The sequence below is a fragment of the Ctenopharyngodon idella genome, chromosome 18 (genome assembly GCF_019924925.1).
Source record: "Ctenopharyngodon idella isolate HZGC_01 chromosome 18, HZGC01, whole genome shotgun sequence".
NCBI lineage: Eukaryota > Metazoa > Chordata > Actinopteri > Cypriniformes > Xenocyprididae > Ctenopharyngodon > Ctenopharyngodon idella.
In genome coordinates this window covers 933,896-1,078,074 of record NC_067237.1, presented here as the reverse complement: position 1 = coordinate 1,078,074, position 144,179 = coordinate 933,896, and the positions used below count along the sequence as shown (strand labels likewise).

At 37.1% G+C, this 144,179-nt stretch overlaps 1 protein-coding gene across 3 annotated transcripts; it reads left to right on the top strand.

Annotated features, from left to right (window-relative positions):
- The first annotated feature begins 46,402 nt into the window (after positions 1-46,402).
- On the top strand, positions 46,403-126,679 carry insyn1 (inhibitory synaptic factor 1). 3 transcript variants are annotated; one of them, XM_051869660.1, is made up of 7 exons: positions 46,403-46,541; positions 47,611-47,732; positions 47,826-47,914; positions 54,598-55,327; positions 55,526-55,825; positions 55,990-56,747; positions 125,728-126,679. In XM_051869660.1, exons 6-7 carry the CDS (start codon positions 56,604-56,606, stop codon positions 126,526-126,528), a joined length of 945 nt encoding a protein of 314 aa, XP_051725620.1. In that variant the 5' UTR covers positions 46,403-46,541; positions 47,611-47,732; positions 47,826-47,914; positions 54,598-55,327; positions 55,526-55,825; positions 55,990-56,603; the 3' UTR covers positions 126,529-126,679. The 3 variants fall into 3 exon arrangements, with proteins under 3 accessions (XP_051725620.1, XP_051725621.1, XP_051725619.1); XM_051869661.1 differs by lacking the exons at positions 46,403-46,541; positions 47,611-47,732; positions 47,826-47,914 and having other exon boundaries at positions 54,598-55,312; XM_051869659.1 differs by lacking the exons at positions 46,403-46,541; positions 47,611-47,732; positions 47,826-47,914 and having other exon boundaries at positions 54,598-55,825.
- Positions 126,680-144,179: the final 17,500 nt, after the last annotated feature.

Sequence of the window (144,179 nt, the reverse complement as noted above, 5' to 3'; positions counted from 1 at the left end):
TTTTTTTAGGTATTTTTTATTAATAAAAAATACAGTAAAAACAGTACTATTGTGAAATATTATTACAATGTAAAAAAGCTGTTTTCTATGTGCATATTGTCACGATCACTGTCTGTTCCTGTCAGTTCCTGGACTCCACTTCCCATAATCCTCCCTTCCAATCACATGCACCAATCACCAATTGCCACACACACCTGCAGATCATTACCTGGACTATTTAAGACACACACACACACACACCCTTTGCGAAGTCTTGATTTGCCCCGGTGATCACTTCTGAGCGTTTTCTTGTGGATTGTATTTCTGTTGCCATTGGACTGTTTATTGGACTGTGTTTGTTTGCCGCCTGCCCTGATCCTTGCCTGTTATTTGGACTGTGTTTGCTTGCCGCCTGCCCTGACCATTGCCTGTGACTTTACTCTGCTTGTCTGCCGCCTGCCTCGACCATTGCCTGTCCCTGTTTGTGTCTCTGCCTTTGCCCCTGTCTGCTTTGGTGTTTATCGCAACAAAGCTGCAAATGGATCCTCACGCATTCGACCCATCATTACACATATATAGTAAACAGCATTTATTTGAAATATAAATCTTTTGTTATATTATAAATGTCAATTTTGATCAACATAATTCGTCCTTGCTAAATAAAAAAAAAATATATAGGGTGAATTCAGGTTGATTGGGACACATTTTCCCAGTCATCTTAATGGCAAAAAGTGTCCCAATCAACCTGAATTCACCCAATATTTCTTTCAATATATGCATATGGTATAAAGGCCAAATGAAACTGAATAAAGAGAGAACTGAAAGCAAGATGGCTGAACAGAACCAAAACTTGTACCACAAAATCATTTAGAAGATGTACAGAAAACGTCTTATAATAACAAGGCATTTTTTGTTGTTTTTCCCCCATCTGAATTTTCCATTTAGGCGAATCTCCAAGAGATATACAAAGGAAAATAAAAGTGAGAATGACAGCGCTGTGGAGAGCCGAGATTACCGGCTGACAACAAAACCTTTGCTCCAACAGATTCACATCACACCAATAGCAAGAGCTGTCATTTCCATACAAATATCTGTGAGAAAAAACAGAATACCAGTCGTCTTTCATATTTCGTGAGCCCTTCCTTTTCAAGCCATGCTGTTGTATTTGATTTTGCATGCTTGAGCATTCAGAGTTCCCATTCGGCGTTACTTTCGAAGGGCTTTTTCATAGAGTGTGTGCTTTCTCTCTCTCTCTCTCTCTCTCTCTCTCTCTCTCTCTCTCTCTCTCTCTCTCTCTCTCTCTCTCTCTTATGTTGTGAGACTGCTTGTCCTTTGGTTTCATCCACTTCACTGCTCCGCAGGGATACAGATGGCTGCGATAGCAGTCACATTTGGGTTGCTCAAGCCCTGATCATATGCCAAGCAGTGCGACAACCCCATTAATCTCCCTTATCAGTATGGCAGTTCGAGCGAAGTCCCTGCACTGCGCACTTTGCATGGGGCCACCGCTAACCAACGGAGGTAGAATAAAGCTCGCTGATTTAGCACCGTCTCTGAATTACAGCCAGTGTCACCTCGGCAGAATGGACATTCCCCTCGCTTCTGCTCTCGACCTCTCCGTTATTGTATTTCTTTCAAAACGCTTTCTGCTCTCGCTGAAACCAGCGGCTTGACAATTTCGTAATTTGTGTCGTGTGATAAAAAGCTAATTAACTTATAGAAGATGGCTTATCGCCTCCGCTCCTCCACGCTAACAGCAGAATGACCTTGATAAAATCTGCCGAAGTGCATGTTGATTTTCTCAAGTTGTGTGTGTTGTTGAAGCCATTGATATCGTACTGTTAGTCGGCATGATTAATGGCATTGAGCACTGAAGGATGTGAGAAGATGGCTTAGATAAATAAAGCCTTGAGCCGTTATTGTCCAACGAGTGTTTTTTGAGGGCTGGAAGACGCTGCCGCTGATAAACTCTGAGGAGAATATTTGCAATGATGAACATGAGCAGCAGGCCCGTCGTTACGACGAAACAAACCGCGGGGATTACAAAATAATTTGACCACTTGAACTTAACCGATCAGAAATGTATTCAAATTATCTGAAGTTTAGGTTCCAGTTCTCACTAGTTGCTTATTAGCATGCATATTGCTGTTTATCAGTACTTATAAAGCACATATTAATGCCTTATTCTGCATGACCTTATTCTACATCCCTAAATCCTAAACTTAAAGGATTAGTTCACTTCAGAATTAAACTTTCCTGATAATTTACTCACCCTCATGTCATCCAAGATGTTTATGTCTCTTCAGGTTTTTGAGGAAAACATTCCAGGATTTTTCTCCATATAGTGGACTTCACTGGGGTTCAACGGGTTGAAGGTCCAAATGTCAGTTTCAGTGCAGCTTCAAAGAGCTCTACATGATCCCAGACGAGGAATAAGAGTCTTATCTAGAGAAACCATCGGTCATTTTCTAAAAAAAAAAATATATATATATACTTTTTAACCACAAATGCTCGTCTTGCACTGCTCTGTGATGCTCCACGCATTACGTAATCACGTTGGAAAGGTCACGCGTGACGTAGGAGGAAGTACCGATCCAGTGTTTACAATGCGAACGTGCAAAGACTCTTTACAAAAAAAGGTAAAACAATGACGCTGGACGATTTTTGAAGTTGGAGGAGAAAACGAGACGGAGTTTTTCGCCCTACCGCGGTACTTCACCTACGTCACGCGTGACCTTTCCAACGTGATTACGTAATGCGTGGAGCATCACAGAGCAGTGCAAGACGAGCATTTGTGGTTAAAAAGTATATTTTTTTTATTTTTATTAGAAAATGACCGATTGTTTCTCTAGATAAGACTCTTATTCCTCGTCTGGGATCATGTAGAGCTCTTTGAAGCTGCACTGAAACTGACATTTGGACCTTCAACCCGTTGAACCCCAGTGAAGTTCACTATATGGAGAAAAATCCTGGAATGTTTTCCTCAAAAACCTTCAGTTATTTTCCACTGAAGAAAGGAAAACATAAACATCTTGGACGACATGGGGGTGAGTAAATTATCAGGAAATTTTAATTCTGAAGTGAACTAATCGTTTAATAACTATAACTTACTAACTATTAATAAGCAGTAATTAGTTTATTGAGGCAAAAGTTGTAGTCAATAATGAGAAGTGGACCCTAAACTACAGTGCAACCAAATTATCAATCCCCAATTTAAAATAAATAAATAATAAATTGATTGGTACACACACAATTGATCTTATCTAATATATCTTCTGTATGGTCTGTGGATCAGATTTAGATATCATGCTCAACACAGCAAGGTCAGTAGTAATTAGTGGACCTTCTGTGTTATGTAAGAATCATTAAAACTAAATGATTTTAGTTCCTAGAAGAGGTGAACACTACTGCGGTCAAACCCACAGAGGCCAGAGCGTGCCAACGGCGCTTCACAGAACAGATTTCCTCGGATACTTTTGTTTGCTGGATATATTGGGATTCTGCTGTCCATGCAGGAAATATATCTTTGTCTGTGGTTTTGTGTCGTCTCGTTTAGCGCCCTACGGCTTAGCTAGCTGAGCTAGCACAGGAAGGCCGGGAATAAAGGCCCATTTGTTTTAGTTAGGACTAGCACACAGGACAGCCATGGCATGGAGCTGGACCTAAATAGCTTTTCAGCTGTGGAGACAGGCTTCAGGTATTTTTCACCAGCCACCGGGGGTTTAGTTTACAGTGACCTGGCTGGTGAATGATGCTCTTTTTCACCACAAAACCAAAGAGCAGATGCTAGCTAAATGAGAGGAATCATTCCCGGCCTGGTCTGGTGTTTTCTCTCTCCAAGAGACCTAATGTTGTTGCCACTCTTCCTTCTGAGATCAACATGTTATTTTCTTCTCCTCCCTCTTGCAGCATCTCTTCTCTTCTCTGATGACGAGGGCGGGGCAACCTGTAGCAAACCACAACCATCCAATCAATTCCCCACAGACAAAATCAAGCCCCGCCCTACATTTGTTCTTGTTCCAGAAGTGTTTCACTCCAATATATGACACAATTGGGAAGAGAAAACTACCGTAACTTCCGCTTCATGCCAAATTTCATGATTTACATATATATAATTTTATTATGTAAAAATTTTTAAAGTGGTGCAAAAGTTTTTTTTTAAAACCACAGGAAACATGAATACAAAGAATACATTTCTATGAGCTTTGCATGTGTGTTTTTTGGACACTTTTATGCCATTGACCTGCATGTACAAACATACACTGGCAGATATCGCTTTAGGCTTTGTCTCATTACGAGAAAGACAGCATTTATGTAGACATATTATTTATTTGGCAGCTTCCTTTTCTACATGCAAATTTCAGAAGAGGTGTTTCTGCCTCCTGGCTAACCTCTGTCCAGTGATGAATGAGATTTGCCTTTTTTTGCCAAGTAAACTAATGACTACACACACACACACACACACCTCAGATTCAGCCATCGGGGTTTGTTTGGGATATGCTCATCTAAACCTGTATTCTTCAAATCATCAGGATATCATAAATTGAAGACACCTATAAACTGCTGCTGAAGTGCTTTTATTGCACTATAGACCAGCTTTTGATATCAAATGAAGCCACTTTGTAAACAGCACAATGATTTTAATGTGCTTTTTATTTGCTCATTAAGTTTCATAATGAATGTGTCATTAGACTAATTTTGCGATTCCTCTTCATCTTGTGACTTGGGAGTAAGAGAGTTTGATTTAATGATTCTTTCATTCAAACTTTAGTAGCAAAAATGACACTAGAGTTGGTGAGTTTTATTGATTTTCATTGATTTGTGTGTGTCATCATTTACAAAAATGCTTTTTTTCTGCCAGTCTCTGCCAGAATTGCTTAAAAGATACAGTATATATATATATATATATATATATATATATATACCTACATGCATTTTATAAGAAAATATTATTTTAAATATAATTTTAATTAAATATAATTTTACATATTTTGTCTGTCTTGCTACTGGAACTGTTTGGTCAGAATGTTGTTGTTTTTTTTAAAAAATAAATAATAATAATTAATAAAATAAACAAAAAGAATAGATAAAATAACACTTTACAATAAGCTGTCATTGTAAATTAACATTTACATGAACTTATACAATGAACAATACTTTCACAGCATTTATTATTAATTTCAACATTACTTATGCATAATTTATGATTGAACAATGAATAACTGCATTTTATTAAATAACATTAAAAAAGATTAATAAATGCTTTAAGGAATGTATTGCTCATGTTACTAATGCATTAATTAATGTTAGCAAATGAAACCTAATTGTAAAGTTTTACTAAACAATACCATCTAAAATATTGTCATGTCTAGTTTTGGATTTGTTTCATGTTCATGTTTCATGTCTTTTATTTTGTAGTTTGCCTTAGCCATGTTTCTTGTCATGTGACTTCCTTGGTCTCATGTGATCATGTCTTTTGATTTCCTTGTCTTATGTGTCATGTTCTGATTGGTCAAGTCAAGCTTCAAGCTTCTTACTTTTCAATAAACTGGACATGGGCTCGAACTGCAACTCTCCTTCAGTGGACTGATATGTTACAAATATAGAGATATACATCTATTTTAACTGTATGAAAGAGGGTATGACATAAAATATTTCTATATGACTTCAAAGTCTGACATTAAAACAGCAAACTTATGCTTATGCTCTCAAAAATCTCTTCTTGTGTCTTTCTTCATCGATCCCGTCTCTGTCTTTCGCAGAGTTTTGCTCCGTCTTGCTCTACAGCTTCAATCTTCCCTTCATTCTTTCATTAGCGGTCGACGCTGAGATTGACAATACTTCTCATTTATTCTGCAGGCTCATCTTTCGCTCTCTTACCACGCGATTCAATCACTGCCAATCAATTAACTGATACTGTTAGTTTAACAGCAGCGATACGCTGACACACGAGCACCTTTAAAAGTGCTGCTTTCTGTCGACCGAGCATCCGAATGATGAGCTAAACCTTACAGAGGGACTCAAATATGGCCGCCTCTGCTCTTTTAGTAAAGCTTCTGTGACGGAGGCTTGGAAAGAGCTGACAGATGAATATGAAGAAAAAGCAGTAGAAATGATAAGTGGATGAGTAGATATATTGATTTCTTTTGTATCTTGATCAATTGAAGAAACCTTGGAGGAAAAGTCATGGTTAGGTTCTTCACCAACGAGCCGACACACACACACACACACATACATTATTTCTCTCTCTCTGTCTCACATTCGCTCAGCTTTACACTCATAAAAGTCCCCCAGGTTGAATGGGAACACACACACACACACACACACACACACATTAATCATGCTATGCATTACAACTCCATAGAGAAAACAAGAGACATAAATACACTGTGTCTCTCTCCCACTCATTCTCTCTCCAAATAATATTGATACAGACTTGATAAAGTGCTTCTGTCAGAATGTATTACCCTCCTTGCGGTTTAGATGCAATAAATCACTTAAACACTTTCTCCAGTTTGCATCACTAATGCTACAGGCTCATCAGCGCATGCAAACACTACAGTAATTTCGGCTAAAGAGACGGATCGAAGCTCCAAACACAAAGAAATCCTGAGCTAAACAGTCTGATGTGACTGTTATACTGTATGTAACTGTGTGCAGATAATTGTAAGAAGAGCCCAGATAACAGGGAACGTTGAGGTTCTCTTAAAATTATGAATATATACATAACAATTGCTTTATACATAAACCTTTTTTTTCATGTCTGCAACCTATTTTCAAGAATCAATGATTCAGTTCTTTAATCTCAATACCTAGATTGTAAAGATACAATCAAGATGTGTTAGTGTACATAGAGAATGTGATCAAAAACTTAGGTAAATATAAATGTGATAAAGTCAGCGAGCCGTAACCGCTGAGAAATCAAGCCTGATGTGTGTGTGTTCTCCACACGTCCGCTCACATTTGCTCTCTGTGTCACGTACTCCATGAAAAAGTCAACCTAAAGTGCTGAGAACTCAAATTTCTGCTTGAAGGCTCACTGTTAATCTAAAGCCTGATAAAAATTAATCATAAAATGAAATTAAAAAGCTGCCTAATTTATAGATTATATACATAGCAATCACAGATAAATGAACAGTGGCTCTTGTGCCTAATCTAATTTAACACATGGGCAAATATGTTTGACTGGGGTCTGCTTGTGGAGCAGAACCTGCTCTGCTTTAACCTGTTAACTCTCACCTCTATTTTGAGCACAGATCTGAACGTAAATGGTTGTATTTCATGAATTTTCGGAATACAGACCTAAGGTTGGTCTCTTTTTAAATAAGATACTCAACATATTACATACTTCAGAAAAATAAAAGTGTAAAAAAGTTGAAAAAACTGAATTTAAAAACAGCTATAGAATCAAAGCCATAGGTCTAACCAAGTTGTGTTCCAAATTTCAAGTTGATATCACAAAATTTGAGCTGCTAAAAGGTTTTAAAATATCAACTGCATCCAATTTCATACCATTTTTTATTTAAATTTTGAGTGTTTAAGCTTTCGAATTTTGCCTAATTCATGATGATTACTAAAAGATGTGAAGGGGAACGTCAAATGACACTTTGTTAATAATTTGTGTATTGTTTTAGAGGATCTTTAAAATTAAATTTACATTATGATTGCTGATAATGTTGTTCTGTGTGTCCACGCCGATAGCCTTGTGGGCAGCACTGAAACAACGCAAATGTGTCTCCGACGATCCGAAATTGATTCCCTGCTCGAGGTCCTTTGCCGATCCTGTTCCCCCCTCTTCACTCCTGTCTCATCTGTACTGTCCTATCCAATAAAGCCATTAAAAGGCCAAAAATATAACTTTAAAAAAAAGAGAGAATGCTGTTCCATCATTAATGACTAACTACACAGGAACAAATGAGTAACGCAATATTAACATTCTAGTAACTGCCATTAACTAACAAGAAACTCTAATTAACTAATTAGTAAGTACTAGCACTAGCAGTTGAATATGGTAGTTCACTATTAGCTAATCAATAACTACTATTTTCCCAGAGGACTATATGAGAACTATTATATACAGGTTCATAATTATTGTGAATAATGCATAATTGACCTCTGCATTTGCTTCCATAACAATTATAATAATGAAAAAACTGCATCAAAGAATACATGTGAATTTATAATTTATCTTAGTATTTGGTCTGTGCAATGTCAGATCAGATCAGAATGTGATCAGTGACCTGAAAGCAGAATCTTTAAGTAGAATTTCTTACATAAACTATTTCTTACATATGTTTTCTAAAACCTTTAGTTTATTTCTGTTTGTTTATTATTCCAAAATAGATTTTAAATTCCATAATTTCAGTCTGCATATCTAGCCTTATACATAATAGAGCTTACATCTGGATTTCAAGGCGATTAACTCACTGAAGTACAAAATGGAATAAACCAGATGTTTCACATCTGGTCTATTATGTTATTCTGCTAATAATAATCTTGCTTGATTGTGTCTACTGAATGTTCTCAATGATAACTGATTCCAATCAGAGGAAATCTTGCCAGAGACTAGCAAAGAGCTCTTCAATAGAAAGTCCTAAAGTCTTTCCCTTCATTTTCTGTTCAACAATAAAAATCTACTAAAACAATGTAAATAAATAGAGTTGCAAGCGACGACTGTTGGGGTAAAAGCACAAGTGGCTAGATGATGCATGTTTTAAAGTTTTGTTAGGACGTCCACCAAAGAACATGCATACATTCAACTTCATGGATCACATGCACGGTTGTGGAGTTAAAGTGATTTTTCAGTTGTAGCGCCCCCTATTGGCAGACTTTTACAAAACTGTGCATGCTCAAAATGTCCTGGTGTCTAAATGTGTCAAGTTTCAATAAGGTTGGACATTGCGTTCCACAGATATAGGTCAACTCATATGAATAGTCATTGCCAGACTAATTAACTTGTATCTTTAAAATGCTTTGACGAATCAAAATACTTTTGACAACTTTTTGTCATAAGTGAATGGGGATGATGCGTACCAAGTTTCATGCAAGATGGAGGAGTTAGAAAAAGTTTGAAAAATTCAAAATGGCCCAAAAATGAAATCAGAGATATACATTTTGTAGATTGAAAAGAGTTTTAAGTCTAGCCCTTATGGTTCCAGAGTTATGGACCAAAATGCAAAGGTGCTTATTATAGCACCTCCTAGTGTCCAACGAATGTGTGTCTGTGTGTCTGAGTCATGATTTCTGTTCATCCCACCAAGTTTGGTATGTCTATAGGTGATGTGTCCCAAATGACGCACTATACACTATACACTTATACACTATATACTCAACAGTGTAGTGTATACATTTTATAAGGCTATTTTGTCATTCAACATTGGAGTCTGATAGTGCCCAGATAGTTTTAGTGCAGAAAAAGAAGAAAATCTGTACAAATAAATTAGGGTTTCAGCACTTCATGCTTGTACCAGTAATAAAAAAGACTTTGTAGCATCCTCAATGCCAAAATGACACAGCAGTCGCATCCATGATCCAGTGCTGTTCCTCCTGCATACATGTCAGCATTGATCCTGAATGTTCTCTTGAAGCTGTATATTTGTTCCTTCACCTTGGGTCGTGGCTGGAAAGCTGCCAACACACTTTCAGCCAATTTGCGTCACACTAACAGTGCGCTGTGTTTTCTTAACCGGATTGTCACAATGGTGGCGAGGGTTATCTAACCAGAGTGGCTCTAAATTGAAGACTAACTCACCAAATACTCAAGGGATGCTTTCAAAGTCTTTACGGGCCGCTTACAAATGATGTAAACTTGAAAATTGATATGGATTGTGTGGACACGATGTCTGCCTTTACACATTAAAATACATTTATGGTGATTGCATCACTTGAGCACAGGTGTGAATGAAGAAATACTGTACATAAAGTGTGCTTCTAGCTTGCATGCAGTAGGTTGTAGATTTGTGTATATAATTGAATTGCAGCATTGCATTCAAATAAATGCTGTTCTTTTGACCTTTCTGTTCATTAAAGGGGTGGTTGATTATGATTTCAGATATTTAACTTTAGTTAGTGTGTAATGTTGCTGTTTGAGCATAAACAACATCTGCAAAGTTACGACGCTCAAAGTTCAATGCAAAGGGAGATATTTTCTTTTACAGAAATCACTGTTTAAGGACTACAACAAATGGCTGGTAGGGACTACAGTGAGCTTCTTCCTGGGTTGGTGACATCACTAACCCTAAAATTTACATAAACCCCGCCCCCGAGAACACACAACAAAGTTGTGGCGGGGCCATGTTGGGCTGCTTTAGAGAAGAGGAAGAGTTGTTGTAGTAGAGTGTTGTTGACATGCCGTCACTTTACGCCGGACTGCTTCACAAACGAGGGTCAATTCAACGAAAAAATATTAACATGACGGCACATGCTAGTGGATGAGTTGAATCAACTCCACATCAACTACATAAATTTATCCACTAACCATTCAGAAACGTCCAGTTTCATTCTAAAAGTTGTAACTTCTTCCTGAGTCTCTCCATCAGTGTCGACTCCGGTTTGAACAATGTAAGGCTGAACACCGTTACTGACAATCCTCATTTTGGCTGCGTGAGATTCTCCAGCTTTGTTGTTGTTGAGCGACCGAAGCGCGAGCTGTTAAAGCTCCGCCCTCTTCTGGAAAGGGGGCCGGGAGCAGCAGCTCATTTGCATTTAAAGGGACACACACAAAAATGGCGTGTTTTTGCTCACACCCAAATAGGGGCAAATTTGACAAGCTATAATAAATGATCTGTGGGGTATTTTGAGCTGAAACTTCACAGACACATTCTGGGGACGCCAGAGACTTATATTACATCTTGTGAAAGGGGCATTATAGGTCCAGTTTAAAGACAATAGTCATAAATGTTTCTTGAGCATCAAATCATCATATCAGAATGATTTCTGAAGGATCATGTGACACTGAAGACTGGAGTAATGATGCTGAAAATTCAGCTTTGATCACAGGAATAAATTACATTTTACTATATATTCACATAGAAAAAAGCTCATTTAAACTGCAATAATATTTCAGAATTTTACTGTATTTTTGACCAAATAAATGCATCAAGTATTTTACATGAGACCAAAAATTGTTTACGGATCCTTTAAGGTTGTAAGTATGTTCAGTGACTTTACATTTATTTAATGCATTATAACAGTTTAATTCTGTGATTTCTGGTGCCAGATTCAACTTCACCCAATCCTGAATTCTGACATGACTAATAATACAAAAATGCAGTCTGTTTTTCCTAGAACCTCAACTCAATTTCCCTCCATCTTTCCCTCCACACTGTGATGGCCTAGAAAATATTCATATCTCAAGAAGCTCAATTAAGCTGCATCTGAGACCGATTTATGAGAGCTCGTAATACAGAGCGTAGTAACACCAATCTGTGACCTGATTTCGAATTTCACCTCACGTACCCTGAATTTACAGTCTCTCACAGATACAGTGCTGTCCAAAGAATTCCCTTTGACGCCAAGCTAAAACATGCAACCCGCTGATCCTCATCGCTAGAAACTAAAGATGGAGAACGACAGAAGCACGTAGATCAGAATCACTCGACGTTGCGTTATCTGTCTGATGAGAATGTGTTAACAGAGGACGGCTTGTTTGAAGAGCCTGGCCTGCAAGATCTGATGGGCAGAGGACAGTGATTTGTATTTCCTCTCTCTCTCTTTGATGGAAGGCTTTCTATTAGCAGTGCCCCAGATCAAAAAACACACAGAGAGCAAAGCAGTCCACATTATTCATTCAGCGGCCTGCATGCATAATGGAACAGCTTAATATATATTCAGTCAAGCTGGTATTTCTAAAAGCTGTTAGATTAGAATCAGTCTGAAAATCAATATTGATTTATTTTTATTAAGGGAAAGGCGACATGAGTAGACATAAACAGGATGTGGCATTGTGTTTGCAACAGTCCTTTAGCAAATTTGGAAAAAAATAGTGGATTTTGTGTAGTGCTGTGGTTCAGTGTATTATTGAGAATGAGAAAAAAAAACAAACAAAAAAAAAAACAAAGAGGAAGCAAGAATGCAAAAAAAAAAAAAAAAAAAAAAAAAAGTTTAGAAAGACAGAAACCAAACCGGGTTTCAAAGCAGTCTTCATCAGAGGGACAAAAACCTTCCACAGCACTTTTGCTCCTAAAGGTTTATAGGAAGAGCAGTAATAATGTACAGTCAGCCAGTCATTATCAGAAAATAATGAACAGGACCCTGACCCGCAGCACAGGGGTCTCGTGTCACCCTGAAGGGCTTTATAATGACTGGCTGACTGTACGTTATCCCGCTTTTACAAGGATGCTTACCAATGAAATTATATGGACATGAAATATTGATTGAATTAAATCTTCTTCTTTTTTTTCCTTTTTTTTTTTTTTCTTTTCTTACTAGATTCATATAAAGAGTTTGCTTCACAAAACAGACAGTAGTGAAAACAGTCCATTGCAACAAAAAAAAGAGTGAAAATAGTTCATGAGAACACTGAAAATACCTCAGAAAATAATAAATAAAATATATAGTGCATTACAATGCAGAAAATAGTGAAAAAAAATTGTTGATTACAACCCAGAAAATAGTGAAAAAATTGTCCATTGCAACCCAGAAAATAGTGGAAAAAATAGTAAAAAAAAAATAGTCCATTGCAACCCAGAAAATAGTGAAAAAATAGTCCATTGCAACCCAGAAAATAGTGGAAAAAAATAGTCCATTGCAACCCAGAAAATAGTGGAAAAAATAGTAAAAAAAAAAAAAAAAGTCCATTGCAACCCAGAAAATAGTGAAAAAATAGTCCATTGCAACCCAGAAAATAGTGAAAAAAAATAGTCCATTGCAACCCAGAAAATAGTGGAAAAAATAGTAAAAAAAAAAAAAATAGTCCATTGCAACCCAGAAAATAGTGAAAAAATAGTCCATTGCAACACAGAAAATAGTGGAAAAAAATAGTTGATTACAACCCAGAAAATAGTGAAAAAATAGTCCATTACAACCCAGAAAATAGTGGGGAAAAAATTGTTGATTACAACCCAGAAAGTAGTGAAAAAATAGTCCATTGCAACCCAGAAAATAGTGGGGAAAAAATTGTTGATTACAACCCAGAAAGTAGTGAAAAAATAGTCCATTACAACCCAGAAAATAGTGAAAAAATAGTCCATTGCAACCAAGAAAATAGTGAAAAAATAGTCCATTGCAACCCAGAAAATAGTGAAAAAAATAGTTGATTACAACCCAGAAAATAGTGGAAAAATAGTCCATTGCAACCCAGAAAATAGTGAAAAAATAGTCCATTGCAACCCAGAAAATAGTGAAAAAATAGTCCATTACAACCCAGAAAATAGTGAAAAAAATAGTCCATTACAACCCAGAAAATAGTGAAAAAATAGTCCATTGCAACCCAGAAAATAGTGAAAAAAATAGTTGATTACAACCCAGAAAATAGTGGAAAAATAGTCCATTGCAACCCAGAAAATAGTGAAAAAATAGTCCATTGCAACCCAGAAAATAGTGAAAAAATAGTCCATTACAACCCAGAAAATAGTGGGGAAAAAATTGTTGATTACAACCCAGAAAGTAGTGAAAAAATAGTCCATTACAACCCAGAAAATAGTGAAAAAAATAGTCCATTACAACCCAGAAAATAGTGAAAAAATAGTCCATTGCAACCAAGAAAATAGTGAAAAAATAGTCCATTGCAACCCAGAAAATAGTGAAAAAAATAGTTGATTACAACCCAGAAAATAGTGGAAAAATAGTCCATTGCAACCCAGAAAATAGTGAAAAAATAGTCCATTGCAACCCAGAAAATAGTGAAAAAATAGTCCATTACAACCCAGAAAATAGTGAAAAAAATAGTCCATTACAACCCAGAAAATAGTGAAAAAATAGTCCATTGCAACCCAGAAAATAGTGAAAAAAAATAGTCCATTGCAACCCAGAAAATAGTGAAAAAAATAGTCCATTGCAACCCAGAAAATAGTGAAAAAATAGTCCATTGCAACCCAGAAAATAGTGAAAAAATAGTCCATTGCAACCCAGAAAATAGTGAAAAAAATAGTTGATTACAACCCAGAAAATAGTGAAAAAATAGTCCATTGCAACCCAGAAAATAGTGAAAAAATAGTCCATTGCAACCCAGAAAATAGTGGGGAAAAAATTGTTGATTACAGCCCAGAAAGTAGTGAAAAAATAGTCCATTACAACCCAGAAAATAGTGAAAAAATAGTCCATTGCAACCCAGAAAATAGTGAAAAAAATAGTCCATTACAACCCAGAAAATAGTGAAAAAATAGTCCATTGCAACCCAGAAAATAGTGAAAAAATAGTCCATTGCAACCCAGAAAATAGTGAAAAAAATAGTTGATTACAACCCAGAAAATAGTGGAAAAATAGTCCATTGCAACCCAGAAAATAGTGAAAAAATAGTCCATTGCAACCCAGAAAATAGTGAAAAAATAGTCCATTGCAACCCAGAAAATAGTGAAAAAAATAGTTGATTACAACCCAGAAAATAGTGGAAAAATAGTCCATTGCAACCCAGAAAATAGTGAAAAAATAGTCCATTGCAACCCAGAAAATAGTGAAAAAATAGTCCATTACAACCCAGAAAATAGTGAAAAAAATAGTCCATTACAACCCAGAAAATAGTGAAAAAATAGTCCATTGTAACCCAGAAAATAGTGAAAAAATAGTCCATTGCAACCCAGAAAATAGTGAAAAAAAAGTTGATTACAACCCAGAAAATAGTGGAAAAATAGTGCATTACAACCCAGAAAACAGTGGGAAAAAATATAATGAATCTGTAATCCAGGTTACTGTTTTCTTTCACATTTTGAATCACTTAGCTACTCTGACTTGCATTGAAATTAAAAGAGAGAGTGTGGAGTGATACGAGATAGGTGAAAGTATCACCGGTATCTTGTTTTGAACAACAGTGAAGAATACCTTCAACTGTTCCAATATAAACCATATTAACTGTTCAATGCATGCAGTTGACTGATCGTGATCAGGTATCGCAGAGGGCAATGTAATACAATAGATCATTCATAATTCATTTCTACAGTTCATTAAAATCCATGAAAAATGGAGAACACGTTTTTGATTGGTACTTCCATCACATCAAAATTTTAATTTCAACTGTGGGCTGTTTGAAGACGTCCCTTAACAGCTAAAAAAGGGAATGTTACATTCTCTCGTCTCCATCAAAATTTCAATTAAATTTAGGGCATTTCTCATTTTAGTGATGTACGGCAGACAAAAGCCCTCAACTCTTCCTGATGTGATGAGCTGTAATTCACAAACAGTGAAGGTGTAATAATCACACACTTGTCAAACACGTTAACCCGAGCATTAGATGCAACCATCAAAATCCCTGTACGACCCTACAGTCCCATGAGATAACAGGGCCTTATGCAAAGTTATTTCTATATACATAATTTTGACTTAATCAGGCACTGCACAGACAGAAGGCCGAGCTTTAAAATACAGAACAGTGGTTGGCTGATAGAACCGAGAGGTAATTGCAACATTTCAGTGGTTTTAACAGTCAGAGGTCTGTGTGTGTGAACAAAACATAAACCAGTTTTTAAAGGAATGGTTTCTTACTTTGTCAAAGAGAAAGTTCCAATCAAAAGTGAAGTTGTTTACAGCAGCTGCTTGTTCTTCTTCTTGTCTTTTTCTTCAGTCCAGACAACGGCCTGCTTTGCTGACAGATTGTTCAATGGAAAGAGATCAACAGGTCAGCAAATAGTTTGCTGAAATGACATCAACCAAAGAGAGTATTGAGTTTTTAAAACAGCGTCTCTAGTCTAGACAAATCGCCCCAGTTTTTGAGACTTCCAGCTCCTTAATGATGTCTAATGGCGATCCAGTGTGGTTTGGAGCTGGCCTCTGCAATCCTTCCATCTCCCCAATGAGACCACGTGTTCAAGCTTTCTTCTTCACTTTTATTTCTGTTCTCCAGTTCTTCTCTCCTCCATCCTCAGCATTTTCCCCCTGCGGTGAGAATGCCTTGTGGACTCATTAAGAGTGTATTTGACCTCTCTCTCTCTCTCTCTCTCTCTCTCTCTCTCTCTCTCTCTCTCTCTCTCTCTCTCATATTCTGTTGTTTTGTTCTTTTTATATAATCTGAACTGAGAAATGAATTTACAGTGATGGTCAATTCGTGGTCCAGTGTTGCTCCAAAAACTCCCCAAAGGTTTCAGAAATGTGAGTTCAGACACTGCTGACAAAGAATCATTTTCTTGGTTATGTGAATATTAAGATACATTGATTCCATTTTACCATTATGGCAAACATTACTTTTGAATGGTCTCTATCTATCTATCTATCTATCTATCTATCTAATCTATCTATCTATCTATCTATCCATCCATCCATCCATCCATCCATCCATCCATCCATCCATCCATCCATCCATCCATCCATCCATCCATCCATCCATCCATCCATCCATCCATCCATCCATCCATCCATCCATCCATCCATCCATCCATCCATCCATCCATCTTAACATTCACATAACCAAGAAAATTATTCTTAAAACATTTAAAAAACTGGATGTTTTGAAGATTCAGACAGCATTCAGAAATGATGTTTTCATTTAAACGTCATTAGCAAAACATTTTTGTTATATAATGAGATAGTAGTGTGTGTGTATAGACTACATCAAAAATGTCGAACAAATGATACTGTGAGAGAAAGTTTAAAATATTGAAATAAGGTCATACTGTCAGACATAAAGTCAAAATTGTGAAATATGAAGTCGTAATTACAAGAAAATAAAGTTGCAATTGTGAAATACAATGTCACGTTGCGAGAAATAAAGTCTCAATTATATTTTACCCTGAAACTTCCATACAGTAGATCTCAAAATCCCATAGTATTTTTCCCTCCATAATATAGTTATGTGTATATCTTAATTTTATAACGCTTCACTAGAGATAAATGACATTTTTAATTATGGTTCTGTTTGCTCTGCACTTCCAATAACAATTACATAGAAAACCTGTCAAAATGACTAACAAACACAATTTAAATATGATTCAAATAAACATAGTAGTACAGTATATGCAACCAATCTAGAGCAGAAATAATGAGCTGAAGTGGCTTGGAGTTTGTTATTGAACTTGACAACCTTCGCATTTATTTAATGCCATTCATATGACTAATCCTGCAACAACATCAACATTACATAAACCCGCACTGGCGAGATTATTAATCGCATTACATTTTCTGTCAAAATATTGCAGCACGATACCTGTTGCACTGAGCACGAGTGTTGTCATCGGCAGGACTGAGGGCTGAAGATGAGACATTGTGAGGCAGAACTGTGTCGTAATGTGAGATCACACTCATTCAGAGGCCATGTGTTTATGCCCACATGCCGAACGGAGTCATTAAACACTAGCGCCTGTTGGAGTATCTATTAACGTGCTATCCAAACAAATCTGTCATTTATGTTTGAAACGTAACTGGTGATGATTGGCTTTAGAGCGTTGACTGTAATTGGCTGATTCAACATGACAATCTAGACTAATTTAAACTGCCATTAGGAGGTCAGCTGCAAAAATACATAGTCATAATGATATCATGAAGTGTTCGTTTTCATGCCATCTCTTTTATAACAGATTACCATACATGTTTATTCAGTTTTACATTTTCTCAATAAAAAACAACGCAATGCTATAGGATGTTTTAGGTGGTTGCAAGCATCACTAGTAGACTTTATGCAGTACGTTTGATTTATAATCTGCGGTTCAGCATGTCTTTTACACACATTGCTGTGTGTCATTGTTGTGTGACAGATCTCATAGTTCTGAGACTGTGTTCAAACATTTACCATCATCAACAGCAGTCAAGCCATTAAACAGCTTTTAAGAGCAACACAGTATCGACAGTGTTCTCTAATGCAGCTATAGTATGCAGATCTGCCCTCATAAGTACATTAAGGCCCAGACCCTTCAGTCAAACCACCAGACGATCTTTGATCTTACATTAGTTCTGCTATCAAGATAATCATGTTAGGAGCAAATGTAGCTCTTTCATGCCTAACAAAGACAGAGATTTTTCATATTCTTCAGTGTTTCTCTCACTGGAGACATCAATGACCGACCGAACACTTCATGACACAATTACCCTATATAAAGTCATTGTATAAGACCGATTGTGTCTTAAACCAGTCTCAAAGTCAAATTACTCGGGTGTCACAGCAAAAAATAAATAAATAAATAAATAATAAACTAAAAAATATAAATAATAAATATATCTAAATATTGTAATAATAATATATTACTATATAACTGTAAATAAAAATATGTTAAAATAAATACAGTATCATAAAAATACATGCATTGAATATATATATATATATATATATATATATATATATATATATTCTCATCAAAATATCAGAAGATATAGTAATAATAATGAATTATAATATAAATTATACATTTATAAACAAATTACAAATATTTATATTTTAATATTTTAGCAAGACAAATAAATATTTATAAATAAGTAGATAAATAAATCTAAATATTGTAGTAATAATATATTACTGTATAAATGCATAAATAAAAATATTTTAAAAAAATACAAATATTTTATTAGATGCATTGAGATGCATTGATATATATATATATATATATATATAAATAATCTCATCGAAATATCAGAAGACATAGAAATAATAATAATAAATGATAATATAAATTGTACATTTATAAACAAATTATAAATATTTATATTTTAACATTTTAGCAAGAGAAAAATTACCTTAAAATGATTATCAGTATATTATTCACAGTTTACATCCTTATGATGTTTGAAAATTGCATATTTTAATTTTATGGTTTATAGTGTTATTGTTCTATTATAATATTTGTATAAATTAATTTGTATTGAACTCTCTCACCTCACTTTAAAACTTCTTCAGGCAGTCTATGATGGAGACAAAACAAAAATAACTAACTTTAAATAAGATTGACTTGAAACTGCAGCTTGTTTTAATTTATGCAACATCTTAGGGGCAAGTATTCCAATTAGTGTCTAATTTATGTAGTTACCGGGTGCTAATTCCAAGCAGCTTGATTGGTTTTGCGAACGTATGTGTAATTTCAGCGTGTGGAAAAGCTTCTGAAAGCCATCAAGTCTCCATGTAGTCTGCATGCCAAAAATACTGCAGAGGGGGAAAAAAAAAAGATTTTGGTTAATTAGTGAGGGTTGTGCTGTGGAAGAGAGCTTGACAATGTTCTTACAGTTGATTTAATGTGTAAATTTAGGACCAGCATGTCACTTTTAGTTTAGGCAACGGAGTAAGTTTGTTAATTAAAACATTTTGGTGACATGTCAGTCATATGATATGATCTAACATCGCAAAAGGCACACAGTATATGTGACATGATCAGGTGTTTCAGACTGTTAGGTAGAGGAAAGGTAATTATTTTTTTCATTTTTATGATTATGTCATATATAATGTTTGGTGTTGTGCTGCTCCAATATGCTATGAATATAAATATCTACTCTAAATACTATAAAACCTCAAGCATTTCATGTGAATGCTGCGAGCAGGTTCTGAACCGGTGAGAGCTGAATGCCTAAAGAATTATACACGGTCAGCCAAGGAGGCTAGAGCTGAAATCACATCACAGGTTTCTGCAGGCTTTCTCTCGAAGAAACCCACATTAGGCACAGCTTGAGCCTGAAGATGCTTACTAACACTACTATTACACTGAATATGAATGCATGGGTTGACTCATATATATATATATATATATATATATATATATATATATATAATATACTGCATATTCTCATCAAAATATCAGAAGATATATTAATAATAATAAATTATAATATAAATTATAAATGTATAAACAAATTGTAAATATTTCTATTTTAATATTTTAGCAAGAGAAAAATTACACCACCTTAAAATAAATAAATATTGTCAAAAAATTATCAAACTTCATACAGTTATAGACAGTTATAGTTATAAGCGCATGCTCTGAAATTTGATATATTCCTTCTAGGGAATTCATCCGATCACCACCAAACTCGGTCAGCATGAAGTCAAGATATTGATGATGCTAAATTGCGAGTGGATTTTTGATATCTCGAATGGTTTGGCCGTGGCGTTGAAACAAATTCATTGAGAGAAAAGGGGAACAGGAATTGTGTTATAACTTCTGCATACATTGATTGATTTTGATGAAACTTCAGCTGTGTGTTCGTTGTACGAGGCCAATCACATGGATGTGACTATTGTGAGTCAAAGTAATAGTGCCACCAACTGGCAGCAGGAAGTGTGTCACTTTCAAAATGCTTTGAGATCACCCTCTTATTTTTACCTGATTTGCTTCAGTCTTTGTCAGAATAATGTTAAGACACCGCAGATGCAGACCTGTGAAAGGATTCTTGATATCTTGAATACTGTTGTCATGGCAACACATTAAACTTTAATACTATTTCTGGGTGGTTTTGAGGCACTTAGCATGTTTCAAATTGCATGAAACTCGACACACGTCAAAGTTGTCGGCTAGTAGACATGGGCAAAGCCTTAGAAATGGGCGGGGAGGAGGGGCTCTATGGCGCCACCTTTTGACAAAGTTTGGGGGGTTAGTTTTACCTACAGTCACTAAACTTGGTACATATATTGTACTCATCGAGCTGGACAACTTTCTAATTTACAGTCATTAGCTCCAACCAACAGGAAGTAAGATATTTTGGTTTGAATGTGGATTTTTTTTAAAAATCAGGCTCAGAGTTTTTAAGTACTCCTCATAGGAGATTCACGCAATTGCCACCATAAATTGCAAACAATTATAGGATATCTCAAACAGTGTTGCCATGGCGAGGGATTAAAATGAAAAAAAAAAAAGGGAAACCGGAAGTGTCTCATATCGTTTAAAATCATTGATTTAAATTAAACTAAGATTGTATGTTGCCCGCCATGCACAGGTTTCCTTAAGCAACCAGGGTGGTGGTGGCTTCGGGGCTTGGGCCCGTCATCGCTGCTTGCAGCTATATTATTGCTTGGAACAATATAGTTTGTGTAAATTGTCTTTGTAGCACAGATTACTTTAGCAATGATAGAATTAAAAAAAGCTTTTAATTGGTTTTCTAAAAGTCATCTCTTCATTATTAACCATTTTATTTTGCATATGCATGATGTGCTTGTGAAGACAATGCTTTCCCTTAGGCAACACTGTGCAATAGAGGGTTAAATATGTATATATGCTTATATATTTGAAATGAATATGCCTCACATGTGTTCTCAGCATCGCACTGGCAGCAGGATCATGCTCTTCTCTTATATTTCCTGGAGTCATCTATCTTCTGCCACATTAAAGATGTATGGCTTACATGGATGTGCTGTCGGGGGACAGAAACAAACATTATTCATCGAGAGAAAAAAGGAAGATTGTGAGCACAGGAAATCAAGCGCTGCGAGCAAGGTTCATTCAGAGCAAACAGGAAACGCATCACAGTAGTGTGTGATTTTCTCTTAATCAGGGGCTTTTGGAGGCTGTTCCAGGCTCTCTGCCATCTTCCTGTGTCTCTGTCTGCAGCTCTGCTGGAGACACGCTGATCTTTGGGAATTCACAGATTAGCATTTGTTAGAGGTTTAAGACGCGCGCGCACACGCGGACGCGCGCAGCTGATGCTGCTCATCCCACGTGCGGCTCTAAACGCAGCAAGATGAATTACCTGATCCTCACATCTCGTGTTGACATCGGCAGACAGTATACAGAGCGACTCCATATCTAGATCAAACACAGAGACGATCTGCCATTCATTTCATGGTGAGATTCAGAAAGCTGCAGCGTTGAGGAATTTCGGTGTTGAAGTGGTTAGATGAACTCGGCGGTGGGCCTTTGGTAGAACAAATTCATTACCTGCAACCAATTACTGAGGAGCAGCGAGAGCGCTTTAAGTGAAACAGCGGCGAATGTAACATGAGAGCGAATGGTGATTAATCAGTGGATTCGCTCATGTCATGAATGTATAAATCTGAGATGTCTCCATGTTATAACCATTCAGCCATTCACTGTGATTTATTCCCTGTAGATGACACATGCTGTGGATGACATCAAAATACATCCAATATACTTATACATACAGGTCCATACATCAATAACTGCATCCATCCATCCATCCATCCATCCATCTATCTATCTATCTATCTATCTATCTATCTATCTATCGTTCTATCGTTCTATCGTTCTATCTATTTATTGTTCTATCATTCTGTCTATCCTTTATTCTATCTATCTATCTATCTATCTATCTATCTATCTATCTATCTATCTATCTATCTATCTATCTATCAATTGTTCTATTTATTGTTCTATCATTCCACCATCCATCCATCCATCCATCTATCTATCTATTGTTCTATTGTTCTATCGTTCTATCTATCGTTCTATCTATCTATCTATCTATCTATCTATCTATCTATCTATCTATCTATCTATCTATCGTTCTATCGTTCTATCTATCTATCTATCTATAAATTTGAACTGAAATGAAATAAAATAAAATACAAAACAAACTTAAATATATGGGTTTTTATGTAGTTGCCAAAGCAACATTTCTCATGTTTATTTTGTTTAACTTGATGTATAACTAAATCTAAAACTGAAATAAAAAATTATATATACATAATAAAGAAAACGTATTACAAATGGCAAAGACACACAACAAAATTACTACAACTTTAAGTAAAATTAAAATAAAAAGGAAAATATAAAAATAAAAACTAATTCAAAATACTAATAAAAAACTATAATAGTATCTCAATGACACTAAAATATCACAGACTTTAATATTATGGATAATATTCTTATCTAACAGCTGTGGATTTTTTTTTTTTTTTTTTTTTTTTTTTATCAAAGCAGTGAGGGAGGCAAGAAAATGTAGGCTAGATGAGAAAATAACTGACAGTACAAAGCCAAAAAGCCAACATTATGAGTCTGTCAATGCCTCTTCACAACATGTAGAGCTTCACTATGTGTGCCTGTCCCAATGGCTGCAGTAGTTAGTGTAGCTGGCCCGGGAAAGCCCAGAGCTTTCTGAACAACTACTGTATGAATACCTTCACTGCATACCCTTAAGGTTTATTTAAACCAGTGTGTGCCTGGACTGGATCTGGCTTAGGCTTAACTAGTTAGAAACACATTTCTGTGTGTGCCATGGCCTAAGGCCAGAGCCTACCGTTGGCAAAGCTAGGATGCCGCATTGCAAACTGATAGAGAAAGAAGAAACACAAAACACCATCTGAGCACTAGTATTTGTCAGTCAGAAAACTCTGATGGCACACTGCAATGAGTCCGGCATACCGGCAAACGACTGTGGTAAGCATAAGAAATAATTTATTATTTTTGAAGCAATTTAAAATATGTTCATACATTAAAAACTGGATTTTTTTCACTATGTGTATCAATCCTTTATACAACTGATTCATTCAGAAAAGGGGCTAAACAATTGTAGGAAAATGCATACTTCTTGAAGTCTATGTGAAAAGAGTATGTCCGAATTCACAGTAGTCTTAAAACAGTGGGGTATTTGTACAAATGTTTGCTTAATGCATTATATTTGTTTGATTAATCCAATTTCCTAGTCTGCAGAAGCACTTCTAATAGTGGCAGACTTAAATTTCACATGTCATATATGAATATGAAGGCAGCTTTGCTCACATGATTAAAAACATGAGCCAATTTTCTGTGAATGAATCATGTTTTAATTTATTAACTTAATGAGGGATGGATTATGCCCAATATAGTTCATAATATCACCTTGACTCCTTATCATAGAAATCCTAGATGACTTGTGCTTGGCTTGTGTCAATCCATATCCCTGTACAACAGAAAGAGTAGACACTTGGATAAGTTTTAAGTTTTATTTGCATCCACAAATAAAACTGTTCAAAAAACATTAGTAGTTCCCTTTATGATTTAATACTGAAGCCCTTTTGAAAATATTTACCAACTGGGCAAGTGATTATTAAGGAATGGCACTGAATAATCACAACAGAAACTTTATTAAATACATTTTGGCAAAGTTGTCAAACAACACACTTTTAAAGACTCTCAAGGTAAAACAGAAGCATATAATACAAAACATTGTCAGTTGACTCATTTACTTGGAGCGTATCTTTATGACACTTTTGGAAAATTATTGACTGTCATCATTAAATCAAACACAGCACAATACACAGCTTAACTTCATTTGACGGTTATTTCGACACCTGTCTGAAAAAAAGTTTTCTGTGATTGGGAGAGCATGCACTAATTTGTACTAATTTGAGTCAATAGAGGACACTCATGAATATTCACAAATACTCTGCCCAGTGCAACTGAATATTTCAAAACATCGGATTACATGCATACTTGTCACATTTACTCTTTTCACAGTCATGAAAGTAATTACTTATTTAAATAAAAGTACCTAATCAGAGAGCATGCCATTTCAGACGTAGCCACTGTTTTTGTGAGTGTGTCATTGAATCATTTACTCGACCGATTCATTCAAAACACTGATTCGGTCAGTAACGAAACATCGCTGTGTGTAGGTCAGTTTCGGAGATGCAAGTTGATTCTGCTTTGGCTTTGGTTGGACCAGTTTTACTGATGAAGCAAACATGTAAAATGTAAGTTACTCAATATTAGCGTCTTGTTTATGATGCGTTTATTGTTTAAATATAACTATTATACTATTAGTTGCTTGTTGACAGTCAATTGCTAGGTAAAACGCTGCTCCATATGCTGTTAACCCTGAAACCATGTAAACATCAAATGGAGCTGCTGAAGCATGACTATATATTAGGCTAAAAAACAAAGTTTGCCTTCTCATTTCAGACGTCCACAACATGCCACCGCGAACAGCTTTATTGTGCTCAAAGATTAGTTGCTGATTTGCTTTTTTCTTGTTCAAGGAAAACAGATTCAGGGCACGGTTGCAAATGTGGGCGGCATTTGCGATTCATCTTTGCTGACTTGCGTGATTGTGTGTGTGTGTTGTTTAGTCGTGGAATGAAATGTGAAGGCTCTTCATATTTTGGCGCTGTGTTTGTCTTTAGCGCGCGAGCCATATGCCTGCCAGGACCATGCCCTAATTAGCAGTATCACAGAGATCAAACGCAGAGGAGAGTATAGGAGAGCAGCGGAGGAGAGCAGAGGAGTGGGATAAAAGGGTTTGCAGCAAGAGTTACATTGTGTAATGGGTGCTGAGTTTTGAGAGGAGAGCACTTTGATTCACCCTCTATTATGGATGAAAAAACAGCTCTTTGGATGGAGCTCAAGCAGGCCTGCTGACAGACACATACAGGGGTGTCTGTGCGCTCCGGTTGTCTCATAGTACAATTTCTGGCTGTGGTCTGTAATTATAGTTGGGTAGAACAACACCAGACAGACGTTTTGAGGACAAGATTCTCCGACTGGCAAGAAACTGTTAGTATTGGTGCATTTATTTCATGCATCTTGATCCAATTGCTGTTACATTTGCACTGGGCCACAGAAAAGCGTCTGCAAAATGAATATGAATGCCACATACTATTCTTGTGCTGTATTATCACTTCTGTGGTTGTGCAGTTGCCCAAACTTCTGAATTCTAACATAGTTCTGTTTAAGAGGAATAAATATGATGCCTGAACAACCAGATGAATTGCCAGTTCGTATATGTATGTGTCTCAAACCGCCTGCCGATTTGGATTGTTTCGAATGCATTTTGGAAGGCATTTACATTTGATCAAATTAAAGCTGAAGTGTGTAATTTTTGAGCAACTATCATCACTAAATGGAACTGGAAAAATAACAATTGCTTTCAGACAGGTTAACCGAACACTCCCGGGTCAATGACGTGATGCTGTTTTTTTTTTTTTTTTTTTTTTTTGGGGTTAAATGTTTGACCCAACCTGCTGGGTAGTTTTATTTAACTCAACTATTGTTTAAAAATCACTGTATTGCTTACTTAAAATGAAATGGAAATGAACATTTATTAATATGTTTAATGCATAATAATTAAACAATAAACATTTATTAAATTGCTTATTAATAAATGTTCACCTTTTGATTATTATTGTTGCCTCTAGTAATTATGTGTCTGATTTTTAATTTCCAACCTATTTGGGGTTCATTTTAAGCCAGACATATAGTCATTTTTAAACAATAGTTGAGTTAAATAAAACTACCCAGCACGTTGGGCAAACATTTAATCCAACCGCGGGGTTAAAACAACCCAATCGCTGGGTTTGTCCATTTTCAACCCAACTTGGGTTGTTTTTAACCCAGCAGTTTTTAGAGTGTTCTATGATGAACATGATATCTGATATCATAATTAGTCTCATTAAAAGAATAAAAGAATTGAATTCAAATCCTCGACAATGGTTTCACATAAATACAAAGAGTATATTTGCACATGTGTTTTAAGTTATATTTTGAAAAGGTTTTTCATTATCATCTTATATAACATTGGACCTTCCATTATCTGCCATTGGCCGGGCAAACAGATAGTCCCGCCCCAAACTCACGCCATTGGTTGGTCTTCGTATATTAATCTGTGTTAGAAAACATTTTAACATGGAACAAATTACACACTTCATCTTTAAATACATTTATTTATTTAAAATGTAGGCGTTGTCAAGGTAACCTCAGCCATTTGTACATTTGGCCTCATCATTACGTGCAGTAGATTAATTTTTCATAGCGTTTTGGATTTTTCAAGCCTCATGGACTTTGAACTAACATATTTATTTACCATTACATCTATAAATACCAGCACTCATGCTGCTCTCCTGGTATCAAACCGGCGTGCACGGCTCACATATTTCCAATGAGTTTGCCTAATGGCGTGAAACGTTTGTGCCCCATTTGTTTGTTTCACTGTTTATTTAATCATGAACCATCATCACGTTATCACGAGTTAATGGTTAAAATGGCTCTCTGTAATTGCATACAAATCTCCACACTTCTTTTATTGATGTTTCAGCCTTTACATATTAATCAGTCCTATCTGGTTGAAGAAACAAAATGTATTAAAGGCCAGCTGGATGAATTTGCAACTCCGAGGCATTTTTTTTTTTTTTTTTTCTCATCAGAGGTCACACTGGGGTCACTTCTTGCCTCCGGAAACAATTAAAGGCAGCATTATTTTTTGAGGACGTACTGGCCGGCTCAAAAAGCCTCATCTGGCAATAGCAGAAGTGCAAGATAAGGGCTCAGCAATGCTTCGGTGAATTATAAGTTTGTGCTCACCGCTCAGAGACCTTTTATTGAGATGCATGTTCGCACCCCTGTGTGCTTTGTTGACAGACCAGTCAGGGATTTTTAAATATCAGCAATCTAAATTATATTGAACATCCATATTGTTTCTGGGTGAAAGGTACATGGAAGTAATCAAACTGAGCCCTGGGAGCTGATACGTGCATCAAAAAGAGCTTAATGCAGCTGACTGTAATGCAAAAACGGGAGATCATGTGAAGGGCTCGAGGACTTTTATTCCTTGGTGCAAAAGTTTGCAGTGGCATGTTTGCATTTGCAACCAAAAAATGTTAATTTGTCTGCATGTGCAAGAGTTTTGCTTCATGTACTGTTAATAGAAATGCTTGTAACTATGGTGATCCTTACCTATGCATTATATTCCCCTGAAGCTGATATACATGGTGTGACTTGAGGTTTATCCTCAGCCTCCTGTGTCTACAGAGCAAGACTTATATATATATAAACCTTTTTATATAGGCTTATATATATATATATATATATATATATATATATAAGCTTTCATTTTAAGGAAGCAATACTGTAATTTTTAAGGAAGCAATACTGTAATTTTTAAACAATAGTTGAGTTAAATAAAACTACCCCACAGGTTGGGCAAACATATAACCCAACTGCCCAGCATTTTGTATCATGTTATGCTTACCACAGGTCTGATTTTATTCATAAATTGAAAAACCCCATAGGAACACTGCAACACTCTATTGTCAATCAAATATCATTGTCATATTATTCCCGTCTATAGGCCTTAGTCAGGTTAGACGTCATATTGAATTTAACAGAGATGAAAAGGAAGCTGTGAGGGATAGACGAACAGTCTTTACAATGGTACACACTGTATAAAGGTCCTATATCATGTTATTTTCACAACTTAACTTTTAAAACTGTTTTTTGTCTACTGAAAGTTTTGTCAGCTGAACAGTCGGATTGTTGTTAAACACCAATCCATTGAATGCACTGTATTCTATCCCTCACAGCCACATTCCTGTCAAAAATTAAATATGGCACTACCCTCTATTCTTTTATTCTGTCTTCCAGTTCCACCGTGAGGCTTGTTTAAGTCTGAGACACTCTAGGCTCATTTCCATGCCCTAAAGAGCTCAAGGCTGCTGGCCTGTAATGAATTATTTTCCTGCTTTCAATCATTTAAGGCCCAGATGCTTTAGGAACTGTTTTATTCAGTGCTGATTGATCTGCCCTTGGTCTCTCCATTCATTTCATGCTTTCTAGTTTTTAATATAACGGGGGGAGTAAACAGTATCGGCCCGACTTTGAGGCAACTAATCATTCTGTTAATCTGAAGGATATGAAGTCTGTTGAGGTAAATGGTGATGCATGACGGGTATTGTGTGGAGACTAAAGGAACAAACAAAGACTGGCATTAAAAAGCAGGGGGGAAAAAAGAAGGAAAATGAATGATTGAATGAGAAGGTCTCACATCTGTTTTGTATGTACAGAGTGTTTGCATGTGTGTCAATGTAGCTTTTACTCTCAGAACAGACAAATATTGGTTAGCAGATGTGTGTGGTCTTGCTTTGTGGGAACCAAATAAATCAGTAACCTGAAGAACTAACAATTTGGGAAACAACAAATTTGTCGGCTGCACATCCATGATGTGAATCTCCCGTTCCAGCACATCCCAAAGCTGCTCATTGGATTGAGATTTGGTGACTGTGGAGTCCATTTGAGTTTGGTGAACTCACTGTCATGTTCAAGAAACCAGTTTGAGATTTGAGCGTTGTGATCCTGCTGGAAGTATCCATCAGAAGATGGTCCACTGTGGTCATAAAGTGATGGCCATGGTCAACACCAATACTCAGGTAGGCTGTGGTGTTTAAATTATGCTCAATTGGTACTAAGGCCCAAAGTGTGCAAAGAAAATATCCATCACACCATTATACCAGCAGCAGCCTGAACCACTGATACAAGGCAGGATGGATCCATGCTTTCATGTTGTTTATGCCAAATTTTGAGCCTACCATCTGAATGTCACAGCAGAAATCCAGACTCATCAGACCAGGCAATGTTTCTCCAATCTTGTATTGTCCACTTTTGGGGAGTCCTTGTGAATTGTATCCTCAGTTTGCTGTTCTCAGCTGACAGGAGTGTCACCGGTCTGTCTTCTGCTGCTGGAGCTCATCTCCTTCAAGGTTGGACGTGTTGTGCTTTCGGCGATGCTCTTCTGCAGACCTCGGTTGTTACGAGTGCTTATTTGAGTTGCTGTTGCCTTTCTATCAGCTGAACCAGTCTGGTCATTCTCCTCTGACCTCTCATATCAACAAGGCATTTTCACCCATAGAACTGCCACTCTTTGGATGTTTTCTCCTTTTCTACTATTCTATATATAAACTAGAGATGGTTGTGTATGAAAATCCCAGTAGATCAGCAGTGTCTGAAATACTCAGACCAGCCCGTCTGGCGCCAACAACTATGCCATGTTCAAAGTTACTTAATTCATCTTGACCATGCCTACATGCCTAAATGCATTGCCAATGTGCAAAAAAGTTGCTGCCATGTGATTAGCTGTTTAGGTATTTGCGCTAAAATATACTTTTTATTTGCACTCATTTTCTTTGCTTTTGAAACGGCTGATGAAATTTTCTCATTAAAGTAAAATTTATTGCACAAACTGTGCAATTTTGTCCTGACTATTTAAAGCCTGATGTTAAACTGAAACCAATATCTTCAGCCGTGTTACCTGAAATTGATACAAGTTAAAGCAACTGTATGGAACACAATACACTGACTTCTAGGCGAATGACTTCTGTTTCTTTCCCACGCTTACCCCCCAAATATCTGTCCTGGGAGTATGTAAGTTTGGAGAGCGGGTACGAAATTACAGAAAAGGCCGGATTTCTTTATGGCAGACAATATGTCACTCCAACATAGCTTTAGCGAAGGAGTGTTATCAGTACAGACATCATAGCAGAAGCTAAGAGACCAAAGAGAACATTGACAGAAGAGTCTAAAAAGAGAAAATGAGAAAGTGACCCTAAAAGTTACTGTGCAAACAGTTTATAGTGTCTTGACGGTAGTTGTAACGGGGCTTGTTGGGGGCTCGTCGGGATCTGAACCCGGGACCTCTCGCACCCAAAGCGAGAATCTTACCCCTAGACTAAACTTTTAGAATGTGACCCTAAAAGTTACTGTGCAAACAGTTTATAGTGTCTTGACGGTAGTTTTAACGGGGCTTGTCCGGGATCTGAACCTGGGACCTCTCGCACTCAAAGTGAGAATCTTACCCCTAGACTAACCTTTTAGAATGTGACCCTAAAAGATACTGTGCAAACAATTTATAGTTTCTTGACGGTAGTTGTAACGGGCTCGTCCGGGATCTGAACCCGGGACCTCTCGCACCCAAAGTGAGAATCTTACCCCTAGACTAACCTTTTAGAATGTGACCCTAAAAGTTACTGTGCAAACAATTTATAGTGTCTTGACGGTAGTTGTAATGGGGCTTGTTGGGGGCTCGTCCGGGATCTGAACCTGGGACCTCTTGCACCCAAAGCAAGAATCTTACCCCCAGATTAAAGTTTTAGAATAAACCTTTTCACTGAGTTCTGCTTCCTCTTGTGTCCCATTTGTTACAACCCATGGCTCAAAAAATGGGACACATGAGGAAGCCGAACTCAATGCAAAACTTTATTAACAAAAAGAATAAACTATTCAAAAAATTATATGAAAGCAGTCAGAAGTCAGTAATGTAATGCTAAATGAATGCATGGAAATGTAATGTGCTATTGCAGTATTGTAAGTGCAAAAAAATGAAACATCCAACCAAGAAACAAATCAAACATTCAGCCGCCATTGCAATCTTTTGTGCTGTTAAAAGCTGAAGGGAATAAAGCAACAGGTGTCTACAATGAAACTATGAAAGCGTTAGGGGGCAGAATCGTCCGTCTAGCCAGTGTTAGGGAAAGCATCACAAAAGACACAGGTTATCACAAGCTTATATGTTACGTTTTGACATACCTACATAACTTACCAAATCATTATTCTTTCACTAATTATTTAATTTATTTACTTACAATTGAAAGCCTTTTCTTCCCCCATAATGTGTCATGAAGGCTACAGTGTGCATGAAAATGTGTCGACAACAGTTCTATTCCTGCCTAAATTCCAGTCTAAGCTAAAAAGTAACAAATACACAACTTCCAATAATATACTTTTAAAAGTAGTGTTCCCTAATGCTGATCACACAGTACTCGTGTGTATGCCCTGCCCGCACAGGAACGAGTTTTGCTAGCAAAAGTGTTGCAGTGAAATCTTGATTGTGCTGACTTCCTGTGGGTCCCTGGTGAGTTTCTCTCCAGTCCGTGAACTAATTACTCTAAACCTCTCCAGCATCCACCACAGCCATCTTATTCCACACATTACTGAGGCCGAGGACTCCAGAGGCCTGACCGGGAGAGAGAAAAAATGAAATAGAGGAAAAATTCAAGCACACAGCCCATGTTTGAGTGAGGACCTTTAGAAAGAGATTGGGTGATTTTATTACAGGTATTGAAAGGCTCAGAGATTGATAGACAGAAGAAGAATCACATGTCCTCAGCACTGAGAGAAGGGAACAAAGTCCCTGGTGTGGATCATCACTTAAATGTCTGACAGCGCACACACACATATACACACACGTCCAGACTAAACTGATGAGATAATTGCGAAATAGTCGGGTTGTTCCATCTAATTACTTCTGGGGGGAGTTCTTGGTCGAGGGGGATTAAACTGTTCGAAGACACTAGTTATTTGTGCAAAGCATGAAATCAATTGACTGATAACCAAAATAGGACTGCCTCTGTACGGTCTCAAGAGAAGTTAAACGCCAAAGTGTGGATTTGGCCTGCAGACAGCACACATGAGTTAGCTAAATAGCTAAATGTTTTCTGTCACTCGCTTTGCCAGACAGGTACATCTGAGTGTCCCTGTGTCCCTTTTCACTCACAATCCATTCAGTTTCATCTGCCCCAGACCACATGCTTCTTTCGGAAGAAAGTCCACAAAGTTTATTTATCAGTGGTGCTTGCCAAGGTTCAGCATCACTAGTATCCTATTTAATATTCAGTAATATTATCGATTTGACTACACCGACACTATTAGACTTTATAACACTATTATAAAGACAGAATTGTGAGATATAATCTCGCAATTCTGAGAAAAAAGTCAGTCTTTTTTCCTCAGAATTGGACTTTATAACTTGCCATCGCGAGTTTACATCTCGCAATTCTGAGAAAAAAAGTTGGAATTGCGAGTTTATATCTCACTATTGTGAGTTTATAACGCACAATTTTTAGTTTATAACTTGTAATTCTGACTTTATTTCTCGCAATTGTGACATTATAACTTGCAATTCTGAGAAAAGAACCTTTTTTATTTTTTATTTAGTGGCGGAAACAAGCTTCCATAAAAAACAGGCTTTAAAATTACTTAAAATACATGTGTATAACAATAAGGCAATAATAATTGGTTCAATTAAAGTATCAAAAGCAAGTAATCATATGGTTTTACTGAGCAACACTGTTAAAATACATTATGTACATAATATAAACATAATCATCCTATGTACATTACGTATTATAACAAATGCCTGCAGAGGTGATTACTGTTACACTTTACAGCATAATCAAATCCTTGTTTAATATTGACCAAACAACATTTAATTCAAATGTCCACTTAATCTTTAATATTTGGCCACTTCTTCACAATATAAATTGCTACCACTTTTTATGGTGTAGAGATCTTCACTAATCCACTTGAGACCTGAGCAGGTTTGGGGCCAAAACATTTACCGAATAGACCAGAGAAGCCAACTTTCCATTATTTGTTTGGGGCATTTAAAATTATTTTATTTAAAAAAAATACACATCAATAATTCCATGACTATGTTATTATCCCTCATTTTCTTCTATGTGTAATTTACCAAACCCTCTTGGATACTGATGCGAACAGCAGCGACATGTGATCTATATAAACTGAGCTTTGCAATAAACATTTGAGAGAATATCAAAATCAACATTAACATACATTTCCTTGTCATTTAAGGTGCAACAAGCTTATGTGTGGTTTATATACTTGCTTTCCTAAGTGGAAAACTATTGGAAGATATCAGTTACATAAAACCGTCTAATTGCAAACTAAAACTAAATCAAATGAACAAGAGTTAAACCATTACTGTATATTTTTATGTTTTTCGTCAAACAAAATATATGCTACAATAAGTGCCAACATGGGTAGCCAACACAACGTAGCTAAGGAACAGAGAATGAATTTCATCTACAAATGAGGTAGGAAAGATAGGCACACTTTTAAAACTACACCTGCAGTGGTGTTTTCATACTTGTCATGTGTGATTTTGGTCTGTGCCATAGTTGGTTGAGAAAATCAATGTGTAGTTTTATTTATTATAATTAGTTTTCACCATTTGCCCTGGTTAACCTTGTAAGAAGAATTAAAAAACGTTTCTGCCAGCAGTTTGGGTCTGAACCAATTACCGAACAAACAGATCCAGGGCTTAAAAAAACTGAGTATTTCACTCTCCCTCGAACCCACAACAGAGTAAACGCACATCCCACCGAGCACAAGCTTAGCTAAATGTAAACAGGCCTTCTCAGCTGAACATATATGCATGTGTGCTCTTGAAACACACTCAAACAAACAATCGGTACAAACTACTTTCGTAATGCGGCTGAGAAACCCATTAGCATTCAGAGCTGTTTGTCCATTCACCCATTGCCAGTACAGGATAAACACCAGCTGTGATTAGAGCTCAGGTGAAGAGAGAAAGGGAGAGCGATACTGAGGTAGAGTCTAGTTTTTCGCCACTGTCGCGGAGGGGAGCGAGAATGCAATCAATTTGAGCACTGGAAGTCAGAATATGGACATAAAGAAACGGACCCCTGGAGGAGGATGCAGGACAGAAGCCAAATGCAGAGCGGAAATGGACATTTCATGGGCATAAAAGGGACTCTATAACACCTTGAAAGGGGCCAGATCAAATGCGCCACCGTGGTTTTCTGTCAGCATTACACCGGCACATGGCTTTCTGCTTCCTCATGAGCCTCCGGGCTGTAATATCTGTGTCGTTTGTGTGTTTGAAATGCTGCGTTTTGCTCTCTGTACTTGGAAAGTGCTATTTTCTGTCTCGAATGAGGCCGTAACATCAATAATGCAGTATCCGAATGGCCAGCGACCAGAAACTTGTTACAGTAAAACTTTGACACATCATCAACGGGAAGAGTCTGCTCACCCTCCAGAGGAACCCGAGGGCTAATTATACTGGCAAGAGGTTCGAGTTTCATAAGTCGTGGGATGACAGAAACTATGCTACAATCTGTTCCGTAGAAGCCTTGCGGACACGTACACACAGATGAATATTCAGTGGCCCTGTTAGTTACTCCTCTAGCTGTGGAATCTACATGATGAACAGATCTCTACCCAACGAGTCAAGGTTTAGCTGGTTAGCGCGGCCCTGGCTGCAAAAAGCATCTTCTCCAGTGACGGCCTGTGTTAAGTAGCTGTGCATGTGAAATACATTATTTTGCAACATTTTATGTTAGTATATTTACCATGCAGTGTCCTATACTTATTTATAGGGCTTTTAACTCTTTCCCCGCCATTGATGGAATTTTTTGGCAATCCATGTTTTCACTGTTATACAATAGGGGGCGCTATTATACATCTTCTGAAAGAGTACAAAATCTCTGGATCCAAAAACAAGCGAAGAAGAAGCAGAAATGAGCGATTGAAGAATTGCTTATGCACATGTAAGCTAACGCGATCATCAAACATTCACCAGCATATAAATCAAAACTGCCTAATGTTACCGAATGAAATTAATAGTTGATTAATCTGTCCATTATTTTTGTTAAGTTTAATGGAGACTCACTTGCTGTCAGGACAAGCCTTTATGCAAAATGTATATACTCATGTAACTTTTGAACATTTACAGATAAGTATAAAGATAAGATGAAATGTAAGTTGTGGAAAAACACATCTCAAATGCATTAAACAGCACACGCATCCATCCATCAAAGCACATGACAACAAACCACGCTATATGGTTTTTGTTGACTGACTTTTATGTTTAGGACAACTTGGGTCATGCACTTTTCCTGCAGCAGCTCCATGTTTTCCTATAGTGTTTTCTCCATAGAAATGCGTTTTTCACTGTTGTAAACTGGCGGATGTTTTTCGTGCACAGCACGTGGACGATTAATCAATGATCAAATATGTTTGTTGATTATTTTCATTATCGATTACTGTTGAATTCATTGATTAGTTGTTGCAGCCCTCGATTTATTTGTATAATATGTTTTTGTTTGATCTGTAGACATTACAAATGGCTACCCCTGGGGTCCTAGGCAGACTCAATTCAACGGGTGGACCGAATAAACATAAATGGCATATTTAAAATCAGGTATGACAAAATGTTTTTTTCTCCAAGTATTTTAGACCTGCTTTTTTTCTACCAGCAACAGACCATCAATCCAAATCCTTTCACCTGAACCACTGCTGAGAGAACGTCCTAAAAAAGACACGTATAAATACATAGTTGTGCCAGCGGAAGTCAGTGCTTATTGAAGTGGAAAAGAGCCACAGTGTTTTCTTTCTGGTACTTGAGCTCCATCACAGCTAGTTTGTGTGAAGTGAGACCAACCCAGGAGTTCAGAAGCTCCCTCTTTCTATCCCTCACTTCCTGTCAGGTCAAAATAAGACCATGGCGAGTAGATGCACTTGTCTGCCGATCCTTCTTTACCTATCCATCCCATTCTCCATCCGATGTCACCTCTCTTCTAACCTTGGATTGATGCCTGTGTGTGTGTGTTTACACAGACGCGGTGTGTGGATTGATGTGTGCTGTTGACTGCGTCGCAAGGTTCATTGCAGACAAGTTAATCCGGCAGCGGCAGGGCCAGGGAGAATCGCCATTAATAACGCATGGAAGGAACAAATAATATATAATTCCACAGAGCGCTGGGCTTACTGCTGTCCTCCTGAAAGTCAACAGAGACCTGTATCGCTCAAACAGCGGCTGCAAGGATGATGTTTGGGGGTACAGGTTAAGAAAGGATGTGCTGCACATAAACGGCGATAGAATTCAGTAAAGAATCTTCTAGTTCATAGTAGGGTTGTCAGGTTGTTGTTTGGTACTAAAACAAAAACTTGACATTATCAGCATTTTGCAGTACCGGTAATACAAAGTACCGGGTATATTCGGTAAGGTAGAGTGGGGTAAGATGAGCCCTTTTTTACTTATGTGGTCCTCAAGATAAGGGAAAATGAGGCTGAAGTACAATGAAAGTATCTAACCTAATTTCAGGATGTTTCCTATCAATTTAAATGGTCAGAATGCATCTATGACAAATGGTTCGGAAAATATGGCTTCTTATAAAAAAGCGTTCTTTTGCCCCAGGTTAGGGCAACTGACCATCTGACTGAATCTGAGTCAAACCCATGTGAAATTTCTTTTCTTAAAGGCACAACATGTAATTTTTCAAAGATAGAGGTCACCTATTCAAAACAAATGACGCCAAGATTGAGCGTGGAATCATGGGAGATGTTGTCTTCACCTCACAGTCGGTGAAAAATAATCTGACGGGACTCGGACAGAAATCATGTTCATAGATGAGATTATTAACATTACTGTAGTATGAAGCAGAGCAGGGTCGAATGCTGTGGGAGCAGAACGAGGTAAATAAACTCGCAACACTTATAATGATCCGTCATTAATAGGTCACTATGCAGGCAGTAATGCAGGTCGAATGAGTAGTACTACATTAACTTCAGTGCCTTATGTGTGGGTAAGTTGAACCGCTGGATCAGTTTGGGTCAACTTACCCACTGGCTCATCTTACCCCACTCTCACCTACCCACTGATAGACACTGCTTTCAAACGCTCTCATTCATGTTTGTTAAGCGCTCTGTGAGCGTCAAAGGTTTCTCTTTACAGCATGTTTTTACATGCGTTGAGCACTGTAGCCAATCACAGTCATATCTGTTGAGTGCGTGAACGCAACGGCCAATGAGAGGTGTTAGTCAGTCTGTAAACATCTATATTCAAGTGTCAAACAATTATAAAATAAGCTGCGGCTGTATTGATTTCTGGAACTTTAAAAACAGAATTCACATTCACAATAACAGAAAAAATAGCTCAAACTGAAATCTTTTCCAGTGAATATCAGCATCACAACACTGTGAACACAGATGCCTGGCAGATTAGACAGAGAAAAGAGCAGCAGCCATGAAAGAAAAGGAGAATTACAGAGAAATTCTTCTATTGTGTAATTGTGTTGATCTATCCTTACACAAATGAAACAACAGTTATGTGTGAGTCAGCAAAGAAAACCATGTGACACATTTATGGAGGAGAAAGTAAGAAAAGCGAGGAAAGAGAGCGAGAATAAGCCGGGCATTAAAATGGATGACAGGTGAGATGAAACAAATATTTAGGAGATTATATTTTGATTGACGTTAGGCCCGTGTCTCGTCCCTTTTATCAATGCCATTGAGAACAATTAGATTTCAAACCTCACCTTGTATGCCACCAACCCTCCCTCTCTCTCTAATAATCATAAGGAGAGAGGGAATTTGACATACAGTACATGTCTATTCCCAGGAGAGATAATGGCATTCAGGTTTTCCTCTCTGAGAGGTTGAATTAATCTCCAAGGTGACACTGGGTATAAAAGCTGTCGATAGGTGGCCAGAGATACCCTGTATGAAGCATACTGAGTGGATGCCGTAAGCCTGGCGCATTCACTCTCTGAGAGATGGATCAATTTTTTACAAGGAGCCTGTAAACAAATCAGAGATTCACCTTAAGAAAAGGACTGAATATGAGCACAGAGCCTCCTCAGAATGAGGAGCCAAAGGATATTCTCCTTTGATATATAGTGTGAAGAAATCATTCACTTAGTTGGCATGGCATGAAAGCTTCAGGCTTTAGACCGTATGAATATTTAAGTATGGTTATATTCTCAAAGAATGCATTTCTGGACTCTGGTCTGACGTTCTCCTGGACTCAAACCATGCGCCTTGATTAAAAACACCAAAACCACTGAGACAGTGAAAGATATAGGGGATTTTGTTTGCAATTCAATGTTTTTATGATTTGTTGTTTATGATATTTTAGGGATTTAATATATAAACTACCGTTCAAAAGTTTGGAGTTGGTACGATTTTTTTTAATGGTTTTGAAGGACGTCTCTCATGCATGTTTTATATTAAAATTATTACCATTTAAAATGACTGATTTCTAATGTGAATATATTGTAAAATGTAATTTATTCCTGTGATCAAAGATGAATTTTCAGCATCATTAAATGTCACATGATCCTTCAGAAATCATGCTGATTTGCTGCTTAAGCAACATTTCTGATTATTATCAAAGTTGAAAACAATATTCATATTTGTGGAATATATTCATATTTTTGTGGAAACTGATACACAACTTAAATGCAATGCAAGTTGTTTTAGATAAAATTGTGTGTAAAATGCATACTATTTAGTTTATACACATTTTGTGCACTGCTAATGAAGAAAAGTGATAAATACTGCTCGTTTAGCCGGTTTATAAGGCCACAGGCTTACACAACAAAACTTTATTTCCCACAATTCTCTGTGGCAACACAAGAATGATAAAACACACATATAACACATCAGTTACACAGCTAATGTGCAGCATTTACTCTTCATTTTGTTACACTGATGCTAAACAAGCTTCATGTCTTTATCGGGAAGTGAATACAAGAGAGAAAAAAGATGAAATGGCACAACACACTCATTTTACGCCATGCAAATTCACTTGAAAAAAACATTACGCTGTAATTAGGATTTCTAAACTTTTAAGTAGGAGTTTGAAGCAATATACACAGATCAGGCATAACATTATGACCATGATATGTTAGGCAGCAAGTGAACATTATTTCCTCAAAGTTGATGCGTTAGAAGCAGGAAAAATCGGCAAGCGTAAGGATTTGAGCGAGTTTGACAAGGGGCAAATTGTGATGGCTAGACGACTGGGTCAGAGCATCTCCAAAACTGCAACTTACAGGACTTAAAGGATCTGCTGCTAACATCTTGGTGTCAGATACCACAGCACACCTTCAGGGGTCTAGTGGAGTCCATGCCTCGACGGGTCAGGGCTGTTTTGGCAGCAAAAGGGGGATCAACACAATATTAGGAAGGTGCTCATAATGTTATGCCTGATCTGTGTATTCTGTGTCGTCAACACATATTATTTTGCTTTATACAAGAATGAATCCATTAAAGATTGACAAACAGCCCCAGTGTAGATGTTTTACTATAGTAGTCTCTATTTACACATATATGCAGATGCAGTGCATGTATGTTTACATCAGGCCAAAATGAATTGTTCACACAGGCTACATTAAGGAAACATTTCATTTCGGGGTCCGTGTTTAACTCATCCGTGAAAGCCCAGGGTGACAACTTCATAATCACATGCTTCACTAAAGCACATTTGAATGGAGCTTTAATCACGGCCTGTTAGACTATCCCTCTTAAGGGCATAATCATGCGCGATCCATTAGATGTCACAGAAATCCTGATGTACATTAGGTGCTGTCATTATGTAATTCGCAGTACGTGTCGGTGATAAACCTGAGCCCGCGTTCACCCTAATGCTGGAAAACAGTGGCATTAGCGCTTAGACATTTCCACCCACTTCACCTCCTCTCGCCCGTCCGTGACACAGAACAAATTATCGTAATGCCCCTGACAGGGCAGAATCACTCTTTCTCGAGCTGCTGATTGGTGAAGTTATCTTTAATTGGTTTAAACTTTGCCCTAGCTGCCTGGGGATTGGCAAGCTTAATTTCAGCAAAAGGTCAACATCAATAAATCCAGCTGAAGAAGGGAAAGTGAGAAAGAGGGACGGGGAAAGAGATAGGAGAGAGAGAGAGAGATAGGGAGATGGTACCCATTACCTTAGGAGGCAGAAGGTGAAGGTACGAGAGTGAGAGTGTGACCTTTGACCTGACGGACGGATGCCGTCCAAAGTGCAGACAGGAGATTCGAATCTCCAGCTTAGTGGCTCCACCTCCGTGTCTCCTGTTTATTGGCACTGACCCCTGGCATGATGGGGTCATATTTTCATATAATGGCAAAGCTACTCCGTTAGTGCCCATCGCGAGCAATATTAAAAGGCTAAAATGAAAAGGACACAGGGACTGTGGAGGACAGGATCATAGAAAGGAGAAGAGACGGGATGAGAGTGCGAGAGAACGACTGAGATGGACAGGTAGTTGACCCAGAGCTAAAAGGACAGCTCCATTTATTTTGCGCTGAGAGGTATGAGAGAGAAATTCAAGCCGGCAAAGACATCACTTCCATTAACCAGCATGTCATTCCAAAGCGGCGTCTGGGTTTACACACACAGATATGACTCACCTGTACAAATCATTAGCATTCCTGCTCCGGCTGTATCTCCTTTGACAAGTGCTGGAAATCAAACTGGTCATTATCCTCTCATCGATCAGCTATGTTTTTCTTCCTTCCTTTGGCATTGATGCAGAACTAGGTGATTTTAAATGCAACGGGAACTATTGAAGTTTTTAATTCCCTGAACAGAACCGGCACTTAAAAGTCATACATTCAGGATTGTACTACACCGGATTCGTTATATGTTTTTGATTCACTAAAAAGAGCCAGCTCATAAAGGGCTGTTCAAACCACCAAGTTCAATAACTATAGCATTCACACCAGTGCATGATAACATTGTTTATTACTGTATAAGCGTGTGCCGTCTGTCGCTTTAAATGCTTGAGCTCTTTAAAGCAGGTTGGATTCTGATTGGCTGTCAATGTTTTTATTGTTCATCGGCTGGAAAAATAATTGTTCTGAAAGTGATTCGAATGATATCATTCCTCTGTGCAGTTATTATATTTGTTGTGTGGACTCTGCTATTCTTTAACATTTAGAACAATTTGTCTTTATCTTTATTGCTACAGTTTTTGTATTAAGAGTCATTTGTTCAGAAATCAGACTGCACTGGTCATGCTTTATGTTTTTGATTCACTAGAAAGAAAGACCTGGTTCAATAGAGTCGTTCATTCTGTAATCGGGCTGCACTGGTTGCCCTGTAGATTCAGTCTTGTTGTTTCAGTGCTTCTGAATAAGTATTGCAAGGAGTATTATAGTTCAGTACTCTGTCTGTATCAGCCGAAGAACAAATGAACAAGAACTGCTAGAGGAACCAAAGGATGTCTGCATCCTTTAATCGTTCTTGCATTCACATTCTTAAGATTTTCACACGTACAGTACATTTTTCGATTTCTAAAAAAGGAATCAATTCAGTTCTGAAAAAATTTGCCCAAAACTCCATTTCATGCTTTTAAAGGGATAGTTCATTCAAAAATGTTGTCAATATTTACTCACCCTCAAGTCGTTCCAATCCTGTATGAGTTTTTTTTCTTCTGCTGAACACAACAGTAAAGCACTTACTATAATAAAATTAAATATTTACACTTTGTTTGTGATTTGCATTTATATTTTATTTATTTTTTTACATTTTGGCAAAATGGTGGCTGTTTATTTGTATGTTTACATATGATCTGCTCACACCCCAGTGATGTTATGTTTAGGACTGGACCTTCATGCTTACCTTTTCTTTCCTAAAAATCGTATGTTACGATTCACATCATACAAATTCATGCAAAATTGCCACCTTGTAAAAAAAAAAGTTACATTTTCCATGAGATTGGGTTGAAATATTCAGCTACTTTTCATGCTTACTTTTTTTTTTTTTTTCTAAAAATTGTTAAAAATGTTCAAATATTTTTGTTCGAATTACCAATTCCTACGAAATCATCTAATGAAATTGATCTCCAAAGAAATTGGGTTGAACTACACATACTTTTATTTTTATTTTTTCAAAAAACAGTATGTTTTCGTATGATTCACAGCATACAAATTCATACAAAATTGCCACCTACTAAAATAGTTCAATTTTCCCATGAAAATTGTGAAAAATCACCACCTCGTAAAATAGTTATATTTTCCCAAGAGATCCGGTTTGAATATGCAATAAACATTGTATCTGTACGGTGTGAATTCATACGAAATCGCCACCTCGTAAGATCGTGTTGGAATACGCAGCTACTTTTGAATGCCTGTAAATGGAGAAATATGCTTTTTGGGTCCAGATGGTGTAGTTATAGCATCTGTCAGAATGGGCTAACTGACCCATGCTAATCAGTTAAACCTTGACTGACTGTGTTCAACGCATAACATTTCGATTTCACAACAGCAGATTCAGCAAACATCAACTGCTCCCTGCACTTGCCTCTCAAGTTTATCCCTCAGCTGTTGATTGATTGTCATCCATACTGACCGTGAGCTTCAAGGACTGGTTGTGCAAGGCTGAGGTCAAAGGTGAAAGTGCACACGCGGTGTGAGGGCGCAGAGGGCCGGCGCTGGAAAGCGTGCGGCGTTGGTGACAGCTTGGCTCTGCCGTGGCTCAGCTGCGCTGCCACAATAAAAGGTGACAGGTCCAATCAACCACTCCATCAACAGCTCCTGGCCTAATGCTCTCTCATGTCAGACTGAGTTAGAGAAGACCGCGGTGACTGCCCCACACGAGAGAGCGAGAAAAAGAGAGAAGCGAGGGACGACAACTCTTTAATGGAGATCCCGAGCTCTGTAAAATAGATACGTTTAAGTGTCTGCATGCTTCCAAATAGTTGAGCGATTCTATCTCTTTGTCTGCCTCTGTGCAAACTTTCTCCTCATCACAATAGAGCAGCGAGAGGTGCTGAGAGATCGAAAGCGATTTTGCTTTTCACCTCAAAATAGCGGCAGCATTGACTCTGCCGTCTCGGTCTATATTTCACCCCATGTGGCATGGCATGTCGCAGACGTAGAAGAACGCACCGATAAGACAGGTGAGTGCACTAGTGAGGCATGAGATGCAAATTAAATCCCTCTTATGGGGAATCTGATTGAAGTTAACCAAGGAGGTGGGAGATAATGGAAAAATAGGGAAAAAAACAAGTGACTGGAGAGGACAAGTGAAGTAAAGAGAGTAGACTGAGTAGCGTGAGGAGATAAATTGTTCCTGCCGAGCGAGGATTCCTCGCGTTCCCTCTACCTGCCACGAAGGCAGCTCTGCATCCGCCGGCTCGCACCGATGTGGCAGGTTCATCTGAAAAGCCACGTCGAATTGGAGGGAATTTCTGTCACTCGCACTGCCGACTGAAATGGGACACTCTCACACTCACAATTCACCCCACGGGGTGCAGCTCAGAAAGAAAATCCCTCTTTAGTTTCCAGGCAGGTGAATGGGAGACGCATCCCGGGCTCTGGTGCACCGCAGAGGTCAAAGCAGGACGGGCGACGGCGGACCATGAGATTCGACCCATTTAAGATGATTAGAGCATGTGCATTTTGGTAAAATCATATTGTTTTAGTCAAGCCAACTGGAGCGCTTACATAAAAGTACCGTGTTAGTACTATGGTACAGTGGTAGCATCGGATGCAGTGCTACTTTTTACATAGTTTTTTTGTTTTAGTTTTTGTCTTAAATTTAATCAATCCCCCTGTTTCACAGACAATGCTTAAGCTAGTCCTAGACTAAAATGAGCTGTTTTAACTGAAATTAATTTATCTTATAACATGTCAGTGCTATTGTTTTGTCTCAAGATGCACACAAGTAATGTTATTTTCTAGGGTACGTTTATAAAAGCTACTTAAATATCCTAATTGATCTAATGTCTAATCCTGGCTTAGTCTAAGCCCTGTCTGTGAAACCGGGCCAGTATGTCATATTTTAGTCAAATTTTACTCAAAATGAAACTTTGAGTACATTTTTGTAAATGATGCTTAAACAAATACCATGGTACAACTGTTTCCAAGTGCAAAAGGCATTTCTAAATGTGTGCATTCCAGTCGCAAATCATTATAGAAATAGAAACAATGGTAAAGTAGATATAAGTAACTGTTATATGTGGCCTTTTTTCATAAATATACTAAATCAAGCTTTTATTGTTTTCTTGAAGCTGATCTAACTTTGTTTTACTTTTTTGCAAATTAACTTACATGTGTTTACAGCTGAACTCTGATCTGCACATCGTGTACAAGGTTGTGGTTAAATCTTTATCAAAGACGTTTGATTTGCTTGGGCTTTTACTCCCGCTACACCGGCAGTGTTTATGAACGGATCATTTCCATGAAAAAGAATTACACTTTAGCATACACTTTTAAAATGAGTACTTGTTATGGATATAATGTACTTTAAATATACTTAAGTATGACCTGTATAATTTTAAATGCAATTATTGGAACTTGACGGTGCTTTTTTGACCCACTTTTTAGGAAATACATCTTGGTTAAAGTTACTGCTGAATGTACTGACAAGCATGTATTGTAACTAAAATATACTTTAATGTAATTTCTATTGAGACTTGTATGTCATGAATTTGTAATAATGAAGTTGGCATTTAGTATATTTACAATATATTGCCTTTAAATATAATATTAAATAACACACAAAAATTATTATTAGTTAAAATTATAATAAACGTGCTTTAGTTAACACATCAGTGTAAATGTACTTCTTAATTTTTACTTAAGAGTGTTAAGAAACATATTCATGAAAGTGTACTCTGTTTAAGAATACTGGTATAATTGTTTCTCATTAATATTTTATTATCTGCAAGTACAGTTTTTTTTTTTTTAAATACCTGTGGTATAAAAAACTGAGTCATATATGCCACTGCAAGGCCTCTTTTACAGATTAAAGACAAAGCGAGAAACTCCAGATATGTGTGATTATGAAGAGAGGAGTGACTGTGAACTCAGCGACAATAAAATTGTCTCAATCTCTTTTTCTCACTTCCCTCCATCTCCATTCCTACTTCTCCGCTCTGGCCTTGATGCATTGATTGTTCATGGACAAAGTGCTGTCATATTCAGCACCTTCATCTCTCTCTCTCTCTGTACAGTGAAATAATATATATTGTATGAATCTATTTTTATTATATGGCTAAAAACTTTCAGAGAGTATTACCACAGTAAATATCACTAGTGTGCATTCTCCCCCAGACCTTTACAATGATACATGATAAAAAGCTGATAAGACGCGAAAGGGAACCCTATACGTTACGCAAACATCCGAAGTATCCGCCCAGAAATCCGTGTCTCAGACAGCATGCAAATGCTGAATTGAACTCTTTTTCACATCTGCTTGCACTTGAACGGACATAGTTATGTCAAAATGCCCATCTTGGCATGTATCCTTGTAAACATAGTCACTTATGTCTTAACTGAAAGTAAACAGTTGAGAAATAAAACATGTGTATCAGTATATTGGATCCGTGCATTAGCTCTTAAAGTGACAGCAGCCTAATAAACCTGCTGCTGTCTGTGTTTTTAATGTTAATCAAACTACAAAAGACAAAGAACAATCCCTCATTGCTCTTGACTGAATAACTTTTGTAACTTTAGTAAGGACTAATCTATGTTTGACTGGTAAATTTTCTTAAGTCACTGGCCATTGGCAGGTTTTAGGCCCTGTAAGTATATTTACAGAGAGAGAGAAAGATTGTTTTTTTCTTCCTATGACTCTTCCCCTTATAGTGTCTTTGGTGATATTGAAGGCCATGTTGGTTGGTTACTACTACTTATTATTCCCCATTTCAGGTTTCTGTCGTCTGACTTGTGTCCACGTGGCGTTTTCTGTGTGCAGGGGTCAGTAAGATAAATGGGTTCTTCTCATGAGGATCAGTGGTTGTATTTCTCTGTGTTTTTCACCTCAGCTCGCACAACCCTCTGCACCCTAAATAGAGCACTCAGTTTCAAAGAGGAACGACAGCAGGGCATTATGTGCTTTGTTACGAGGAAGGATTTTCCTGCGTGTGCGTGTGTGTGTGTGTTTGTGTGCACCTATAAGCTGATGCTCAAGGCTACGGACAGAGCTGGCTGACTGCAAGCGAACAGATGCCTGCCTGTAGCAGCGATGACAGGCTTTGAGAAGGGCTGAAGGGCCGCCTACTGAGCACTTTGCTCTGTGATAAGTGGGATGACTTCTCCTTCCTTCAGCCTGGCACACAGACCTGCATTATCAAGAATATCCTAGGGGGCAACACTGCAGAATGAACCTCCTGAACCACTATTGTTATGCGTGACCACTGATATTTCACACACAGGATTTTCTCTGTAACGTCTCTCCATCGTGAGCCTCTATAATTTGGTATCTGATTTGTTTTAGAGAACTGCTATTGGATTTCCAGCTCCAAGATGAAGGTAAAACTTTCTAAAACTTTTCACAAGATATTGTTCACCAAATATTAGGTGTAAGTTTTGCATTTGTTATTTATATTGATCCGCTAAGGCAGACTCTATGGGCAACCTGTGTGCATTTATTCGATTTCTAGATATTAAGTATACATTTCTGTTTTGCATTTTTGTTATTCTATATTGATTCACTGAGGCAGACTCCAAGGCCGACATGCATTTATTTCATTTCATTTCTAGAAAGAAAACATGAGTATAAAGAAAATGAGAAAGAAAAAAGTGTGAAAGGTCAAAATGAAGTCATCTTAGGTCATTAAAGAGATAGTTCACCCAAAAATGAAAATTTGTAGTGTCTTCGTCCAAGGACTGTCTCTGAGGACATTGACGTATCTCTAAAAACATGGCCTCCATCGGCCAATGTGCTTTGAGCAGCTATCAGACAAGGTTAACAGAGGCCAATTGGAATGAAACTCGCTGAGCCCGTTTTACTCACAGCCCTAGAGGCCTGTGAGAAATTCGAAAGAAATCGGCCACCAGGGGGGTGCCTTCGCGTTTTTCACGTGCGTAAAGGATTGTGTATCACGCGATTTTTCGCACACGCCCATGATATTCATATCACAAGGTAGAACTTTACCTCTGGGACCGCCGTTGTCCATCGAATCGTTCGTTAAATATTGGAGATTATTTCAAAAACCAACTTTGGTAAACTAGTCATAGGTTTCTGGCTCAACCTTGATAACTGTTAAAAAGCTTTAAAAACTGTATATTTACTGTGGTAGATTGCCTGTATTTGCTGTAAATGGTCTTTTCCATCTATGATCGAGATGGCTTGCTAATTAAAGCATAATACTGTTTTTACACATGTGTTAGTTAAATATTTTAGTATTTTTGTTGTGTTTTTGATCATTTTTATTAGTTTTTTAATGTCTATATAGTTTTTATTCATTTTAATTTAATTTAATTTTTAATTTCATTATATATTATTTTATTTTATTTCAGTCAAATTGTACTTTATTTCAAATAACGATAATGTTTTTTGTTTGTTTGTTTGTTTGTTTTTACCCATGAACACAAAAAGAGAAATTTTGAAGGAGCCTTTAGATGCAGTGAAAGACTTCAATTATCTTTACTGTTATGTGACATCTAAAGGAGAGCTACAGCGGAGGACAAGATTTCCACAGATTAAAGACTTCAGTACTGGTATGTTCGTCACTCAGAGTTATCATACATATTATGAAGACATGGAATCTAGTGCACAAAGCACCTTTATAACACTTTTATTTGTTATTTTAGAGCTTGGCCGCAAACACACCCCTAAATTACATTATGTGGAAAAGAGCAGCCAGGACATTCTTCAAAATCTCTTCTTTCGTGTTCCACGGGTGAGTAAACCATAATATCACATCATATCATATTATTTTTGGGACCTATTCCTTTAATAGCCAAAAATAACAGAAAAATATAAATGCACAAAGCATTAAACAATCTGCCCACTGCCTCCATTCCCAGAAATCCGTGTTAAGTTGCTGTAACACCAACTGCATCAGTCAAAAGCAAAACTCCCAAGTTTCCTTTATTTACTGAGGCGAAGCATGGTAAAATGAGACGTTATCTAAGAGGAAAGTGCTAGAATGGCACTGCATCCGCACTTGTCTCCATAGCGATGATATTGAGTGACATCTCGGCCTTGATTATGTTTGCGCGAGCTGCGAGTGAATCAAAAGAACTGGCACAGCCACAACACCAGTAATCTGCACTTCTCAGTCAAACACCCTGCGTGTCAATCTCCACATCACATCGTATGCATCATGGTTGTGCTGTGCGCTGACATTTTGAATGCAGTCCGATTTCTTAAGCATTACATAACTGGCGTAAAGTTGAGTTTCCTGAAAGGTGCGTGGCTCTAAACGAGGCGAGGCAGGGAGAGAAATGAGACGATCCATATTGGTGGACTCCTGCTGAATGACGAATAAGGTGCTTCGGCTCGTTAGCGCTCCGGTGGGGAAGCCGAGGCTGATTGGTGATGCGCAGTCCGTCAGCGAGCTCCACGGCAACCACACATAGCTGTCGGCAAACAGCAAACCAAACCGACTTGAGCTCAGGGAGGCTGTGCTGCCTGCAAGGACAATGAGAAGATGTGTTTGAGAGAGACAGGAGGACACAATGATCATTCATGAAGAAGAAAAGTGAGCGGGTAAATGAAATGATGGGCTGGGTGACCTCTCTTTCTCTCTCTTTCTCCATTGTTCTGTCTGTCTGCTGTTTCTGGGCACTGAGCAGAATGAATGCTCTGTTTGTAAAGCATCACCTACATTTTTAACCGTCCTGCAGATAAACAAGAAATAACTCAGCCGAGATACTCGCTCACACGCACATCTGACAAATGAGGAAAGGGAGCTGAAAAAATGTAAACTGTGAGGTTCAGGTCTATAAATGTGGGGAGGTAAAGTAAAGCAATAAGCCACTCGAGGATGTGTGTTATAGTGATTTTATCATTGTATGGGTTGTTCCTATTTCTGTAAAAAAAACCTCTTCATTGTGGTAAAGTCACTGTAATGCATGGTCTCTGCCTCTCAGGTTAAATGTTATCATCCCACTGTATGTTGTGTCTTTGATACAATGCACTTATAGTACACATACATGTTTTACATTGTACTTATATTTAAAAATACCTGCATGTAATTACAGGTGTAATTAATTAATTTCTGAACCCTTAATTTCTGATTAAACCTACTCATCCCACCAAACCTGTGCCTAACCTTACCCGTATCCACCTCAATAGCAACACAAGTGTACATCAAGTACATTGTACCTAATATTTTGTTGTTGTTGATGTAAGTACATATATAAAGGTGCCTAATTTAAAGTGCGACCCCTAATATTTAGAAATAATAATAATAATTAGCCTAACTGCGGGCTGTTATATTTATTAATATTGAATGTGCAGTCATGGTAATGATTTTATTGGCATTTAATTTTAACCACATTTTCTGTGTATAAACGTGTTTTTATGAAGGAAAAATAAAATCTTATTGTCGTATTTTACTTTAAATCAGTGTTATTTTAGTGTCATTGAGAAACTTTTTTTAATTTTTTTTTATTAAAGGGTACCTATTATTCCCCTTTTCACAAGGTGTAATATAAGTCTCTGGTGTCTCCAGAATGTGTCTGTGAAGTTTCAGCTCAAAATACCCCACAGATAATTTATTATAGCTTGTCAAATTTGCCCCTATTTGGGTGTGAGCAAAAACATGCCGTTTTTGTGTGTGTCCCTTTAAATGCAAATGAGCTGCTGCTCCCGGCCCCCTTTCCAGAAGAGGGCGGAGCTTTAACAGCTCGTGCTTCGGTCGCTCAACAACAACAAAGCTGGAGAATCTCACGCAGACAAAATGAGGATTGTCAGTAACGGTGTTCAGCCTTACATTGTTCAAACCGGAGTCGACACTGACGGAGAGACTCAGGAAGAAGTTACAACTTTTAGAATGAAACTGGACGTTTCTGAATGGTTAGTGGATAAATTAATGTAGTTGCTGTGGAGTTGATTCAACTCATCGACTAGTATGTGCAAATCCAGCGTTGAATTGACCCTCGTTTGTGAAGCAGTCTGGCATAAAATGACATCACATTAATGTTAGTAGCCTAGGCTGTTTCGTGGTTGAGTCATAAGTAACACTGATACATTTCTGTCAAACACAACTTCTGTTTGTGTTAGCATAAAGTAATAGCTGCCTGAACCTAAGAAACACATTGCACTACTTAAAGATACTTATATTTTCTTCATCTGCAGCTTTGCTTCGCTTGCGAAAACAAAATGGCGGCGCTGTGGGTGGATCCCCTTCCTATGTCACTAGGGGAGTGAAATCTGATCAGCTCATTTTTTCACGTTTGCAGAGAAAGGCTTACCAAAACAAAGTTACTGGGTTGTCCTTTTTCACTTTTTCTGGGTTGGTAGATGCACCGGTGATCCGATTATAGCACTTAAACATGGAAAAAGTCAGATTTTCATGATATGTCCCCTTTACTTAAAGCTGCAGTCCGTAATTTTTTTTGGTTAAAAATGATCCAAAATCAATTTTTGAGCAAGTACATATCCAGCCAGTGTTTAAAACTATCTCCTTATCTTAGCTCGATTCACAACGGTAAGCTTGTAATAATGTTTTATAATAAGAGCGACCTGGTGGATTTCCGCGGGAAATTCGGGCATGCAGCAGTTCGTCTTTGCGTCATTACGTCACGTCTGTAAACAGAAAGGAAGGAGTCCAGGCTAGTCGGCTAGAGGATGCTGCTTGTAGTGGATAATTTATAGCCTGTTCTCACAGCAGCTAAAATAATTAAACTTATCATTTTTATAGCGGACTGTAATCCAGCAAGGTCCAAATGACAATCATCAGTGACAACTGGAGATTCACCCGTAGTCAAAAGAAAAAGACTGACTGGAGTGGCTACAGAAATTGAAATCTACAGGTAACACTAATACACTAAATACACATAGTCACGCTCACGCATATCACGCATAATCAATGCTGATGTTGTTACCATTAACAATTTGAGAACTAAGTATAACAGTAATAATAATTTGCACGGTTTGGTGTGATCTGAGCTAAGCGATCGTTAGATTTAATCACCACTGGCAGCTCGATTTATTATAATGCTTTTTTCCTCAGTTGGTCAGAACAAAAGTAGCAGAAATGTTACTTACTTGTTCAGATGATATTTTCCGGTGAAAATTCTTATTTTGGTCATACTTTCAAGACTACAATCTGTGATCCTGAAGTACAGTATCCACACCATTGATTGACAGCAAACATTAGATTGATCCGCTGAGGAGTCGTGCCGATGCACAACACGTAATGATAACAATTCCGCATACGACTGCAATCGCAGGTTTCAAACAGAGATGGCGACAAAGAGGCAAAATGCCGGACTGCAGCTTTAAAGCTTTTGTAATTTAGTTTTGTGTTATCACTTTTTTTTTTCCAAATATTTTTTATAGTTTTATTAATTTTTAATTTAAATTTTATTTTAGTACATCTAGTTAAACTAAATGAAAAAAGCAAATGTTTATTTTATTTTATTTATTTATTTTTTTTAAGTAACAAAGGTTTTGTTTGTTTGTTTGTTTGTTTTTAGTTAACTCTAATAACCTGCTTTATTTTTTATAAACCTCATGTGTGAAATTAAAAGAAAATAAATTTGCAAATAGGATTCTTCTCAAGTACTGGAAGAGTTCTGATATTCATGTCTTCACATAAATATTTTATCAGTTTAATAATGTAAAAACCAAACAGTGCATCTTTAAAAGAAATGCATATATATTCAGTGATAAATGTGCAAAATTCTCTTCAAAACATTCTTATGAATAAACAGAAGCTTCTTCCACACATGGCCCTGTGGCCTCTGTGTTGCTCTTCTGTGAGTTTCCAGGGACTTCACTACACCACTGTGCCACCTTGTGGAGAGGAGAATCACAGGTTTGCAATAAGAAAAAATGACATGCTAGAAGAAGTTGGCTTTATATGCCATATACATGTGTCTTAAAATAGCAGTGTGAAGCATGCAGCTGCTGACCTATAGCAAGCTCTGGCTGTGATGTCTTTCTGACAAAGAAACAGGAAGAGGGTTAGAACACCTCTATCGACCGGCTGGGTCCCTCAAGTTTTAGTTTATGAGAAGAAAATAAATCCTTCTCATACCCTCACACACAACAGAGACACTTCGGCTGTATCTCGAGCCAGCCAAATACTGACTTGTCTAATAAAAAGATACTTGATCTTGAAGTATCAAATAACTGGGGTATGATTGCTCAATGCTGTGTAAACAGAAGTGGTCAAATAAACCCCCACGGGCTGTAGACTCTCGCTTTCTTCTTCTCCAACACTTTCTTTATTCCTCTCTCTCTCTCTCTCTCTTTATTCCCTCACCCTCTCTCTGTAGTACCACATTACCCGAGTGATTTCCTCTGGAGGAACACCTGTGAAAGCACGAGCGTGCGCCCTGCTAGAAAAATATTGCGTTCTATAAAACTTCTCCATAATCGGGCCAGGTGCAATAAATCCAGGACGGAAATATTAAGTGGGGCTGATATTTCCTTGGCCTCTCTCCAGCTCCGCTAGTAAAAACCAGCAGTCAGAATGACCTTAGCGTTAAAGAAATATCATACGTGCAGGAGGAGGACGGCGATGGCAGTCAAACGCCCGCTACTCGTGTGTGTCGATGGTTCTTCAGCAATTACAAATGTGCTACAGCAGACTCCGTTATCAATGTTCATTAGACACCAAATTACGCTAAACAGGATTATGGATGGCTGTAAAGGTGTTTAAGAGAGTTTGAAATGATCTGTGACTTTTAAAGGCGATCGCAAGGACACCAGCAGTGCAACTGCTCCTCCAAACCTACTCACTTCTGCATAGATCTGAGAGAATAATGCCACATCATCCTCCACCTACACACACACACACACATTCACTCTGACCCTACATGTGAACACACACACACACCGCTACACACATTGGCTTTACGTATAAGCGAATTCCAGCACCCGAAGCATTATAGATAATCTTATTTCACAGATACGCAGAGCACACTGCCTTTGGGACACATTTGCTTTTTGTAAACGGAGAATTCACCCATCACACTCTTCACAGCTGTAGATCAATAGGCCCTTAATTAACTCACATCTAAATACATAATAAACTCGTCATAACTAGATTTGAATTTCCTGAAGGGAATATCAGCACTTGCAAGGCAGCAAACGAGTGGTGTTAGGTACGTTTGTAAAGGTAATTTAGCTTTAAAGCTTTTGTTCTGAGATTTTAGCCGTTGTTGGTTGTATGGATGCAATTCCCTATGCAAATTGCTGTAAGGAAATGTCTAATCAGAATGCATATGCAAATATGATGACTGACATTATCATTATCAAAGTGAACTGGAGATTTTCAAACTTTGATTTCACATTTTTTTAAACTAGAAAGTTTAGACTGAAATGATCTACAAAACAGTTTGAATTGAGTCATTGCATGAAGTGGTTTCAGCTGAATTAATTGCAGAAATATATGGAGAAGAACAAATACAGAGGAAAGTCAATATACAGTGCTCTAAAAACACAGTGCGCCGACTCTAAACATATGTTTGAAGCCAAATGTGCACATTGTATTAATGTGCGGAGTTTATGAAGGGGAAAATGTTTTATTGATCAAAGCGGAAGATACAAAAGGGAATATTTTACTCAGCATCATTTTCTCAATTTGTTGGAGCCTGTGAGTGGTGAAAGAACAAAAAAGTACAGAAACCCTCCCATCGGTGGTCTCAAGGTTCAATAACTTTATTTATTTATGTTTTGTCTTGTTTTTAATTAAAAAGCTGAAATATATATGTATATATTTGTAGCAATAGCCAACAATACATTATATGGGTCAAAATTATCGATTTTTCTTTTATGCCAAAAATCATTAGGATATTAAGTAAAGATCATGTTCCATGAAGATATTTTGTAAATTTCCTACTGTAAATATATCCAACATTTATTTTTGTAAGTGGATATGCATTGCTAAGGACTACATTTAGACAACTTTAAAAGCGATTTTCTCAATATTTTCATTTTTTTGCACTCTCAGATTCCAAATAGTTGTATCTCGGCCAAATATTGTCCTGTCCTAACAAACCATACATCAATGGGAAGCTTATTTATTCAGAAATTTAAAAAATTGACCATTATGACTGCTTTTGTGGTCCAGGGTCATATTTATCTATATATATTGTTACTTATCTATCATAAACTTATTTGTTAGCTTTGTGCTTAATAAAAGAAAAAGAAAACTATCTTACTATCTTGTGCGATTATTTGTCTCAAGTAAATTTGTAAAGATGATAATGATTTTTTATAACAAGCTAGAACATTTTTCCAGTGTGGAAAAGGATATATAATATATACTGGGAGAGTAAAGGGTTATAGGCACCCATAAATAAAATGGAGGGCTATGAATATACAGACGAAGAGATAGAATTACAGTGTGAAGCTCGCTACTGTCTCTTTAAACCTCCTGGTCCCTCCTCCCTCCCCCTCCAGAGGCAGTGAGAGAGCCGTCTCCACGAGCAGCCAAAGCCTGTCCATAAACTCCAGCCTCTTCCTCCCTCCATCTGGCAGGAGGGACAGAGAGAGAGAGAGAGAGAGAGGGGGGACCAGAGTGAGCGTGTATCCACAGGGTTTCAAATCGGAGGCAAAGGCAGCATCCCTCCCTCAGTCAGAGACTGTCGTCACGGCGACAGGAGGTGTCTGTTCCACAGCAGCATCACCGGAGAGACGGAATGCGAAGCAGAATCGGAAGCTAGTGGTCGCCGCAGCAACAAGAGCATCCGAGGAGTTCCACGCAGGAAGAAGCCAAGGCTGCTGGGGGCTCCAAAAGAAAGGGGAACCGGGGGCCAATCTTTCATCCACCACCTCCACCCTCGCTCCTCCTCCGCTGAAGGACAGCTCTGAATGAACCCTCCTTCTGACGGTGGGCGAGTGTGGCTGGACGCACAAGTGAAAGGAAAGACATAAAAGAGTGGGATTGTGTGTGGGAAAGGGAGAGAGGAAGACGCCGTGTGACAGTCAATTGATGGTGACTGACGTGGCGACAAAACGGACAGGATGATCCGAGCTCAGCCGAGCCGAACACTGTATTCCCGTTGTTCCTCAGGAGGGAGGAGAGGCAAACCTGCACGCACTTTCTACCACTGACCAGGGGAGAGGTGAGAGCGAGAAAGAGTGCGAGAGATGAAGAGTATTTCCACGGGGGCCGGTGAGATTCAATTTGGTGAGCGTGTTCATTTGTATCTGCTCTTCTTGGTCTCTCTTTGCTGTGTGTAATTGATTTTATGTAGTAAACTGAAGCTTGAACACGAGAAAATCAAGATGTGTTTGAGAGAATAGAAAGTGGGGGAGAGAAAAAAATGACAGGAAGAGAGACGTTACCAGATAAACAGAGAAATTGCTCTCCTTCCTGTCTTTCCAGGTGTTGTGACAAATTGTCTCCTGCCAATTTCGGCAGCAGCAGCAGCAGAGGTTTGAAGGGTCAAGCTCTCCTGTTTCATTCTCTTCCAATCCTCCTGGAGGGCAAAAGACATGGAATTTACCTCCTCTGATGATTTTTTGAAGAACACAGCGCTATTCAAAAAGGGCATCAAAGGGAACTAGATCTCTATCCATCTATGAAATGGGTGAGAAATGTTTCTCTGACCCGGAGGAAAGGATGCACCATTTCGTCTGACACCCCGTGGGAGATTACGTGTGAAACATCATCACAGCACTTATTGTAAGTGTAGTTATAATTTTGCCGACCGCTCTGACAGCATTAAGTCGGTTGCCTTGGTTTTTCGTTTCAGACACAAATGCGCAAGGACAAACACACAAAAACATACATATGTCTCTTTTTAGCTGAACTAACTTCCTCTTTCTCTCTCTCTCCTTTTCTTCCAGATCCAGTTGAAGGAAAAGGAAAGTTGGAATATTTCATCTTTTGGTTTTGGTACTTCAAACACAAGCAAAAAGACTCTTTTTTTAGTCATTCTCTGAAAGAAATGCAACTTTGGGAGTTTCCTTTTTCTTCCTAGTTTGGATTTTATGAGAGTTTGCAGTGGGCAACATGAGGATCAATCGCTGAACACAAGCCATGTCTTCATGGAAAAGAAGAATTCTGCGTCATAGACATCAGCTTTCCATCCAAGGACTCATACATGCACACTAAACGCAAGCTACGGTGAAATGAACCACTCTTTGTTTCTTCATCCTGGAGTGTGTATTTCTCGGATATAACGTCCTTCAATGATTCCAGCACCTTCCGTTCCATCCGCGTCTGTCCGCCGAGCCCCGAGATGCCCCGCAGTACACAGCAAGACGAGGCTTGACCCCAGACCCAGCGAGGTCTCTCGGCTGCCCAGGCGTATTTAAGATGTTGAACCCTTCCCGTGTGGCCCGAGCCCCAGATCGGATCAGTAGCACTGCGGCTCCCGGAGGCCCCAGACATGGATCGTGGCTCGGCTCGCCCCTGCCCTCAGCGCTCCGCACCCCGGCCCGTGAGCAGCCTGTGAAGGATGTCCCAGAGCGGAGCTCCAGCCCGGGAACCCTCTGAGACCCCCAGTCAGAGAGAACAGATCCGCAGCCACATGAAGATGGTGATCGAGCAGCTGGAAGGAATCCTCAAGGAGCTGAAAGATGTGGCACATGAACTGCGGGAGGTAAGGATCGCAAATCATTTTGGTTGTACTGTTTGGTGGATTCTGTATTGACTTTAGGTGACTGGTGTCTTTCTGAAGAGAAGCAGCAGGAGATAAATAATCAATGCTTTCCAGTCTGAACTGGTGGGTTGTGGTACGAAGTAAATGTGGCCTTACTGCACTGAAAACCAAAGCGAGCGGCCTTAACCTGACAATTTATCTGACTTGGGAACTAAAGAGAGGTGGTTTTATCCTGAAGATACTCTCTAAAAAAATGCTGGGTTAAAAACAAACCAAGTTGGGTTGACAATGGACAAACCCAGCGATTGGGTTGTTTTTACCCAGTGATTGGGTTAAATGTTTACCCAACGTCCTGGGTAGTTTTATTTAACTCAACTATTGTTTAAAAATTACTATATGGCTGGCTTAAAATGAACCCAAAAAATAGGTTGGAAATTAAAAATCAGACATAATTATAATCAAAAGGTGAACATTTATTAATAAGCAATTTACTAAAAATGTTTAATTATTATTAATTAAACTTATTAATAAATGTTCATTTCCAACATATTTTGGGTTCATTTTAAGCAAGCAATACAGTAATTTTTAAACAATAGTTGAGTTGAATAAAAAATACCCAGCTGGTTGGGCAAACATTTAACCCATTCACTGGGTTAAAACAACCCATTCGCTGGGCTAAAACAACCCAATCGCTGGGTTAAAACATCCTAATCACTGGGTTAAACAACCCAATCGCTGGGCTAAAACAACCCAATCACTGGGTTAAAACAACCCAATCGCTGGGTTTGTCCATTTTCAAACCAATTTGGGTTGTTTTTAACCCAGCATTTTTTAGAGTAGGTGCACTTTTCCTGTGACAATGACGTGATACATGTCGGGAATCTGTTGCCAAATGATGGAATGGTTACAAAGTGATTTTGCTGGAAAAATAGAAAGGGAACAGATAAGTGAGAGGCAGAGGAGAAAGGGAAAGAGGTGTGCAAGGTAGGAGTCGGGCTTGGCAATGCAATAGTTATGTAAGCACTTTGTTATCGGCTGGATTCCTACTGTATTCTACCAACTGCCATGGTTACAAGATGAAAAGATTCCTCTCTCTCTGTGTGTGTGTGTGTGTGTGTGTGTGTGTGTGTGTGTTCCTCTCTCTGTGTTTAAGAGTGAGCTGACGGCATAGAAAAAAAGACAAGTGTGTGTCTGCGTCAATGTCACATTTAAGCTGAATAGATTTGTGGGTCTGAGAAAGGTACTTGGAACAGAAATTTGTTTAGAATGAAAGTGATGAGCATGTTTGGCTTTTTATGAGAGAATTATGCTTTTTGCTACAGTCACAAGACTCGTCTCTCTCTCTCTCTCTCTCTCCATATGGACTTTGAATATTTCAGCTCACACTAGCTTGTACACCAGCTAAAATTCGCCCTTTCCGAATCATCCCTCATCCTTCGAGCTCCAGCATCTGTTCCCCTCCAGATTAGCTAATCCAGCTCGTACCTCCAGACCGTGTGGTGTAGAGCTGGGGGAGGCAGCAGAACTACACCCTCGAGTCTCTCCCTCGTGCCCGAACGTGATTGATGATGTGGGAATAATGCTCGCTCCGGCTATTTATAAACACCAGGACTCGGCGTAGCCCGGTAAACGGCTCTACGCCCACACTACATATGGATCAGGCTAAAAATAAAGTCAAATGTTTAAAAGCTGACGGGAAAGTGTGTGTGTTTGAGGATATGGGATGGCTGTAGAGCTTTACATTAAGGAGTATTGATGATCAGTCCAGGGGAAGATGTGTAGATGGCGAATGTTGGATAAAATCTTTAATTCTTTTGGCTGTTTTAGAGGACTGCCTGATGGATGACACTCAGTGCTGAATGATACTTCAGGGATGCGCAATAATGGGGTCACATCGCACGTAATGAGACTGCAGACTCCGCCTGAGTGTGTGTGTGTGTGTGTGAGAGAGAGAGACAGAGGTTTTGCCTACACTCTAGAAAATGCTGGGTTAAAAACAACCCAAGTTGGGTTGAAAATGGACAAACCCAGCAGTTGGGTTAAATGTTTGACCACCGTGCTGGGTAGTTTTATTTAACCCAACTATTGTTTAAAAATTACTATATGTCTGGCTTAAAATGAGCCCAAAATATGTTGGAAATTAAAAATCAGACACATAATTACTAGAGGCAACAATAATAATCAAAAGGTGAACATTTATTAACAAACAATGCAATAACTGTTTATTGTTTAATTATTCATTAAACATATTAATAAATGTTCATTTCCAACATGATTTGGGTTCATTTTAAGCAAGCAATACAGTCATTTTTAAGCAATAGTTGAGTTAAATAAAACATTTAACCTAACCGCTGGGTTAAAATAACCCATTCGCTGAGTTAAAACAACCCAATTGATGGGTTTGTCCATTTTCAACCCAACTTGGGTTGTTTTTAACCCAGCATTTTTTAGAGTGTACATTGTAAGGACCGAATGTCCCCATAAGGACAGTAAAGGCTGAAGTCACATAAATTTTGGGGCTAGCCAATGGTCCTTATAAGGGGAAAATGGCTTAGTAAACATACAAAATAATGTCTTAGTTGAATTATTAAAATGTAAAAAGGTTTCTGTGAGGGTTAGGTGATATAAAACATCATTAGCTCTGTGCAAAAACAGTAGAAGTCAAGGGGAATGTGTGTTTGTTTTATTGACACATCAGCAAGTAGTTTTACTTGTAGAAACATTTGCTTTTCTTCCCGTTTGGGAGCGTTAGATCAAAACCGTTACAGTTAAACCATCTCTACCCCTCATGGGCCACAGAGAACTGATGCTCATGGTGTTTGAGAGCATACGTCTGTGTGTGCTCGAGTATATGTGTGTTTATACCCTTTAACCCTGTTTGACTTCAAAGTGCTGCAAGTTTGTGCTGAGATGGAAAAGACTTATGTAACTTCACCAGTAACTTACATAAAACAGCACAAACAGCTCTGAATTAGTCATCAGTTCTGTCATTCTGCAGGAATTTAGCATCTCACACGAGTCTGAAATCTTTTCACATCTCCTCCCATCCACTCAAACTCAAATTCAACCCCCCAAGCTTTTGCTGCTGCACTTTTTAATTAATGCTAACCGCCTCAGGCTAAGATCATCCTTGCAAACAAACGCTGAGGGAAATGCTGTCATTCTTTTTCCTCTGATGTTCAAGGAGGAGACGTGGTGCAAACAAAAAGAATGGTTTGGGCAACTCTTTGATGGGTTTCATTGAAAATAAAGACAAACCAGTGAAATCATACAACATTTTTTTAATTTTTGGAGGGAGCATGAATAGTGCCCATTCATGACTGAAGAAAAAAATATGCTTAAATTACAACTGAACTTAAATTAGAGAGTAACTTGACAGCTAGTGATCAGCCTTTGACATTTTGATAATAGCTAATAACTTTGATAAAAAGGCCATGTGAGTTTGGAGCGACATGAGGGTCGGCAGATGATGACTTGACTGGACTGACTAAATTTAGACATTATTTGATTTCTACTACAGCATTTTCGGACAAACATGTTTTTATATAAATGTCAACACTATATGTGAACATCAAAATAACAATGAACAATACTTTAGCAGCATTAGTGCAGCATACACAAATGCTGGGTTAAAAACAACCCAAACTGGTTTGAAAATGGACAAACCCAGCGATTGGGTTGTTTTAACCCAGCGGTTAGGTTAAATGTTTGACCAAAGTGCTGGGTAGTTTTATTTAACTCACCTATTGTTTAAAAATTACTTTATGGCTGGCTTAAAATGAACCCAAAAGTTGGAAATTAACATTTATTTTAGTGTATTTAGTGTAATGAATAAACATTTATTAAATTGCTTATTAATAAATGTTCAACTTTTGATTATTATTGTTGTCTCTAGTAATTGTGTCTAATTTTTAATTTCCAACCTATTTTGGGTTCATTTTAAGCCAGCCATATAGTCATTTTTAAACAATATTTGGATGAAATAAACTTGTTGGGCAAACATTTAACCCAACCACTGGGTTAAAACAACCCAATCGTTGGGTTTGTCTATTTTAATTTTTGACCCAGAATTTTTAGTGTACTAATGCTTTACATTTCAATTTGAATAAATGAACATTCATGTGTTATGAATGAACATTAACTATTAATTTTATATATAGTGACTGATTAATATATGCTGTTAGTGCTAGTTCTACACTCTAAAACTGCTGGGTTAAAAACAACCCAAGTTGGGTTGAAAATAGTCAAACCCAGCGATTGGGTTGTTTTAACCCAGTGGTTGGGTTAAATGTTTGCCCAACCTGTTCAGTAGTTTTATTTAATTCAACTATTGTTTAAAAATTACTGTATCGCTTGATTAAAAAGAACCCAAAGTATGTAGTAGTAATAATGTATCTGATTTTTAATTTCCAACCTTTTTGGGTTAATTTTAAGCCAGCCATATAGTAATTTTTAAACAATATTTGGATTAAATAAAACTGCCCAGCACGTTGGGCAAACATTTAACCCAACTGCTAGGTTAAAACAACCCAATTGCTGGGTTTGTCCATTTTCAACCCAACTTGGGTTGTTTTTAACGCAAGTTGTAGAGTGTAATGTTAACAAACTGAACCTTATTGCAATATATATATATATATATATATTTTTTTTTTTTTGCATTTGCATTTGCATTTGCCAATTTGTATTCAAAATCCACTTGGTTCCCACTCACGGACACTCACTTTGAATAGTCATGCCTCTTCTGGTGCTTACCTTGGTAAATGTTTGGCAATTACTGGTATCCTCATTCAGTTTGTTGTAGGCTTTTAACTGTAAAGCAGCAGATTTGATCCCACTTAGAGGTGATCCATTAACTATAGACCCTGTTTCTGTCCTACCGCCATTGTGCGCTCGAGCAAACCACTTAACCCATAGCTGCTCCAAAGGGACTCGTTGCAGTTGCCCTACTGTAAATTGATTTGAATTAAACATCTATATGTATTAAGCACATTATATTGTTATAAGATCACACTCTACATGCAAGAGTTTAAGCGTTGCATTATCATGCTGACTGAAACAGACAACGCTCCCCCTGGAGTCAGCTAGTAGTTGCGCTGAATTTGATGATCAATATATTTCATTAATGAGTCGATTCACTGGCTCTGTCCTCAGCTATCCGATTCCCGTCTGAATTCTCTGTGGTATGGAGCACAACATGCAAAAACCATCGATAACATAAACACTGCCATTACGGTTAAACGCCCCGATGCATAACAGGCCCACACGAGCTGTCTATGGATTGTCATAAAATACAAGTGCTTGAAATTAAGTGTCAGAAGAGAGTGAAAATTCTTTCTAGGGAAGAGCAAAAGAGAGAGAGAGAGGAAGTAGACAGAGACAGAAAGACACAATACGGAGAGGAGACTGTGTCTCACAGCATGTAATGAGAGGGACGAGTGTCATTTGGACAAAGAGTACTTATCTTTGCTACAGTGCAGTGTCTGCAGCTTGGTTAAGTGTCTCTGCCTGAGCTCAGTAATTTGAGAGACTGGTTTATCACACAGAAGCAGAGGGTGTGATGCAACAGCAAACATGGCTTCCTGACAGCTGAGATTTCAGACCAAAACTGCTGGGTCTGTTTTAATGTCCTCACTAAAATAATAACGAGACAACTCATTAAAGGAATCGTTTGGCCCAAAATGGACATTCTGTCATCATTCGTTCACACTTGAGTCGGTCAAAACTCGTACGATGTTCTTTCTTCTTTGAAACACAAAAGTAGAGATTTTCAAGAATGTACTGTTTTTTCAAAAAGGAGCCAAAAACACCATATAATTTGAAAGATAGTGCATATATATGTATAATAGATCATGGGCAGCCAAGGCTCATTGATGCACGTGGGGAGCGAAGGCTGGCCCGTGTGGTCCGATCCAACAGACGAGCTACTGTAGCTCAAATTGCTCAAGAAGTTAATGCTGGTTCTGATAGAAAGGTGTCAGAATACACAGTGCATCACCGTTTGTTGCGTATGGAGCTGCATAGACACAGACCAGTCAGGGTGCCCATGCTGACCCCTGTCCACCGCCGAAAGAGCCAACAGTGGACATATTAGGGCAATATTAGGATGGTGGTCATAATGTTATGCCTGATTGGTGTTTAAATTGTAATAATATTTCACAATATTACTGTTTTTACTGTGTTTTAGATCCAATAAATGCAGCCTTTTTGAGACTTCTTTCAAAAACATTTTAAAATTGTACCGACCCCAAACTATTGAATGGTATATTATTGTACTTATTTGTCCTTTTTGAAACTTGAATGCTCCAGTCATCATTAATTGCAATTGCTTTGGGAAAAAAAAAAAAAAAGGCTAATACATTATTCAATATTTCATGAGTTTGGATCAACATAAGTGTGAATAAATGATGACAGAACTATTCTTTCCAACATGTTGCATATATCCATCACATATCTGTTCCCATAGATGCAACAGTTGGATACTTTAGAGATCTATAGCACTTTTAAGGCACAATCAAGCTAAAGGAGTCAGAGAATGACTTCACTGAAGCACCTCTGATCAAATAACATCAGACTGTGCCGCAGGCTAATTTCTTTTCAATACCACACAAAGCATGTACCGTTGAAAAGTGGCTTTTACAGTAACAGCATGTCAGCGGTTAAAGTCAAAACCGAACGCTGTTCGCAACCCATTTTACTTATATGAAACAGGATATTTAACGAGAAAAGATTTAGGACAGGATTTGATTTTATCCATCTGGAATTGATTGGATTGTGAAAAGCTGACGTAACAGGCAGGATTTCTGATGTCAGCTGAAAAGAAAAAGTCAGTTCAGAGACATCGCAGGTTATTATTTTTTGACAGTGAAGATAGTGTGTTTTGATAAAGATAAGGTAAATCGAGTTTTGATTTTATGTTGACTTTAAATATAATAGATAGATAACGGTAAAGTCGCAGCAGAACAAAACTCTGCAAAAAGTGAAAACGTGGTTGTGTTTCATGCACTGGTAAGTTTTAAGATTTTGGGCTTATTTGGCTTTTCGTATTGTGTTCTTTCAGAGTAGTGGAACTAAAGCATCCAAAATACAATTTTAAGTGTTTGTTTTATTGCACTTTATCAGTTTGCATCTGTAAATTTCAATATATATCTTTATAGGTGATGAGTTTGAGTCAGAAATCTCCACTTCAGCAGCTTTACACACACCAAACTTTACAGTTTTCTATCTATATTCTGAAGGTTTGTTCAAATATCATCGCCTGAACATTTTATTCCTAAAAACATAGTGAAAATGTGTTTGTTTTCTGGTTGTTGACAGTATTTTTTGATTTATGAAGTATTTAAATAAAAAAAAATCCCAAAATTCCCTCTGTAAAAAAACTTTAATATGTTAACAAAATGAAATGAGAGTTTTGAACCTGTCTTTATCCAAGCTTCAGATTTTGGTTCTGCAAATTAGTGAATATTTAATTAGATTTTGCCTATTTTGCATATTAAAACATAACATTTCAGAAAACTTATAATACAAAAAAAAAAAAAAATTGCAATTCCAAATGTAATCAATTAATTAATTAAGGAGCTTTTTCTTCCTGACTTGACTCTTAAAGTCATCATGAAACAGAAGTTGCGCTCCTCTTTTCTTCTCTATTGTGCCGTATATCCGAGTGAAACGCTTCTGGAACAAGAACAAATGTAGGGCGGAGCTTGATTTTGTCTGTGGGGAATTGATTGGATGGTTGTGGTTTGCTATTGGTGGATCTCATGTGAGTGACAGGTTGCTCCGCCCTCATCATCAGAGAAGAGATGCTGCAAGAGGGAGGAGAAGATATTCTGATTCAAGATTATCAGGAACATGAATTTAACACAATAATGATGAATAAACACTGCAATATTCCATAAAAAAAATAGCAGAATATTAAATGTAGTCATATTAAATACATTTTTGACTTAAAAAAAAAAGCTGTTTATTTAGATGTGACCACATGAAGCACATTTTTAAGTCACGTTTTATTCTATTCCAGTGGGGCCGAACATCTGAAAACACACACACAGCATTAGATAGATGGAGAGGGAGAGAGTGATAAAGAGCGAGATGAGTGATGGAGGAGAGATAGTAGCAAGTGATGAGGATAAAGTGTGCAATGAGACGGCGTCTCACTCCCGCGACAGACAGAGCGAGTGTGACCGGAGCCTCTCTCAGCACGAGCCAATCGGCTCACTGCGTGGAAAGAGACAGAGGGGGGCTTAAACCCCGAATCAAAGGCTGCCGCGCTCTCGCTGGGACTGTTTACTCCGTCCACCCCTGCACAGCTTCCTTCCGCACGGGGCACTGAAGGAACCGCATGGCCGTCTCTGCTAACTGCACGTTATTCACTAGAGGCGCTGCGATCATAGAGATTCCTTCATGCAAGTTCAGCAGATCCAACTGTGGTTTGTTCAGAAGACAAACTTAGTTTGATTCAAAACCTGGTCAACATCTAATCATAGCCCACACTACACTGTAAAAAGTTGGAAATAAATAAGATTCTTGGAGTATGCTTTAAAAAAAAAATAGTAACAATTTATTTTACAGTGTCATTGTTACATATGTTACATGTAAATTATGCATAATTACATGCAACTAACCCTAAACCAAACCCATGTAGTTATTACTCAAAGACACCTTAAAATAAAGTGTAACCCAATCATTCTACTTTAAAATTTCACGTTTGATTCAATGTGTTACTTGCCATTTCTTTGTGAAATTTACTAGCAATTTCTGAGTGAAAACTGCTTTTGCACCGATTTTTTCAGTGCATGAAACTGAAGAAAAATGTGATAACTTAATAATGCAATAATGCTTTAACTGTGTAGTTTTCAGTTTATAACCTGTTAACTTGGCACGCTTTTCCCCCATCACATCTTTTAGTAATCATCAAAATTAGATATCATTCGAAAGCTCAAACGCCGGTTTGAAATTGAACATTGTGTTACAATGGAAACGATTCTTTAAAACCTTTAAGCAGCTTAATTTTTGTGATATCAACTTCAAATTTGGAACAACATAGCAATTTAGAGTCCAATTAAATTGTAAAATATATACTTTGTGTAAAAATGCTAAAATGTTTAGCTCAGTGCATTTGCTTCACAGTAAACCTAAACTTATATAACTTTTTACACTTTCATGTTTTTTTTTTAAAGTGCTTTCACTTCAGCAATAATAGTTTGAAAAAAAAGAGACCAACCTTCATCTGTGTTCCAAAGCATTCATCAATTACAACCATTTAAGTTCAGATCTGTGCTCAAATAACAGGTTAAATATATTTAAATATAATTAAAATGATATAACCAAAACCAACATGCATCTTTCACAATCTAAATTGTCGGCAGCAGCTGCGGGTGACTTGGGCTCTGACTCATCGTCTTGTTGACATACTCAAGATGCACAAACTAATTCGAAGTAACAGTCTATTTGCTGCTATCTACATCAACCTAAAACTTCCATTTTTCGTATTTAAGTGGATAAAAGACAGAAATCCTTGTCATTTCCCTAAATACCTTCAAAATTCACTGCCCTGACTCAGTCTCCTCACATTCCCAGCCCCGTAAATTGAGGAAAAATCTGAGAAGCAGAAGTCTCAATGTATTGAATTGCATTCTATGTTTTAAAACTACAGATCTTATCATAAAACTAAGCATTTAAATATCATCTTACTAAAACATATTTGTGGCAGATATAGACTGATATTTATATGCATTTATCTGCTATCTCATTGATTTGTAAACATCAGAATTTCATCTTACCTTTTGGTCATTTAATTATCAGCATCTACACCAATTCTTTTTTTCCTCCATATTCTCACTATATCATACTACATGAGCCATACTAACCTGGCGTATTAAATATGATGCTCAACAAAAACCACAAACTCAGAAAACCTGTTACTTGCTCAAAAAGAGCTGGACCTGTTTGCTCTTTCTCGTTGGCTGGCCAGTCCCACTTTGATCCAAAGCTGCCTCCTCCATCCCGTCCCGCAGCAGGAGACTCAATTTGCTGGAGATTATGGGAAGGCTTTGGTGAAGCCAGAGGCCTGTTAACCGTCCCTCTCTCACTGCAGCTCGGCCAAACCAGGCAGGAGGAATCAGCCTCGTGGTCAGGGCAGAAGAGAAACCAGCAGCCAAACCCTGGCTTACTTTACCCTCTTTCAAAGACCCATTTTCATTTTCTCCTGACCTCATTTCCTTTGCTCAAATTAATTTCTTAAATTAATGAGTGTCACCCTAGGAATGAGAACGTCTTCAGAGAGGTCTGACGCGTTGCGCTCGATAACGTTAACGTCAGCCCCGTGTGATTACATAACGATAATAACATATCAACCCCTTGACTTCAAAAACCCCCTTCAAAAGGCTTTTTTGGTGTGATAACTGAAGCCCAACAGCAAACAAGCCCGCAGCTACGAAACACTGTGAGCTTCCAGCTTCATTACACCTTCTCCAGACTTGTTCAAGGTGGTATTGACCGCCTCATCATGCTGGTAAAAGCCATGGATTAGCTCCCACTTCGGCTCACACCGGGTCCTCAATCTCTAGTGGCCATTAGAGCCTTCCTGGATGCCGAGGAAAAGATTTTCACTTGACTTAAAAGGAATAGTTCACCTAAAAATGAAAATTGTGCCATCATTTACTCACTCTCATGTCGATTCCAAGCCAGTATGCACTTTTCATTCTTCAGTAAAACACATTTTAAAGAAACAAAAAGCACAAAAAAAAAAAAAAAAAGGCATGTGGTACTGTAAGTGGTCCATGTGAATCATGCACTATATTCTAAATGTTCAATAGCTTTAGCTTCAGTACAAATTATGCTCAATTGAGAGTATTTGTCAGTGTTGAGTAGTACAAAAACTAATGTCCACTTGTCCCTCCTTTTATAGATAGATAGATTAAAGCACAACGCCATAAACCCTTAAACTCTAAAAATAACCCTAACTGTACAAATAATGCAACAGAAGGATTTTTAAAGGGGTTATGAACTGCATTTTTTATTATTATTATTGTATAATGTTTCCTGAGGTGCACTTATAGGGCCCTATTTTAACGATCTAAGCACATGGTCTAAAGCGCACGGCGCAAAAGCGCAAGCGCAAGGACGGGAAAAATGGTCGGCACGCACAGCGTATGGTCCAAAAGGGTTGTACCTAGTCTCTTAATGAGTCATGGGTGTGTTTTGGCCGTAACATACAATAAACCAATCAGAGTCTCATCTCTCATTCCCTTTAAAAGCCAGCTGCGCTCGCACCATGGTGGGTTCGCTGTTTACATGGTGGAATTTGCAAGCGGAAAAACTGAACGCTTCTCTAGCGAGGAAACGGATCTGCTCGTGTGCGAGGTTAAAGCAGACTATCTACAGGACAAGCCAGATTCCACCAAAGCATTTTTATCTTTATGCACATAATAATAATCTCTTACATTGTAATCCTTATATTTGTAATATTTGGCTGCTGCTGCTGCTGTCTAAGCAGAGTGTACGCGCGTTGTGCACCCGCCTATGGGCGTATATTACTAACAAGCTCTTTAAATAACAAAACAAATATTGCGCCATTGACTTTAGATCAGGTTTCAGTTGGTCAATGGCGCAGTCGTTTTCAGTTGCTATCCTTTTTGTAACAGGACGTTTTCTATGCTATAATTTCTATAATAAATTACATATGTGATATCTTATTAAATAATTAACATCAAACAAACAATATAATTCTTATTCTCAGTGGATAAAGATTACTTATTAAATAAAAAGATTGAAAAATGATTGCACATCCACTCAATAGGTGGTGACGTGAACTAAATAGTATACGTAAATCGCCATTAAACAAAAGAAGAAGAAGTAGAATGGCGCGTTTTTTCTTAGCATCTGTTTCCATGGTGAATCATCCATTCATCGCTCTGTTGAGAATGTCTTGTGTGTTAACCGGGAACATACTCTGGGTTGGCTGAACTTACTCCCGGAAGCGTTTTTGGAACCAGCGTACCTCGAGTAAGCAAGGTTTGGTTTAATCAACCGAGAGTTCAGGGTATATGTGACGGTAAGTTAACCTTGCTTTCTGGAATACCCCCCAGCACACCCATGGGTGCATAAATAGGAGCAAATGCATTTGCTTTTTAAACAACGTGGCGTTGGACGTAAAAATGATAACTGCGTCAAGCTGAAACTAGCGAAAAACACTTGCGTCGCGCCTGGCGCCGCATTGCACCGGCTGTATGATAGGGCCCATAATGTTAATACGATTTTTACATCAAAAAACTGTCATAATTTAGAAATAAATGTCCATTTTCTACCCTGATTTTATCCCTCTGATTTGAATGCTGTGTTTTAAGGGGCGTGTCTGCTGTGAGACTTCAGTGTAAACGCCCACTGCTCTGATTAGCTGACATATAAGTATTACATGTGGAACCCTCTCAAATACATTTACTGTCTTTACTATTACAGCTGTCGAAATTACCGAATTTTGAAAAGTGTTGATTATTGCATTAGTACACTCTAAAAATGCTGGGTTAAAAACAACCCAAGTTAGGGTTGAAAATGGACAAACCCAGCAACTGGGTTGTTTTAACCCAGCTGTTGGGTTAAATGTTTGGGCAGGTTTATTTAACTCAACTATTGTTTAAAAATGACTATATGTCTGGCTTAAAATGAACCCAATATAGGTTGGAAATTAAAAATCAGACACATAATTACTAGAGGCAACAATAATAATCACAAGGTGAACATTTATTAATAAGCAATTTAATAAATGTTTATTGATTAATTATTATTCATTAAACTTATTAATAAATGTTCATTTCCAACATATTTTGGGATCATTTTCAGCAAGCAATACAGTAATGTCTAAACAATAGTTGAGTTAAATAAAACATTTAATCCAATCGCTGGGTTAAAACAACCCAATCGTTGAGTTTGTCCATTTTCAACCCAACTTGGGTTGTTTTTAACCCAACATTTTTTAGAGTGTAGGCTTCCACATAGTTAAACAATGTTCCTAGCATTAGTATCTTTTGGAAGGTAATGTATATGTATAGGTAATACCTTCAGTCCAGTGATCCTGTATCGATCTTCTCTCCTTTTCATGCCACTATTCACTAACGCGCCAGTGGGCGGAGCCAAATACACAATGATGTAGAAGTAGGTGTTAATCTTCTTCTTCAGAGGTGGTCTTTCGCGTTGCTATGACGTCATAATCACACACTTTTCAAATCGAGTCATTTTCTGACCTTGGTTTCAATAAAAGCTGTTTTTGGACTAACAAAGAAGTTTTCAGTTTTGAAACTTACAGGATATTCGTATAGTACGATGACCTCTTATATATCAAAAGCTCAAGGAAAATTTGATTTCTCAGTTCATGACCCCTTTAACAGAATAATTAACGTAAATGCATTTGTAAATGTTCACATTTCTGCTTTTATGTTCTCTAAATATTGGTCTCATTCACTTCTATTGTAAGCGCCTCACCATAACCTCGATGAACCGCCGAACCTTATTGTTTGTGGCCACAAATTCTGTCGATTAAGCATAACTTGGACTAGTGTGGACTAGTTTTATGGCGCGTTTATTGTGTTTTTGTCCTTTTTGGAGCTTCATAGCCGCCGATCATTGAACAGTGGCTTTGAAACAACATGAAGCTGAATAAATAATAGCATAATTCTCTTTTTTTTTTTGGGGTGAACTGTGCCTGATGTAATATATCACCCTCATATTATATTCACGGTGAAGTTTGTTGTGATATGATGCAATCCTTTTGCAGAGATTTCAGGGTTCATTTTCTGAAAGTCTTGTTTTCACCTTAGCGCTTATAAAAATATGCTTGCAAAATATGTCGGCATCAGGTTTTTTTTTTGTTGCCTTTTTTCAGGACCTCGAACATACCGCATCCATTCATTGCACAGTATCGAGACACATTTTCTCCAGCAGTGAGGATGAGGTTGTTGCATGAGCGAAAACACCTTGTCTCTCGAGCTAGCGGCCTCTCGCCTCCCTGTCCTCGTTTCCTCGTCATCGCTCTTTCTCTCTTTAGCTGATGACGGCATGTGAAAACAGCTCTGATCATTTGCAGCAGCTGCTCTGATGGGCATGCATGGGACGGGTCCTGGCGCATCTTTACGCTATGAATTAAACCACTGGGCTGAACTTAATGGGGTGAGAAATGGCAGACTGACTCTTTACATGGGCTAATTGTTTTTCAAGCATGCTTAGCACACGGAGAGGCACAAATGCTTTTATCAGCCTTAACTACAACAGGGACTGAATGCGTAATGGGATCTGGAGAGCAAACACATTTTTCAGACCGTAATCTCTGAGCGTCCATCACAAACGATGACTATGGATGTCCTACGACTCTATGCGACGTCCTTGAAAATAACGCGCATTCTTGAAGCGACCGCAGCTGAACAGCATCTCAGGACTGCAATATTACAGTGTGACCCAGTTTGCAATGATCTCATAATGTAGCTGCTGATAGAATGAACTGTAATAGCCAGAGCTTAAGCAGCAGGGCAGAGGCAGCCTTTAACCTTTAAAGCCTCTCAATCGGCTGTTTGAGTCTTTTATTACATTTGTGCGAATGGAAAGAGGTGGACGAGATTAATGTGCTAGACTCGGATGTTTTGGACCAATTTGTGGTCATGTGAGGTTGAATCATGAATCAGTTTCATATCAATGTAGGACAGATCTTCAAGTGCATTTTGAAATTAATGACATTGGCTTGAAAAAGCATGGTTTAATATTAGGGTCCTCCACTGGATTGTGCGCTGGAACACATTTAATCGAATGTGAAATGTGAAAAATTTAAATCAGAGACATTACAACGTAAAATGAACAATAAATATTTCAGATTCTGCTTTTTTTTCGAGGTAATGTGACATTGAGCATGTAAACAAAAGGTCTGATATTCTGTTTTCCAAGCGCAAAGGTAGGATGTGCTTCGTTTTTTTCACCGGACAATTTACCTGGACGTTCAATAAATAGAAATAGAAATAATGATAATAATAATATATTATTATTATTATTATTATTATTATTATTATTCTCAAGATTTTATTATGACATTGATAATAATAATAATAATAATAATAATAATAATATATTGATAACATAATTATTATGTATAAGCAACAATAAGTCAATAACAATAATAATGTTATTATTGTTATGTTTTTCTTCTTATTATTAAATACATAATAATAACTATTATTTTTATTATTATCATCATCATCAATGTTATGTACTTATACATAATGATGTTATCATTTATTACTATTATTATTATTATTATTATTATTATTATCATCATCAGTGTCATAACAATAACTAATACAATAACTAATACAATGCAATAACTAATAATCTAATAATATTTACTTATTTTTATAACATTATTATGACATTAAGCATAATATTAACACCACCACCAGTATTGTTGTTATTATTATTATTATTATTATTATTATTATTATTATTATTATTATTATGCTCAATGTCATAACACTAAGTAAATCTAATAATATTTACTTATTTTTACATTATTATGACATTATTATGAAATTGAGCATATTATTATTATTATTATTATTATTATTATTAAAAGTAAATTATAATAACAACATAACATAATATTTATTATAATTCTATTTGTTATAAAATAATACAATATATATCATTAGTTCTGTAAGAAACAGTCTTCAGTTTTCTTTAGTAATGAGTCTCAGATGCTCTTCTGCTTGTGGCTCTTACCTGTAACAAATGGATGTCAGCGTCACCTTGTGCAGGCTGTGGTCTGAGTGACCAGCTGGCCCTGTACGCATGACTGTCCTGTCCTTCTCATCACAGGTGTCAGCTTCAGGCAGACCGTGATGAAAGAGATGCTGACCAGAGCGAAGATTAATTATTCAAGCTGCATCATGGCAGGCAGAAGAGGGGCTGGAAAAAAAACGATTAGACTTTCTACTTAAACATTTACCAAAAAGTTGCATGTTTTTTAGACATGGCACAATGGTAACATTATGGTATTCTTCACAGACTCCCTGCCTGCGTGAACTGAGCAACACTCAGTCCTGGAATTAAATAAAATATATTGACTTTAAAATATGTCAACAGTAAATATTTCTAAATACCACCACCTGTTCTGACGAGCGCTGACATCTGTGTTTAACTGCAGCGTTTTCATACGTGCGGAGCTGTGTTACTCTCCACGCTCTGCCAGCGCACAGATTTAACTTCAGGTGATGTGGCAGGCGTTTTCACCACTCCTTAGGGATCGACAGCTGATGCGAGCAACACTTCGCTCTCTGGATGCTTTACGGTTCGGGCGTGACGTGAGGAAACGGCTCCTGTCCTCGACTCAACTGTGAGTCATCATGCGCAGATCAGTCATCGGTGGCCACTGTCTCTGACAGCATGCTAATTCAGTGAAAATGAGACAGATTCATTTCTGAACTTGACTGCGAAACGTCCTGTGAGGCTAAAAATTGCACGAATGTGAAAAAAAATACGCTATCAACTTCAATAGTCAATACTGTATTTCTAAAGTCTCAGTACCGACTCTCTTTGACAAGCCCAGCCTGAATATTCACAGTCAAAACAACCACAGCAGAAATATCGCTTTTTCCGGAAGACATTCTGTGAATTAGTAGTAAGTAGAGCTTGAACAATGTACAATCATCGGCTTCTTCAGTGACCATAACTGTAGATTATATTGTAGGTGATGTTTTGGTCATTTGTTTTGCATTTGCTGTTTTGGTGTTTGTTATACAATACAATAGTTTCAATATTTTACTTTACACTTGAGTATTAAAGACCCTTAGACCCCTGAATAACTATTTATTTAAAGGAGTGGTTGATTATGATTTGACTTTTTTAACTTTAGTTAGTGTGTAATGTTGCTGTTTGATCATAAACAACATCTGCAAAGTTACGACGCTCAAAGTTCAATAAAAAGGGAGATATTTTCTTTTACAGAATTCTCTGTTTAAGGACTACAACAAATGGCTGGTAGGGACTACAGTGAGCTTCTTTCTGGGTTGGTGACATCACAAATCATAAAATTTACATAAACCCCTCCCCCGAGAACACACAATAAAGGGGGTGAGGCCATGTTGGGCTGCTTTAGAGAAGAGGAAGAGTTGTTGTAGTAGAGTGTTGTTGTCATGCCGTCATTTTACGCCGGACTGCTTCACAAACGAGAGTCAATTCAACGAAAAAAGATTAACATGACGGCACATGCTAGTGGATGAGTTGAATCAACTCCACAGCGACTACATAAATTTATCCACTAACCATTCAGAAACGTCTAAAAGTTGTAACTTCTTCCTGAGTCTCTCCATCAGTGTCGACTCCGGTTTGAACAATGTAAGGCTGAACACCGTTACTGACAATCCTCATTTTGGCTGCGTGAGATTCTCCAGCTTTGTTGTTGTTGAGCGACCGAAGCTCGAGCTGTTAAAGCTCTGCCCTCTTCTGGAAAGGGGGCTGGGAGCAGCAGCTCATTTGCATTTAAAGGGACACACACAAAAACGACATGTTTTTGCTCACACCCAAATACGGACAAATTTGACAAGAGCCAAATGTGTAAACGCATCTTCTTCAGCTGCTGTAGCTCAAATGTTTTATAAAGAAAGATTTCAGCAAGAATATTGCTAAAACGGTTGGTATTTGAACCAGTGAACAAGCCACAGTCTCATTAATTGCTATAAATTCATCCCCTCTGACCCTCAGTCAGTCTGTAATTCTGCATGCATGTCACTCGTCCAGAGGCAATTAAACGACTAATGGGCAAAGCCACTAATTCCTGCGCTCGTTTGACTAAAAGCCTGGGCTGTAACAATAAATGAAATGGCGGATGACTGCGACCTTCAGCTAGAAATCCAAGGTTGATCGGTTTAAACGTCTAAATATTAAATACCATTTTTATACTGTTAAACTGTATGTATGTAGTTTTAGGGAGCTGAATGATTATATTTATTCTTTTGTACCATTATCACAACACAAAAAATGATTTGTCATCAAGAGTTCGGGTGTGTAAACTGCTGTACAGTCTGTTATTATCACTAAATTTCAACCCTATTAAAAACATGAGCTTTATTGCTGTTTGTCAGTATAATGGTTTGTGAACTTTTAAAAATGAATCATCATGCGGCGCTTACAACAAAAGCATGGCTTGTTTCAGCTAGAACATGATTTTGTGCTGCAAACACACTCTCTCTCCTATGGAGAATTATGCATCTTGTGATGTGCTTACATTTGCCAATTAATTAAAGTCTGCCTTAATAAGCTTTGATGTATGCCACAACATTATCTCTCCCAATTGCTATGTAAATTACAGAAACGTCTTGCTACTTAACATATCAGTCCAAAAAGATCAATGTCTCCAAGTCTGCTCTCTACTCGCTGTGTTGAAATAAAAACAGCACAGTTCTCGTTTTAGTGCAGATATGGTCTAGAAATGTCAGTACTGCCTATTGTCTGAGTTTTTTTTTTCTTCAATGTTTCATTTGTTTCAAGAAATATGCACACACTACAGCCTCATTAGCGGTTTGTGATTGCTGGCTTATTGATCGGCGAGATGCACTGAGCATTAGAAGACGGTTCTGAACAGCGTATTTGTTTACGTTCCTGACAAACCGTTGCAACATTGGTGCTGATATTTCTTTTGATCTTCCTGTTTCTCAGAGCTTGAGGCTTTAGTCAGTGTTCTGCTCATATTTCACTCGGGCTGCTGGTAGTTTGGAAAGCAGATGCGATGAGAAAGCATCACCTCCCTGAAAGAACACAGAGTTCCAGATAAACGCCACTGAAACAGGAGATCTGATCATTATGTGCTGCTCTTTCCAGTAGATTCCTTGTAGAAATCTTATGAAACTGTTCACTGCATGCAAAATGATTAGGGTTGTCAGATTGAAAATGAGTTGTTGTTTTTTTTTTCCCCTGATTTAACGTCATTGTTTTTGGCTAAGTAAAAAATTCATGCAATAAATGTGGGTTTGTGGTTCGAGCGGCACATGAACTGATCATCTCTTCTGCTTTACTACTAGTTGCAGCACCAAATAAACATGAATGAACATCAGAAGGTGTTGAAAGATACAGTAAGACTAGAGAAAATAACTCTAGAGATATATGCATTATAGCACATATTCATATTTAAATGTATATATTTCAACAAATTGGAGTAGCAGCATAAATATATTATTAAAAAGTTGATGTGTAAACTGCCTAATGTGCAATTTAAATGCTTATAATGTAAATAAATGACATGATTATATTATATACATTTGATTAATTAATTGGTTATTAAGGAGCTATATGTAAGAATTGTAATGTATTAATCACTTTTTGTGCTGCAAATGTTTGAACAGCTTTAACAAACTTTCCCCAACTTCCCAGGTTGTCTAATGCCAGATTCAGACTACATGATATTTTTGTTGGTTACAATAGTCACTTTAGATTATACGAATTTGACTCCAAAAATCTTGTTGTGTCGTGGAAAAGAAGCATGTCAGACTACACATTGCTACCTGACCATTCATCGCTTGCCGTCTTTAACCCGTCGATAGTCCTGTCATCGAGAAGATGGGACTATCGAATGACAGAAGGTGCCGTGAGCGTAAATAAACAATGGCTCTGTCATGTCATCAGAAAAGCCCAAAAGTGGACAATATCTGGATTGCATGGATATTTGGATTTCCTCCAAAGAGAACATGTTTTATTTACCTTTTTTTCACTCTGACACGGTAGTCCCTCAAGCAAACATCATAAATTGCTATGTAAATTACAGAATTGCTATGTAGCCATAGCTCCACAAACATTTACTTCATTGTAAAATTCCACCTATAGCCTTTGTCTTTCTTTTGTTACAGCGTGCTTCTATTGGCCAATTTCACATGTGACAGAAGTCGTCGTGCACGACCGAAAAAAAATTAAACATGCTAGTCTTTCTGTCATGACGTTGTGAAGCATCGCAGACGCGGCATTAGTTGCCATCCACTATAACGCACTACACGAGCTGAAACAATCGAATCTTGCATCCCGACGCACATTGTCGTTTACCAATCCCCACAACACCCTACATCAAGCAGATGGTGGCAAAATCGGGCCAAAATATTATGTGAAGGACTCAGAATGTTTTTGCCAGAAAAAAAGGATGTGACAATACAAGTGCTCCAGAGAGCCTCTTTTCCGTTCACATGAAACACACATGAAACGAATGCTTATAATGTTCAGGATAATCCCGAAAGATCCGTTCTGTACTGTAATGTCAATGTGTCATGCAAAGAAAAGGGCTTAATTCAAACTATAGTCTCACGCAGTCAGATCTACATAGTCTCTATAGTCTCAAATATACTTTATAATCAAACTATCATAAAGCAGTGCAGCACATTTACTCATCTAACCGTCGCTCTCAGCAGTGTGAATGGTGTCGGGATGTTCGTTAACAATATATCGCTGCAAATTAAGGTATTACACACTTCTTTTTAGCCCAAAGCGAAGAACAAAAAATAACTTCTCTATGAGTATATCAGGGCCTCGAATCACGTTCAGTCTCTTGTACGTTACGTGTGAATGAGCAATACGTTTCTGCTGCAGTTCACTTAACGGCCACCGGTGTCACTAATATAATTCTACATGTAGCCCTTTTAAATAAACTATTTTCAGTTTTGGTTTCGGTTTCTGGCTAAATGAAAGCTTTAATTTTGGTTTCGGTGTTTCTGTAAAAACAATATTCCATTATCAAATGTAAGGTGGGACTTGATTTTATTCATCTGAAATGGATTGGATTGTGAAAAAGTGGGCATTACAAACCAGACATTTCTTTAATTTCAGAAGTTAACTCGTTAACTTTGGCAGCCCTAAAAAGGATTTAACTCAACTAATATACAGAAGCAAAAAAGTCAAATGAAAACTGAGTTCAACAATAATTAGAGTACACATGAAACATGTTAAATTATAGAAATACATGTTCATGGAATCTCTCTAGGAAATGATATAATGGTCCAGATGGATGCAGGGGATCTGTTGCTGCTGTGCTAATTTACTAAAATGGGAATTAGTGAGCACCATAATGAGTCTGTTAGAGAAAGTCTTTCATACAGTGCTTTACCTTGACATAAACTCGGTTTGCCGGCCGGCCTGAACACCACCGTGTTGTGGATGTGTCTCCAACACTTTTCTGCAGCAGCACTAATTGATGCCTCCGGCAGAGGAAAACAGAATGTGTCTCTCTCTCTGACAGCTCAGTAAGAGGCCTCGTGCTCTTAAAGATGCACCTGCAGGGAATTTCACACGGACAGATGATTTAGCCAAACCGGACAAGCCAGGGACAGTAAGGCACCTGAAGCAGCACAGGAGAAACACTCACTAAATTAAACTGCTGGAGTATAATGGCCTTGTTTACTGTAACTGTATGAGAGCAAATACATGTTCCCTATAGCAGAACAGCAGACTATAAATACACAAAATGACCAGTGTGTTAGCAATATGGTGTTGGATCCATGGACGCACTGTTTTGAGAAATTTTTAGGAAAAAAAAAAAAAAAAAAAAAACATACTAGAAATTTCAGTTACAGTACTAACTAAAATTATTAACACAATAATGTTTATTTTTAGTACTGTTTATTTATATTATTCGTGTATACACACACAAATAATATAAATAAATATTATATTATTTTTCTATGCATACAGTAGTGGCCAAAAGTGATGTCCGGCATAGAAAAATTGAGATCTTCTCCATTTATTCAAATATTATTAATATTTTGTGAGCATATTGCACAGTTGTGCTTTGAGTCAATTGTTTTTTTTGTTTTTTTTTTGTGATAATACCATGAAACATGAAAAACAATTTATTATTCATTAATATGCATATAAATAGAGTAGTAATAATATACATATCTTTAGCTACAGTAATATTGTATTAATATACTATAGTTAATGTCTGTTTTTACATTTAGACATCTAACACTAAATATTTAACAATTTATTTTGGCTTTAATACAATATATAATATAAAAAACAATTATTTAATTTTAGAAACAACAGGTCTTCTTTATAGTGTCACATTTAATATTTTTCTCACACAGTATAAATGATTTAAAAAATATACAGATGTCATTATATGAGGAAGGAGGCCCTCATATCTCTGCTGTCTCAAGGAATAAAAAAGTAGCTAAACCCCCAAAATTGTAATAAAAACAATCAGTTATGGCCACACACGTACATTTGTCATTGTTGGCCAACCAAAGGAGCTGATTGGCTCCTCGAGCGCAGTGACACCTCACCACTAATGCTGCAAGATTTGATTGACAGGTGGCAATATCGGCCAGCAGCGTCCTCAAGGTTGCTTTGACTTTGAGTTTGTGGTGTTGTGGATATTTGTTTAGCAATGGCAGGGGGGAAGATTGAGGTGTCGCTGCAGGGAAGTGCGTCTGTATGATGCAATAACCAGAAGTCATGCAATTAGGTAAACACAGCGCCATACACAACCTACCCCAATAATTTTTCTACTAAATCCTGTCGCAGAGTTTAATGAATATATATGGCTTGTTGAAAAACATCACCCACTTCCACGCCGAAAGTGGTATTCCTGCCGCAAAACAATGTTGTTTTTCCGTTACGGATGTGTCATTGCACCCAGAGAGAAAACATTTCTGAGCAACAGTCAGACTTGTCACTGAAGCTATAGCTTTTTGTAAATAAGTCTTTTTTCACACACATAAAACAAGCTAAGCAAATCAATATGAGCTGCTATTCCATTCACAAAGAACCTCTTTTATGGAAACCTTGGGCAAGCAAAGGCTATAGTATTGATCTTTGACTAAACAACACTGCTGAGTAACCTTGAGAGGGGGGAAAAAAACTTTCTAGGGATGTCGAGAGCTGCTCAACGATCTCTGTTGTTAAAAAAACATTACGTTACTTTAGATCCCACTGAACCTTTTGTTAAAGAACGCAACTGCAGTTCCTGTCTGAAATCTGACAAATATAGACTACGAGCATTGTAATGGGAGCCAATTAAACCGGGTTCAAGCCTCGCCTGCAAACGTTAAACAGTGGCCCGAATAAACTCTTAGAAAAAAAGGTTCAGTGGGGTTCTGTATAGAACCAGAGGGTTCTCGACTCAATTTTAAAGAACACTTTAAGCCAAAAAGGTTCTATATAAGGCAAAATGATAGTAGTACTTTTATGGTTAATGGGTTATTTCAATTTTTTTCTCATAATAAAGTAAATTGGTCACACTTTATATCAGGTGGCCTTAACTACTATGTGCTTACATCAAAAATAAGCACAAAGTACTTACTTGTGTTCATATTGTATTGCAAAACACAGTGGGATATACGGGTAAGCGTCTTTGGCGTTTCCATGGTTTCTACAAAATAAAACCGGAAACCGAGGGTTAACACGGGTATGACGCAATTGACAGGCGACTCCTCACACGTCCCGGAGCCTTGGTTAAAATTGCAATTTTCTCACGATTTACAAATAGTTGGAAACATTTGGGATATTGTAAGTACTCAAGTGTACAAAATATACAACACTGGCCTAGTGGTTTTTGGATATTTTACTGCAAAAAAATTGCATATTGCACCTTTAAGGTGTAAGGGGTGGGTAAACAGTGTAATTATAAATGTAATTACAGTAATTAATTACAGATGTAATTACATGTAGGTATTTTTAAAATTTAAGTAGAATGTAAAAACATGTATGTACACAATAAGTGCACTGTGTCAAATGATTAAAGAGGTCATGAAATTGATTTTCTTATTATTATTTTATGTTTCCTGAGGTGCACTTATAATGTTAATATTATTTTTATATAAAAAAAAGTCATAATTTAGAAATAAATGTCCATTTTCTACCCTGATTTTATCCCTCTGAATTGAACGCTCTGTTTTAAGGGGCGTGTCTGCTGTGAGACCTCAGTGTAAACGCCCACTGCTGTGATTGGCTGACATCTTTGCATAACATGTGGAATCCACTCGTATACTTTTACAACATTTTTACTATTACTGCTGTCGAGATAAACAAATTGTGAAAAGTGTTGATTGCATTATATTTAGATCTATTCCCATTACAGGAAGGTTGCAGTGATGAGCATTGAGCAGATGACAGAAACGTGTGAATGCAGTGATCTCATCATTGCAACGCAATTTCTGCACTCTCATGAAATGCTTTCACCATAACTAACAATGCAAACACGATGTAAATACAGTAAGAGATTCACTAGTGTAAGAGTGTCACTATAATGGGAGTGCCTGATCGACAGCTTCAGCCATTATAAAGAGACCGTTCTTTGAATATACTAGGATTGTTCATTGTGAATTTAACTGTCATTACAGGTTTAAAAATGAAATACGTAACATTACAGTTACAGTTTGCGGGGTCCTTGCTGATTCCAGAACAGTTGATTCGAGGGGCCTCATTTATAAAGCGTGCGTACGCACAGATTTGATCTTCGTATGCAAATGATTGTGCCCCTGTGATGTCACATGCCACCTCTGTTCCAAACGAAGCTTTTTTACAGCCTGATTATATAAATGCTTTTTTATTGATGACGAGGATGCTTTAAGTTTTGGAACTTGCAGGATGCAATAATGATACAAAGACCTCTTATATGCCAAAAGGGAAATTTGATTTCTCATGTCATGATCCCATTACATTAAAATGTAAGTACATAGTAGTTAAGGCCACCACAAAGTGGGAACAGTAAATTTTACTACAGTGGTTCTCAACCTTTTTGACTCCAAGTCCCCCCATTGTCCATAACAATATTTGAAGGCTAGACTTTTCAAGTATTTTTGTGATTTACGGGATAAGTTTGTTGTTGTTGTTTCTTCGACCTGATATTTATTTTCAGAGTTTGGCATAACTAGAAAAATGCCCATTGAGTTATACGATTTTATTTTATGTGACTTTTCCAGGTCTTAAATTTAGACTATTATATCTAGGTTTTACAAGACAGTAGGTTCTTTGAAGGAAAAACAGTTGTGGTGGTGAATTAAAATAAGAAATCTTGGTTTTTGTTTGTTTTATTTTAAATCATTTTAAGTCAGTTTTGAGGCCCCCTTGGAAGTTTGCTGAGGTTGTTAAATAAAATTTAATTAAAATTAAAAATGAATTAAAACAAAATTGATTAATTAAAACTAAATCCATAAAATGATCACATGACGGGAACCTCTAAAAGGTTCTATGAAGCTCCTGACAGAACCCTTTAAGATTCCATATAGAACCTTTTCTGTTTACAGTGTATCTGACACGAACACTTTAACGGACAACTCATGCTCACATGAGGAAACAAGTAGCGTGAACGGTTACTTTCGGCAGTATTTTCTGACAGCAGTCGTGCTATTACTCGACCTAGAGACCGCGGCCAGTGTTTTAGCACTGCTATAAAGGGCAGCGAGGCGAGCGGCTCCTACTGAGTGAATTTGTTTTGCACGTCTGCTGGCCGCAAACCTTCGGCAGCCAACTGTAAAATGATCAATGCCAGCTCAGCCAATATGTGAGACACAGCCTTTGGACGTGGACCATGCTGAGTCTGAGCCCATGCTTTTTTATATTTAACATTTTTAATGCGCTTTCAGTGCGTTTGCTGTGGAGCGCTTTAATCCGTGTGGCTTTCTGCATTGTGACTCCCTTTTATATTGTTTGTAATTCAACGGAAGCCAGTTTGGTTCCTCTCAGCGGTTCGCTTGGAGAGACAAACATTCTGGGATGGAAAAAGAGGGGGGAAATAAAATACTGGGCAAAGCTAGAAAAGAAAGAAGGCTTCTGCCCAAGGCATCATCTCAGTAAGAGGCATTAAGCTATTAAACACAGAGAAAGGTTTTAGAGAAATGGCACAAAAACGGCTTGAAAGGACAAGCCAAACATTTGTTTGGCAATGTTTTGTGAGATTGTCAAAATATCTGTCAGTAATGTCTCCTGCTCGAGGATGACTGACACAGTGCTGAGAAAATGCCTAATGGGAAGCTGAGAGTTCAAAAGGAACGGATACAGTGGACCGGGTAATGGGGCGTTGCTTTAAGAGCAGATGAAAAGAGACCTGGCTACTGAGACTGCTGAATCACAGCGACTCATATGTCTGACTGTGAACAGCTGCTTCAACAGACCGAACAGAAAAGTAACACGAATTCTGAGGATGCATGAGAGTAAACTCATACACATGCTAGAGGCGGGGATTTTCCATCCCTGTGACTCAAAACTTTTAAATAAATGTTCACCAGAAAGATTCGTTCAGTGGTGCTCACATCGATACAGCAGTGAGGGTGTTATGAGTGAGTCATTGAATCATTTACTCAACCGATTCATTCAAAATCATATGAGATGTCACAGCTCAGTCTCATTCAAGGTGCCTAGGATTTTTGCAGGCTTGATTGTGCCAACAGTTTTTATTTAATTTTATTTTATTTTATAGTTCATTTTATTTTATTATTTTGTTTTCTTTTATTTTATTAAAATTCACCAAAACAGTCATGAGAGAGATCATTCAGTTAAAAGATTTGTGCATTTGTTTGTATTTGTTTCAAACCATGATTGTTTACTTTAATATGAGGCTTTTATGGCAATTTTCTGTTTGTAGCTTGAATTTTATATAATTTATTATATTATTTTATTTTAAAATCCACAGAAACATTCATTGGAGTGAGACTTTTCCATGCTGTGCTTTATTGTGCTGACAGTAACAGGGTTTCAGTCAAAATATTTTATCCAAATTTTGGGATGAAAAATGCTGAACTGAAAAATCAAGATGCAATTTTCTTTTCTTTTCTTTCTTTTTTTTTTTTTTTAACATATAAACAAGATGCCAAGTTACATCATGAAAGAGATACTCGAGTTGATACACTTCATCTACACTCTAAAAAAATGACTGTAAAAAAAACTAAACAACTAAACAAATTTACACAGTAAAATACCGTTTTCAATTGAAACAGTGATATACCATAAAAACAATGCATTCTGGGTAATATTTGCTGTTTTAAGAAAAGAGGCCTATAGGCTACCTTCTTGAAAACAATTAATAATATTACCCAGAATGCATTGTTTTTACTGTATATTACTGTTTCAATGGGAAATGGTATTTTACTGTGTAAATTTGTTTATTTTTTTACGGTTATTTTTTAGTGTATGAAACAAAATTCCTTGTCCATTAACGAACGAAAAGTCCCATTTTGTTAAGTTTAGTCATAAATGAACTAAACGTCTCGTTCAGTGTTAAAACAGTTTGTTCAGTTCATTCATGAGAATCATTTAATTTGATGCCCAACAATTTGCCAGTGTGTTGAGTTTGTTTTTTGTTTATTCACAAACTAAAGATCTTATTCTCTGAATCTTGATTCAAAGCACACATTCGGTGAAAATGGTGGATTCGTTCAGTAGATCCAACCAATAAAACATTCATGCTAGTCTTGAGAGCAGGAAAATCCACAAAACTGAGAGAGACTTGGTTCAGTTAAATAAGATTTGTTCATATTTGTTCAAGCCACATGAGCGCTTTCTTTAATCTTAGGGCAATTTTCTGTTAGTAGCTTGAATAACCAAAACACAAATCTGCCTCTCGTTGTATTTGTGTACCTTCTTTATGTACACTGCACTTCCTGTAAACCTTCAACCTCCAAAGCCTGGTGTGTGTAGTAACTGCAGTGTGTCAAATAAACTAGGACACCTCTACCATCTCTTCAACAGATTAACTGTGCCCTAGTTTGTGCTGTGTGCAGCGGCTGACGGGAACATTGAGTTTTGGGGCTGTAATTTAGTGTGTGTGTGTGTGTGTGTGTGTGTGTGTGTTTGCACGGCACGCTAGCATCTGTCCGTGCCATGTGAGGACGTTACTGATGCGTCCTCTGTGTATGAGGGAGACAAATGATGGTGGTCTGGAGAGAGAGGGAGGCTTTATCCACTTTCAGGTCACCTTACAAATTGCTAATAGTCTCATCCAGTGACGCATCCGAATCCTCCATCCTCATTGATGGTGCATTTATAGTTTGACTGGGCGCTGCTCACACCTTCAGGAGGACCGTAGCTCGTCTCACAAACATTTTCTTCTTCATTACAGTGTTAGTTAAAATACATTCACTGGGTTTAGTCTCAGGATGGGTCAAGATGATTTATGTGAGTAGTTACTTTACCCCCTAGTTTTTCTCTTTTAAAATCATGTTTGCGTTATACCTGACTTCTGGCTTTGATGTTTATAGTGGCAGACATTTAACGAGGATGAATTTAGGGGGGTTGGGGAGGATGAAGATGTAAATAAACCAATTATTTACACCAAGATTAAAATGAAATTTTCAAAATGGCCAAATACAACAGCCATAACTTTCAGTTAAAATATTTTATTTTATTTTATTTTATTTTATTTTACTTTATTTTAAATCCACAGAAACAGTGACGAGACTTTGTTCAGTTCAAAGATGAATTTTATTTTATTATTTTATTTTATTTAAAATCCACAGAGACAGCAGTGAGAGAGACTTTGTTCAGTTAAAATATTTTTTTTTGTATTTTTATTCTATTTTTTTTATTATTATTTTACTTTATTTAAAATCCACAGAAAAAGCCACGAGAGAGACTTTGTTCAGTTAAAAGATGTATTTTATTTTATTTTATTTTTTTATTTTATTTTATTATTTTATTTATTTTTATTTAAAATCCACAGAGACAGCGACAAGAGAGACTTTGTTCAGTTAAAAGATGTATTTTATTTTATTTTATTTTATTAAAATTCACAGAAAGAGCCATGAGAGAGACTTTGTTCAGTTAAAATATGTATTTTATTTTATTTTATTTTATTTTATTTTATTATTTTATTTTATTTTATTAAAATTCACAGAAAGAGCCATGAGAGATACTTTGTTCAGTTAAAGATGTATTGTATTTTTTTCTTTTGTTTTGTTTTGTTTTATTTTATCTTATTTTATTTTATTTTATTTATTTTATTTAAAATCCACAGAGACAGCAGTGAGAGAGACTTTGTTCAGTTAAAAAATGTATTTTATTTTATTTTATTTTATTATTTTAAAATCCACAATTTTATTTTAAAATAAAAATACATTTTTATTTTACATTAAGTGGCTTCCCGAGACAATAACCAAAAAAGTAACTCTTTACCATGACTTTTCAGAGGTTAAAATTTTAATATCTCCAGACTTGAGCGTTCAGTTCCATTCAGCTGAGCTCCATCTGAACAATCCCTAAGAAACATCTGAGTGGTTTTTAGTAGACGTGACCTTAACCCAGCCTCTTAAGCTTCCTTAAGACGAGTATCCGACTAAACGTTCAGACAACCCAGACAAGGTTTGTAGTTTGTTCTATTGTCTTTGTTGCACAGTAACACAGGACATACATTAAAGATTCAGGTAGCATTAATGGACATGTAAAAGGCCAAAGGGGAGATGAAGAGCATGCATGAAATATGTATGAAACTTACCATGCATCTCAAAAGGATGATAGGATGAAATGTTCTGCAACATAGCGGTGCAATGTTTTGTTTATCCAATTGATCATTTTAATGCAGTTTAAGAGAGGTGTGTACTTGCATCAAAATTGCAAATGTAGAAAAGAACCCTCCACCCATTTCCAGCCATTGGTCAGACAAACAAAAAGCCCCGCCCCCAAACTCACACCACTGGTTGAGCAGGTTCTTCTGTCAAACAGTAAAGCGATGTTTTGAAAGCCCCACAGTTTCACACATTTCAGGTGAATCAGCCTACGAATGCCTATTTATAGTCGTCTCTGCATATTAACGTGAGATAAGAGAAAGTGTTTTTGCATAGACAAAAAATGCATCACCTTTAAATACTGAAACGACAGCGCCTTTTGAGCTGATATCTGTTCTTTCTCCCTGACGTGTTGTGGTGTTGATCTGACCGGTGTCTGACTGGTGAGCAGTCAGTGTTCCAGTGCAGGCAGTGTGATGCTACTGGTCTTGTTTTCATTGGCTATATTTAGACCATGGCCTGCTCCTCTGCAGAATACTAATCAGGACACTGCAAAGGGTTGAGCGAGGATGGCAAGAGGTAGAATCTCTCTGCACAGTAAATCTCACGCAGACACTTGAGCTCTAATGCTTAATCTGGTCATGTTCACTATCAAACAGTCTGATTGGGGGGAAATAATTGCCTAGAAATATCCTTTTCCACAAGACTCCGAATAAACATGGTACTGAGACGTTTAATGAACATATATGAACACATATGTTCTTTGAAATGTGTTCTCCCCTTCCTTATTTACATTCATCCTCCACCGTCTCTCTTTCCCTTCGGCTTCCTCCCTTCTTCTCTGTCCATCTTTACACCCCCGTGCCTCTCTTATTCCTCCTCTTCTCTGGTGGACGACTGTAGCAGATGCCAAATTGCAGAATTATTCACAGGCCTAAAGATGAATGTACATGCACATCTGTTCCTGTATCCTGGCGGGTTCGAGCACAGCCATGCTTGATGTGTGTAGTAACTGATTAAATGGGAGGAAAAAAAAGAGATTTATAACAGGTTTATCAGTATCAGAACTGTGGCTTGTTGTTGGCACATTTCTAGAGTCTGGTCTGCAATGCATCTGGATCCTGTTGTTGAAAACTTTGATATTGGCATACTTTTTAGAGGTTCAAGAATGTGGCACTGATACTCTATTGTAATTGTTAAATTTTCCAAGGATCAGCATTCTCCTCTAAAAGTGATCGGGTAGACCAAACCGGAAGTTGTAGAGACTTTGAGGGCTGGTAGTACTCACACCGTCTATAAGCAATTTCCAGCAATTTTTCGGGTATTTTGGATTTTTTGAATAACCTACTTTTGTGATCTAGTCCTAGGTTTTTGGTCCGATCGGAACCAAACCAGTGCAGCGAGATTCTCTGGAGTCTGATTGTCAATAATTATCAAAAAAATGTTGAAATTTCAATTCACGGTCCCTAAGGGCCGCCAACACGTTCGAAGTGGGTGGAGCCACTTTTACTAAAATGGCTATAACTCGTGAACGGAATGAGATATTTTCACCAGACTCAGCACACCTATGTAAGAGCTCATTCTGTGGTTGGGTGAAAAAGGACGCTGTGACTGGCCACTTGGTGGCGCTATAACGTGAAGAAAACATGAAAACAGCTATAACTACTTCACTTTTAGTCCGATTGACTTGAAAATTGGCATGCAGTGTCTTTCTCCGAGGTGCCATGACTTTCTCTGAGGACATTGATGTATCTCCAAAAACATGTCCGCCATCGGCCAATGAATTTCGAGCAGCTATCAGACAAGGTTAACGGAGGCCAATCGGAACAAAACTCGCTGGGCCTGTTTGACTCATGGCCCTAGAGGCCTGTGAGAAATTTGAAAGAAATCAGCCTTCGCGTTTTTCATGTGCGTAAAGTATCGTGCGATTTTTCACACACGCCCGCAACATTTGTACCACATGGTAGAACTCCTTATTCTGAGCAACTTTGCCTCTGGGACCGCCGCTGTCCATCGAATCGTTCGTTAAATATAAGAGATTATTTCAAAAACCAACTTTGATGAACTATAGTCCTAAGTTTTTGGCTCAACCTCGATAACTGTTAAAAAACTTTAAAAACTATATATTTCCTATGGTAAATTGCCTGTATTTGCTGTAAATGGTCTTTTCCATCTATGATCTAAGTGATTACATGCTTGCTAAATAAAACATAATACATTTTTATGCATGTGCTTAAAGGCCTTAAAGCACTTGGACCCCAATAATTGCTGCTCGCAGCTATATTTATTATTATTATTTGTGGTTACACTTTATGTTAATGGTCCACTTTAGACATTCTTTTAACTATAGTTATATATAAGTAACTTGCATGTCAACTACAGTAGCTTTCATTAGAGTATTATTAGACTGTTAGGTTAGGGTTCGGGTTAGTAGAATAAGTTGACATGTAGTTGCAAAGTTACTAGTTAGTAGAATGTCTAAAGTGGACCATTGAAATAAAGTGTAACCTTATTTGTCTTGTAATGCTTGTGAAGATTTTTGTGGCAAAAAGATTTTTGCATTAACAATTTAGATACTATTTTAAGCCTTTTAGCTCAGTTAGAGTGATGACATAAAACTGACAGATACTTTTACACTAAAAACAACCGTAACACTTTTCAGTGAGGATCCATTAGTTAACGTTGGTTAATGCGGTAAGCAACATTAACTAACATTGAGCAATGCATTTGTTACAGTATTTAATCATCTTTGTTAATGTTAGGTAATAAAAATACAACTTTTCATTGTTAGTTCATGTTCTGGTACATTAAATAATATTAATAGATGATTTTAATAATGTATTAGTAAATTTTGAAATTAAATCAGCTAAGATAAATTAATGCTTTTTTATTGTTAGTTCATGTAACTAAATGTTAATAAATGGAATCTTATTGTAAAGTGTTACCAAATCAACTAATAAAACTCTAAGCACTCTGAATACATAACATAATGAAACAGTCACTGGATATCGTCTTAAAATGCTGTGCTGGGACTGAATCAGTGAATCATCTTTTGATATAAATGAACCATCCAAACAAAGTGATTCAGTTAAATGGATGGGGTAATGTGGCATAACTTCACAGTGGAGATCCATCAGCGTGTTGCAGTTGGATCACTGCATCTGTCCGTCAGTGTTGTGCACTTTAATAGGAGTTTGGTTGAGGGATGGAGGGGTGAGGAGTGTGGTGCATGGGGCGAGATTGAGGGAAAGTGGTGACAGGTTGTATGGATGGTGAGTACAGTGGCCTTTGATCTCAGTACGGATCTGGACGCTGGGGAATCCATCTCTCTCTCCTACATACTGCTATGGTACTGGCACTCTATGAGACCTCAAATCCCCCATACACACAATTAAACGCTCCCATACACACACACACACACACACACACACACACACACACACACACACACACACACACACACACACACACACTTATGTGAACAATTTACTGCAACTGGAAGGGTTTTTTTTTTTTTTTTAATCCCTTGAATTGTAGTCATTAGGGCAAATTCATTAAATACCAGTAGATGGGTCACTTTTGCATGTAGAAATTCAGCGCAAAAAACTGCATCTTAATTGCTAAGCGTAGTATTAAAAATAGTTTTTGTTCTCAACAAAATATAAATATCAGATGAAAAACTCAAAATAAAAAAAACCCTTAAACTTCATTCAACTTCATTCATTTAAACTTTATTTTAAAAAAATTCTAATTTTCTAACATTTCTCATTTTCATTTAATTCGAAGGACTAAAATGATTAAAAGTGAAATAAAAATAAATTAAAGCTAAGTAGAAGTACAGAAAAAATAAGAAAAATGACAAAAGCACGTAACAAAATTACTAAAAATGAAAATAAATACAATTTTAGATATTAATAAATACTATAATAATATTTAAATAATATTAAAAGAATGCTGCCTTCATCGGTAATGCACTGAAATAGTGAGTATTTGCACATATATATAGTCGGTTACACTTTATTTCAATGGTCCACTTCAGACATCCTACTAACTATAAGTAACTTTGCAACTACATGTCAACTAGCAGTCATTAGAGTATTAGTAGACTGTCTGCTTAATATCTGCTTTATTTTAACACTTTATTTTGATGCTCTTCAACAGACATTCATGTCAACTTATTCTCCTAACCTGAACCCTACCCTAACAGTCTACTAATACTCTACTGAGAGTTAGTTGACATGTAGTTGTAAACAGTTAGTAGAATGTCTAAAGTGGACCACTGAAATAAATTGTAACCAAAAAGTCATTGTATACATAATTTAGTTTCTATTGTTTCTACATAAATTAGACTCATTATTCAAATTGTGCATTATTTACAAAACTCTTGATGCCTGGGGCAAATAATGATGCTGTTATTTAACCGGAATCAGAAACAGAATTTCATTTAAAATGGATCTTATTTTTACATTTTCTATTGATCGTGACAGCAGTTATTCCTCAAATGATGGAGAACAGCATCATAACTGGGAACACTTCCAGGCGTTTTAAAGATTCAGGTACCTGAATTAAAGTGCTGCAGTAAGATTGTGAAGTCGCAGTGAAGTATGTCAGATTGCATTAGAATGCGGCAGCAGAAGAGCTGGATAAACTGAGAATAATGACTTTTTTGTTTAAAAACAGACATCACAATTCTGAATAGACGCCTAAACAAAATAACATAATTGCTGCAGTCTGTTTAAAAAAGAATGATTCAATTACTCACTCATAAAGACTTCACTTGATTCATTACTGGATGAATCAGTGTTTTTGAACGAATCTGTTGAGTGAATGATTCAATGACAAATACATTTGTTAACAGTCACTTATTGCCACCTACTGGTGTAATGATGTAATGATACAATTTTTATCTTAAAGTCCCCTGTAGTCAATAATTTTATCCCTTAAAACTAATCTTTGATCACCAAAATGACATAGTTAAATGTTTGTTTCCTTGAAAAAAAATTCTTTATGGCTTAAAATTGTTCGAATGTAACTCTACACCCTTGCCTCATTTAGTATACGCGGTTCTATGAATATGCAAATTAGCCCCGCCTCCACTCACACCAGCTCAGATATACAGACATACACTCGATGATGATCATACGTTGACGTGATTGGTTACAAGGTAGTTTGTGACGTCAGAAACACCAGCGATTTCAAACTTTTTTTAACTGCAGTTGTAAGGATAAAATACTCAGCAATGGTGTTGACTTATGAATTTGTACATGGTTTGTCTTAAAGCACATTAAAAACACCACATAGACATAATAAAACAACATTGAAAACTTGATTTTCACCACAGGGGGACTTTAAGCACCATGTTACTTTCAATAGATGATTAACTTTATTTTGATCGCTATCGTAGACATCAGTGTTTATATCCGAACTATAAACCTTTATAGATAATCTGAATTATTGTAAGACAGAAATAATGATATTGCGTGGTTGAAAAGTGGTTTGTGAAGCTGTTTCATATCTATACATGACAACTGCTCTCTCGGGCTAAGACGCAGATCTGAACGCTCGCTGTGATTTAATAGACAGAGCCAAATCGTCGTCATTTAGGAATAAGATTGCATGGGTTTTTGAATCGAGATTGCAATCTTTTAACGATTAATCGTGCAGCTCTATGCAACCTAAAACTAACTTGCAAATTGCATTGAGTGCAGATTTTGTGACTGATTCAGTTCAGGCATTTACTGAATTAGGTGCTAAAACAACACAAAAATCATTTATTCTTAGAGAGACAGCAAAAGACAGGCGAAAGAAAGAGAGTTCTGCTTCAGATAGTAGAACTGGCATATACGATTGCAGTTTAACAGGATTTCATGAAGGAGATAGAGAAAACGAGAGACAAGAGGAGCGTCCAGGTGCTTCATCATTCGAGTGACAAGTGCGCAGCGGTCGTGTGTGTATGTGTGTGTTGGAGCAACATGTCCGGCGGTCACCTCACCGCTGTCTGGCCAAGACCCATATTCCCCCCAGCATTTGGAGTCCGTCCAGGCTTCGTCTCTGTACCCGATCCATTCCCACTGTCTGGCTCCTGCATTGACCTGAAGAAGGTGTAAAAGTAGAACTAAAGCCATTCTTTTCTTCTAACCTGTGACCTTCATTTAGCCTAGAGGTATTCATCCACATTCATCCTCACGAACCCTTCTCCAGCCCTCATCCGTGTCACTGTAGGTACACCAGCCATCTGGATGTGGCTGACACTATAAATCTCTCAAATCCAAAACTCCATCACCATGGGAACTGCTGAAGAGGTCAGCACAACTGCCTCGCCCACCCTGCCACACAGCCGATCACGTTCAGCCGATCCACCCAACCAGAGCCTGGAATTAATGCGATTCAAATTCAAGATCTTAGAAGCAGATGTAGAGTGTTCTTGCAGCACCAGACTGAAGAATGTGATTTTTTTTTTTTGTGTGTGTGTGTGTGGGGGGGGGGATGCACATGTATGTTGGTTTTGCTTTAGACACTTTGGGCCAAATTTACTAATAAGTGCAAATTAGCGTGTGACTGCAATCTCGTAAAAGTGCCAATGGGAGTGCATCTACTGACTGCAGATCACGCATCATGTTAGTTTTCTTTATTTTACAAAAAGCACAACATTTTGTTTTTACCGTGAGTGTACACAAATAAAAGAAGCCATTTCACAGTTTTGAATGATGCATAACTCATATTTGTATGTCCGAAATTGACGGAGTATTTTGAGTCTCCTTCGCATTGGTAAGAAAAAAACCGAGGTGGTATCGCCTGTGCGACCGCCGACCCCTGAGAGTTAAAGATCCCAATATACTTCAAACTAAATCGAAGAACGAACTGATGTGACGTCATTTTGAACAAAATCAGGCCAAAACTAAGTTTGTTTTAGGAGTTCGAAATGGCTTGTCAAAGTGAACTCTCAGCAAAAGTTCGCTCCAGCTGCAAAACACCTTCGTACTACCATTGGTCCGTGACGATAACATAATAGGAGGTGTGCACTGAGGCTCCGCCTTCATTCACATGAAACTCTTCTGACTCATTTCATCTGTTGAGTCCGTCGAGGTAAGATCTCAGCAGGTAAAAACATGAACACACTGGAGAGCCGATTTATAGTCGAAAATGAAGTTGTTTTTCTGTTGTATATCACTGATCACATATTTCCAACTTCGTTTTACCCCTAAATGAAGAATGAACAAGAACTTTGCTGTGAGTATCTCAGAGCCTTTAGGGTATGTTTAAACGACAACAATGTACCAAAAACGGAAAAGCTTTTCCTTTGCTTTTTTCACGCACAGACGACAACGATTCCCGTTCATCGATCCGCGAAAACTACTAAAAACGCTGCATTCTGCTGCCAGGCCAGTAGTTGGCGATGTCACTTTATAAAGAAACATTATGCACCTATAGACTGAACACATAACACGCATGCGCATAATGTCACCATTTTCACAAATTCGTGTTTTTTTTTGTTTACATGGAGACAATAATGGTTTTGTTTTCTAAAACGTGCACTTTGAAACCTGATTTAAGTATTAGTAGTCAGTATTGTTCTAAGATATATAAATATTGGTTAGTTTTGTTCTGAGTGAGAGTACTCAAAAAGCATCAATGAAGACATAATAGAAATGTTTTAGATGAAAAATAGCCAGTCTGAAGTGTGTTTAACATTTTCAAAATTTCATTAATAGTCACTTAAGCAACACTGTTGAGAAATATAGGGTATAGCTTTAGTAACATCTCTGATTTCAGGCAGAAATACTACATACTTCACATGTCTGTGATTTTAGACACCATTAGAGAGCATTAGGAATTTTTCTAGCAGACGTTTGTGAAAATGAGGCCTGAATATAAAGAATATCCAGTAAGCAAAGTTTCATTGAAATGTGAGATGATGTGGGGCAGCAGTCAGTAGGAGACGCCACCATAAACCCTACAGCGTCTCATATGACAAAGATAGGAGAAACGGTCCAACAGCAGCATATACACTTCATGAATCTTGCTGGGAAAGGGTAGCATGGAGGGACCCTTTGCTGAAAAATCTCATATCGCATCTAGTCTGCCCAAGGCGCGTGAGACTCACCAATTTGTAAGAAGAGTCTAAGGCTGGATGAGACCGAAATTGAACTTCAAGCCTCAGTGCTAAGTGCTTTGTTTAGTGCAAAGCTAACACATTGTGATGGCAGCGTCGTCTCTGACAGAAACACACAAAGATAGATGGATTGTCATTTGAAATCTTACAAAAGTATTCACTTAATTGCACAGTAATTCTGTGCAAAGCAATAAAATCTGAATGGATCCAAGTTTTTGAAGGCTCTGTAAATGCAGCAGCTACAGTAGAACAGCTCTTTAGAGACGCTTTTGGTTAGAAACTAAGGCGAGCTTCAATCTATTTTCATTACAAATAAATGATTGTTGCTTGTCAAAGAGAGGGAAACCACTCCGCAGGATGTTAATAGAAAAGTTTCAGATGTCTTGCCCTGGGCTATCAGTGACAAAACTTTTAGCAAATTAAGAAATACAGCTAGATGTGCTGCTTGTCTTGCCATAATGCTGAAATGCAACAACGCTAGAGGAGGTTGCGACAGTGCCATCCACTTTTTCAGCGGCCTTGGTTCCAGAAGTATTTTTCCCATTTTGAGATAAAGGGTTAGTTCACCCTAAAATGAAAATTCTGTCATTAATCACTCACCCTCATGTCGTTCCACAACCGTAAGACCTTCGTTCATCTTCAGATCACAAATAAAGATATTTTTGATGAAATCCGAGAGGTTTATGACTCGTCTATAGACAGCAATATAATCAACACATTCAAAGTCCAGAAAGATTGTAGAGCCATTGTTAAAACAGTCATGTGACTGCAGTGGTTCAACCTTAATGTTATGAAGAGACGAGAATACTTTTTGTGCGCAAAAACAAAACAAAAATAACCACTTAATTCAACAATCTCTTCTCTTCCCTGTCATTCTCATACATTGATTACGTCCAGCTCTTAGCTTGAAGCTAAAAAGTAACAAAAAAAGACAAGCAATGAGGGGAGAACTACAATGCCATGAAGTATTGCGAATGACATAATCGAAATAAAAACAATATGAATATAAAACTATTGATTTAACGATGTTTATTATGTATATAGAAACAACATATTTTACATTTAATACAAAATATGCATAAATATTTGAGTAGTTTGAGAGCGTAGGGCATCTATGCAAAATCATAATGCAATTTTCACGAGGAATTTTGCTGTTAAACGATTATTTAAAAAACAAGATAAAATAAGGTGGCTTCAACTAAAGCATATACCACTGACTAACAGCCTCATAGCTCACAGTAGGTCCTGTTTTTAACAGTTTATTGTTAAAAATCAACTCCCTTATGAAGAAAATGAATGGGAGTTTTACTTGGTGGCTGGAACCTTGAATTGACTCACCTTTCCCCTCTTTAAAAGTTTTTATACTTTATATTAATATGGAGTAATCCCTGTTTTTCTTTCTGTTTCATTTCTAATTTTCAACAACAAGTTTCACAAACTTATAATTCAGACCCTAAAGCAACAAGAATATGTTCTAAGAACGTTTTGCTAACGTTCTCCTTAAGTTGTGAAAACGTTATTTCTGAATGTTCTCTAAATATTCAAAACGTCCAGTTTTTTTCTTTTTATGTTGTAAAGGAAACATTTAATTTTATCATTATGCAAACATTACTTTTGAATGTTCTCGGAACGTTCTAAAACAAGTAGTAACAATTAAAAAAAAAAAAATGTTAGACGAACGTCAGACTAAAACTTTCAGAAAAAAAAATGTGTAAATAACATTTTTGTGCTGACGTTTTAGGAACGTTATTAAAGACCAGATAAAGTTGAGCAAACATTCTATTAATGTCACTGGAATAATGTTTGTTCATAACTTTGAGAGAACCTTGCCAGAACGTTCCCTGTTAGCTGGAGTAGAGCTTGTTTGTCAATGTTGACAGAAGACTAAACCCACAAAATTCATGTGTGAGCTACAAGATAATGAAATTTGCCTGACAGGAGACAATCTAACAAACTCTGTTGTACAGAAAGAAGCAAATGAATGATTTTATACATTGTTTTTGTCTTTTTTCACTCACGTAATTGAAATGTATTTGGTTTATGTGGGCTTATGTGTTTGCAAACACCAAATGGTAATATTCAAAAGAGCTGAGCAGCTGAATTATGTCAAAATGTGTGTGTGTGTGAGTGTGTGTGAGAGTAGTCCATCATTATGTACCTCGTCCATTACTAAAACCAATGTAGCCGCTCTCTTCACTGTCATTGCGTTGGAAAAAACGAGGGCTGTTTGGAGACACAGGAATGTTTGGTGATAGCTGACCTGTTCAGAATAGAAATGGCTGGCATATGGTCAGGTTGGGCAAATTGTGGGCTCTGAGAGTGAAGAATTGCATGATTCAAGAAGATATGACAGCAAAAAGGGAAGAACTGTTGGCGGTGTGAGAGTGCGTGTCATTTTGAATAGGCCATTGAGTAAGGATGGGGATTGTGCTCCGAGCCGCTTCACAGCCTCACACACCTTCGAGTGTCGAGGAAAGGTCAGGTTCTTTAACATCCGTGCCGAGCTCTCTCTCCTATACACCGACTGAAAGTATCTCAGGCTTGCACAGTAAGCACACATATTCCCTGACCTCGATGTCTCCAGAATGGATAGTTTAATAAGGCACAGTTTCTCCCATCAGTTTTTATTTTACTCCCAACATACAAAAACAGTGAAACAAATAAAAAATAAAAAAATTTAATCGCATATTTGGTCAACAACTGTGAAGCACAATTAAAGGAAGAATTCACCTAATAATAATAATAATAATGACTATTATTTCATTTTCAGGCAGTACATGGTAATGTTTTTGAAAGAAGCCTCTTTTGCTCACCAAGGCTGCATTTCATCAAAAATACAGTAAAATTTTAAAATGAAAAAAATTAGAATACTGGCGTTCAACGGGTTGAAGGTCCAAATGTCAGTTTCAGTGCAGCTTCAAAGAGCTCTACATGATCCCAGACGAGGAATAAGAGTCTTATCTAGAGAAACCAATATAAAATAAAACAAAAAATTATATACTTTTTAACCACAAATGCTCATCTTGCACTGATCTGTGATGTTCCACACATTACATAATCATGTTGGAAAGGTCATGCGTGACATAGGTGGAAGTACCGATCCAGTGTTTATAAAGTGAACGTCAAAGACTAAGTCAAACGGCCTTTACAAAAAAAGGTAAAACAACGATATTGGATGATTTTAAAGTTAGAGGAGAAAATGAGGTGGATGTTTTCCTTCCTACCACGGTACTTCCAAGCGTGATGCGTGACCTTTCCAACATGATGACGCAGAGCAGTGCAAGACAAGCATTTGTGGTTAAAAAGTATATAATTTTTAGTTTTTTTAGAAAATGGCCGATGGTTTCTCTAGATAAGACTCTTATTCCTCGTCTGGGATCGTGTAGAGCTCTTTGAAGCTGCACTGAAACTGACATTTGGACTTTCTGACTGAAGAAAGAAAGGCATAAACATTGTGGATGACATGGGGGTGAGTAAATTATCAGGACATTTTAATTCAGAAGTGAACTAATCCTTTAATATGTCAATATATTGTATATTTTAGTAATGACAGTTATATACATCAGACACTAGCTAGCAAGGCAGCATACAGAGACAGGAAGGTTCTTTAGAGACTTTTGCTCTACCCCGCTGGTTCATTCTGTATTTTTGCAGTGCCAATGAAGGACTTCCTGTGCATGAAAGACGTTTATCCCTGTGTAAATATCTTGTTTGTGTGGTGCTTAGCTAATATGAGCTAAATTAGGCCCGAGGCAGGTGAGTCTGACTCACGGTGTCTCAGTCATGCTTTCCTCTGTGTCTGAGGTGAGAGCACAGCTGTGTGTTCAAGAGCGTTCCTCAGTTTCATGTCTTGCGTTTTGCAGAAGCTCGGCACCTACTGTTGACACTGTTTGTACGCACGCGGCGTGTGAAAGATGCTCACCTCTGATCTCTGCTCTCGGGGCGCTGCAGGATGACGCAAAATCATAGATACACACACACACACACACACACACACACACACACACACACACACACACACACACACACACACACACACACACACACACAAAGCAGACATATTCGTCTAAGCACAGTTAAAAGACATGTTGATTTTGTGCAAGCACATGATGAGTGTAACGATTTCACCCTTGGCCTTCTTTCTAAGCACATCATGGGAGTAAACAGTGTCAGAATCAAATCAAATGTTCGGTCTCGTCTCTGCTTTTGCATTTAATGTAAATTCATCTTCCAGTTCTTTTCATGTTTACTTTGGTTCTGGATTGGGGGCATAAGGAAAACCATTTCACTTTATCAAGAAACCAATACGATAATGTTAAAGGTTGTTAAAATTTTACTTTTTCAAAATTCAAATCAGAGTTTCATCAAATATTTTTTTAAATCATTTTACATTGATTTAAATATATGAATTACAATAATACAGTAAAAAGCACATTTCATTATTTCATTGCTTGCATTATTGCACAATTGTTATATATATATATATATATATATATATATATATATATGTATGTATGTATGTATGTATGTATATATATGTATGTATGTATGTATGTATATATATGTATGTATGTATGTATATATATATGTATATGTGTATGTATGTATGTATATATATATGTATATGTGTATGTATATATATATATATATATATATATGTATATATGTATATATATATATATATGTATATATGTATATATGTATATATATATGTATGTATGTATGTATGTATGTATGTATATATATATATATATATATATATATATATATATATATATATATATATATATATATATGTGGGTGTGGGGGGGGTGTCTGATCATTGTTATTTCAATATTAATTATATACTATTATTTTATTTATTAATCTTTTATTTTCATATTTACAGTTTTTATTTTTATTTTATGTTTTATTTCTATTTAGCTGTAAATATTGTTTATGTAACATATTGTAACATAACATTAAAATAAAACATACTGTAACATGCATAACATTAAAATATTATATAATGTAACATAACATAAACATACTGTAACATAACAATAGAACATAAACTTAACATAACAACATAAACATATAACAACTTTAACACAACAAACATACTGTAGCATAACATAAACAACAATGTATCATAACAAATACAAAACTCTAACATTATCATAACAGAACTTACAGTAACAACATTAACATAACATAACACAACAATAATATAACATAACATAAACATGACTTAACCTATAATGTAACATATTAACAATGTAACATAACAAACTATAACATTAACATAACAGAACATACTGTAACATAACATTAACAAACCATATTGTAACAGCATGTGAATAACATTAAAATAACATATAATGTAACATAACATAAACATAACATACTGTAACATAATAGAACATAAACATAACAACATAAACATAAAAATGTAACGTTTTTTATTTCAATTTTAGTTTTAGAGCAATTGTACGTCATGTGCGTCAGGCTCATCATTTTATTCATCTTTTTTTTTTTTTTTTTTAAGGAGGCACTGTCTCCATTTACTTAGAGTAAACAGCCCTGAATACATCCAGATCACATGCACACAGACTTTTAAATTTATACCAAAAATAAATAAATAAATAAATAAAATAGAAAGAAAACGACCCATCTGAGCCTTGGTGGTCATTTTCGCTCCAGCGAACTAAGACAACGGAAGCACGGAGATCATAATGAGAATAACGACAGTGTCACCAGACGGAAAGGAATGGCGTGAAAAATGGAATAGCATGTGGCAAAGGGAGAGAGAGCAAGAGAAAGATGAGCGTGAGCAGGAAGCATGCGGGAATAGAGAGAGAGAGAAAGAGAGGAGCTGACAGTAAACCCTGTAAATCCACTGGGCTTTTCAGATGCAGACGCAGAGCAGAAGAGACAACGGCTTTAGGGGCCAGAGAGCAACGGTCAGAATACCAGAGAGAGGGGAAAATAGAGGTAGACTACAAGAGAGCGAGAGATAAAGAGAGGGAGAAAGAGAGAGAGAGTTAAATAAAGAAGGTGGCAGAGGAGGCAAACAGGCTGGAGCTGTCAAGAATGTGCTGTCTGGAGATTAAAATCAAGGGCTATTTAAAGAAGACCAGCATGCAAAACATGCATTCCCCCTCATACATACAAATAAACATACGCACATACAGAATGAACACTCAGACATCTTCAGCAACAGTCGGCTTAGAACAGATAAACTCACATATAGACGCTTGAATATTTTCCTGCATCAACATACAAAGGATATCAAAATATGCTGACAGTGATTTGACAGTCAACACAAAACAGCAAATGCAATTCATTTTTCTTCTGTGACACATTCCTGAGTGTTCATGCTAGTCGATGAGTAATTGATTTTATCCGTGGGCTCACGTAGTGAAGAAAAAAATCACAAATGAGATCTTTTTAATGTCTCAATCATTTTAAGTTATTAGACAAAAAAACTGAGATTAAACAGACAGCAAAATGAGATGTTTACTGAAGCCTAATGTTCCTCAGATAATTCTCTCTTGAGAAAAACAACGCTGGTAGTCTCACATGTGTACAACACAAACATTATAACATAATATATATAACATAACATACTGTAACACAATGACATAATGTAAACATAACAGCATAAACATAAACAGATGTAACATAAACAACATAAGCATATAACACTGTAACATTTACATAACATTAAAATAACATACAATGTAACAAAACAAACTGTAACATAATACAACATAAAGTTAACACAAACATATAACAGCTATAACACAACAAACATACTGTAACATAACATAAACATAACAATGTAACATAACATAAATATGTAACACTAACATTATCATAACAGAACTCACTGTAACATAACATATAACGCAATAACATAACAACAGGTAACACTTACAGTGTCCTTGTTACACGTTACATGTAGTTACTGTGGTAATAACTATACATTATGCATAATTACATGCAACTAACCCTAAACCAAACCATCATCCTAACCCTATAGTAAGTACATGCAGTCAATTATTATTACACAGTACTTAAATATGCATAATTACACTGTAACACGGACACCTTAAAATAAAGTGTAACCTAACAAGATAACATAAACATGACTTAACCTGTAATGTAACATAATATAAACATAAAGTTAATATAATGTAACATAACAAACTATATCATTAACATAACATACTGTAACAAAATGTACGTAACATTAAATAACACAATGTAACAGAACATAAACACAGCAAATTGTAACATAACAATATAACAAACGCAAAATAACAACATAAACATAACCATATAACAGCTATAACACAACAAACATACTATAACATAACATAAACAACAATGTAACATAACATAAACATGACTTAACCTATAATGTAAAAAATAACATACTGTAACATTAACACAACAGAACATACTGTAACATAACATTAACATAAAACATACTGTAACAACATGCACATAACATTAGAATAAGATAACGTAACATAACAAACAATAGAACAAAGTTAACATAACAACATAGACATAAACAACAGCTATAACACAACAAACATACTGTAACATAATATAAACGTTACAATGTAACAACATAAATATGTAACACTGTAACATTATCATAACAGAACTTACTGTAACACAACATTAACATAACACTTAACACAACAATAATATAACAACATAACAAACATGACTTAACCTATAATGTAACATAATATAAACATTAACATAACGTTATAGTTTGTTATGTGTTACATTAACATAACAGAGCATACTGTAACAACATGTACATAGCATTAAAATAACAATGTAACAACATAAACATAACATACTATAACATAACAATAGAACATAAACTTAACATAACAAAAAACATAAAAATGTAACAACATGAATATGTAACACTATAACAGAACTTACTGTAACATAACATATAACACAACAATAATATAACAACATAATGTAACAGACTTCACTCCTCTGATCTCAAGAGACGCTCTAGCGACTGATGTTAGAGGTTGTAGCCTTTAGCCTCCTTGTTAGAGCATCCGACTCCCATGCGGACGGGCCGGGGTTCGCGTCCCGCTTGGAGCGGGCAGGTGCAAACTGGAGGGGCTACAATAACATAAACATGACGTAATCTATAATGTAACATGAAATAAACATAACTTAACATTACATGGAATCACGGAAATATAGTTGAGATCTCCATTAAAGAGCTGTGAAAGAGAAACCTCTGAGCAATAACATTTTCCTCAGGGTTGGACTGGCCTTTTTTTTTCTTTTTTTTTTTTCTCTTCTAAGGGATGTGGAGGCTGAACATCAAGTTCACCCTTAAAGTGTCTTGACGTATCCAAGGGTAACATTTATTTTTCCAATCTATCATTATTTGCCATTATTGCTGTAACCTTTAATGCATTATTGTTAACCTGCATTAAAATAATGCATTAACTATTGGCAAGATTTTAAAAAGGCTGAATTGCAACAGCAGCCTAAAAACAATGGCTGAACAGCTATTTGGCTAATGGTTAACGATATTTTCCTCACCCATGCTGACTTGGTGATGTTAGCTGAAAAGGAAAAACCAAACAGAGACCGAACAATTAGTACACTTTTATGAAGATTTGCGAAGAAACTTTGGAATAACATGTACTGATGATTGTTCACAATAAGACCAGCAACATGCAAAATATGGTGAATTTTGATTTCATGTTGACTTGAGTCTTGTCAAGTGTTTCTGTGATAAGTTGAAAGATAGATCACGTTTCCATGGGAATCCCAGAGTGTCGAATGACATGCTTGAGATCATCCTTCTTACCTTGTGCAAAAAGCATGTACCGTAAAATAGCATCACTATACCTCACTTAACTTCAATCTCATACACAATTAAATTACCTTAGATGGCAGATATGAGTTAAGGCAGTAATTTTCTATCAGCTGCCTGGTTAGCACTAGGAAGTGTTTGGGCATGTTGTCTGTAAATCTTGTGGACATGAAATCATGCATGTTACTGTGAAAGCCATAAATGCATGGATGTTTTTATATGAACAACATTGGACTTTGCACGGATATAGTGTGTGCATGTAAGACGGCTCAGTCTTATTGTGTTGTCACAAATCTGCTGCATGATGTCACTGTACTGCTCACACACTGATTGGTTAGATGAAGGAATAACCAGCATCACACTGGCTGCATACACACTGCTGCTGAATACAGTTTTCACTCCACTTCTAAGTGCTTACTCCACAGTATTAATGGAAGTGAAGGCCGCTTTTACATTAAATCTGCACAGAACCAAACAGAACAACATGCAGTGAAGTCTCTGTCTTTTGAACAGTGCTAGAAAACAGATGTACGTGTCCTGACTTGTTTGCAGATTTTGACACTGGTCTGTCTCTCACTCCGGCCGTGCGGTTTAGGAGCAATCTGTTTGAAAGCTGCAGCTTAAATTGCATAAACAAAATATGTTTCAACAATTTCAAAAACGACTCAGGTATTCCGTACACGAACAGAACTATTGTTTAGAATAATTTAGGGGGTTCAGACCAGCGTTTAAGGCAAGACTCTACAATAAAAAAAAACAAAAAAAAAAACAATGTTTTTCATGCACTAGTCAATTTTGTGACTTTGCTTCCATCTTCTTTCAGACTAGTGGAAAGAAAACATCCCAAATGCACATTAAAGTGTTTATTTTATTGCACTTAATCTATTTGCATTTCACATACAGTGTACATATATTTAAAGGCTGTTTCATATTTGAGAGTTTTTTGAGTGAGAAATCTCAATTTCAGACACACCTGCATACACTAAACTTCAGTTTATCCAGTTATCCAATGTTCAGATTTCTGTTCTGGAAATGTATGCAAATTTGTGCGTATTTAATTAGATAATGTCTCATTTGCATATTTAAACACAACATTTCAGAAAACTTGTAATACACAACAACTGTCTTAATCATGACATTCATAAGAATAGCAAATAATGAATCATTCAATTGAGCTTGATCTGTTCAACGGATCTGTTGATTCAGTTCACAAAACCAGTCTGAATGATTCATTCACTTATTACTAATCAGTTTAGCTCACTGACTTAATCCAGTTGCAGTGGTTAACAGACACACACTAGAGATAAACATTATATTTTGGTCTGTTACTCACTTCAAAAAATCTTGAACATAGTGCACAAGTCATATGGACTTTATGGTGCTGTTGCATCCTTTTTGATGACAGCATTTTTATTTTTGGAAGAGCTGTCCCTTTAATTAGTGAGTATAAATCCCTCCACACTGTCTGTCTCAGCTTTCGGTGCTTATCATATCTTTTGCCCATGACACTTTCTTTCCCTCTGTCAGGCCTAGCTTTCTCTTTGACTCATCCACAGTCTCTCCGTTCCCTTCCTCTCTCCGATTCCCTGCTCTCATTCTCCCTCCTATTCTCTCCTTGTCTGCCCTCTGTTTCTCTCTTTCCCTCGTTTTTCGTCTGTCAGGCACAGGCCCATCCCATCCATTGACTCATCAGCAGCTAGTCACTTATCTCCTTCTCTCCATCCCTTTCCCGGAAGGATAGATCTCTCTTCTCTTCCCTTTGTTTCTCTCCATCTGGGGCTGAAATTGCCAGAGCAGACGCATGGCGCGAGGTGTCAGAGTATGGCAGCGGCAGGCAGAGACACCGAGCTCAGACCCAGACACAGAGCTATTCATTATTCATAAAGCCATTTCTAAGAGCGGTGAGGACCCGCGTCATGCAGGAGCTCATCCCGTGCATGTTCACAGACACGCAGAACCATTCACCCGCTGCCTGGGTGGATTTCAAACCGTGTCCAGGATGACACGCCAGAGTCGGCCGCCAAAACAACTTTATTATTGAAGAGAGCTTTATATAGGGAATCATTAATGAAAATTTATCTTAGCAGTGTTAAGTGCTGAGTAGATGTTCAACTTCATGACTGCTATCTATCTGTCTATTAGGGGTGTGACAAGATCTTGTGCCACGAGATCTTGCGAGATTAAAATGTGACTAGATTTCTTGTCAAGGTGAAAAGCTGTCTCACAGCTTGACGGAGCATGAGGGTCATATTAGGATAGAATATGCCACCTCTGCTACATTTACATTACTCCTCCACTGTCGTTTTGCTTCATATAAAAATAAAAACCATTTAATTCAGTTGGATAACGGTCACTTCAGTTCCATCCAGCTCATCCAACATGAGCAGCAGAGCCGTACATAGTGCAGCAGTAATCAGATTTCACTGATCACATGACGAGATGACTGACAAGACCATGGCGGAGGATTCGTTGCACAACAGAGCCTAAGTGTCTGATAAATGTCTTATCTTGTAGAATTCGTGCTCAGCACTGCCGCTCCTTATTCACAGAGAAGCGTGATTGCGAAATTGAAAGAGAAAGTAAAACGCAAGCGCGCATTCAAACTCGATTTCAATGCCCTGCATTTTGAAAGTAAAGCAGTGCTGCGTTACCCCACAATTTTAATTTGTCAGATAAAGTGATGTGAATGAGTAGTAATTCAGCACTCACGGCTGTTTCATTAGAATGAAATAAAATAATACGAATTTAAGTGGTCAAACATAACTGTAACAAAGTTCCAGTTCAGGGAAGAAAGAACTGAACGTTAAACGTAACTTTAATTGTAAAATATGCATAAACAACAAAACGAGGGGAGCGGCAGCACCCAACTGCGGCATATAAGCCTAATAAAAACAGCAAGGTAAAATGTCCCACGCTCTTGGACTGCTTCATACCACAGTAACGTTAATAAAACTTTAATACATTAGCTCATCCATGAATATGATCCCGTCAGATTGCTTTCCATCGGCTGTGGAGGTGAAGACAACAACTCCCATGATTCTACGCTCATTCACGGCATCATCAAGATATGCCTTTGTTATTGTTTTGAATAATCGACACTTACATACTGTGCCTTTAATGAGAAATCATTACTATCTATCCTCTTAAGTATTGTTTGTTATGTAAATCTTTAACTAAGCATTCACGAGAAGACGTCCACTGTGCCGTTATAGCAAGATATACTGTTAGTTTCTACTGCAAGGGTGAATCGAATACAGTATATTTCCGGTTGAGCTTTTAAAATGGGTTCGACACAGACTCGAGTGTGACGTGTGAGTGTGTAGTGTATTCACATCTCTGTTTGTTGTTAAATTCAGTTGTCACGTCTGTTTGCAGTTACTTTTTCCTTTTTCTCTGTACCATGATTCAGGGATACAGATAATTGAAGCAATTACTCTGGAAAATATTACTATTAAATGTATATGAATTGTAAGTTGTCCATGTTTCAGAGGCATTGTGAGACGTGAGATGCAGATCTATCATATAGATGTGTCATATTTCACATCTTACAGCTGAAGTCACTCTAATAACGACACTGAAAGCATGTTTGGCAGAATGCCGATGCCATTGAAGATTTTCGGTGGTGATAACTAACTGTGAAAGCAGGAAGCAGCTGTTGAGCTTCATAAAACTGATCTTATATTAGTGCTCCTTTGTTATTTCTGAAGCAAATCTCAACCTTTCCCGCTGAGACGGAAGGAATGAAACTAATCTTTCACTCCTGGCCTCTGGACCTCTGAAGGTTTGAATGCAGGTGTGCCCTGGATCATGGCTTGAGTAGGCTATTGAATTTGTTTTTTCAGTATATATATACTGAAATAACAAATTCAACATGAAGTCAACCCCCATTCTCAAATGAGCTTGTAAAGCATCAAGTATGAACACCTACATTTGCTCTGTGTTATATTTTAATTTTACTAACTTATCATTATAATTTTATTTACATATTTATGTATTTAGTAGGGATGTCCCGATCAAGTTTTTTGTGCACCTGATCCGAGTCATTAAATATTGAGTATCTGTCGATACCGAGTCCCGATCTGATACTTGTATTTTCCTAGTGCTTGGTGCACACTTTACATACGTGAAAGTTATTAAAATCAATCCAATGTATACAAGACGCAACCCACAGCAATGTGTTATTGCAACGACGTCTCAGATAGTCTGACGGCAGATTAAAAATAAAAAGTAAATAAATGACTTTTGGATGATTCGTTACAAAAGTATGCATCAAATATGCTAAAGACGGAAGCTCGAACATGTGTGTGTGTGTGACGCACTTGAACAGACCTCATTGGTTCCTTGCACGTCACATGCACATTTGAGCTTCTTCTTTTCCATTTTAATGGCGGTTGACAAACCCACTTGGAGGTGCAGACTGCCACCTACTGCACATAACGTGGCATGACAGCTGACATAAAATACAGGATCGGGCTTAGGATAGCCGATATAATCAGTTACAAAAAAAGCTTAATCATCCCTGATACCAATCTGCTTGGGACATCACTAGTATTCAGGTCATTGTAGTTTGTACTGAAACTAAAAGAGTTAACAGTATTTTTTTGTGAATTTGTTCATATAAACATTAGAAATAGCTGTTTACTTATATTAATGTTATCTTTTTCAAATTAGGCTTCTCTCTGTTTTTCAGTTGACTGTAAAAAGCATTTGTCTTAATTCTGATTCATAGTCACTGCAGTTTTTAATCATTCTACTGTGTCTTTTACTGAAAAATGTCAGAGAAATGGATTTGTTTCCTGCTTGTGGTGCGAGAGGGCCTGGGCTCACATCCCGGACGAGCCCCCAATTCTGTTACGGCTTCCCGTCTTTATGCTCGCCAACAGACATTCTACTGACTATGAGTAACTTTGCAAGTCAGCTTATTCTACTAACCATAACCTAACAGTCTAAATCTCTAATGAGAGTTAGTTGACATGTAGTTGCAAAGTTACTTATTGTTAGTAGAATGTCTAAAGTGGACTATCGAAATAAAGTGCAACTGAAAAGAGGGCCATATATGAATAATAAACATTAAATATTTATGTTGCAAGCACATTTTACAGAAATTAGAGTTGTTCATGGAAATAGCCATGCATATGTGATCTTCTGTAATCAAGAGGGGGCGGAGCTTAACAAATCGTCAAATACTTGCTGGACTGACAGTAAAATGCTTGTCAATGAATCTGAGTGTGTGTGTGTGTTCTTCATAATTCATCACAAATCATTATTAGTTTATCACCATCTGTAACCAGCCCACATTCTAAACCAACAGCTCACTCCTAACCAATGAAAAAATCATTTGGACTTCATCTGACTTGACACCTCTGTCTGGAAAAAAAAAAAAAAAAAAAAAAAGGTGGACAAGGCTAATAATTAATGCTGTTGATATAATTGCTGCACTGTTTGTACTGTCACACTGAGGCCTGCTAGAGTCAGAATGATTTTCTGTTGTTATTGTACTGAGCCAAGCTGCTCTGAATCCAACTCTATCAGCAACATTTATTGGCCCTGTACAATATAAAGAACAGAATCTGACTTTCTAGTATTGCAGTGCAACCAGACATAATCGCCCACTAAAGCATTTCATGCTAGCTGGCTGATGTGAAATGAATAAGGGTATTGAATCTGCTAATCTTCTGGCATAAATGTACAAATTCTAAAAAAATCTAATACAAATAAATAAATAAATAAATAAATAAATAAGCAGATAGCATATGTACAACATATATTGTCCCTGTTGGGTTTTAAATTCATTCAGATCATGTTAAAAGATTAGGTAACACTTTAGTATAGGGAACACATATTCACTATTAACTACAACTTTTCCCTTAATAAAATCCTAATTTACTGCTTATTAATAGTAAGTTAGTTGTTAATTTTAGGTATTAGGTAGGATTAAGAATGTAGAATAAGGTAATGTAGAATAAGATTAATATGTGCTTAATAAGTACTAATAAACAGCCAATATTCTAGTATTATGCAAGCTAACAAGCAACTAGTTAAAAGACCCTAGAATAAAGTGTTACCAAAGATTAATATTAGCGACTATCCCCAGTATTTTACATGGAAGTGTTCCTAGTGACACTGACCCAAAACTATTTGCAGAAGGATAATTATAAATCACAAATTTACACACAAGCCGAACTACTCCAGTTGCTTTAGTGGATCTGAGCCCAGTTGAAAACATGCCAGTGCAATGAGTGATTCGTTCATTTCAAACCATGACGAAAATTAACCGTTGAACCGTTGGAAACTCCTGACAGTTAATGACTGAATAAATTCTATGATGCTAATAACCTGTCAGCAACTGCCATTTGTAGCTGCTGAATAGACCCTCATTGTAGATTTAGAGTGTGTTTTAGGAGGTTAAGCGGGCAGATGGTTCCTCTGAGGACTGCTGGATATATTGTTGTGATTGTGTTTGCAAATAGACTCACCTTTGCTTCCGCTCCTCCATTCAGATTACACCGCAACCATTGATTCAGCAAACTAACAAGTCTGATAAAGGTGTCACAGCCTCTCGGAGGTCTTGCTAAAGAGGAAAAGGAAGGAATGGATCGAAAGACAGACATTGAAAGGGAGAGGATGATGGAGGGAAAAGAGTGAGAATATTTATGCGCGTGTAAGAGTGAGTGTGACAAGTTATGTGGCAGCACTGACAAACTGTTGTGATGGGTGAAGTACGAGTATGTTGTCTCAGTGTTCGACAGCTGTATTATCTGACCTAATGCTTTTAGATGCACCTCTTTGTTGTGCACAGTTCTTATTTTTGGTTAATTTCTTCTTCAAAGAAATAAATTTGAGGCACTGCTAGTCTAAACTATTAAATCTGTTTTGCTTAACCTCCAGAAACACACTGTAGCAAAATTGCAAGTTATTTAAAGCTTTTAAATAATACATATCTTTCACTAAATATGTGTTGAAACTACACATAGCAGCAGCTCACAACGGTTTTGGCAGGGAAATGTTTATTTGATCTTTTTTTTCTTTCTTTTTTTCTTTTTTTATTATTTGATTATTTTATTATCAAATAGTGTTCACTGCCAACTGAAAGTTCATGTACAGATAAATAGTACATATATGAATTAATTTATCTGTATATGAACTTGTAAAAACATTAATGTTTCCCATGAAAGTCAAACCCAGAAAGCATTTTCAGTTGCATCCTTCATTTTGAAATGTTGCAGCCTTGAAAACCCAACATAGCAATATTGCTGTTTTTTTTGTTGTTGTTGTTTTTTTTTTGTTTGGTTTTTTTTTTTTTGTTTTTTAACATGCACCCGAAAACAAAATATATGCATATGATTATAATAACCACTGACTTTCTAAAAAGAAAATACATCATCAATATCAAGGCTGGGGTTTCTATAGGGTGAAGAATCCTTTAATCTCCCTCTTAAGTCTTTTAACATCCTTTCAAACATGCATAAAAATTCATAACATAAACTGTGAATATTGTTCCACAACCCAGCTGATTTTAAATCGCAACACCCCCTGTGATTTATCTGAATAATAATACACAAGAAATCAAAAAGCTTTGTTCTCTTGATTAAGCAAACTGAACAGCGTGACTCATGTTTCTCAATTCAGGCAATTGAGTCAATGTTTTTGTCTCATCTGGACGCCCTCCTGGTTCCACGGCAGGTCCTGCCATGCCCTACATCAAATCACTGCATCACTGATTGTAAACCGTTCCTGACTGTGTCAAGGTAATTCTGACGATTGAGGCCTTAGCTTGAAAAAGTCCAAAAAAGATTTGCTTTGCTTCATGCAGTATAAAAGCAGCTCTGAGAGCAGAAAAAAATGAATCACTGGCTTTCTTTCTTTCCTTATGTATTCAGAATGCTGGAATTTTCACTTCAGTATGGTAGAGCAAGTTACATTTGTTGGGTAATGATATATGGGATTTGCAAAATGAGAAAGCGGAAGCTATTTAAACAGATGCAGTGTGGGCCAGAGAAACAGAGCGGAGTGCCAGAGATACATCGATCTGATGGCCTGTATCAGAGAGAGAATGAGAGTCTATGAATAAGACAGAGAAAGAGAGCTAGAGAGTCTTCCTCACATTCTGCTGCCCAATGCTATTTTAAGCCCTGATTTTGCCCTACGAGTGACAAAGGGCAGTCTGGGAAATACGACGTCTGGCAGAAAACTGCAGTAAGACGCATCCAAACATTTCCTGTAAAGAAAATGACAAGCACTGCAGACAAATTTAAGATACTGATAGTTTCTCTATTCTATCCACTGATGAAAAACAAACAAGACTTTGAATATGATTTCTGGATGATGCTCGGTATTATGTTATGCACTACTGAAAGATTTCACACCTGTATCTGCAATGTGATCATTAGTTATTGTACATATTCATGCATAAAGTGTGGTTCTTTGCATAGGTTTGTAAAGGTGCAAGCATTAATTAATGCTCAAGAAAGCAACGCAATGTATTAAGAGCTGGGGGGTGTAAACTTTTGATGAAGACATGTACATTTTTTTTTTCATTCAGTACAGAAACTAAATAAGATATTTACATGTTTATCCAAGGACAAAATAAGTACATTTTACCTTGATCATCATATTCAAAACATTGTGATGCATCATGTTTCCTTCTTGAGCATCAATGAATGTTTTCAGCTTTTGTTATATTCGGCTATGAATCCCTCATACATTTGCTCTCACTGTCAAAAGATGGATCTCAGCATCATACAATCACTGTTGAAAGGCTTCAAATGCCGATATGTAACTATGCAAAAATATAATTCATATAAATAAGCATTTGTTTGTTTTGTAAAGATTTTTCTGAGCCAGTCAGAAAACTCCCTGCCATTTGATGACATCTTTGAAGGAATTGTCTATTTCAGTATAAGTATAAGTTTAGAGAACATAACTGAAATCTTTTTAAGCAACTTTAATTGCATTACCTCCAGAAACTGTGAAAATCTGACTTTCTATAGCTCAGTTGGCAAAACAGTTTGCAATTTGTTGGCCATTTTCAGTATGTCATCCAGGTTATATCTGCTGAGAGATAATTACTACCCATGTGCCCTTTGTGTGCTTTTTCTCTTCCTGTAATACACATGCACGTATAAACACAGCTTCACACGTATTCACTGAGTAACACATGAAGGGATTTAAAGGATGATGAATGTGTCAGGGGAAGAGAAAAATGCATGTGACTTAATTAGTGACTAATATGCTTCTATTATGTCTTTTCAAATGTGCTTGCCTGTCTTACTTCCAATTATACTGTCAGCCACTGAGAGCAGGCAGTAGGTTTCATCATTATAATGTACAAATTACTCTCTTTAAGCCACCATCAGGTAGTCTAAATAAACTCCCAACTGTTTCTTCAAACAGATGAAAAAGTCAGTTATGAAAAGTGGTAGTTACGGAGGATGTAGTATATTGCAGGCTGTATCGTGAAGTCAATGTGAAAAATATTCAAATTTAAGTATTAGGAAATCTCTTGGAAAATACAGAGAACATCAGTTATGTGATACAAGTGCAATTCAGATTACTTTACACTTTCTATAAAGACTGCCATAAGCAAATGTATCAACCAATGGAATGCATGCTCCAAATCTATTCAGTGAACACTTATTTCACTGATGAAATGACTCCATTATATAATCATGAGGTTCAATGCAAGGAAAGAAACTACAGCACATGCTGACAGTAATAAGATGTCTTGAACCACTGACATACAGGCGTATAGGCAAGAAAACCCTTGATTGTAGAGTAAGGCTGACTTTCAACAGTCATGCCATGGATTTGCTGTGGCCCTCTTTGTTTAAATCTTTCTTTGGGGAGCCTTTTGTCGTCATCAATCAAGGCAAATGGGTCTAAGATGGTTGTTTTAATGGGCAGAGCTGAATCATTGTATAAAGCTTCTGATTCATTTATGAATAGTGCTGCACATTGTCTTTATGGTGAACATCAGAACTGATTTGATAGAGGTCTGTAAAAACCAAGGTACTGGCCAGAGGAAACCACAAACATTTAGTCTATTGCAAAAACACAGCTATATACATCTTGTTTCAGGTCCTCGTTGAGAGTATCTTCACAGAGACTTTGCTAAATTACACACAACACATGACTCGTGCACCATGAATATCAGCCTACACACCTAACTGCACCATTTATATAGAGAGAAAGAGAGTTATGTTACATAATCTTCATAGTAGATGTTTTATCTCTGCATAAGCACATTTATTGTTTATAACACATTTATAACACATGTATTACATTATACTGTCAGAAATGCAAACGTGCATGATTATTTCATTGCAAATGACTGGCAGCACTCTGGGACAGAAAAAGAGTTGTTACATAATCTTCATAGATGTCTACATAACACACACAAAACACATTTATAATACATTTATAACATATGTATAACATTATTATAATGTCAAAGATGCAAAAAAACCATAGTTATTTCATGAATAACTAACAGTAATCGGGGCAAACTGGGGTTACATAATCATATAGTTATCTCTATGTAAGATATTTTATTGCTTATAACACATTTGTAACGCATGTATTACATTATTACACTGTCAAATGTAAAAGTGCATGATTTTTCTTTCCCATTGTGAATGACTCATGAAGACGAAAAGAGAGTTATGTCGCATAATCTTCATGTTGTTGATGTTTTATCTCTATATAAGCAATTGTATGACTTATAATACATATATAACACATGTATAACACTATTATATGGTCAAAAATGCAAAAGTGCATGATTTAATTTCGAATGACTGGCAGTACTCAGGGAGAGAAAGAGTTATGTTACATAATCTTAATAGTAGATGTTTCATCTCTGCATAAAGCATGTTTATTGTTTATAACACATTTATAACACGTGTATAGCATACTGTCAGAAATGCAAACATGCATGATTATTTCATAAATACCTGTCAGTAATCAGTTCAAACAGTAATGTTACATAATCAAGTTATCTCTATTTAAGATATTTTATTGCTTATAATACATTTATAACATTATTACACTGTCAAAAATGCAAAAGTGCATTTTTTTCTATTGTGAATGACTCATAGAGGACAGAAAGAGTGAGATTACATAATCTTCACAGTAGATGTAGATCTCTATACAAGCAATTTTATGACTTATAATACATTTATAACACTATTATATGGTCAGAAATGCAAAGGTGCATGATTATTTCATTTTGAATGACTGGCAGCACTCAGGGAGAGAGAGAGCTGTGTTACATAATTTTCACAGTAGATGTGTCATCTCTATATAAGAAATGTACTGCTTATAACACATTTATAACACATGAATAGCATTATACTGTCAGAAATGCAAACGTGCATGATTATTTCCTTTCAAATTACTGGCAGCACTCAGGGACATTGATGTACTGTAAGTAATTCTTATGTTCAACAATTAACATGTGACTTGTTTGCAATGAATAATTCATGTATAGCCTAAAGAACCTGTGCAAGCCACCTGGTAATAACACAGCGAAAATGACATCAATTAAACTAAATTAACCCTATTTCAAACAGTGATGAATACGTGCTTATATCAGGATCTGACTTCCGACTGGCCGCACGCCTCAGGTAATGCAGTCAGCGAGTTATGTAAAGGGGCTCCACAGAGCGGCCGAGTCTGTATCACAGCACTGCTCACAGCGCCATTAATAGCCAGCAAACCCACATCCGAAGTTAGCCAAGCCTATATCTAAAGATAGCCTTAGCATATCTATAGCTGTGGCCCACATAATTCTTCAGCACAGCCTTACTGTGAGAGTTTGAAATGACTGCAGCCAGCCAGCCAAGCTTCTGTAAGAAGAGAGGAAAAATAATGACCGCTTTTGACAATTCCACTGCAATTAGGAGCAGAGGAATGCATGCGGCGGATCACAGGAGCTCTCTGCCATTGACTGACACCCATTATACAGCTGTGTTTTTATGCTGCTTCTGATTATCCAGCTGCTGAGAGCCTCATCGCCCCACTCATGATGTTTGTGAATATGCAGCATGTGCTAAGGTCTGCTTGAAGTGTTATTTCGGAGTCTAGATAAAAAGGAGGGTGTTGTGTGCTTAATGAACGCCGGAGCCCATGCTCCCATGTATGACAGGATAATTAGCCGCTAACGGTCGGGGGGAGCACTTCAAAGACACACTTCATACCCTCAGCTTGGGATGAGTGACACATCTAACCAATCAGGTCTACGTGACCCAGATCATTCGTTAAAGCTCTCATGCAGATCCATGCAAAAACATGCTCGCATTTGAAATCTTACTGCGATACAAAGGGTTCTTCTTTTTTTTTCCACACATATACAGTATTGCAGATAATGTACTCCTGACCTCAGACAAGCTCTGACTGAAATGGGGGACACTGTACACCTTTCAAGAGTAAAGGCATACAAGTTTGTGTTGCACAGCTTCATTTGATGCTCTTTGTAGCAAAAAAAAAAAAGTTATACAAAAGCAGAACTGTGTATTTGACTTCATTTTCTGGCTTTGTACGAAAATTCTACTTTTTTATTGACCATAGAGGTCACAAAATCTCACCTTAACAATTTATTGATTGGTTATCCTCTTATAAATGTTATATATGAATATGCCACACTGCAGCGTCACCAAGGCTCGATTGATTATGAGGACATTGATGTATCTTGAAAAACATGAAATTTGAGCAGCTATCAGACAAGGTTAACGGAGGCCGATTGGAATGAAACTCGCTGGGGCTGTTTGACTCACGGCCCTAGAGGCCTGTGAGAAAGTCGAAAGAAATCGGACACCGGGGGGCGCCTTTGCGTTTTTCACATGCGTAAAGGATTATGTGTCACATGGTTTTTCACACACGCCCACGGCATTCATACCACATGGTAGAACTCCTCATTATGAGCAACTTTGCCTCTCAGACCGCCGCTGTCCATAGAATCGTTCGTTAAATACTGGAGATTATTTCAAAAACCAACTTTGGTTAACTAGTCTTAGGTTTTTGGCTCAACCTCGATAACTGTTAAAAAGCTTTATAAACCATATTTTCTTATGGTAAAATTGCCTGTATTGGCAGTAAATGGTCTTTTCCATCTATTATCGAGATGGTTTGCTAAATAAAACATTTTACGAATGTGCTTAAAGGCCTTAAAGTACTTGAACCCCGATAATTGCTGCGTTTTTTATTTATTTATTTTGATCCACCATTTGTGCTTTGGTTATGTTCTAATGGTCTTATTAATTTTTTTTTTAATTTTTTTTAAACATCAATATTTGTGAATAGTTAATCTGTTAACAATTCTGAGAAAAAAAAAAAAAAAAAACATGTTTTATATATAAAAAATAAATTATATATATATATATATATAAAAGCTGCAATGCAGACTTTGCTACTTTTTGCCGCAAGTCAAAAGTCTGACTACACGAGACTCCAGATAACCTGTAAAACCAATGTCTCGGAGCGAGCGCAGCAGGACAGCTGTGATTATTTCCTCCTTGACACTACCTTTTCTTGTTCTGTGACATCACCTTGAATATTCATTCACGGTATCAGCTGAACTGAGTATCTGAAGCTTTTGCTGAAATGAATTTTTTTCTTAAGCAAATTTCATAATGATAAGGATGATGATGAATCCGCCAGCAGAATGTAATAAAAAGCACAGGGCAGGATAACACATCCCGCATGCAGACCAAAGTGAACTAAACAGAGAGGACGAAGAATAGATTTCTCTGTGCTTGAAAATCGGATTCGCTGCATGAGCGAAATACATTAAGGAAATATTTACCAACGGTTCACTTTGAAATCAGCATGTGATGCTGTTGCAGTAATTGTTTGCAGTTCCTAATCATCACATTCGGCCTCTAACTATGGAGAGGCGGTTTTAATAGCTCTCTGTTACCCTAGTGCTCACATTTCAATCAGATTCTTGGGGAAATTCATGCTAGAGGCTGAATATTATATAATGGATCATTCAGAGGCCTGAAAAGTTTTGCCTTACAAACTTTTTTTCCAATAGCTATTTGGAGCTGATGGAAAAGATTCCTTTTTTTTGGTCTGTATACTGTTACATAGTAGACTGATTGTGCTGGTTGTTTGAGACAAAGACAGCATGAAAACAACACTCAAATACTTGTTTAGTCTTTGTATTGAAGAAGTTTATAAATGCCCACAATTATCAATGCGCAGGATTTCAGGATTCAGCAGAAGTTTAAATAGGACAGCAGTATTACTGTGGAGGTAAACACTGCATCTCACAGCAGGCCATTATTGGAAAAACACATTCAGTGATTCCAAACACAACTTACATCTGGCTTTATTTCAGAAGCTTTTCAGATGAAATACGAATATAATGACCATAAGGAATCATACTGCACATCAACAATTGTGAAAAAATCATTTGTGAACAGTTTTGAGATAAAGTCAATCAAAATCATATGCATTTAAAAAATAATTGCATAGCATTACATTTACCTCAGGCAAGTCATTCAGTGTCCACAGCATGTTAGTTCACTAGAAAAATGAACTTTAGAGGGAGCATTTCACTAAATATATGCACTATATTAGCTTATATATTCATTTTATTTACTTTACCTGTTAGTAATGTCTTGATTGTTTAATGTATGTTTAAATAAATTTGTCATGAAAACAGGTTGTGACAGTAACTGTGTAAATGATTATATATTCAGATCAATCTTACTATGTAGTCAAATATTCAATACAAATGAAAGTGACCCCAAAGCAGGACAGAGTTTAGCTAAAACACATAAAACAGCAGCAGCAGCACATGTTTTGATGCGTGTACTCCGCAAGGAGTTGCCTTTGCATCGCCTTTCCAGTGTGTGTTATTCACGGACCAGTGCCACAGATGACATTTTGCAGGAGGCTCTGGCAGAGAGTCAGCTGTCACTCTTAGGAATGCTGACCTCTCCGTCTGCCCGCTGTACCTGCACTGCACTTCCTCACATACGGGAGAGAGAAGTGACCTGCAGTTACCCGTCCAAATCACTGCAGATGGAGCTCTGCTAACCCTGCTCATGCAGTCATTCGCTTACTACCTCACAGCTCTCTCAGAGGAAACTGAACAAAAGATGTCTAGAACATGAGTGCTTGAATAGAAATAACATTCCAAGCTTTAATCTATGCTAAACACATCTAAAGGATGTCATGCTGAATGTGTTATTTTTAGACAAGATATTTAAGCAATATCACAGGTGATTGCTGTAATGAATATCAGCAGGTGTGTTGATATACAAAGAACATTTAATTTTTTTCTCCTCACCATAGAGGTCACTAAATCCCATCTCAACAATTTATTAAACAGTTATGCTCTTATGAATGCCTTTAATGTTCACATCAACATTTGTCAACACTCAACAGTTAATCTGTGAATAATTTAAAAAGATATAATTTGTAGAATAGAGTTTCTAGGTTCTATATATGCTACAATCAAAAAAAAATGCTGCGTTAAAAACAACCCAAGTTGGGTTGAAAATGGACAAACCAGCGATTGGGTTGTTTTAACCTATTTTGGATTCATTTTAAGCCAGCCATATAGTAATTTTTAAACAATAGTTGGGTTAAATAAAACTACCCAGCACACTGGGCAAACATTTAACCCAATCACTGGGTTTGTCCATTTTCAACCCATCTTGGGTTGTTTTTAAACCAGCATTAATGTATAGTGTACAATTTAGCAGTAAACACACACTGTTTATAAGAAACAGAACGTCTAGACTTTTTTTTCTGTGATTTGTTTGTGACGATCCATTTGTGATAGTGCCATTATTTCATTTTTTTGTATGCCAATATGTTGTGGTATAATCTATTAGAAACACTTTATAATAGATGTTTGAATGAATGATTCAATGACTCACTCATAAAGACGGTCACTTGTTTTGATCCTGAGTGAATCTGTGTGTTTAACTGGATCAAAAGGAATCGGATGAATGAATGATTCAATGACTCACTCATAAAGATGGTCACTTGTTTTGATCCTGAGTGAACTGAATCAAAAGGAATCAGATGAATGAATGATTCCATGATTCACTTGTAAAGACAGTTACAATGTAACTGCAGAAACAGCTTATTTTTGTTACTGTCCGTATTGTATCTAAAATGTAGCTCAATATTAACTTGCTTATTAGAAACTAATTGTTTTCACACATTTTCATAAATGTAGATTTCAAAGGCCAGTTTGGTGTCATTTGCTACCAGATACAATTGTTCCAAAATGCAGGTCTTTCAACCTACAATGTGCTGTTTTTCTGGAGCCGGTGCTGGTGTATAATTTAGCTACAGTGAGACGAGCGTCAGCTGAAAGCACCGGAGTGGGAAGAGGAATCTTTTCTGAGTTGAATAATCCAGCTGCAATCTCTGCCATTATGAGGGCCGAGGCCGACAAAAGGATGTGATTTTTACCCTATAGACTGTAATTACTATTGCAGGTTCTCATTGTGCTCCTTCCAGTTAAAACGCAATGTGTCCCAACGCTAATGACTTCTTCCTGATGTGTTCATTCATCCTTTACACTTAGGCAATCTGTTTACCCAATAATTTACTCCATAGCCCACTCACTCTCTCTGCATCTCTGAGAAAGGCACAGGGATTACTGTTCATTGTAGCTGCGTCGAGCCCATCTGTGACCTAGAAAGGTTCCGCAGACCCTTTAAGCTTGCGCTGCTATCTAGTTAAATTGCTTCAGGAGCTGTTGTGGGGTGAGGGCATCGCCTAGGCAAGCTCATTTGAATGATTTTGTTTACCCCAAGGAATGCCTGCGCCGTTGTTAGAGCGAGCCGCGGGAACGGACGGCGGCTGCTTCGATGATTACGCCGCACAACGGACATTATCAGCGAAATTAGCCGTTTTCTGTTTCTGTTAGCAGTTTGTGTTGTACTTGGAGAAGGAAGGTGGAAAGGTGAAGTGTGTAATTTGTGCAACATAAAAATACTTTCTTCTGCCTGTGTTATATGTGGATAGACATCCGGCCCGACAGCAAGTAGGCTCAAACAATAGATTTAGATGGTTTAAAATGGGACTATGCTGTATTGTTATTATTATTAACCTTTATTTAACCAGGCAAGTCACTTAAGAACAAGTTCTTGTTTTCAACAACAGCCTGGCAGGAGAGTTAAAAACTCCTGAAAGACAAACATACATTGCTATACACACATATACATTCAATTAAAGCTGTAAAATAAGTGAAATAAGCACACATAACAATATGCATACATATAAATCAAATATGAGCCAAAAAAAAAATCTGTAATATCAGCCAATAACTAATACAATGTTGATATGCGTGCAAAAAAAAGTCCATGTACACTTCACGTGCCAACTACCAAAATAAACTGTTCATTTCCCAGCATGGGACCAATGAATTAAGATTTGTTTTTTACCAGATCTGATCTAATGATTTATGCTTGATTACATACCATTTTTAAAGCAGTTAATTTAGAAGTTTTCACAAGAATCACTGTTTGTTTGTTTTATCTGTTGATGACCAACAGCAGATGGGGAGTGTTTAAGAAACCTTTTTATGTTTGCATGTACACTTAAAAATAAGGTTTCTTTATTGGCATTATGGCTCTATGAAGAACCTTTGACATCTATGGAACCTTTCTAATAAACAAAAGGTGCTTAATAATAGAAAAAAGTTTCTTAAGATTATTAAAAGTCTTGATGTAGTTTTTGGGCTCTACTAGAACAGGTTTTCCTGCTTGAATGTTGATTATTTTCCTCATATTCTCCATTGTTGCAGCTCCTCTCTTCCCAGTCTGTCAGTAATGCTCTGTTTAGTTCCTGTCTCTATGAAGCCCCTCCTTCTGAAAAGCACAATGTGCTCTGATTGGTCGGCTGGAGCGGTGTGTTGTGATTGGTGTTTTGGGAAATGTCCCGCCCCTTACCATAACCTCCAGTTTCAACACACTACTAACTAACTCAACCAGGCCCCGCCCCTTTATTCTGCGTATGAATTATTTAAATGAGGAATATTGTGAAGAAAACTCAAGACTACAATGGAGGCGTTTCAGAAACACTGGCACTGATATAGAGAAGAACTGGGACTTTGCAGAGCTTTTTCTTGCTCAAACAGCAACATTACACACTAGAGAAAGTAAAAGGTTCTTTCTGGAACTAAAATGGTTCTTCTATGGCATCACTGCGAGAAAAAAAAAAAAAAAGAAAAAAAAACCCTCTCTTTTTGAAACTTTATATTTTAAGGGTGTACGTCTGGTGCCTCTAGTGGCTCAGAAATTACACACTTCACCTTTCAATTGGAATTGGAAATAACTTTTACTGACAGCACACTTGTTCCCGTGAGGATGTGCTGCAGTTCCAATTAATATTAAAAATGGCATGAGTCATAACGGACCTAATATTGATAAAATTATGCTCCTCTCTTGGATGACAGGGGTTCGTGAAATGTGTCTAACGGTGCCAGACTATCCGGAAAACATTGATTGAATTAAATCCTGCTTTTGCGGGACGAGTAATCTAGTAAACAAAACTCATCCGCCCTTGGGCCAGCAATTCATCTCACATCCTCAGCACCTCAGCATGTGTTATTAAGATTCCTAATAGTGTTGTCACGGTACCAAAATTCCAGTAGTCGGTACCAATACCATTAAAATTTTACGGTTCTCTGTACCAATTTCGGTACCACAGGACAATGTGTTGGAACTAGTTTACTATTTTATTTAACTAGCCTATTTTTAAAAACATATTAAATATGATGGTAATCATACATATAAATATTTGGAGCATGTGTGAGTATATATACCTCAATGAAATAAATTTTGAAATATAAAAAAATAAATAAACAAATGCTCAAATATCCATTTTGTAACAGACGTGCGTGTTTATTTTAGCTATTCCTTCAGTGAAACGACACACTGCAGCCTGTAAAAATATGAAATAAATATCAGTAAATAATGGTAACCTAAATAATAAGAAAGTATTATTCTAAAAAAACATTCGTTTTTTATTTCCACACAAAGATGCGTCATAGCCGCTCTGCACTTTGAGAGGGATGTGGGACACGAGTAGGAAAGAGGCCATTTCTCTTTAATAATATCTTCATGTTATCTCCTGATGTTACAAGCAACTGACACTTGTTGTAAAAGGTCTGAAGAGCGAGTTTTATCTTCACACATTCAGGCTGTGTTTCATTTTGCTCTGCCAGAGAAAGCGAAAGTAAAAATCACCGGCGCGTGTGAAATGCGCTATACGAATAAACTTGACGCGCCTTATAAAGTCTAATAACTAGCGCAAACTGTGTTAAATAGAAATTGACGTGCAAGCAAAAAGGTTTCTGTCCTACAGTGTTTTTTCTGCTTTACCACAGTAAAGAATGCAAATATAATAGGCCTGATTAAAAGTGAACCAAAGGAAGAAACTTTTATAATCCCCTGCGTGAGTGAAGATTTGGGAAAAGAAACAAAGATTCCACGTTCAGTGGAATAACTAATGGAATATTGTTAAATTCTCTGATAATGAAGGTGACCAGATCGCAATTCTTAAAACAGAATACAAAGCTTAAATGTATGACGTACCTCTCTCATTCGGCATGAACCAAAATGTTTCCATGGCTGTGATGTCACATTTGATTGCTAACCTATTAGCCTATTTCTTCTGTAAACAAAGCTTTGTGCTTCACTCGTGTCATATTCACGTAAAATACTGGCACAGCCCAATCAGTGGGTACCGAATATACCCGGATACTCGGTACTCCCGGTACTACAGAAATGCTGGTATCGTCACATTTTCAAAATTTCAGTACCGACTTGGTACCGAAGTACTTTTGACAACACTAATTCCTACCCTTCATCCAGAGACGCCATAGCATAAGTTACACTCTCAGAGTCCACTGCTCAGGCAATGACATGATTATTATGAACCAGAAATTAGATGCATAGACTTAAAAACAAGGAGGTATAATAAAGCGTAGCAGTCTTTAATGTCACATGATATGCTGATTTGCTGCTCAAGAAAAAATTCTGATTATTATCAATGTTGAAAACAGCTGTGGCTTAATAGAAACTATATACATTAATTTGCAGTTCTATGATTTAACTGGACAAAGACAGACAGGGTAGGATGATGGGAACATTATTAATAACCTGTCACTCAGTACAATCCAATTGACCTTTACCTATAAGTTATTTCTGAGATAATTTATGATTTGATTGGCCTAATACGTTTGCCATCTCTCAATACCGAGGTTTTGTGAGGGGTTTCATTCATGTTTCTCAGCCTCCTGTTATTTGACGATGTAGTGCCACTCATCCACAATGTGGGTGGAAAAAACATCTTCAAACAATGGGATTTCCAGTCATAAATGAACTATATCTGACATATAACATATACAATACAAATAACATACAGGCAATTACACGGAGTCAAGCAGTCATATCCAATAAGCGTCTGAGCAAACTCAACAACCGGCTTTTGCAGCACATGCTTAAATATAGTATCACCCGTTCAGTCAGTGATTACAGATAGAGATGAGAAAAAGTGTCTCAGGCAACTCATCTGTTAAATCAGTGAGCGGATCACGGAAACACAGGCCCTCCTCTGGCTTTCACTGCGGTGTAATCAGGGATTTAGAGCTCCTAATTGCTCCTTTGGAGTCATTGTGCCGGATAAATGAATTAGATTTTTAATCCCTCATGCCAGCAGGGCATTTTCATCTGATCCTTCTGTGTTTATGCCACAAAGTGACAAGAAAAACACACCTCAACCAAGAAACCATGATACACAAGTCTGAAGAACACAGTACTGCTTATTCTTAAGGCCACAGGAGTAGCCTTTATTATACACACACACACACACACACACACACACATATATATATATATATATATATATATATATATTGTGCATGCTTACCAAAAGTTAATCATTTCATAATATTATAATCTTTTGCAAATCTCAAAATGAATATCCATTTTTCATACTGAGCATGTCAAAATATGTGATGCCTAAAATCACTTTTTTATTTTATTTTATTTTATTTTATTTTGTGATCTAAAAAAACAATTATTGGTTATCTGCCATGACATAAACATAATTGTCAAAAATAATCTTGTTGGTATCGGCAATAATTTTATCTTTATCTTATTTTATCAGTTTAAACACTTTTTTATTTTTATTTTTTAGTCCAGCAGTGTTTTTTAATAAAGAAAAAATATTCAGTGTAGAAATTTACTTAAGTTAATAAAAACCCACTGGATAGATGGATTGATTGATTGATTGATTGATTGATTGATTGATCGATTAAATGATGGGTGGATGGATGGATGGTTTGATAGATTGATTGATTGATTGATTAACTGATTGATTAAATGATAGATAGATAGATAGATAGACTGGAAATAGAGACCAATAGAATTAAAGATGGATGGATGGATGGATGGAAGGATAGATAGAACGACAGAATGATCAATAGAACGATAGATAGAACGATAGATAGATAGATAGATAGATAGATAGATAGATAGACTGGAAATAGAGAACAATAGAATTAAGTATGGATGGATGGATGGATGGAAGGATAGATAGAACGACAGAATGATCAATAGAACGATAGATAGAACGATAGATAGATAGAACGATAGATAGATAGATAGATAGATAGATAGATAGATAGACTGGAAATAGAGAACAATAGAATTAAGTATGGATGGATGGATGGATGGATGGATGGAAGGATAGATAGAACGACAGAATGATCGATAGAATGATCGATAGAACGATAGATAGATAGAACGATAGATAGATAGAACGATAGATAGATAGATAGATAGATAGATAGATAGACTGGAAATAGAGAACAATAGAATTAAGTATGGATGGATGGATGGATGGATGGAAGGATAGATAGAACGACAGAATGATCAATAGAACGATAGATAGAACGATAGAACGATAGAACGATAGATAGATAGATAGATAGATAGATAGATAGATAGATAGATAGACTGGAAATAGAGAACAATAGAATTAAGTATGGATGGATGGATGGATGGATGGAAGGATAGATAGAACGACAGAATGATCGATAGAACGATAGATAGAACGATAGATAGAACGATAGATAGAACGATAGATAGAACGATAGATAGAACGATAGAACGATAGAACGATAGATAGATAGATAGATAGATAGATAGATAGATAGATAGATAGATCGATCGATCGATCGATCGATCGATCGATCGATCGATCCGGCTTTTACTATATCTCTGGGCGAGTCATAAAATCCCACTCTGGGAATCACAAAATAATTGTAAAAAAATGAATTTCATATACTGACACTTCCATCGAATATCGTGTTGGACAACGAGGGCCCTGTGAGTCAACTCAATTCCATTTTTGTTCAAACAGTTTAATAAAATGAATTATAATCCTAGGATCACTTCAGCGCTTTTGAAGAGGAACTGAAGTTGACCAAAGTTAAATTAGACTGACCTTCAAGGTGATGCTAATGCATCTTTGATGATCAAGGAATGCAAACCTATTATTTCATCATCGTCTCTCTCTCTCTCTCTCTCGCAGGTGGTGGGTCAGATCGACAAACTCACATCTGATTTCGACTTCGACCTGGAGCCTGACGACTGGACGGTGGCGACGGCGAGCAGCACTTCGAGCAGCGAGCGTGGCCTGGGTGAGGCCTTCAGATTGGACTTCCTCGGCCAGGACATGCTGTCAGACAGCTGGGACTTCTGCAACTTCCTGGAGGCGTCCAACGCAGCGAACCGGAAAGCACACAGGGAGGAGACGGACGAGGGCCAAGGGAGGCCGTCATCATCCGTGCCTACGCCCGCCACCGCCAGCGTCTACTCGCAGATGAACGGGGGTCTCCCCATCCCCAACGGACCTTTAATCATCACGCCGGACTCCTCCAGTGAAGAGGCGTCCAGCTCCACGCACAGCCAGAAAACCTCCCGCACGTCCGGGACCAGAGAGCGGGTCCGCTTCAGCGACAAGATCCTTTACCACGCCTTGTGCTGCGATGACGACGAAGACGAGGACGGTGGCGAGGAAGACGATAAAGGCGACTGCGGAACCCCGGACACGGACAGTGAGCCCAGTCCTCTGGCTTGTTCGCCGGTCCCACCGCTGTCCTCCTCCGATCACCCGCAGGGACTCTACAACTGTCGGGAAACGGCGTCCGCGGGCCCCTCGCCCGTGAAGATGCCGGTGACGGGCTCTCACACGCTACCCAGGAAAGGTCTTCTCAACCCGGGCTGCCGGAAAAAACTGTTACGGAACAGCAGCACACAAACGGTTTCGGATAAGAGCACTCAGACTGTCCTGCCATACGTCCCCGCCAAACAGAAAAGCAAGGACCTCTGAGAGAACGGACGACTTTGCATATACAAAACAAGAACTGAGACAGGATTACAAAGAACTATATACTATTTAATATTAAATACATAGATAATAGATTAAAAAAAAAAAAACAATAAATGAATTACTAAATAAATTATATATGGGAAAATTTCAAGACTTGCTAAAGTCATTTTATGACTATTGCACAGAATCAAAGAGGTTTGTCCTGCATGAAACACTTTCGTCCCTTCATACATTATCAGAGCTTTGTTTATTAATAAGATTTATTAATATCGAGCTCTTACAAGTGTTCATATGACAACTGCAGTGGTTAGGAAAGTTTCAAAACTACACTACTGATTTTTTAATGTTTCTGAAATCTCTTTTGCTTTAAAGTCTCTTCTGCTCATCAAGGCTGCATTTATTTGATCAAAAGTTGAATATTTTTTAATATTGTTAAAACCATCATACATTACCAATTCAAATGATTGGGGTGAGTAGGAATTAAAACAACAACAACAAACACCCTCAAGTTTTTGTGTAACACAAAATGAGATGTTTTGTTCAATATAATTAAAGTACATCCTGATCTGGGGCCGGACCTATGAAAATCTCCTTAAGAAAGAACGCAAAAAATTTCTTTAGATAAAATTCATAAAATGTTCCTCAAGGTCTCAAATAGTTTCTTAAAAATATCTTATTTTGTCCTTAAGAAGAAAGGACAGCTGGGTCATTCTGTGTCAACTCAACCAGAGGTCCTCGGCTCAAATTTTTGATTTTGTTCAATTTTTTTTTTCTTTAGAAAGACAAACAAATAGCGATGAAAGCCAAAATATTAAATATCACAGATGTATATTTACTGAGTAATCCACTGTTTTTTAGGGACCGGCGTCAAAATGACAAATTTCACCTGAGATTTGGAGCCAAATTAGAGGGGTGTAAAAATGACTTTAGAAAGATGGCAGCATCATTATTGTATTTTTACACAGAGATTGGTAGGTCTGTTAGTAAAATCTGTTGACTTTAGCAAATCTTTGTTTCATTATATGTTCAAAAATGGCAAAAAGCACTTCTTGTGTTTTTTGCCTCAAGTTTGTATTCCTGTAACTCAAGAAGTATTAAAGATATCGTAATATACTTTTAGATTCTGGTTCTTAACAAACTTTTCTTTTGTTATCTTCATTTTAAAGGCCCTCGATGGTTCAATCCCAGAGATATAGAGAGATATATATCTTAATGCGGCTCCATGAGTAAATTGTACACATTTTCAGTGGTCAAAAAACAAATGTGGGTCACATCGCATACAGCTTATACTTTTTTTCTTTTAAAGTGGAATATCTGAAGAACAAAAAAACTAGAAATGTATCTCTTTTTTTTCTTCTATCAACTCAATTGCATAGAACATGTCTGAGTGCCATAAATATTCCTTTTCCAAAGTTTGCATGCCTGTAACTCAAGAAGTATTCAAGATATCTTAATATCCTTCTAGATTCTCATTGTTAATAAACTTTCCTTTAGAAATCTTCATTTTAAAGGCACTATATAGTTCAGTCCAAAAGATATGGGGATCTCATGGGGATCTCCATGTTCAAATTGTTGAATTTTACCCATTTTCAGTGATTGAAAACCAAATGTGGTTCACTTTGCACACAGCTGATACTTACTGCATTTAAAGAGGAATGTCTGAAGAACAAATAATGTTTAAACTAGAAATGTATCTTGTTTACCTCTATAAATATACATCTGTGCCATTTAATATTTTGGCTTTCATCACTATTTATGTTTGTCTTTCTACAGAAAAAAATATTAACAAAATCAAAAATTTGTGCTGGGGAATTTTTCCAAAATTAGGTTGATTTGACACGGACTGACCCAGCTGTTCTCTTTAGAAAGATCTTAAGAATAAAAGATTAAACATTCTTAAAAATGTTTTGGGAATACAAAATATTCTTAACTTTGTTCTTAGGTTAAGAAACGCTGTTCTTTTGAACATTCTATTCATCAAAGAATCCTGAACACAATGTATCACGGTTTCCACAAAAAGATACTGTTTTTATCCACCTTATTCCTTCGCCCCATGACGCTTTGCGCGAATTATGGGTGTAACTTCCGTTACAATCAGTGAAAGGCTCGCTCTATGAACGCAATAATACTTTCTTTAAAACCAGGTACAATGAGATGACATTATTCGACTCACCCTTCAACCATCGAACATTTAAAGGACATTTAAAAGTGTAAAAGCATCAACAAGGTACTTCAACAGACCATGAATAACTCAAAACGTGAAAAAGATTCTTTCTACAGCAATAACGAATGGGTTATATATCACTATAGTAATATATATCTGTATTATGTGCGTTGCTTTAATCAAAAATATTCATTAACTTCAGCATTGCGTGATACTATTTCAAAGTGATGTCCGTCATTTTGACAGATAATAAATTGTATTTACTTGTGAAAACCAACCTGGAAAGAGACGTGAGGATTTGAGGAGGAAAAACGAGAGATTCTTTGTGCATTCCAGTGAATTATTAATAGGATATATCATAAATTAAATCAGGAGAACTGGCCACAAATGTGCAGTTTATGTTGTCCTTTTTTTAATACTATTACAGTGGAATGCAAAGGGAAAAATGAAAATAATCATGAGGAAAAAAAATGCAGCGACTGAAATGATATTCAGCGTCTTGCCATAGATATTCTTGTTATAATATGTCACGTTGAAATACCAAACGTTACGTTATTCTCATGATGTCTGAAAATAAAACATGATGGATAAGCTTTATTTGTAGGGCAGCCTTATGATTTGAAATGATTCCTTTCAATGATTCCGCTCGTCAGGAATAAGATGGATTTTTCTGTATTTTTTTGAACAAATAAATGCAGCCTTGGTGAGCAGAAGAAACTTCTTATATTAAAAAGAAAATCTTTATTATTTCAAACGTTTGAATGGAAGTGTAGATGTGTTTGTCTCTACAGATGGTAGTCAGCTAAATCTCCTTTGGTTTTTCCTGGCGTATTTGAGGATCGTACCCAGAGTTCAGAGCCTTTGGTTTGGACGGATGAGGGAAGGGATAAAAACAGCCGTATTTTGAAGTGCCTGCTTTCCTCTCTGACATTTACACTGCTTCTCTTGCCTCTCTCCTCTCGGCGGGGAGGTCGGGGTCGTTGGGGGTGACGACTTGAATCTCGGCGCACAAAGCCGAGATGCGAAAGGTTATGTCTCCCCATTCTTGTGCCCAGTGGGGATTGTGAACTCAATAGTGCTGTGTTTTATTCAAAGGGATGTTGCCAATAGCACAGCTGATCGATCCTCGGCGAGGAGGGCGTCCGTGCTCAGTCCTCGTCTCTCAGCTTTGAGGGTCTTTAACAAAAACCTGCCTCTCTGTTAGAGCTTTTGGTATTTACTCTACAGTGCAAAAACAATCCTGTGGTGGGAAGAAATGTGTGAGTGGGAGGAACAGAGAGAGAGCGAGGAGAGAGAAAAGAGACTGAAATTATACATTAGAGAAAATGGAAAGGCAAATGAAGGGCAAAGTAGCCCAGCAAAATGAGTGTTTGAAGACAGATTGTTCTTAATTACCCCCTCAGCGTAATCATTTACTCGGATTCATCTCCCGTGGGAGTAGAGACGGTCAGACCGATAGATCCCGAACGACCGGCTCGCTCTGCAAACCTCCGTCTAATGGCCTTCCAAACACACTTCTTCCATTTTCAAGACAAGGCGTTCATCTTGTGAAACCTGAAGGTGGGTCATGAGGTCAGATTGTGGAATAAAATCAAGCACGCTGGTTGATGACAATTGGTGTAAATCAGAGAGGATTCTATAGACCAGTGGTTCCCAAACCGGGGAACGTGAGCAAAATGATGAATTCATTTAATTCTACCCCATCTTAAAATAGCATTAAAACTGAGCATGTATTTCTAACAGGCAAAATGCAGCTTCTAGTGTAAAAACAGGAAAATGGTAGTACCGTAAAAGGTCAAATACAAGACATCCAATCAAATTATCTCATCTTTTTGCGGTCAAAACTGACTGCATATGACAGGTTGTGCAGAGTCTGCTGCTTCACAATACATTACTGCCGTTCTCGACAATGAACCTTTGTAAAAGTGAGGTTTTAGTACTTACTAGCATGAAGAACAAATGCAGACTGTGCATAAAGACTCGAACTCTCTTTGATACAGAAACATATCCTGTGTGAGTTCTTGTTTTTAATGTTGATAATATATTATACAAGCAAGAATGCAATTTTTACTGAATATCCACACGATTGCAAATGTGACATTGATTTTATACAACAGTTCAACAAACAAAAAGGTAATATTAAGTGATGTATATCTTAAACAGTATTTTTTGCTCTATTTTGCAACTAAATAATAGTTCCAAATAGTGTTGTAGTCAAGACCACCTCATCTGAGACCAAGACCAGACCAGCCCTCCTTAAATTCATAAAGATCCACATTACCGCCTGAGAAATGACTTATGTTTAATCAATACATATAATTAGAATAAGACACTATATCTGTTACCAATCAGACAAAATTCAAACAAAATTGATTTGGTAAATTACAAACGCATATATAAATGTTGAGAATAATGTTTAAAAAAAAATATTGAATGTTTGTATAAAAGCAATATCATGTTTGCAATCGTGCTCAAATTTGTGAAAACAGCTCTCTTGCTCATGTGATATTGCTTGATTATATCACGTTATAATATAAAAATCCAGTACTTTTTTGCAACGATATCTTGAATTTTGTGAGCATTTGTATTAATTTTAGTGACATTTTTGACACAATCCCTCATTAATTTCTGAACCGGCACAATAAATAAATCAAATTAGAAATATTTTATTGATTGCAACTGAAGCAGGAAGTTTTACATCCAATCACATGAATAATGTTAATAATTAAATCAGACAGTGCACCAACAATTTAATGATTTCCTCACAGTTGTGGTCTTGAAACAAAATCCCGAGTCCTCTTACTCTGAGACCTTCAAGACAAGACCGAGTACAAATGTGGTCGAGACAGAGACAAGACCAAGACCAAGACCGAGTACTACAACACTAGTTCCAATGAAAGCCACAGCAGAACTGCAACACACAGAGGTGTTTCGTTAATGAATGAATCTGTGGCTTTGAAAGAATCGGGAGAGTCAATTATCCAATGATTCATTCATACAGCCACTTGATTCATTACTGAATGAATAGCTGTGTCTCATTTCAAAGGCTGCGTCCTCCGGAGGTCGCATTCGAAGGTTGCATACGTCATTGAGGCTGTATCATTTCAGAAAAGCAAGTAGGACACTCTGAACGCGACCTTCGAATGCACCCTTCTTTCACAGGAATAATTCACAGCTAATGAATGAATGAATGAATGAATGACTCAATGACTCACTCATTAGGACAATCACTTGCCGCCACCTATTGCCATTTTTAGTTTAATATTTAAAAGTGTCACTTCGTTTTTACCATCATTTTATATTTCCCTATTGAACATTTTTTATTTAAAACATTATCTCATTATTTATGCCATTTTATTATCGATTTAGTTTATTTTTTTACACGACACATACATGTAATAGGGTTAGAAAAATTTTTGCCTTTATAAAGGTAAAAAAATGCACATGTAAATCAATTTAAGGGGGCAAATATTGTTGCTTAATGGAAAAGTCACTCTAAAAAGTTTGGGAACCACTGCTGTAGGCTGAAAAACTAGGTACATTGTCAGACGAACTGTGTCCAGAGAAAAGTTCCTGCCGAGCGCTAAAGCGAACCAGAGGTTATTAAGAGACCTGCTTTTTCAGTTTGCAATAATGAATGAAAACCAGCATCTAAAACTCACGATTCAACAGGAGTTCCTCGCCAAAGTCTATCATAAAACTTTATTACTAAAATCTTGTTAAAAAAACTACCATGGTTTCTGCTTCGGCCAGTCCAATAAAGAAACTCAGTAACACTTTACTTAAAGCCTTCATATATAATGCATTATAAAGGTATTCATAATGTACGTTATAATGTATTATATCTTTTCATACATAATTGTAACCAAAGTTAAAATGCATTATAATATTTGTAGATTCCCCGTTACACCTGAAATTGATTGTTTGTCATGTAATTTATTGCATTATACTTTATAAAAGTGTAACAATGAATAGATAAGTATTATTATGTATTATAACTGTGGTTACAATTATTTGTGAGATCGGTAACACTTTAGTATAGGGAACATATAAACTATTAACTATGATTTTCCCTCAATAAACTCCTATTTTACTGCTTATTAATATTTAGTAAGGTAGTTGTTAAGTTTAGGTATTGGGTTGGATTAAGAATGTAGAATAAGGTCATGCAGAATAAGGCATTAATATGCGCTGAATAAGTACTAATAAACAGCCAATATTCTAGTAATATGCATGCTAATAAGCAACTAGTTAAAGGACCCTAAATTAAAGTGTTACCGTGAGATCAATGCATTATAAGGTGCATTACAAGGCATTATTAATGCACTTTTATAATGCATCATATACTGTATAAAGACTTTAAGTAAAGTGTTACCAAAAACTCCAGTAACTTGGCATTCGCCACCACTGACATCACTGATATACATGTTTAATTTGTATTAACTATGGTATTTTGGTGAACTTTGGATTTTAATTATTGTAAGACACATTATTATGAAAGAATCAGTATAGTTTTTAGGATTGCAGTGGAGAAACTGAAGACAATCATGAAATAATCATCAAGCAATGGCAGTAAACAGACACGGCTCACGTCTGGGCTCATGCTGGCAAACTGAGCTCGACATTTTGTGCACATTTTCATTCATCTTGTGTGTTTAATGTTGGTGAGGCTTTGTGGTGAAGGACGCATTGAATAACAATCAAAGGATCACACCCCGCTGCTCCATCTGCCATTTCCTCCAGTTAGATTGAAGACCAACAGGTCATCAGACACATTAACATAAACAAGCAAAGCACGGCTGCGAGAAAAAGCCATCTATCAGGAGAAAAACAAACCTTTACAGCTGATCTCTCTTTCCTTTTTTCTGCCTTGTCTTTTTCTCCTGTATGGCATTCAAAGGGCTGAAACGCAGCGAGTGAAGCTTCCTCTCGGTTTTTACTAACATGCCATTAGCTGATCAGATCGGCATCGACAGCTTTGTCTTTTAATGAACAAGCTCGGGTTGGTAATTGAAGCGATCCAGTGCCGAGCCGATCTGACTACAGAGCTTTTTCTCCCCGAAGTGAAGCACATGTTTTAAACTGGGCTGTATGATGTATGACAGTGTGTATCTTTTTTTCAATTATTGTGTGTGTATGTGTGTGTAAAAATTGACTAGATCTATTCCAGTAGAGCGCCAGTCTGCCCACCAACAAACAAGTTCAGTGGGGAGCGAGGGGGATTATTTAGCCAATTAAAGAGGATAATGAAGTGGATTTGCTGATACAGTCTTATTGGAGACTGCAGTCCAAGACACGGGAACTAATAAGCCTTCAATCTGAGAGGGAAGAAGAAGAGTGGAGAACATTTTTAACTACTAGCAGACAGCATCTCAAACTTGAGCATTGTACTGCCTCCAGGCCATCATTACATTGTCCCTAAACAGAACAGGGACATTTCATTAGTTTTAAGACTTTTGTCAAATGTTTATTTCTGGGTGCGTCAGGGGAAAACACTCCTTTACACCCGACGTCCACATGCGCGGTCTCTGTACAGTCAGAGGTTTGCAATAACTAAAAATGTTTGGCCATTTACTGGATTTTAAAAGCTTTGATTAATAATTTAATGTGTGTTCTGTCATTTGGACTGGTAAAAAATAAAATAAGTCATCCCTAATTAACCATGTACAGCCTGACATATAAATAATACTCAGAAAAGTCCGTTTGTTTTAATATGTTTGAAATGGAACAGTTTATTGAACCTTTAGAAAAACTATATGAACATGAAGCTCATATTTGAAGAGGAGAAAACACCTCAGTTTTATTCAAAAACATGCAATTTGGTGCAGATGCTGATATTTATAAGGCCAAAAAGTAAGATGAAATTCTGATAGCCTGTAGTTTTAAAACATATAATGTAATGCAATACAATGATGATTCAGAGATGAACAAATAAACGTTTTGGTATTTACATGTTTTTTTTTATGGATTATTAAGTAAACCTCAGTTGCTTCAGTCCAGTGTTCATCTTGAAATGTTACTAACGATATAAAAGATTTTTATTTTTATTTTTATTCTTTTTTATTTTTATTCTTTTTATTATTCTAACATTAAAATCAGTGAAGATTTTACAGCAAAAAGACACATGAAGCACACGATAAAGGTGGATGTTTGTACAATTACACTAAAAGACATTTTACTTGCTAAAAATGTCTAAACTATCAGTCAGACGACAGAAGGACTGTACAATGTGTGCAACAGGGTTATTAGCAAAGTTTTGATCATGTTGATCATTTAGAGGCTTTATAAATTCATCTATCAAATATAATACAGTAGCTTTATAGGGTTAAGAAACAGTAAAGGATGCTAAAAGGGGATGTAAAGTAAAGAAAATGGCAAACAAATAAAATGTTTTAAGCACCCTTGTGAGAGATGCGAGCGAGGATTTGTGGAGAGAAAGTACTGATTTTAAATGCTGTCCAGTGGGAAAATTCATGGAATGTTAATTAATAAATCAGGTGACCTGATCGCTAAACCACACTGCCTGTTCGGTTTTCATATTACTAAAAATGATACACAGAAAATACACAGCACTTGGTGAGACTAAAAGAGCTTTTTCCACAGAACTTATGATACTGTATGGATGTCACATTAATAAGGATAAAAAAAAAAAATAAGCATGATAAAAGATGGAAAAATTACACCTCATCTAAGTGATGGATAATTATTTGTAGCACAACCTCTGTAATATATATTTCTTGTGTAGTTATACATATTAAAGGCGGCCAGACATTGCATTTTGACAATCTAATATTCACTCATCATCTCGTTACCCCAAATCACTTCACACTTTTGTGCTTATTCTTATACTTTCTGTTTTTAAATGCAAGAAATATGACAAAACAAGGGTGCTCACTCCTCCACAGCGCTGTAGTGAATGGAGACAGATGTATGTTCTGGTGGCAAATCAGGGTCCATAAGGAAGAAAGCTCAATACAGTCACACTGATTACTAAGAATTGGCTCACTCAGGGAAGCTACTCAGACTTGATTTGTTTCATCTCTGTCATTTATTTCCTGCCGCAACCAGAACAAACTATTTCTCTTCCCTCATCCTTTCTAATATTTTGTTTCTCCAAAGTGGTTGGTGTGATTTTTATTCATGTGTGATTTCTGTCTGTGGAAACGTCTTTGATGTTCCAGTGAAGGCGACTAAATAGACAATATAGCACTGACCTCTGGCTAACATCTGAGTCTTATTACTCCTATTTGTAGTAAGTACTTACTATGCCTAGGTACATTAAACATCACATTTAAACAGGGAAAAAAAAAAAAGATTATATGAAAAGCAATAATATCTTACCAAGGGGGGATTTCATCAAAATGTTTTTGCAGGTTTGAATCTATAGTGATATAAATATAAAGATTCACATATTGCTACATTTTGAACCAAATGTTTAGCAAAACTATGGCTAATCATATGTACAAAAACCTGAGAATACCTCAGTGTATTATAATTAGGTCTAAAAACATGTAAAACGTGGTTTGGCAAACACTATTTAAATTGGTCCTTTTTTTTTTTTTTACTAAATCTATATTACAGTACCGTATGCAATCATTATTAAAATATGTATCAAAGTAGAGGTTTTTCATGAAATGTTTAAATAATTTAATACTAAGAAAGTATTCTGAGAGCTTATGTGCAGATTAGTTTTGTAGTCAAGACCACCTAAAGTGACACCAAGTCGAGACCAAGACCAGCTTGTGTTGAGATCAAGTCGAGACCAAGACCAGCGTGTATTGAGACCATGACAAGACCAAAACCAGCATGTGTTGAGATCAAGTCGAGAACAAGACAAGCATGTGTTGAGATCAAGTCGAGACCAAGACGAGCATGTGTTGAGATCAAGTCGAGACCAAGACGAGCATGTGTTGAGATCAAGTCGAGAACAAGACCAGCGTGTATTGAGATCAAGTCGAGACCAAGACAAGCATGTGTTGAGATCAAGTCGAGAACAAGACCAGCGTGTATTGAGATCAAGTCGAGACCAAGACAAGCATGTGTTGAGATCAAGTCGAGACCAAGACCAGCATGTGTTGAGATCAAGTCGAGACCAAGACCAGCATGTGTTGAGATCAAGTCAAGACCAAGGCAAGCATGTGTTGAGATCAAGTCGAGACCAAGACCAGCATGTGTTGAGATCAAGTCGAGACCAAGACAAGCATGTGTTGAGATCTAGTCGAGACCAAGATCAGCATGTGTTGAGACCAAAACAAACCAAGACAAGCATGTGTTGAGATCAAGTCGAGACCAAGACCAGCATGTGTTGAGATCAAGTCAAGACCAAGACCGGCATGTGTTGAGATCAAGTCGAGACCAAGACCAGCATGTGTTGAGATCAAGTCAAGACCAAGGCAAGCATGTGTTGAGATCAAGTCGAGACCAAGACAAGCATGTGTTGAGATCTAGTCGAGACCAAGATCAGCATGTGTTGAGACCAAAACAAACCAAGACCAGCATATGTTGAGACCAAAACAAACCAAGACCAGCATGTGTTGAGATCAAGTCGAGACCAAGACCAGCATGTGTTGAGATCAAGTCGAGAACAAGACAAGCATGTGTTGAGATCAAGTCAAGACCAAAACCAGCATGTGTTGAGGTCAAGTCGAGACCAAGACCGGCATGTGTTGAGATCAAGTCGAGACCAAGACCAGCATGTGTTGAGACCAAAACAAAACCAAGACCAGCATGTGTTGAGATCAAGTCGAGACCAAGACAAGCATGTGTTGAGATCAAGTCGAGACCAAGACAAGCTTGTGTTGAGATCAAGTCGAGAACAAGACCAGCGTGTATTGAGACCAAAACAAACCAAGACAAGCATGTGTTGAGATCAAGTCGAGACCAAGACCGGCATGTGTTGAGATCAAGTCGAGACCAAGACAAGCATGTGTTGAGATCAAGTCGAGACCAAGACAAGCATGTGTTGAGATCAAGTCAAGACCAAGACCAGCATGTGTTGAGATCAAGTCGAGACCGAGACCAGCATGTGTTGAGACCAAGACAAGACCAAAACTGGCATATGCTGAGACAGAGTCCAGACCAGCATGTGTTGAGACCAAAACAAAACCAAGACCAGCGTGTGTAGAGATCAAGTCGAGACCAAAACCAGCATGTATTGAGACCAAAACAAAACCAAGGCCAGCATGTGTTCAGACCAAGACAAGACCAAAACTGGCATATGCTGAGACAGAGTCCAGACCAGAGTGTGTTGAGACCAAGACAATTATGATACAGTTTGTGATAACATTCACTAAACATTTTAATTGTGCACCTGCTAGAAACTTGTGATGTGGGACGTTATTCCCTGGAGTAAGTGATCGATTTCCCTCCAGCAGTAGCAAAGCATTCGAGGTCCTGAACCAGACAAAAAGGTAACAAGATTCAAGATACTCCTCTTGTGTACTTGGTTTGATGTATACAGTATGACTGCCAACACTTACAGAGGGACACAAGGTCAAATACAGCTTCACTCAAACGCTCGCATGATTTTATGTGACTGACAATAAGTAGGTAAATGTCTAATAAGACTGTCAGAACATGTGAAAGACAAGCTCAGGTAAGTTAATCTCCATACCTATCTTAAATCTCTATCTAAATTTAGCTGCAAAGATAAAAAAATAAGACTCCAAACACAATGGCCGAGTCATTTCATGCTTTTTGCTTCTGGGAATTGAGGTCACTTGAAGCACAACGTCTGAACAGAAACACTTTTTGCTTGGAAAGATGTTGGTTTGGGAAAAATCTAATGCTTGATGTGTCTAGCAACCACTTTTCTGACAGAACACAATAAGGTTGAAAGAATACACAACGTTATTATTTTCCTTTTAAGCGTATACGAGGTTGTCAGCTTGTCAGCACTTCAGTGGCAATCACAGGTAAGGGTCAGCAGGGCACAGTTCTGCTGACAGTGAGTTCAGCATGTAAATAAGAGCTAAACAGATCGAAATGTCTGTAATATCAAAAGTTGATGCAGAAAAGAGCCAGAAACATATTTTATGGATGGATGGGTGGATTGGACAGAGATATATATAAAAAAAATATATCATTTTTTTAAATGTTTTTTATATTTAACTATATTGATATTTATTGGTTACTGTATCGCACACAAAGACAGACAGAAGATGATAGACAGATAGAATAGATAGATTAGATGTCATGGGCGGCCAAGGCTCATTGATGCATGTGGGGAGCGAAGGCTGGCCCGTGTGGTCCGATCCAACAGACGAGCTACTGTAGCTCAAATTGCTCAAGAAGTTAATGCTGGTTCTGATAGAAAGGTGTCAGAATACACAGTGCATAAGTTTGTTGCGTATGGAGCTGCATAGACACAGACCAGTCAGGGTGCCCATGCTGACCCCTGTCGACTGCCGAAAGAGCCAACAGTGGACACATGAGCATCAGAACTGGACCACGGAGCAATGGAAGAAAGTAGCCTGGTCTGATGAATCACGTTTTCTTTTACATCACGGGTGCGTGTGCGTCGCTTACCTGGGGAACACATGGCACCAGGATGCACTATGGGAAGAAGGCAAGCCGGCGGAGGCAGTGTGATGCTTTGGGCAATGTTCTGCTGGGAAACCTTGGGTCCATGTGGATGTTACTTTGGCACGTACCACCTACCTAAGCACTGTTGCAGACCATGTACACCCTTTCATGGAAACGGTATTCCCTGGTGACTGTGGCCTCTTTCAGCAGGATAATGCTCCTGCCACAAAGCAAAAATGGTTCAGGAATGGTTTGAGGAGCACAACAACGAGTTTGAGGTGTTGACTTGGCCTCCAAATTCCCCAGATCTCAATCCAATCGAGCATCTGTGGGATGTGCTGAACAAACAAGTCCGATCCATGGAGGCTCCACCTCGCAACTTACAGGACTTAAAGGATCTGCTGCTAACATCTTGGTGTCAGATACCACAGCACACCTTCAGGGGTCTAGAGGAGTCCATGCCTCGACGGGTCAGGGCTGTTTTGGCAGCAAAAGGGGGATCAACACAATATTAGAAAGGTGGTCATAATGTTATGCCTGATCGGTGTATATATAGTATGTCTAGGGTATGTCAATGGAGCTGTGAGAAATTTTCTGTAATTTATTTTTTTTTCTTCTGGTATCTGACTAAAAGAAAAAGCTGGGATAATGAAGGGCGGTGAACGCTGGCACAGGTTAATTATGAGCTAGAAAGTATGTGGTGGACCATACTGTGAATTTGTTTAATCAGCGAAATCCACCCACATGTTTCCTGATGTGAATTTTCAGGACCACAGGAGCAAATCATTTTGGATCTAGTTCACATTACTTTAGTGTGTTATTTGCTGAAATCCTTTCGCAGTTTTTATTTTATTCTAGTGCATCATTCTCTTGTTTTGCATGTGTACTAAGCAGTTTTGCCCACATATATGTTATTGTAAAATGTTATTGATAATTGTTATTGTGCATGCTGTATAATAGCATACTTGCACTCTATCATCCAGTATGCAGTTCAGTCTTCACAGGGGTTAAACCTTGATGGACAGCAGAGGTTTAGTTTCTGAATAATGTAGGGCCCTATGATGCAGAAAACATGGATGGAATCACAGAATATAGTCATAAAAAAGGCCAAAATAAAAATTTGGTTTAACTTGAAGAAATTATTACAGAAATATATTACAGTATCGTACAGTAGAATGTACTCAAAGTAATACTAGTAATAATACAATTTATTTATTTTTAAAGAAAGTATTCATTTGATTACCACCGTTTTTGATAATAAACTTGTATTAAACCATAAAGCACAGAATCCACAAAAATTTAAGTGGACATCAAAACACATTTAATAGGATCCTATTACTGTTAAAAACTTATTTACTTATTCATTAAATTGATAAAGCTTAATGAATTCAATTAATTAGACATGCTTTTTTGATCCTTAAAATGATTAAAATGGAAACCAGAAAAAGTTTGGGAAAAATAAAAAGAAATTTGAGAACAAATTAAACAGACTTTATTGGCATTAATAATGGAGACTGGCCAGAATGGTAACTCCGGCAGTTTTTTTCGTGTTTTGATGGTTTCTATTTATAGTGAGCTGAAAACTGAAGGTGGAAGTGTCAGTAAGGAGACTCATCACCGCCCGTGATGACAGTCCTGATAACTCGACTCGAGAGTCGCCAGCCTCCCACCATCACAGCAAGGCAAGTCCTCTCACTGTCTGTATCAAGGCCTCATGTTGAGTAGACTCAATCAATATTATTTCATGTCCTGCACACTCTCAAAAATCAGGCAATAATGATTCCCTGGACTTCCTGTTGTTCAATCACTTTCTAAGGCGCTCAAGAGCATCCATTCGAGTGTCCGTGGAATTGCTGCTGAGTTTTTCTCTAATGCCATGCTTGGGATCTTGGTTTATTGGCCGGTTCGAAAGTACTTCAGTTCTATTCATAAAAGGACATGCCAAGATCCTGTCATCGTGAAGAAGTGGAGAGCTAAAAATGAACTTTAGTGCAGGACTACTAGCAGTCCTTTAAAAAAGTCCACAGGTCCACAAATCTGTCCGCTCTTAATAGAGAGCAGGGACTGTTTTATTCAATTGATCGCTCACAATGGCCCAATGCTGCTTATACCTTGAGCTATATAGCTTTTATATGAGCTTTTTGTATCTAAATATTTTAAACCAAAAGTCTTTTTTTTTTTTCAGTATAAATGCGCTGTAGACAAGACATGCCCTTAATTGTATTGAATGTGCATTTGTAGTGTACTTCAAATCTTATTTAATCTAAATATTTGTATTAAAAAACCTGTACTTGCAGATAATATAATATTAATGAAATAAAAGGCAACTTAAGTGTACTTCAAGAGAGCACATTTTCACAACTGTTTCTTAACACACTTAAACAGCTGTAAAAATGCAATTTGTAATGTTAGTACATTCTTAGAAGTACATTTTAAATCATCATGTTTTAATACTCTTTTGTCGTGTTTTAAAGAAGTACTCTTCTTTTGATGTGTTGACATACTACCATACTAAAGCACATGTAAAGTACTTGATTACAATTTTAACTGTAGTGTGTTATTTGATATTAAAGGTAATATATTTTAAATGTTCTAAATTGCAACTTCATCATTACAAATGTATTACTAATATATTCAAATACATGACATACAAGATTCAATAGAGATGACATTAAAGTATATCCTAGTTTACCATAAATACTCATCAATACATTTCGGCAGTACATTTTTTAACCATATTTCATTGACAATAGGATAATGAAACAACATATAAAGATGTACTGAAGTCCTACTTAAGTGAGTCAAAAAGCACTCTAGTTCAACTAATTATGTAAATGTGAACTATAGTACATTTTCATTGCAATTTCGGGCCTGAAAACACTTATTTCCGCAACAAGTATTCTTTTTAAAAGTATGCTAAAGTGTACTTTTTTTTGACAAAGGTGGTGCATAATCTTTCTATAAACCTCCATCCATGATCCCACTGTCTTTTGTCCCATAGTATTCTTCTTATTTTATAACAGAATGTATGGAACTTGGCTATGGAATATATTTCTGCATAATTAATCCCGTTCCTCACTTAGGTTTTAAAAGCCAATGGTCTGTTTCACAACTTTCTACGACACTAAACAGGCAATTAGTCACGGCCAAATCATTTTTCATACGTTTTATGGATATGTCCAGAACGCACTAGAGCTCTCAAGGGGTCCAGTTTTACAGCGGCCCACCCGCTGGCCCGTCTCCCCATGGTATTACGCCATTCCTCATCATTAACATTCTCTAGGTGTGAGACACAAGCCTGAGAGATGCTATCAGTCGCTTCAAAGAGATGTGATAATGTTGCAGTTCATGCTCTTACTGTATGACCATCTTAACTTCACCTTGTACGATATTTTACATCAGAGTAGCGTCCGTTTCACAAATCAGCACATGATATCACTTCTTATGAAGCAGATGCATTGTTATTGTTATGCACACAAACGAACGCTGGAGACCAGAAACGCAAGCTCATGTGGAAACTCTGGTGAACTCTGACCTGCAAATCGGCATGGCCAAAACACGTTTGACCTCTTGGCTGAGTTTAAATAAAGCTGTCTTTAAAAAAAGCTGCCTGGTTTGCAGTGTTGCAGGGTGATTCTGTATGCTCAAAGCCGAGTGTGACCGCAACTTCAGACCCAAACTTTCTCCAATATGTCTAAAAGTTTGTCTCCCCATAAAAATGCAGTCGGTAATGGAAAATACTCATCTTGAGGTGCTGAAAGTTATTAAACATTCTGAATTTAATAAAAGAAATGATGGTTTTGATAAGATATGGATTCAGAAATCCCAATACTCACCTTCATAGAGATTAATGAAAATGATGAAAGATTAACAAAGGTTGATTTAAGGTTGGAAACTTTTTTGGTTGGAAACTTGACAGTTACTTGACATAAAACAGATTGTGAAAAGCTGTACAAATAAATGTGAATTGAATTGAAAAACAGTCTTACAAAATATGTTCCCTCATCATGTTTTGACAGATTTGTTTTAAGAAACACTTTTTCTCAAATATACTGTACAATGGCTTTATTATGAAAAAGAAGTACGCTTTAGCATACTTTTAAAAAAGTAATTATTATGGAAATAATACACTTTAAAAGAATATAATTAAGTGCAAACTGGATTTAATGTTTTTGGAAACATAATTTCAATTGTTTTTTTGTTTTGTTTTTTATAACAAAATGAAAATGTTTTATAGTTTAAATTTATATTAAATGCAATAATTTAAAGTGTTAGTTTACCCAAAATTGAAATTTCTGTCATTAATTACTCACCCTCATGTCCTTCCACCCGTAAGACCTTCGTTCATCTTCAAAACACAAATTGAAAGCAACAAAATGACCACATTTAAGGTCCAGAAAAGTAGTAAAAACATCGTTAAAACAGTCAATGTAAAGTCGTTATTTTTGTTTTGTTTTTGCACACAAAAAGTATTCTCGTCGCTTCATAGCATTAGGTTTGAACTACTGTAGTCACGTTGACTATTTTAACAATGTTTTTACTACTTTTCTGGACATTAAATGTGGTAATTTTGTTGCTTTCAATAGAGGATAAAAAAAAAACACTCGGATTTCATCAAAATATCTTAATTTGTGTTCTGAAGATGAACGAAGGTCTTACAGGTGTGGAACGACATGAGGGTGAGGAATTAATGACAGAAATTTCATTTTTGGGTGAACTAACACTTTAAGAGTGCTGTTTTACCTACTTAAATAGGACTCAAGTACATCTTTATATGTAATTTCATAATTACTTCTATTGTCTTTGGAATATGTTTAAAGCGTACTGCCAAACGTACTGACAAGCATTCATGATTACAAACATTTGTAAAATGTACTTTAAAAAAAATTTAATTTGACATTTTTATAAATAAGTGCACTTTTTAAAAGTATTTTAAGAAACAGTCATGAAAGTCTACTCTCTT

Bases quoted from the DNA above. Each gene is read 5' to 3' on its own strand.
- insyn1 (XM_051869660.1), top strand. From the start codon at position 56,604: ATGTCCCAGAGCGGAGCTCCAGCCCGGGAACCCTCTGAGACCCCCAGT. The intron at 56,748-125,727 runs GTAAGGATCGCA...TCTCTCTCGCAG, and splicing joins TGGCACATGAACTGCGGGAG to GTGGTGGGTCAGATCGACAA.